Genomic DNA, 144,179 nt, shown 5'->3' with positions numbered 1-144,179 from the left:
TCTTTATTTTGTACATATGCGTGCTGTGACGTCATTTCAACACTAAATCAGCCAAACTAGGCATGTAATACTTCATTCTTGTGCATGTGGTTGGTCCGGTCAAAGGTCATCCAGGATAAAGACGACCAAACTGCAGAAAGCACCATAAGAAACCGATACAGCTTTCTTGTCATGTCTCGAAGATCACTTCTGTATGTTATCCCGAATGACCCATGATCCGTTATAATTAACGCATGCACACTTGGAATACCGAATTGACCATTTTATCAAGAAAATGATAAGCATTCACATGTTAATCAGTATAAATCCCTTTTTCCTAAGTGGTGTGCGAGATGTATAACTAGCTTTTTGACTTTTTACAATAGTCTCCCTACTTGGTCTCGATCACTCTCTCCATCATCCAAATCACGTGCTCTCGCGTCCTCAATTTACGAGGCGTCTTGTACATCATGACAGAAGCTGTAGTTTTGTTCACCCTGAAGTCCCTTAGCTCCAGAAAGGTACCTGGCCTCACAAATTTCACCCGGGATGGAGAGATGGTATTAGACTCCCGCAAGCCGCTGTAGTAAACGTGGTCTTGCTGAAGATGTTCATCAAACTGAAATGAACGATGAAAATAGTCTCGTTACCGAAGGATACCTCTAAAACTGTTGATATGTTAAACATGTATTTCCGACAGCCTTTCCGACACATTACTGGCTTTTATTTTAAAGAACCTGTGCATAGTAGGCCTATGTCATAATCTCATACGAAAGAAAACAAACTCCTTTTATAAATCCAGAATATTCAAAGCTCGTAACAATTTGTGAAACTTCTCTAACTTAGGAGTTGACTGAATTTTATAAATCCAGAATATTCAAAGCTCGTAACTATTTGTGAAACTTCTCTAACTTTGGAGTTGACTTATTTACCTTTGACCTTTGCTCTGCCGTGACGTCATTCAGCTCCCTCTTGCCAGGATCGACCTCAAGAAATGCAATGTAGTATAGTTCTGTGCCGAAACAAAAGGCCAGAAAAGAAAAGGGAAGTTATCACGTCATTATATCGCTCCTCAGTGTTTGTTGCAGCATTTTCAAAATCTGGTGATTCAAAGTAGTTTTTAAATAAAGCTTACCTGAACTTTCAGGATCGTAAACTGGGCTCTCTGCGCATGTCCAATCCACTAGTTGAATTCCTGGCCAGCCTTGAATGGTGTTCTTTATGGCAGCGTCAACAACTTGGGTGTTTACTTTCTCGTAGACTAAATTAAGATATTCTCCTGACCTGAAAAAGAGCGTCATTAAACATTGCGATCAAACTTTTAGCTGGTTCTAGAGGGCCTAGCCTAGTGTCCCTATCTATAGTCAGTGGGCTTGTGGTGGCCCATATGTAATTTCGGGTACATTCTTTGAAACTCTCAGGATCACTAGAGGATACCTCAAGAAGTTCCAAACCACTTGATGCCATTTTCTTCTGACCCTTTTGTGGGCGTGGCCATGATTTTAAAAAGTGGGGGCATCGCGCGCAAAATTTTTTTACAAAATGTTCCTTTTCTTTTTCGCATTTGGACAGTTCACCAAAGTGCTACATCACAAGAAAACAAATCCACAATTTTGCCTCTTTTGGGGGTGGGGCAACATTTTAAAAAGTGGGGGTCACATGTCGCTAACAGAAAATCGACCTGTAAAATGCAATCTTGAGGTGTTTTGTTTTTGTTTTTGTTTTTGTTTCAATCCATTATAATTTGGCAAGGAAAAAAACGTTTACATGTCAACTCATAAATTCTTTGGCTCCCATTTGGGGGGCGTGTCACACTTTTTTCATAAAAAGGGGGCATACGTGTATTCCAAAAGAAGGCTTGTGCGAGCCCATATGGATTATTGCACATTCTTTCAAACTCTCACAAACACCTCTGGACACCTCAACAAGTGACAATCTGCTCCACCCCACTCCCCCCCCCCCATTGGCCATTAAAATGGCAGCCGTTTTTAACATATCTGGCATATTGTACACATACATGTACAAATGGACAAATAATCAATTTTATGAGACATTTATGTTTTGATATACAGTGAAATCTCGATAAGTCAAACTTTGAGAGAATGGGCTCAAAATGTGAGCTAAGCTGAGTTTTGAGTCAAGCAGGGTTGTATATCACTGTTATACAACTAAAGGGAATAATTAGTCTTTGTTTGACTTAACAGGAGGTTTAATTTATCAACAGTTTGACATTTTGAGATTTCACTGTAGTTTATTTTGTCCTGACAACAATGCTGACCTTGTTTTATAACATACAAACTGCAATAGCCTTTTTAACTTCAAATTTATTCATCTTCACTTCATTTATAAAAATGATATTATGAAATGTGGTACTCGATCATTGGAAATAAAATTCGAAAATTACAAATTGCAATATTAAGAGTAAAATTTGCCAAACTTGGGTGATTTAGTGAATCCTACATAAGTCACTTGTAATTGGACAACATATTTGGTATTTAATATCCATGACGTTATTTAGTAATAGAAAAGTGTGAGACTACATTGTCAATAGTTGCAGAATCCAGATCTGGATGGATTACACAACATTTTGTGTGTGTGTCACAGTTTTAAATATGGCATATCACTGAATATATGTATCATTAATATAATTGGTGCCATACTTTAAGATCAGATATATCAGAAGGAAAACTTGATATCCCAAGCCTCTGTCAATAGGTTTGCCTAACTTTTGAGTTTTTCGCTTTAGAAAACCATGCTGGAATGTTAAGGTAAAGGATTTGTAGTTATTAAAATACGTTTATAATTTGAACTGGTCACATGCTTTTCTTGAATCTGTGGGGAGCCAGGTTGGCGCTTGGGGAGTCAGGTTGGCTCATTGGTTACTTTCCTCGCCTTTCATCGCAGGGTTTGATTTCTGCCTGGGCCTTCATGTGGATTGGGTTTTCAGAAACTATTGGCAATATAGTCATCAAAGTTTCAGCCTAAGATGTGTTTCTCTACTCGGTGGCTACAAATCCTTTTGATATATCCAATCTTGAAGTACATCACCAATCATATCATTTATGGTGATATGCCAAATTTAAAACTGTTAAGTGAAACAAATCTTGTGTAATCCATCATGTGTAATCTGGATTCTGAAACTATTGACAATATAGTCTCACACTTTTCTATTACAAAATAAGGTCATGGATATTAAATGCCAAATATGTTGTCCAATTACAAGTGACTTATAAAGGATTCACTAAATCACCCAAGTTTGATAAGTTTTACTCTTAATATTGAACTTTGTCATTTTCAAACAATATTTCCAATGACCGAGTACCACATTTAATAATATCATATTTATAAATGAAGTGAAGATAAATAAATTTGAAGTTAAAAAGGCTATTGCAGTTTGTGTGTAATAAAACGAGGTCAACATTGTTGTCAGGACAAAATAAACTACAGTGAAATCTCAAAATGTCAAACTGTTGATAACTCAAACCTCCTGTTAAGTCAATCAAGGACTTTATTCCCTTCTATAACAGTGATATACAACCCTGCTTAGGCCAAAGAAAAAGTCTCCGGTTTCTGGTATGGAGCTTGCCCAAAAAGTGGTGCGGCGACGCGGCTTTTTTTTTTTTTTTTTACCTGATTTTTTTGCTTCAAATGTCGGCTGATGACTGCAAATGGTGCCCGACTAAACTTAGTGCAAATATATGGGAGTCCAGAGAGGCCACATAAAGCTTATTCTCGACCATAACCCAATCTAAAAACACGTTAAAATTGTGCAGCAGCATGATTCCAGTCAAACCAGTGAGTTTGGCGGTTTTGAGACATCATCTTTTATTGAAAAAAAACCAACTTTTTCATTTTGCCGACGCACATGGCAACGGCGACGCGCGCGCATACCAGAATTATTTTCTGTCATGTTTTATTTTTAATGAAATAGTTTTTAAAAAATGAATAACATAATATAATACATTTGCGGGGTGAATATACAAGAGAGGTCACCCACTGAAAAAAGGCGCTCTCTTTTGCCCACAATATGTCAAAAAAGGCGTATATGGACCTTATAGGTAGCAGTCATCAAGGCAATACATTTGTCTTGCTGTGACATACCAGAAATAAACCTTTTAAGCACTCTTTGTTACTGAATTAAAATAACAAATGATGCCCTATAAGACGGCCGCTATACTCATAAAATCTACCCATGAGGTCTAAGAAATACGAAGGGTGCTCAAGTTTAAGGAATAAGTCAATCTGGCATGAAATGTTATCATGGCCTACGTCAAAGTGAAAATGCACAAAACGCTGCTCCGTCCCATAAATTCAAAACTTTTATTTTTCGATTCATTGACATTCAACGGTTGTATTCAAAAATGCTATCAAAAGCTTGGAAAACACAACGACTATCCTCTATCAATAGAATTTCTGTAGAAATAAAACTATGCAGTTTTTCTAGTATATATTTCCCTGCTCAGTCTTGCAATTGACTGTGTATTTCGTTAATCTTTCAGAAATTTGAGATAATTAACACACTGTTATAATGCAACTCAAAATAATTATAATATACACGACTACATGTAATTGTTGCACAGATTTTTCATATTATTCAGGGAATTATTGTAATAGAGGGAATTATTGTTGTTAATGTATTTTTACTCTGTTGGACGGTTTTTAATCAAATTTGGTATACTACTTTTAATTGGATAGCCTAGTTGTATTTTTGGAAGACAGGTGTTTTTACCAATTAATCTGAATAAATAAAGTATTATTCCATCCTGTATGCTCATTGTATGCTTGCCCAAAAAGTGGTGCAGCGACGCGGCTTTTTTTTTTTTTTACCTGATTTTTTTGCTTCAAATGTCGGCTGATGACTGCAAATGGTGCCCGACTAAACTTAGTGCAAATATATGGGAGTCCAGAGAGGCCACATAAAGCTTATTCTCGACCATAACCCAATCTAAAAACACGTTAAAATTGTGCAGCAGCATGATTCCAGTCAAACCAGTGAGTTTGGTGGTTTTGAGACATCATCTTTCATTGAAAAAAAAACTTTTTTCATTTTGCCGACGCGCATGGCTACGGCGACGCGCGCGCATACCAGAAACCGGAGACTTTTTTTTTTTGGCCTTAACTAAAAACTCTGTTTTCCACACCAAATTATAAGGGATTGTAACAAATACAAAAACAAAACAAAAAAGCTCAAGATTGCCTGTTACAGGTCGATTTTCTGTTAGCAACGTGTGCCCCCACTTATTTAAAAAGTTGCCCCACCCCCAAAAGAGGCACAATTGTGGAATATTTTTTTCTTGTGATGTAGCACTTGAGTTAACTGTCCAAATGTGAAAAAGAAAATTAATTTTTTTTAAATATTTTTTTAGGCGAGCCATCAGATAACAGACCGTTCGGGTACCGGGTCCGGTATGCTAATTTCTTTCACCCCAATCGGTACGAAGCCAGAAGCCACCCGGTCAGAAATTTGAGATAATTAACACACTGTTATAATGCAACTCAAAATAATTATAATATACACGACTACATGTAATTGTTGCACAGATTTTTCATATTATTCAGGGAATTATTGTAGAGGGAATAGAGGGAATTATTGTTGTTAATGTATTTTTACTCTGTTGGACGGTTTTTAATCAAATTTGGTATACTACTTTTAATTGGATAGCCTAGTTGTATTTTTGGAAGACAGGTGTTTTTACCAATTAATCTGAATAAATAAAGTATTATTCCATCCTGTATGCTCATTGCCTCTGTCCCTTTGCCAGATTCATGCTATTGTGTCTCATTCAGTGCAAATCACTGGAGTTCGTTTCATTCCCTTTAACGCGTTTCTATCATTCCGTTCCCCCTGTGAGCGTCCTTCGTTTGTCTTCTAAGGCCAAAAAAAAGTCTCCGGTTTCTGGTATGGAGCTTGCCCAAAAAGTGGTGCAGCGACGCGGCTTTTTTTTTTTTTTACCTGATTTTTTTGCTTCAAATGTCGGCTGATGACTGCAAATGGTGCCCGACTAAACTTAGTGCAAATATATGGGAGTCCAGAGAGGCCACATAAAGCTTATTCTCGACCATAACCCAATCTAAAAACACGTTAAAATTTTGCAGCAGCATGATTCCAGTCAAACCAGTGAGTTTGGTGGTTTTGAGACATCATCTTTCATTGAAAAAAAAACTTTTTTCATTTTGCCGACGCGCATGGCTACGGCGACGCGCGCGCATACCAGAAACCGGAGACTTTTTTTTTTGGCCTTAACTAAAAACTCTGTTTTCCACACCAAATTATAAGGGATTGTAACAAATACAAAAACAAAACAAAAAAGCTCAAGATTGCCTGTTACAGGTCGATTTTCTGTTAGCAACGTGTGCCCCCACTTATTTAAAAAGTTGCCCCACCCCCAAAAGAGGCACAATTGTGGAATATTTTTTTCTTGTGATGTAGCACTTGAGTTAACTGTCCAAATGTGAAAAAGAAAATTAATTTTTTTTAAATATTTTTTTAGGCGAGCCATCAGATAACAGACCGTTCGGGTACCGGGTCCGGTATGCTAATTTCTTTCACCCCAATCGGTACGAAGCCAGAAGCCACCCGGTCAGAAATTTGAGATAATTAACACACTGTTATAATGCAACTCAAAATAATTATAATATACACGACTACATGTAATTGTTGCACAGATTTTTCATATTATTCAGGGAATTATTGTAATAGAGGGAATTATTGTTGTTAATGTATTTTTACTCTGTTGGACGGTTTTTAATCAAATTTGGTATACTACTTTTAATTGGATAGCCTAGTTGTATTTTTGGAAGACAGGTGTTTTTACCAATTAATCTGAATAAATAAAGTATTATTCCATCCTGTATGCTCATTGCCTCTGTCCCTTTGCCAGATTCATGCTATTGTGTCTCATTCAGTGCAAATCACTGGAGTTCGTTTCATTCCCTTTAACGCGTTTCTATCATTCCGTTCCCCCTGTGAGCGTCCTTCGTTTGTCTTCTAAGGCCAAAAAAAAGTCTCCGGTTTCTGGTATGGAGCTTGCCCAAAAAGTGGTGCAGCGACGCGGCTTTTTTTTTTTTTTACCTGATTTTTTTGCTTCAAATGTCGGCTGATGACTGCAAATGGTGCCCGACTAAACTTAGTGCAAATATATGGGAGTCCAGAGAGGCCACATAAAGCTTATTCTCGACCATAACCCAATCTAAAAACACGTTAAAATTTTGCAGCAGCATGATTCCAGTCAAACCAGTGAGTTTGGTGGTTTTGAGACATCATCTTTCATTGAAAAAAAAACTTTTTTCATTTTGCCGACGCGCATGGCTACGGCGACGCGCGCGCATACCAGAAACCGGAGACTTTTTTTTTTGGCCTTAACTCAAAACTCTGTTTTCCACACCAAATTATAAGGGATTGTAACAAATACAAAAACAAAACAAAAAAGCTCAAGATTGCCTGTTACAGGTCGATTTTCTGTTAGCAACGTGTGCCCCCACTTATTTAAAAAGTTGCCCCACCCCCAAAAGAGGCACAATTGTGGAATATTTTTTTCTTGTGATGTAGCACTTGAGTTAACTGTCCAAATGTGAAAAAGAAAATTAATTTTTTTTAAATATTTTTTTAGGCGAGCCATCAGATAACAGACCGTTCGGGTACCGGGTCCGGTATGCTAATTTCTTTCACCCCAATCGGTACGAAGCCAGAAGCCACCCGGTCACTGAAGCGTGACGCCCCAATCGGTCCAAACTGGTGACTCAGGGTTTCACAATAGGCAACATAAATTGAAGTCTGGCCATTGTTGGAGGATTATTCAGCCCACTGGGGATTACCAGCGGCAACTTCTATGAAGCTCATTACAGTCATTGTTGCCTACGGAGGATTAGCGCGTCGCAAATTGGTTCCTTTGTGATGAGCCAGAGCCATGGTGCAGAAGCCTGGTGGAGTTAATCCAGGCCGATCGGTTCCATGCAAGGTCCCAATCCCTTCATCATACTGGGCGGGCTCAACCCCGAACGGTCCGGGGAGGGATTCTAATTTGAGGGCTCGCCTTACGCGCGAAGCCCCCCACTTTTTAAAATCATGGCCACGCCCACAAAAGGGTCAGAAAAAATGGCATCAAGTGGTTTTGAACTTCTTGAGGTATCCTCTAGTGATCCTGAGAGTTTCAAAGAATGTACCCAAAATTGCATATGGGGGGTCATTTTCGACCGTAAGCCCACTGACTACTAGCTCGCGGACTTTAATACTGACTGTCACTTGTCAGATGGACTTCAATATCTATTATATAATGTAATCCTATGGTATAGGTTTACAAATTGCATATCCATCATACACGGTGAGTAAAAAAAAAACGAAACCCAAATGTCGGGACCATTGCTTTAGTGAAGTTCTAAATGTAGCACTTTTAGAACCTAGGATATAAAAGCCCGAGTCATAAGCTTTCTTTTAGTACAAGAATCATTCAAATCACTCGTGTACTGTTCAAGTTATGGGCTTTTAAACACAACCACCGCTTTAAAGTTCTGTCCACGGATCACAAAAAGGTAGGTGTTCTTTCAGCAAAATGAAAACAAATCGCATAGGGATGTGAATTGTTTTCGTTTTGCTGAAAGAACGCACACTTTCTGTGTGATTTGTGGACAGAACTTTAAAACGGTGGTTGTGTTTAAAATTCTGTAACTTGAAAAGTACATACGTGATTTGAATAATTTTTAAACTAAAAGAAAGCTTATGAATTGGGCTTTAACATCCTAAATTTTTTCTAAGTGCTACATGCAGAACCTCACTAAAACAATAGTCCCGACATTTGGGTTTCATGTTTTTGACTCACCCTGTATAGACCAGATGCATGAAAAGACTCCCATTGAAAAGCCATACTGAATCAATTAAATTTTGCCCGCTCTGGCATCAACTTTCTAGGATTACTTGGTTTTGTTGTTTACCTGTAGAGCATGCGCATGGCAGGGCAGTTCTCGTGGAATCCCACAATCTGGATGACATCTCCATTCCGATAACGGTATAGCCCGGAGCGCGTGGTCAACACCAGTTCATATCTGCCACCGACCTCAACCTCGTCAATGAGCAGAGTCTTTGGGTCTTCATCCGAACTGTTCAAAATTAAAAGGTCTCAAGTTGAACAAAGATATCGACAAGAGTGGTGATTGGACATGGCATGCAGCCTCCGTATTACCGTATCGGCGTTCTACATGTACCTACAAAGCTATCCATTTTCCCCCAAGAGTATCTCCCACTGTTCAGAGGCACTAGTCAGAAGCCATAAATCCGAATGCCATGTTGTCAGGGATTGCGGCCCGGATGTCACGATGCAAGCAAAATAAGCAACGTCGCAAACCTAGGAAATATGGGAATCACTTTTCACATTAAACCACAATGGGAAAGTGACCTTGTGTATTATCACTACATAATGATTGTGAAGTCGACCCATAACAACAATTATTTGGAATTAAACAGAAGGAATTAAATATTTTTGGGGGTTTGCTTTCATGGCAAAGGAATCTGTATGTATTTCAAGAAACTAAGGATTCGAAAAGGGGAACAAAAATAAAGTGGACCATTTTTTTCTTCTGTGATTATCACACACCTGTTTTGCTCCGGGATGAACTCTACGACGGCCATATGAGGACAGAGGGCGTATCGAGCCTCTTTGTCATGAAGCCACATGTTGATCGCCAGCTGGCCTACCTCTGTGCTGCCATATGCCCAATTGAAGTATGGAACTCCTAGCCAAGACATGACCAGTGGTAAGTTATTACGAATCATGTTTTAGACAAGTGCATAGATCAAGATGGCTTACGACACTTGACAGAGTATTCCTTTTTTTCTTCATTTTTTTTAGTAGGACAAGGATAATGATTTGATTCTGTTTGGCTCAGGTTCTTTCACAGTGCTTACGCAGATCGTATTTAAGGCGCACAATGAGATTTAAGTTCAATTTAACCCTTACCATCAGTATATGTTTCTTCAATTTTCTTCTTGAAACCCGCGATGTCGATTGCTTCAATGGCGATCAGATGAGGCCAGATTCTCTTCAAAATGCCATGAAACCCTTTCTCGAATTCGCTTCTCAACTGGGATACGCGGGCCTTGTCCGGTCTCAGATAGCCTTGGAGAGACCGGCGTGTATCAGGGTCTAGAGGGATCTTAGCATTGATCTGCCCGGTAGATAGATCCTCCAGCATTACTTGCCATTTGGCCTCTAGACACTTCAGAGCTCGGTACATTTGGGGAGTAAACATGGTAGACAAGAGAGCGAGATTGGTGTCGGCAATCGCGAACAGCATGTGAATGTAGACGGCAGAAGGCTCATTGGTGATAGTGAAGGCCGGTGGAGGAGAGCTGAGCTCCGATAAACGCTTAGTGTTCTCCTGTTTGATGAACGTGTACGGAGAAATGACACGGCCAGTTTTGGTGAGAGAGATTTTGGGATGGATGTAGAAGAAACAGCGTTTCTGTACAGGGCTTGGCCGTTGAGCACCCTGGTACAAAGCCAAGCGCTTGATCTGGCTGCAGAGTGCATCTCCCTCCACCCCAAAAGAAACCAGTGGTATTTTCTTCCCGGCTCCGGTGGTTCCCGATGTGACGCCGAATCGCATGGGCTCCTCGTCAAGGAAAACGCCTTCTTCTCCGTCTGCCAGCCGCTGGATGTAGTCACAATAGTGATCGTACGTGGTGAGAGGATGCTTCTTGCGGAGGTCTTCCACCGATCGGATCTCCCCAAGACGGTTCTTGCGCCCGTACTCCGTCTTGGCATGTCGCCTGGTCAGCTCCCTTATCAGATCTTCCTGGGCTTCACGCGGACGTTTCCACATGTAAGTGGCCCTTGCCAAGGTGGAGGGCGTGGCTAGACGTTCACCCTGGTGCCACTTGTAGGACATGAGTAGGGTTATGAGTGTGTGGCTCTCAGAGCATCGTAGAGTCGAGATGTGGAAGGCAATCAGAGATGAGATGCCAATCAGCACTGCTGCAGCGCCTGATGCAATGAAATGGATTCATAGGAGTCAGGCAAGCTTGGTAAAACTGGTAATAGGACGGATTTAGTTGATTCAGATTGGCCATTCACTGCATGGAAGTCTTTCATGCATGTGGCGTACATACACAATTGGTCGGATTGAGCAATGACCGGCTCTCTTTACCGGCGAACAACCAGGCTAAGCCATACGTGAGAGTGGGTCAGTCAGTGATGAGATTGGTACAAAGAGGACATAAGTATGGCCCTCAGGCAACTATGTTAATAAGACCATTGGCTGTATAGTCGTTATTTCAGCTATCCGTAAATTTCTGTTCTCTTCATAATTATTTTATAATAATATTATAGCAAATGAGCCCATAGAGTGGGTCTCGTTTGAAATAAGATGGAGACACACTTATCCCACGTAATACGTCTTGGTATAGGTTCCATATACAATTTAGAAAGTTGCAACTTTACCCCTAAAAAGGATTTTTGTTTGTCAATAAAAGCAACAACTCACCTGCTATGACTCGGAAGGCGAGATGAGACTGAGGAGAAAAGCAATAGGTGAGAAGGACCGAAGCTAGGAGCGACGAGATGAACCCCCAGCATGCACAGCGAAAATTCCACTTAACCGCCATTTTGATTATAAGACTTCAGAGTGGGCGTGTCGGGTCTTTTGAATCGTCCACTTTGGAATCCGTTATGCCTGCTGTGATCCAACATACTTAGTAAGTGGCGTCGATGTATACTTATCAAAACACATGGCACAGTTAAAACGTATGAGATTGTTCCCAATTTGCTGTTCTATTCATAAGAACGTCTCTATTCATTATAGTCAGGTGGCATTACTGTAAAATTTGTAACCAATTTGGCCCTATGAAACGGCTCTATTTTGCAATGGAGCGTAGGCGTTTATTTTCAAAATGGCGATAGACTTGAGGAATGCTTTTATAGAGGTGATCAACTAGATAGAATTTTCTCCCGAAAGTCATCGGTTACCCCCCCCCCCAAAAAAAAAAAAACCGGAAAATGAAAGATGATGAAATAAGCCTTTATACACCTTGGAAGGTTGTGGTTAGTTTTAATATATTGTTTTTGGAAGTACGCGTTATTATCATAGTTCTATGTTCACGAGTCCATGTCTGAACCCCCAAACTCGTCTGCTGCTAGTACTAGCCAGTGGCCCACCCATTGGGTTTTTTTTAATGGGGGCAGACTATATTGACGTTGGTGGCACCACTTACACCCCTATTATACTACTCGAAAATAGGCCTCATACATATCACCAAGGTCAAATCGTGGGACTAAAAAAAAAAAAAAAAAAAAAGACAACCCCTTGGTTTGGGGGGGGGGGGGCTCGAGCCCCCCGACGGCCCCTCCCCCCCCCCCCCCTTGGGTGCGGCACTGAGCTAGGCTAGTCTGTTGTGGCTGCTCAACCTACCTCCCGTTTTGATAATGTGAAATATTTATTGAAGGTTTTTGGGGGTAATTGGCTTGGAAAGACTACATACTTCTTTAGAGTATTTGGAACGTTGGGCGTAACAGCCTAAATCGGAAAAATAACCACTTCGCCCCGTTACCACCTCTTCGCATGTGACATTGGTTGCCTTTCATCTCAATCGAATGGTGGTCACTTTGCCAGTCGCATTCCGTTGGCCGCGAGCTTTATCAAATTAACTTCAAATTCAAAAGTTTTTCCCAGCAACGTGGGAAATAGGCCGAAAGCTCGAGCCTTAAAATTACATTTCCTTATAACACAATACTTTAGCTATTTTTGTATCAATTTCCAAACGTGAGAGTACGACCACCTAAAGGTCGAAGTTTCCGCATTGAACATTTGAATAATTAGTTTTGTTGATAATAATGTTCTAATAATAAAAGTTATATTCAGTTATCACTGCACTGAAAAATAAAGATTTTTTTTCAAAGGCAATATCTACCACCTCACAAAAAAGAACAGGCTACTCAGATCAGTTCAAAATGTATAAATGAAAGTATTTTGTCAATTTTGAACCTTAAATCGCTTGTAATTTGTTGCATCGGATCACAAAATGTTAAAATGACTCTTGGCTCGGTACATGAGTTATTATAACAATCTGTATTTATTAAATATAATTTTATGTAAGATGACGTCGTAATGAAGTCACACTATATCTTGCGATCAAGCTTAATGTAAACACCAAGTTTCTATTGTATGCGTTGTCCGTTTGAAAGAAAAGCTGCGGAGAAGTATTGGCCAGAAGAAAAAAAAACAGTAAGAAGAAACCAACACAAAACGGAAATGTGATCCTCATTGTACTGCTGGTAACGCCGATAGTAAATGTCAAATTGCTTTGCGGCTGGAAATAAGAATACATTGCTCGAGGCAATGTCCAGCCTGCAACACTACACAAAGTGGGAACGTTACTCTAGCCTGTTTCCTTGTAAACGTATAATTCAAAATGGACCAGGGTTTAAATTCATACATTTTCAAATCAGCAAAATTCCTGTGATAGGTTTTAATCATCGGCTGAATAAATCAATTTTAAATACCAAGTTTTATCGTCATCGCGTTAACAATTGAAAGGACTTCTTTTTTATTTTAAGGATTCTGTTTGCATTTTGAGTTCACCTACCTTTGATCTTCCGGTAGCTACCCCCAGAAAGAAAGATCAAGCGATTCCAGTACACGACCAAAACAAATCATCAAGGTATGCTCTATCAGACTGCATGGTACGAAGATGATTGATCATTTTGTTCTCGAGTTATAAGCGGAAGAAAATGTGTCGCTTTTTCACTAAATGACGTCATCATGACGTCAGAATAATACACAAACCTGTGGCTCAGGGTTGATGTTGGTTCAAATTTTCAAGTAATACCGGTCAGAAGCAAACCCGCGGAAAATTATTGTCCGGGGGAAAAAAGAAAGGAAGAAAGAAGATAAATCCCGACCATTGTCCGATCACCAAATTACTGCACAATACATTGTTGGCACATGATGCGCGCGTACTGTGCACCTGCAATGCTTGAGACTATTATTTACTTACAGTCAAATTAGGTGTTTCAAAATAATTTGGTAGTTTTGTTAAGTATTGTTTGCAAATGTTGTAGATTACCTTTAAACACACTGCCGTGAAAGACCGATTGTGTTGTTTTTATGTTCAATATTTGTAAGGTTAGAACTACAGTTTGGCCTTTGGAAACGCAAAACGTATACGAAGTAGAGTGTAATAAGGTTTGGCTGGTTGCAATCGTGTCTCCTAGACAACCATTTTCAGGATTTTTAAAACCCTGAAGCGTCTGCAATTCGCAAAACGCTCCCAAAGATAATGTTTACTTGAGAAAAATATCTGGCCGTGACCAGAATCCTAAAACCACCGATAATTATAACAAGCAATTTTCTGCTTTAAACAGTATTGTTGGCGCTAAGCAAATCGCAGGCCTTTAAAAGGTTTCAGATGTGATTCGTAGTGTTTAAACGTACCGCAAAAAAACTCACTTTTTAATCTTGCTCTTCTTGACAGTTTTCTCCGTTTGTCGTCTGAAGTTGAAGATGAGCTTTGGTCGTTGTGAGAATATAGAGGCCGTTCCTGCTTTAAAAACTCACCATCGATTTCCGGAGCAGTGACGAAAAAACTCGGCCCCAGTTTGTGATTGGCCCCTGCCCGCTGCCAGTCAGACATCACCAACTCCCTCATTGGTCAGCAGGATGTATATGCTAATTGTTACTGATTAAAATTTTCAGTGAGACTATATTTAATTTGAACTTAAAATTACCTATGCTCTGTGCATGGTCGTATTTATATTTGCACAAATCTCGTAAAGCTCCGTTGGCATACGTACGTACACACAGTGGCGTCACCAGACTTTTCAGTCTGGGGGGGAACAGGGGGGCACCAGCATTTGATGGGGGGGGGGCACTTAGGTGGATACGGATCGCCGTCCTGGGGGAGGGGTCTAAGGGGAGGGGGTGCCCCCCTCCCCTTTGGAAAATTTTCGCATACGGAGGATGGGCTAGATGCAAAATGGTGCCACATTTGATGCTAAATTCGATCTAAAGATATCTCCAGAAATTGCTATTTTTGAGGTAATGATTTTAACAACGCGCAGAATTTTGCAGAGGATAGGGGGGGGGCACCAGCATTTGATGGCGGGGCACTCGGGGGCACTAGGTTTTCCAGGGGGGGCACGTGCCCCCCTGCCCCCCCCCCCCCCCCCCCCTGGCGACGCCACTGCGTACACAGTGTACATGTACGTTGATATCGCACGCGATGCAATTAGAATCCTATAACATATTTCTAAATAGGTCAGGGGTTGTGAAAAAGACTGTACAGTCTATCTGGAACCACTTCCCTGATAGAAAAGCTTAAAATAACTATATTAAACTGTAAATGAGAAAGAACACTATTTAAAATGTAAAATTTAAAAGAAAAATTAAACATTTAAACAATTTTGAAATTCGAAAATAAACTGAAGTAGGAGTACAATAAGGAACTGAAAAGCCTAATATACGAGTGTAAAAATATTTAACTAAAGAAATAAAACGAAATGAAATAAAAATAAAATTGTAAAATTAACACGATAAAACTCACTGCCCAACAAAAACAAGGGAGATTAGATAAAAGTATGATCGAAAAAATTACACGCAAAAATGAAGCATTAAAATGTGTAAATATACAACTGATTATTAAATAAGTGCCATTAAACAACGAAATGTCGCAATCAATATGCAGAGTAGTAGATATGTTGTTAATATTATTACAATTATAATCTCGACATATCTTTGCTACTTGCTACTATTGTCCTTATGATTTGTTGATTGGGAGGACTCAATTTTTTTCTGCGATCATCGTCAGTTAAAAACATGAATAAACCAAGAAATTGATAAAACCATAATTAACCTTTGTTGCATGAAAAAAATGACTAGCATAGATCCCCCCTTGTTAAAGGAAATGTACAACATATGCTTTTGCTGCAATTTTCAGAAATAAATGGATTTGGAGGATTAGTATGTTATAGCAAATACTGTTAATCTGACTTGTTTCACGTTTTGGGCTTGTTTATGCTGGAAAAACCAAGAAAACCAATCATTTTCTTGTAGTCTGGTTCCCCGACCCACTTAAGATGAAACGGAGAAACGTAAAGACTTTGGGGAATTGTAAGGTCAAAGAATCACTCTAGCCTAGCAGGTTTGTACCCCTTCACAGGTGTGTAATCTACTGCAAAGAAAACGCGGCATAACTAAATATGAAAAAATAGGAGCAGTTTTTGAAAAAGCCAGTTTTTCCAACGCTGGTCGGCCGACCAGCCTTGGAAAAATACAGTTTTTCTTGAAAATGTCAGCACACCAGGAGCCATGATTTTACAGGATGCTTTAGACTGTCGATCTCTAACAATTCAGTAAGGTATTTCGTGATAATTTGGTCATTTTGTTTTTTGATGTTTGCCAATGTTGTATCTTCCCTTTAAGTCAGATTATAGCAAAGGCTCTAAGGCTTGGAAAAGTCCATTTTGCTGATCAGAATTAAAAGAAAAAGACACTAAAATAAGTGTCTGTGTTCAGACATGAGGGAAAGCGGACCCTCCTCGTTCTCTGGTGCAGTGACCAAAGGGTTCACGGGAATGATCCCTCCTTTGAGAGGGATCGGACCGACCAGTCAGTGAGCACTGACGATATCACTCGCAGTTAGTCGTATTCAGAGGAAATGAATCAATTTTAATCATTTTCTTTTCCAAACAAATCTTAATTTATACTTTATATCCGCTCATTTCCAATGCAAAATAAATTACAGTATAGTAGAAATGCACAACTGTTGACACAGTTGGAAGCCCATGCATGTTCATTTCAAAGTCTCGCCTCTTAACACCTCCTGTATTAACCAGGAATCTACTTGAACGTACCCATTGCTCACTTAACCAGGGAAGCCTTCCAATTTTCAATGATCTTTTTCAATGCTGCCATCTAATTTGATTTCATGTGTCTTTGTTATACTCTCTTATTAAGATGCAGTTGCAGAAGTCGGTGTCGAATAACGGGATAAGGATCTACACAGAAAATAAATGCTGAGTCACAAGACTCATTTAGGTGAGTCATGATTTTGTCCGTGTAGTGAGACACTTTTGGACTTAAGTGAGTCATTTGACTCACATGAAATGAGTCAAGTTACTCGGGCTGGAATAATATTTTGTGTCTTTTGACTCATTTTGTGGCATTTAAATGAGTCACCATTTTGTCCGTGTAGTGACACACTGCCATGTGATAAACGAGTCCAATGACTCAGAATGGGATACATGTGAGTCATGTGACTTGAATGGTTTAGTTTAGCTGAGTCCTGTGCTGAAACACTGCGATGTGCATAAACCATCAAATTCGAAGACAGTTTACGCACAAGAGCATCGATAACACAAGTAAAAAAAAGACTTAGAGGGCATATATACCTTGTTGATCACAAAATGCCTTTGCTCACTGCGCCTAGCACTAGGCCTAACACAATGTAGGCCTAGTACTAACGTTAAATCTAGGCGTACGACGGCAAAGCCACTTTCGTAATTTAGGCTTGGCTACACACAGCAAACAGTGCTTGATAACAAGGAATTAAAAAAACTACCGTGAATCGGGTAGATTGCATTCAGTTATTAACAACACGATAGCAGCGTTTTGAACATGAAATTACCTTAAAACAGAAAGAAAAAGAAAGAGCTCTGGCTCCCACTACTACGCGACAAAAACAATGGCGGATTAATGCAAACAACGGGTTTCCTGTGCTTGCCCGCACGGGCTCGGGGATGACTCGGTGCCAGCTTGGTACTGAGTCATATGTCAAACCAGACTCATTTTCAAGGGACAAGTGAGTCAACAATAAACATTTTAAGTGAGTCAATGCCCTTTTGACTCGCTACGTAAATTTCAGTGAGTCTGATGCGATGCATATGGTGTTAAATACGAGTCAAATTTACTATGACTCACTAAAATCGTCCAAAAGTGAGTCAAGTGACACAGCAATTTCTTTGTGTGTACTTGGGGGAGGGGGATTCGGTGAGGGTAAAAGCCGCGGAATACGTTCTGTCAACAAATATCTCAAGTTGGACTTTGAACATTATTGTTTGCTCAGTAAAGGAAATATATATATTGGCACGTATGGCTACTCAAAAATAGAACTTTCTTTTTTTTACATTGCCGACCCTATCTGTCATTATTATATACTGCAGCCAGCAAACAGTAAAACGCCAGATATCATAGGGCCTGGACAAGAAAAGCGCTAGCAAAGAACACTCGTTAATAAAAAAAAAAAAAAAAAAACACTCTGACCACGGTCCCATGGTTCAACAAATTTATTGAAATCGCGTACTGATGTGATTGCATTTCAAACAAGCGCTTTTCTTCAAAATGGTACAATGGATATACATGACACTTTCACCAAATATGTCCAAAATACCAGCCTACAATATATCTCATTTGTACTTGTTTTGATAATAAGTGCTGCATATTTCTAATTGAGTGGTCGAGCACAACCCGACCACTGATTGGAGTTGTTGCGCTTAATCTTCTTTGAGTGGTCGGGCACAACCCGACCACTGTCTAGAATTGTTCCGATTAATTGGCTTTTCCGCATTGTTGCGGAAAAGCCTTTCTTTTTGTACTGATTTTTGGCTTTTCCGCAAAATGCGGAAAAGCCTTTCTTTTTGTTCTCATTTTTTTTTTTTTTTTTTAGCTGTTCCCAATTTCAATTGGGAACAGCTCTTGTTTTCGTTAAAGTTTTTTTTTCCCTTTTTTTTCTTTTTTTTTCTTTTTCCACTTTTCCCATAGGTTTTGTACACGTTTTTATTCTACAAGCCACTTTGGCAATTATTTTAAGTCCGATCAACTTTAAACTCAGCATAGTTATAAACCATCATCTGAAGATGTATGCCGAAACTTTTCGTCATGCTGACGTCATCACCTGATTTATTATGGAATTTTGAATATTTAATTTTTCCCATAGACTTTGTACACAGAATTTTTTTTTTTAAATGTCAATTTTCAGAGGGCATTTTCAACTCTTTGCCAGTAATTCATTTACACCAATCTTTGTCCAAGCAAAGACCCTAACTCAAACAACATTGTGTAATGATGACGTCATGATGACGTCATCCAGTGTTTATCTATAGGCAATTAAATTTTAATATTTAAAAATGTATAAGAAATCAACCGTACGCGTCCGCAGCATTCTGTTGCCGGCAAGTGGTAGAGTAGGTTGAGGTCTTTATTTCATTCAGTGTGCGTGAAATCACGCGACCCTTGCTTCCGGTCGAAAAAGGCCAAAACCGGAAGTGGCCTATTATTTGAAAGTGGTAATAGATATGAACTTGCTTTTAACGGTGTTAGTCTCTTGGCCGATAGTATTCTTCAAATCATCTATCTTCTGTTGCAAACAGACATAGATCTCTACTTATATGTCTATGGGTCCAACAGATAATCCATTTTGGGAACAGCTCTGTGGTTGTTCACAACCACAATTTCTAGTTTTTTTTTGGCTTCTTCTTTTTGTCGCCTAAACCCCATAGACTTTGTGCACGTTTTTTCTCAACGCCACTTTTGGCATTAATCTTTGTCGTACATCATTCAAAGTTAGCATAAGCATAGTCCCTATAGCAAAGATGTGTCCCGAAGATTGACGTCATGGTGACGTCATCGACTAATTTATTATAGATTTTTGAATATTTAATTTTTCCCATAGACTTTGTACACAGAAATTTAAAAAAAAATGTCGATTTGCAAAGGGCATTTTTGACTCTTTGCCGGTAATTCATTTACACCAATCTTTGTCCAAGCAAAGACCCTAATTTAAACAACATTGTGTAATGATGACGTCATGATGACGTCATCAGGTGTGTATTTATAGGCAATTAAATTGTGACACTTTTAATATTCAAAAATGCATAAGAAATCAACCGTACGCGTCCGCAGCATTTTGTTGCCGGCAAGTGGTAGAATAGGTTGATGTCTTTATTTCATTCAGTGTGCGTGAAATCACGTGACCCTTGCTTTCGGTCGAAAAAGGCCAAAACCGGAAGTGGCTTATCATTTGAAAGTGGTAATAGATATAAACTTGCTTTTAACGGTGTTAGTCTCTTGGCCAATAGTATTCTTCAAATCATCTACCGATGACGTCATGCAATCTTCGAGCGCCCTCTAGCGACAGGTTGAAAATTAGCAAAAATGTATTTTGAATAGATGTCTGTGGCGAAGTTTGTCGTAATCGCCTAAATATTGGTGTATATGATGACCTTGACCCACTTCAGACGTGTGCGAAGTTTTGACAAATGACGTCATCAGACCGGAAGTTACAATAAAAAGACCCTTTTTTATTTGAAAATTCCTGAAAAATCAACCATGGCAGTTTTTGTATTTGTTTTTACTTTAATTGTCGATTGAAGGGTAGGTCTAAAACATTTCAAAGTTTCGAGGCGATAAGCAAACTCGAACATACCCTACGCACGCTTAAAACTTCACGTTGACAATGCCTCTGCTTCAAAACATGCACAGGACAGGACGTCCACAATGTACATGTACATCGTATGTCAGCCTGCAGCGCACGTGTTGCTGAGGTCAAATCCTGTCCACAGTGACCGTTTTAGCCGATTTTCGGCTAACTTTGACAGATTTTATGTTCATGCATGCGCATAGACAGGGACGTATTATAGCACTCTTGGCATTAATCTTTTTCAAATATCATTGAAAGTTGGCATAAGCATAGTCCCTATAGCCAAGACGTGTCCCGAAGAGTGACGTCATGGTGACGTCATCAAGTGATTTATTATGGATTTATGAATAATTAATTTTTCTCATAGACTTTGTACACAGCTTTCTCCACAAGTCTTTCCCTATACAACACTGATATATCTTACTGAGTAGTTCTGAACTTCGGCTGAGAATTACTATGAGAAGGAAAAAGAAATCGTATTTTTTTACGCCTTTCATTTGATTGAAAATATTCCAAAGAGTTAGAATACCAAGTAATATTTTATAGAAATGTTTCAGTTTAAAGGAAAATCACGCATTTAAAGGTGCAGTTTTTCTGCTGTGGGATTTTTAACCTATTGACTTTGTACACGTTTTCAAGCCACCATTTTCATATTTTGGCGATCTGGAATCGTCATCAAAGTAACAGCCAAGGAAGACCCTCATACAAAAATTATGCCAAGACTATGACATCATGATAACGTCATCATCAAGTGATTTATTATGGATTCATGAATAATTAATTTTTCTCATAGACTTTGTACACAGCTTTCTCCACAAGTCTTTTCCTATACAACACTGATATATGTTACTGAGTAGTTCTGAACTTCGGCCGAGAATTACTATCAGAAGGAAAAAGAAATCGTATTTTTTTACGTTTGCCATTTGATTGAAAATATTCCCAAGAGTCAGAATATCAGGTAATATTTAATAAAAATGTTTCAGTTTAAAGGCAAATCACGTATTTAAAGGTGCAGTTTCTCTGCTGTTGGATTTTTAACCCATTGACTTTGTACACGTTTTCAAGCCACCATTTTTATAACTTGGCGATCTGGAATCGTCATCAAAGTTACAGCCAAGGAAGACCCTCATACAAAAATTATGCCAAGACTATGACGTCACGATGACGTCATCACCTAATTTTTTTATTGATTTTTGAAAATTTACCTACATATTGTGAAGTCTTATATCTACAGAAATGTAAGTCCGATTGGGTTGAAACTTGGTATGTGGCTATACCAGGATGTGTTATAGATTAAAAATGAGGTGACGTCATGATGACGTCATCCTGAGATTTTATATGAATATTTATTTGTTGGGACCTTTTAGCCATATCTCCCGAACGCAACTTGCAAAATGCAAAATTCGTTTTTGCATTTGGTCTGTTATGTAATAGCTATTCGCACAAAACTTGAAAAATGTGTGACGTCATCATGACGTCATCAAAATGCGATTTTGCAAAACTCATATCAGGAAAGGTCCAATTGTCATGAAACTTGGTGGGTAGGTAGTTAATCATACTAGTATGCAAAGTTCGAAGTGACGTCACGATGACGTCATCAACAAATTTAAAAATATTTGTCGATTTTCAAAGTGCGTTTTCGACTCTTTGCCAGTAATTTATTTTGATCACTCTTTGTCCAAGCAAAGACCTTGTGCACACACACATACATCGTAATGCCGAGGTCAAATCCTGTCCACAGTGACCGTTTTAGCCGATAGTCAGGGACGGGTATTATTGATAAAAAAAAAAAATCATAATGCGGAAAAGCCCTATGTTCAATTGCAAACAGACATAGATCTCTAGTTTTTCTTTCTTCTTCTTCTTCTTCTTTTTTTCCCAAAACCCCATAGACTTTGTACACGTTTATTCTACACGCCACTTTTGCCCTTAAACTTTGTTGCATATCGTTCAAAGTTGCATAGACATAGTCCATACAGCATAGATGTGTGCGGACGAGCGACGTCATGATGACGTCATCATGGGTCACGTGACGTCGTCATTCATGTGCATATTACAAAGTCCTATATCTACAGAACTGTCAGTCCGATTGGGTTGAAACTCGGTATGTAGGTAGATCGGGATGTGTTATAGACGAAAATTGAAATGATGCCATCATGACGTCATCGTGTGATTTTATATAGATTTTTGAAGTTTTGGACCTTTAAGCCATATCTCACTAACGCAATACGATAAATTCAAAATTCTTTTTGTATTAGGTTCACTGGGCAATAGATAAATGCACAAAATTTGGAAAAATGTGTGACGTCATAATGACGTCAGCAAAAATGCGATTTTTTTTTTTTTTTTTTTTTTTTAAACACATATAAGGGAATGTTCGATCGTCTTGAAACTTGGTGGGTGGGTAGATAATAACACTAGTAAACAAAATCTTGAATGACGTCACGATGACGTCATCGGTCGATTTTTAAAGATTTTTTTAATATTGCCAATTTTATTCTGCTAACAAAATTTAACACTTTTATTAATCCGATTCTTTTCAAACTTGGTACAGACTAAAACCACAATAAAATAATGAGCACTGCCAAGTATTGTTACGATGACGTCATCATTAGACATGTGACGTCATTGTTAACTTGTATATTTTAAGCCCCTATATCTCATGAACAGTACGTCAGATTGGGTTGAAACTTGGTATGGGGGTAGGCCGGGATGTGTTACAAATAAATATTGAGGTGACGTCATCATGACATCATCGTGTGATTTTATATAGATTTTTGAAATTTTGGACCTTTATAGCTATATATCACGAACCCAATATGTTAAATTTAAAATTCTTTTTGTATTAGGTTAGTTAGGCAATAGGTGTATGTACAAAATTTGGAAAAATGTGTGACGTCATGATGACGTCATCAAACATGCGCTTTTTTGAAACACATATAAGATAATGTCCGATCGTCAAGAAACTTGGTGGTGGGTAGATAATAACACTAGTACACAAAATCTTAAATGACGTCACGATGACGTCATCAGTATATTTTGTTACAATTTTTTTAATATTGCTAATTTTATTCTGCTTACAAAATTTAACTCCTTCATTAATCAGATTGTTTTCAAACTTGGTACAGACTAAAACCGCAATAAAATAATGAGCACTGCCAAGTATTGTTACACTGACGTCATAATTAGACATGTGGCGTCATCGTTTGTATATTTTAAGCCCCTATATCTCATCAGCAGTAATTTAGATTGGGTTGAAACTTGGTATGGGGGCAGGCCGGGATGTGTTACAAATAAATATTGAGCTGACGTCATAATGACGTCATCTTGTGATTATATATATATTTTATATATGACAAATGCAATATGCCAAAATCAAATTTCCATTTGAATGAGGTTTGTTAGACAAAACGTAAATGCACACAGTTTTGCACAAAACAGAAAAACATGACCTCAATTTAAAAAAAAAACATAATGCGGAAAAGCCCTATGTTCTGTTGCAAACAGACATAGACCTCTAGTCTTTCTTTCTTTGAGTGGTCGGGCACAACCCGACCACTCTCTGTTATTGTTCTGGTAAATCTTTTTTTTTTTCCGGACAATACTTCTCCGCGGCTTTTCTCATAAACGGTATATGGTATGAACTTGTAACTCTCAATATATATCGACCCTCAACCGAAGTGGTGCATATTACTCTGACGTCATGATTACGTCATCAGGTGTCAAATTACAAGTGATTTTATCTGAAAAAGTGACCAATTACTTTCACCTATAACTTTTGAACTAAACTTTCAATGATGTTTGTATTCTGTCATCAGATAGACCATTAATCGCTTAACAGTTTTTGTCGCGTACGTGAACTCGCTTGACCTTTACTTCCAGGTCTACCGGAAGGTCAAAGTTAGGTGAATTCAAAATGAAGACGTTAGTCTGAAATCAAAACAAAGCAACATTTCTTCCGAACGGTTCACGGTATGATCACAAAACCTTGTGTGAACTTGTACCGTGTTACGAAGATGTTATAAATTTTGTTACGTCATCATGACGTCATCAGGTATCAAATTACAAGCGATTTAAGGACAAATTTTGACAAAATAGTTTGCTTTATATCTTTTGAACTAAAAAGAGTATCGTGTTCGTTTTTTCGTGAGGTTGTAGACTATGCCGTGAGAAACATTTCGTGTTCCCGGACGCAAACCGCTTGACCTTTTCTTCCGGTGTTACCGGAAGTGCAATAAAAACTGAATATAACTCAAAAGCGGAAGCATTTTACAACAGACATATATATTATGAAAGTGTTTAGTGAGGAATGCAAGATGCAAAAAACAGTGTGATGACGTCATCATCCGAAAGGGTGCCCCCTATTGGCACATAAAATAGAGTTTTTCTTCTTTAATTGTAAAACCATCCGTCCAAATTTTACCAAATCGCCCCTTGACATTCTCTGATTAACCACAGATAACTTGGCAAGGTTTCAAATTCATGACGTCATCGAACCGGAAGTTGCCTTAAGGAGAATTTGAAAAAGATCATGGTTTTAATTTAATTCTATCATTTGATCCCTGTCATATCTTCGAAGTCCAAATAATGATATCCATTACAATGTTCACCTTTGGATCTCTAATGCTGTGACGTCATCAAACCGGAAGTTAGGTGTTATCAATACGCCATCAAACCGGAAGTTAGGTGTTATTAATACAAACAATTATATTTCCCATATTTTCATACGTTATTTTAACTTTACAATGAGAAATTATCCTCTCCGAACTTCATCAGTATTCACTCACCATTTTTGACTGATGACGTCATCAAACCAGAAATTACTTTTTGTGCACATAGAATGGTTACTGAAATTTATTACACCGTTAAAGATACCTTTTTGAAACATTGATTGTGCTTGAAGGGATTTAATGTCCTGATCCTTTTTTCTACATAAATATATATTCTTAAGTTAACTGGGCAGTGTATAATGAAAAGGCTGTCTGCCCGACCACTCTGCGTTTGTAACTAAACAAACGCGAAACTCTAGTTCTTTCTTTCTTTTTTTTTTCCGGACAATACTTCTCCGCGGGTTTACTCCTAAACTGTTCAAGATATAAACTTGTAACTTCGAACACATATCGACCCTGATCCCGAGTAGTGCATATTGTGCTGACGTCATGATGACGTCATCAGGTATCAAATTACAAGCAATTTAGTGTTTCTATTTTTTAATCATTACAAATCGATATAAAATCAACCGTGAGAGACCGGAGCTTGTTTTTAACGGCAGTCAATAGAATATTACTGGGTCTTCAATTTACTTCGTGGGTGTCAAATCATACGACCCTTACTTCCGGTCGAAACCGGTCGAACCCGGAAGTGCCTTGTAATTTAAAAATAGTATAAGATATGAACGTGCTTTCAACGATGTTAGTCTTTGGCAAGAAAGTACTTTTCGAAACTGTAACCGATGACGTCATGAAATATTAGAGCGCCCTCTAGCGGCAGGTTGAAAAATGTCCAAAATGCATTTTGAATAGATGTCTGTGGCGAAGTTTGCTGTAATCTTTTGAAAATTGGTATATATGATGACCTTAATGCAAACAACACACGTGTGAAGTTTGAAGCCGATGACGTCATCAAACCGGAAGTTACAACGAAAAGACTTTTTATTCTTCAAAAATCGCTAAAAAATCAATCGTGAGAGATATAATCTGAAATTGTCCATTAAATGATAGATTAAACATTGGCGTCATTTGTGCCAGGCGCGTGGCTTGTCAAATTGTTCACACACGTGACCCGCCGCCGACAAAAATACCCTAACGGTAGTCCGTCGCTCAAAAATCCAATGAAAGCGTAGAGCTGGGTGTGCGTGAGTACACTGCATGTACAGGACATTGTACATGTACATGCATTCAGTGCAGATCTATTATTTCATCATCGTCATGCTTGTTGGAACGGGGCCAAACACGTGGCGCGTAGTCTTGTGCTCAAGACACTTGGTCTTCTATAACAAATCCCATAGACTTTGTGCACGATATTTCTCGTCAGCATTTTAGTCATAAAGCACACTCATTATGACATTGAAACTTCGTTGGCGAAGATGGACGCAATGATGACGTCATCATGTGATTTATTATGAAATTTTGAATATTTATTTCAGCCCATTGACTTTGTACACAGTTTTTCCACTTTGTGCCCTTCTTTTTCAAGGGACCTTTTTGGCCACTTTTCAATGGGGCATCTTCATCAAAGTAACACCAAGCAAAGACGGAATGCTAAGATTGTGCCAGAACAATGACCCGGGCATGATGACGTCATCAGGTGTCACGTGACAAGCAATTAAACTTTGATATTTTTTTATCTTTAAAAATCTATATAAAAGCAATAATGAGATCTGTCGTCTTGCTGTTTGTGGCATGTGATAGAGTAAATTAGGTCTTTATTTTTTAACGTGTACGTAAAATCACATGACCTTTGCTTCCGGTCGAAACCGGAAGTGGCTTATTATTGGCTTATTATTTAAAATTGGAAATAGATATGAACTTGCTTTCAACGGTGTTAGTCTCTGGGCAGACAATATTCTTCAAAACTTGTACCGGTGACGTCATGAAATTCTCGACCGCCCTCTAGCGGCAAGTTTAAGAATGTCCGAAATGCATTTTGAATAGATGTCTGTGGCGAAGTGTTTTGTAATCGCCTGAAAACTGGTATATATAATGACCTTCATGCAAACAACACATGTGTGAAGTTTGAAGTTGATGACGTCATCAGACCGGAAGTTACAACGAAAAGACCTTCTATTCTTCAAAAATAAATCAATCCTGAGAGATATAATCGTGAATTGTCCATTGAATGATAGCTTAAACATTGGCGTCAATTGTGCCAGGTTCGTGGCTTGTCTAATTGTTCACACACGTGACCCGCCGCCGACAAAAAAAACCTTAAGTAGTCCGTCGCTCAAAAATTCAATGAAAGCATAGCGCGTCGCCGTTCGGCCACGGCATAGGGCGCGCACGCCCGCTGAACGTAGCCTGGCTTTTCGTTTGCTTTTCGCGGGCGTACATGTACATGTACATGTCCAGTTATTAGTACGTAGACTCTGAGAAAGTCTGAGGAGAAGTACTGTCGTCACGCGTGTACGACTAAAATAGATCGCTGCTCGCGTCTTCGTCTTGACATAAAAGCAAGACAGAAAAGCGCGCATGCGCAGTTAATGTGTCGAAACCGGGGTTAAGCTTGTACACTGCATGCACACTGTGATTCGGAAAGTAGAATCAGTGCACTTGCTACGCTGTTCGTTTTGTTAGTCTTTACATAAAAAATATTTACCATAACTTAACTGGACAGTGTTTCATAAAATAGTTGTCTACCCGACCACTCTGCGTTTGTAACAACAAACGCCAAGCTCTAGTAAATCTTCTTTCTTTCCTTTTTTTCCGGACAATACTTCTCCGCGGGTTTTCTCCTAAACGGTATATGGTATGAACTTGTAACTTTCAACATAAATTGACCCTCATCCCTAGTGGTGCATATTACTCTGACGTCATGATGACGTCATCGGGTGTCAAATTACAAGCGATTTTCGTTGAAAAAATGACGAACTCCTTTCACCTATAACTCTTGAACAACACAATCAATCATGTTCCAACCTTGTATTCAGATAGACCTTTATTTCCGGGTCAACCGGAAGGTCAAAGTTAGGCGAATTCAAAGACATTAGCCTGAAATCAAAACAAAGCAAAATTTCTTCCTAACGGTTCACGGTCTGATCATAAGACATATTGTGAACTTGTACCTTGTTACAAAGATGTTATAAATTGTGTTATGTCATCATGACGTCATCAGATATCAAATTACAAGCGATTCCAGGGCAAATTTTGACAAAATCGTTTGCACTATATCTTTTGAACTGAATAGAGTATCGTGTTAATTTTTTCGTGAGGTTGTAGACTATGCCGTTAGAAACATTTCTTGTCCCCAGACACAAAACCGCTTGACATTTACTTCCGGTGTTAGCGGAAGTGCAATAAAAACCGAATATAACTCAACAGCGGAAGCATTTTACTACACGCATATAAATTATGAAAGTGTTTAGTGAGAAATGCCAGTCACAAAAAGTGTGATGACGTCATCATTCAAAAGGACGCCCCCTAGCGGCACATTTAATATTGTTTGCTTTCTTTAATTTGAAAACCATCCGTTCAAATTTTACCAAATCGCCCCTTGATATTCTCTGATTAACCACAGATAACTTGGCAAGGTTTCAAATTCATGACGTAATCAGACCGGAAGTTACTTCTATGAGAATTTGAAAATGATCATATTTTAAATTAAATTCTATCATTTGATCCATGTTGTATATCTTCGTAGTCCAAATAACGATATCCATTACAAATTTACAATTTTCACCTTTTGCTTCCAAATACTGTGACGTCATCAAACCGGAAGTAAGGTGTTATGAATACTACACTTATATTTTCCAGATTTTCATGCGTTAATTAACTTCACAATGGATATTTATCCACAAATCAGTATCACTTCCCGTTTGTGAATAATGACGTCATCAAGCAAGAAACTAGAGGTTCGCGTTTGTTGAGTTACAAACGCAGAGTGGTCGGGCTGGCATATTCTCTTGTGTTTACAGTGACTAAATCATAATTGAACTGCACAATACCCCTCCCTTTACCCTACACCCATTACCCTGTGTTTTTTACATAGAAAATCACACAACCTGCAGTTGAACTTGTTGCTACCTCGACAAGACTTGTATGCCTATCAGGAAGCGCACATCTGGTGCTGCATGGATGGCTACAACCAGTTGGGACTATTGGTAGAGTTAACGAAGTCTCTAACGTCGTTAGAATTTATGCAACAGAATTATGCTAATCTTAAAATAAAATGGCTTTTTTGTTAGCTGTTTCGGTGTACAATTGACAGAGCGTCTCATGTCGTTAAAGTTTATGAAACATAATTGTGCTAATTTTAAGATAAAATGGCTTTTATATTGTTTTTGTTGTTGTTGGTCTTTTGCATGGGTATAATAAAATTCTGCACTGAATTTATGACAACGGTAGACTTGACGGAGCCTCTAACGTCGTTGGAGTTTATGCAACATATGCTAATGTTATCATAAAATGGCTTTTATGTTATTTTTTTCTTTTGCATGGGCATAATAAAATTCTGCACTGAGTTTACGACAGAAAAGTTTGTGGCTACACGCTGTAGAAATATTAATTTTCAGCATTCAGATATGAGAGGAAAACTGGCGAGGCGCGATTTCAATCGGTTATGGGGAAAAATGTCAGAAAATTCAATTAGAATTGAATTCATGGTCAGAATCGGAATCGGTAGACTTGAGGGAGCCTCTATGACGTGTTTGGAGCTTAATATATGCAACATTTGATTATCTCAATATCAAAAATAAAATGGCTTATGTCTTTTGCATGCATGGGCTTCCTAAAAATCTGCACTGAGATAACGAAAAAAAAGTTTGTGGCTACACTGTCGAAATATTAAAATTTCTGCATAAAGGTACGAATTAAAGAATCAGTCATCAAAATGTCAGGCTAACCCCTTGCAATGTTTGCCAATTTTGGTCAAAAAATTAAAATGCTCCAAACTTCCTGGAAAGACTCCTAAGGGACCCTGGAACACATTCCAACTCGATTTAAGGACAGATATATCATTAATAAGAAATTCATATTTTAGCCAAATTTTATGAAAAATGTAAGGCTAACCCCTTGCAATTTTTGTCAATTTTCGTCAAAAATGAAATTGCTCCAAACTTCCTGGAAAGACTCCTAAGGGACCCTGGAACACATTCCAACTCGATTTAGGGACGGATATATCATTAAAAAGAAATTCATATTTTAGCCAAATTTTATGAACAATGTAAGGCTAACCCCTCGCAATGTTTGCCAATTTTGGTCAAAAAATGAAAATGCTCCAAACTTCCTGGAAAGACTCCTAAAGGACCCTGGAACACATTCCCACTCGATTTAGAGACAGGTATATCATTAAAAAGAAATTCATATTTTAGCCAAATTTTATGAAAAGAAATTCATATTTGAGTCATATTTTATGAAAAATCTCAGGCTAACCCCTTGCAATGTTTGCCAATTTTGGTCAAAAAATTAAAATGCTCCAAACTTCTTGGAAAGACTCCTAAGGGACCCTTTGAACACATTCCAACTCGATTTAGGGACAGATATATCATTAATAAGAAATTCATATTTTAGCCAAATTTTATAAAAAATGTAAGGCTAACCCCTCGCAATGTTTGCCAATTTTGGTCAAAAAATTAAAATGCTCCAAACTTCCTGGAAAGACTCCTAAGGGACCCTGGAACACATTCCCACTCGATTTAGAGACAGGTATATCATTAAAAACAAATTCATATTTTAGCCAAATTTTATGAAAAGAAATTCATATTTGAGTCATATTTTATGAAAAATCTCAGGCTAACCCCTTGCAATGTTTGCCAATTTTGGTCCAAAAATTAAAATGCTCCAAACTTCTTGGAAAGACTCCTAAGAGACCTTTGGAACACATTCCAACTCGATTTAGGGACAGATATATCATTAATAAGAAATTCATATTTTAGCCAAATTTTATGAAAAATGTAAGGCTTACCCCTTGTAATGTTTGCCAATTTTGGTCAAAAAATGAAAATGCTCCAAACTTCATGGAAAGACTCCTAAGGGACCCTGGAACACATTCCAACTCGCTTTAGGGACAGATATATCATTAAAAAGAAATTCATATTTGAGCCAAATTTTATGAAAAATGTCAGGCTAACCCCATGCAATTATACTTGGACGCAAAAGAGATAAAGGGGAAACAAATATTCTTGGTTCTTTGCTGCAGCCAAAAGCAGCTATTTATTAGACCAAAACTTCTTGAGATAACCAAACGATGGACCATCACTATGGTCCCTTAAACTTATTAGTGGGCACACCTGACCCAAACCAATTGGACCTTTACCTTGGTCATCTTTTTGTGGGCACACCTGACCCGACCCAGTTGGACCTTTACCTTGGTCATTTTTTTGTGGGCACACCTGACCCGAACCAGTTGGACCTTTACCTTGGTCATCTTTTAGTGGGCACACCTGACCCAAACCAGTTGGACCTTAACCTTGGTCATCTTTTGCGGGCACACCTGACCCAAACCAATTGGACCTTAACCTTGGTCATCTTTTAGCGGGCACACCTGACCCAAACATGGACCTTACTTTTGGTCCTAATTTTATTGTGTTGTTTTTAATTCCATGTGATATTAACACAGATGTGCTGTTCAATCGTCGTACGGCTGGATCGAACAATAATCTCTCGTGGAACAGCAGGAGAGTTTGCAAGTCTGGGTAATTCATAAATCTCTAATTAACATAAAACGTTATTAAACACTACATTCTACAAAAACAGTTTTTCAAAACAAAATACCATGGCTGTCTGACTCCCGCAAATAAGGCCAAACGCACAGCGTCCCAAGGGAAAGACAGACCAACAAGCATGACCAAATTACACTATGAAACAACAGTCATGCGAAAAAAAGCTATAATGTAGGCCACATTACAAAAAGGCAGAAATGGCTTGGCACAGATTATCACGAAAAACGCGATTGCCTAGAGGAGACAGATGTACTGCATCAAATGTATAGAGGGCAGACTCAGTCCACTTGAATTGTGGATGATGTAAAATACTAACCCCCATCCAACTACCCTGAGACCGCGCCCAGCGGTTCAATGTACGCCGTTTTTTCTCCATCCCTTTCTGCGACCGAGCCCCGAAATAGTACAGACGCGGTAATAAATCGGACCAAATCACTGTGGCATGCGGGAATTGCTCGGCACAAGTACGCATTGATAAAACTAATCTTTGTCTGAAGGAAAATTCATCGACCGCAATCAAATCGTTAGTTCCCAGATGAATAAGCAGAATTGACGGGGGAGGGCCAGGTATATCTGTCAACAGCTGATGTACATTACCTAGTTGTGCACCACTTTGTCCTTGCCACATCACTGTGAGTGGGAGACTTAAAGGGGCTTCCGCCCAACGCACTATCGAATCTCCCACTATCCATACCGGACCTAGGAACAATGCAAAGGACATTATGGCCGTGAATAATCACCGATTTGCTTGTCTGAAAGTATACTGGTCTACACCCCTGGCCAGGGAGAACTTGGCACAGGACGTATGCATGTGGCAACCGCGTTTGAGCGCCATCGACCCATGGATTGTATGCTTTCTCGAGGGACCCCCATTTGAAATGCCACAGAGGCTGCTCCTATCCGCAAGGAATGACCTCTAATGCGGTCGGCAGGTATGTTGTTAAATGCAAGTGCTTTCTTAAGTACTGCGTTGAACTGATAACGAGTAAGGGGGCTACAATCAAAATGGCAGAAGTATGGACCTGCGTGGTGTGGACGTACCTGAGCATATGTGCGCAGCGCTGAAACTGGACAAATAGAAACATTATCAGATGGCTGTAAACATACAAGTTGTGGAGGACCACGGTGATTATTTTTACTCTGTTTGAATGATATGTTAACAGAACATCCGGAATTGTTGTGCCAAAAATTCAACGTCAGAATCAGTAATCAAAGATGGTTGGGTTTGACTAGATCGTGAGTTAGCCGTGAATTCTCCAATACGCATGAAACCAAAAAACGCACTTAAAATTGCTGCTGAAAACATTTGGGACTCATACAGAGATGAACAAACATGGGGAAGAGACTGCACGATCTGAGTTAGCATTGGTATAGAAATGGGCAGGCGAGAATCTCGTGAGGGGCGTGCGCGGCGGCAACCCTCAAGTAGTTTGGAAACCAAATAATCTTTAGTCGGGTCAGGCCAACCTTGTAACCTGTGTTTGTATCCAACTGCCGACACGTAGGTAGCAATGGTAGATGGGGAAATAGATTGCAATGATAGCCAGGCTATAAACTGCCGGATCTCATACGTATTCGCCGGGTTCACCCCTGATAGTCGCTGTTGACGAAACCGACAAAATGAAACCCAACCCGTTTCATATGTTTTATGAGTACCTGGAGCTAATGAAGCGTCTAACAGCCGGCGCATTTCATTCTCTACCAGACCGCAGAAAGATGAGGTAACGGAGTTGGGATCGGGTCTGCTTGTGGGGCCAGTTCGCGGAAACGGGACATCTGGAAACGGGATAGAGAGTCAGCAATTTCATTGTGTACCCCGGGCACATGCACGGCTTTGAAAACAATATTATACTTCAGGCATTCTAGAACAAGTAGACGCACCAGATGCATAATCCGTGGGCAGGGAGATGATTGCTTGTTAATAATATGGACAACGGCCATATTGTCAGTGTTAAACCGCAGTTTGCGGTTCCGAAAACTAGACGCCCAACCAAGGATAGCGACCACTATGGGAAAGAGTTCGAGGAATGCAATGGATGGCGGGTGGGTTAATATATCAGAGGACCACTGACCTTGCATCCATTTCCCATCAAAATATGCACCAAAACCTATGCCAGCGGCCGCGTCAGTGTACAAAGCAAGTGTTTCGTTATCCTCCCATTGCCGTCCAGAAAACGCTGATACGCCATTAAAACGCCCTAAGAATTCTAACCACATGAGTAAATCAAGTCGCGCTCCCTGAGAAATACGAACTTTGTAGTGGGGCCGGTTCAAGCCTTTAGTGAGGTTGGTTAATCGTCGCAAAAAAGCCCGACCTGGGGCGATCGCCCTGCACAAGAAATTGAGTGAGCCTAATAGCGACTGCAGTGACACAAGCGTGGCCTTTGTCTTACTCAAAAATGCATGAATTTGATTACAAGTTGCACGAACTTTCTCCTGAGGTACTTTAACTAGGGCATGAACAGTATCTATTTCTAAAGCCAGATACTTAATAGTTTGTACCGGTCCTTCGGTTTTCTCATGGGCTAAGGGGACAATTAGCTGGGCACACATAGATTGGAAAACATCTAGTAATCGTGAACATGAGGCAGATGAGTTGCCCACAAACAAAAAGTCATCAAGATAGTGCGTGACTAAAGATGTGTGACCCATGTGCTTAACTTGAAATTCCAGAAATGAACTAAACTTCTCAAAAAGCGAGCAGGAAATGGCACATCCCATTGGCATACATTTATCGAAGTAAAATTGACTTTCAAAGGAAAACCCAAGCAATTCATAATCAGTAGGTGAAACTGGCAACAAACGAAATGCAGACTTAATATCGGCTTTAGCTAACCAAGCCGATTCCCCCACGTTCATGATCAAATCAACGGCCTCATCGAATGAGGCATAGTGAACTGCACATCGTTCCCTGTCGATAAACTCATTGATGGAGTCACCGGCGGGGTACGAAAGGTGATGAATTAGTCGAAAAGTGTTAGGCGTACTCTTGGGAACCAATCCTATGGGGGAACACTGTAGATTAGAAAATGGCCGGTTGTTATAGGGGCCCGCTATCCTGCCTAAACTGATCTCTTTCTGAAGTTTTCCTTTAACGACCAAGGGGCGTTCCGATGCTGAAGCTAAACATTTGGAATCACGCGGCCTACGTGGACCGTCATACCCTAATGAAAACCCATGTTTAAAGCCATTACTCAAAATATGACCGTCATCTGTGAGCGGGTAATGTGTGAGCCATTGATCTAAAACGGTCTGATTAATTGGCGTTGGGACCACGAAAAGAATTCCCTTTGGAAGGAAGTTGAGTTATGGAAGGGGGTGGTGCAGTATGGCCTGAGGAAGTGGCAGTAGAAAATGGTTTATTGTAATGTCCGCCCTTGATGGAATTGGTGAATGGAACTCTGGGCTGACGGGGACCGGGTTGTGACTGCGTACGCTGCGTGAACACATTGCGGGGCGAACCCACTGAGCAACGTGATGCTCCGTGGCTAGGGCGCAGGCACTTGCTACAGGTATGAGCATATTTACAACCAGGAAATGCACAACCGTGATAACTATTGAAAGCAAAGCAGTGCCCAGGCCTTATGTTCTTAGAGGTCGTTGCCCCCATTTGGCTGTTAACAGCACGACTGACAGATACGTTAGTCACCGGAACCGCGGCAACCGTCACCCAGAGTTCCATGTCTATTTCTCCCCATGAACGAGACGGTTCAATTTCCATCTTTAAACGAAACTGCTCGTCATATGTACGCCACCCGAACCCTGTGAACTGGGTGGACGCCATGCGAACGATTTCACAGTATTTTAGCAGTTGTGCAAATCTATGGGTGTGTTTCTCTAAATAAATTGTCATAAACGTATGAAAGGCGGATTGCCATACCAGGAAAGACTCGATCGGCTTTCGAGATGGGCCAGGTTTTTTGAGTACCAGGTTGTCTCCTTCCATTGCAAAGGTTCAATTGGAAGGCTCAGATCGTGAAAATACCGCATGTGCGGTATCGTTAAACAGAGGCGCCAAATCTACATATTGCCCGGACCAAATCTTGTCCTTTGTACTCTGGGCCACATGAAAACCCAACGATGCACACTTACTGATTTGAAACAATGGGACAGGGCGGTCATCCTCTACATGAACTCCACTAAATGAAATTGTCTGCTTAGTGTAAGAAGTACATTGAATACCATACTCACCACCCCCAAGACTACTAGAAGTGATCAAACTAGGCCTTGGCACAGAGTCATTGTTCATATTGGCATGAGGCAGTTCATCTTGTAGTTGAACTCGGGGAGGATGCACATCCAGGATTGCCGGCTCATCCGCATGAATCTCCTCTGGGGCCGGGTTGGGGTGCGTTCGGGGTCGCCATCGTCCACGGCCTCGTCCACGGCGAGCTGGTGGCTCCGGTGCACGACGAGCTGGTGGCTCCGATTGGTAAGCAACAGGTTGGCGCGATCTCTTCGGCTGAGGCGCTCCGTCAGCATCTTCTCCGGCTGGTCGAACTGCTGTCTTCTTTTTGTAAGGCATGTCTACAGCGTCAACGATGAAATACGTCGGTGTTCTGTCGTCCTTTCGTCCGTCCAACAGGAGCTGACAAGTGAGCGATTTCTCAATATCTTGAAAAATCGAGATGAAACGTGAAGACGAGGGAACAGAATGACGAAAAATAGAAGTTTTGGTCAAGTTTCTTGCTGAAAAGCTGCAACGCAATGATGGCCGCCAAGCCTCGTGGTCTTGGCTAAATACCTAGGCCATTGGACAGACCTTTCATCTGATTGGTCAGGGTAAGATATCATGAATCTTCATTGGTCAATCTAAACCTCACAATCTGCATATCAGCAAAACAAGACCATATTTGGTAAGGAATTTGTTTCCTTCGGTTTCTTGCGCAATTGGTCAACGGAACATCTTCAGATTTCGCAACCAACTCGAGACAATGGCTGAACGTAGTTTGTTGCGCAACTCAAAAACGACATAAAAATTAAAGTGCACCAAGTATAAAGCATTTTATCTTTCAGAGATAAAATCAATTTTTGTCAAGTTTTGTCAAAAAATAAAATTGCTCCAAACTTCCTGGAAAGACTCCTAAGGGACCCATGGAACACATTCCTACTCGATTTAGGGACAGATATATCATTAAAAAGAAATTCATATTTGAGGCAAATTATATGAAAAATGTCAGGCTAACCCCTTATAATGTTTGCCAATTTTGGTCAAAAAATGAAAATGCTCCAAACTTCCTGGAAAGACTCCTAAGGACCCTCGAACACATTCCAACTCGATTTAGGGGCAGATATATCATTAAAAAGAAATTAATATTTTAGCCAAATGTTATGAAAAATGTAAGGCTAACCCCTTGCAATTTTTGTCAATTTTCGTCAAAAAATTAAATTGCTCCAAACTTCCTCGAAAAAATTCCTAAGGGACCCTGGAACACATTCCAACTCGATTTAGGGACAGATATATCATTAAAAAGAAATTCATAATTTAGCCAAATTTTATGAAAAATGTAAGGCTAACCCCTCGCAATGTTTGCCAATTTTGGTCAAAAAATGAAAATGCTCCAAACTTCCTGGAAAGACTCCTAAGGGACCCTGGAACACATTTCTACTCGATTTAGGGACAAACATATCATTAAAAAGACATTCATATTTGAGCCAAATTTTATGAAAAATGTAAGGCTAACCCCTTACAATGTTTGCCAATTTTGGTCAAAAAATGAAAATGCTCCAAACTTCATGGAAAGACTCCTCAGGGACCCTGGAACACATTCCCACTCGATTGAGGGACAGATATATCATTAAAAAGAAATTCATATTTTAGCCAAATTTTATGAAAAGAAATTCATGTTTGAGTCATATTTTATGAAAAATGTCAGGCTAACCCTTTGCAATGTTTGCCAATTTTGGTCAAAAAATGAAAATGCTCCAAACTTCCTGGAAAGACTCCTAAGGGACCCTCGAACACATTCCAACTCGATTTAGGGACAGATATATCATTAATAAGAAATTCATATTTTAGCCAAATTTTATGAAAAATGTAAGGCTAACCCCTCGCAATGTTTGCCAATTTTGGTCAAAAAATGAAAATGGTCCAAACTTCCTGGTAAGACTCCTAAGGGACCCTGGAACACATTCCCACTCGATTTAGAGACAGGTATATCATTAAAAAGAAATTCATATTTTAGCCAAATTTTATGAAAAGAAATTCATATTTGAGTCATATTTTATGAAAAACGTCAGGCTAACCCCTTGCAATGTTTGCAAATTTTGGTCAAAAAATTAAAATGCTCCAAACTTCTTGGAAAGACTCCTTAGGGACCCTGGAACACATTCCAACTCGATTGAGGGACAGATATATCATAAATAAGAAATTCATATTTTAGCCAAATTTTTTGAAAAAAGTCAGTTAACCCCTTGCAATTTTTGTCAATTTTCGTAAAAAAATGAAATTGCTCCAAACTTCCTGTAAAGACTCCTAAGGGACCCTGGAACACATTCCAACTCGATTTAGGGACAGGTATATCATTAAAAAGAAATTCATATTTTAGCCAAATTTTATGAAAAATGTAAGGCTAACCCCTTGCAATGTTTGCCAATTTTGGTCAAAAAATAAAATGCTCCAAACTTCATGGAAAGACTCCTAAGGGACCCTGGAACACATTCCAACTCGCTTTAGGGACAGATATATCATTAAAAAGAAATTCATATTTGAGCCAAATTTTATGAAAAATGTCAGGCTAACCCCATGCAATTTTTGTCAAGTTTTGTCAAAAAATAAAATTGCTCCAAACTTCCTGGAAAGACTCCTAAGGGACCCATGGAACACATTCCTACTCGATTTAGGGACAGATATATCATTAAAAAGAAATTCATATTTGAGCCAAATTATATGAAAAATGTCAGGCTAACCCCTTACAATGTTTGCCAATTTTGGTCAAAAAATGAAAATGCTCCAAACTTCCTGGAAAAATTCCTGAGGGACCCTGGAACACATTCCAACTCGCTTTAGGGACAGATATATCATTAAAAAGAAATTCATATTTGAGCAAAATTTTATGAAAAATGTCAGGCTAACCCCATGCAATTTTTGTCAAGTTTTGTCAAAAAATAAAATTGCTCCAAACTTCCTGGAAAGACTCCTAAGGGACCCATGGAACACATTCCTACTCGATTTAGGGACAGATATATCATTAAAAAGAAATTCATATTTGAGCCAAATTATATGAAAAATGTAAGGCTAACCCCTTGCAATGTTTGCCAATTTTTGTCAAAAAATGAAATTGCTCCAAACTAACTTGAACGACTTCTAAGGGACCCTCGAACACATTCCAACTCGATTTAGGGACAGATATATCATTAAAAAGAAATTCAAATTTGAGCCAAATTTTAGCCAAATGTTACGAAAAATGTAAGGCTAACCCCATGCAATTTTTGTCAATTTTTGTCAAAAAATGAAATTGCTCCAAACTTCCTGGAAAGACTCCTAAGGGACCCTGGAACACATTCCAACTCGATTTAGGGACAGATATATCATTAAAAAGAAATTCAAATTTGAGCCAAATTTTATGAAAAATGTAAGGCTAACCCCTTACAACGTTTGCCAATTTTGGTCAAAAAATTAAAATGCTCCAAACTTCCTGGAAAGACTCCTAAGGGACCCTCGAACACATTCCAACTCGATGTAGAGACAGATATATCATTAAAAAGAAATTCATATTTAAGCCAAATTTTATGAAAAATTTAAGGCTAACCCCTCGCAATGTTTGCCAATTTTGGTCAAAAAATGAAAATGCTCCAAACTTCCTGGAAAGACTCCTAAGGGACCCTGGAACACATTCCCACTCGATTTAGGGACAGATATATCATTAAAAAGAAATTCATATTTTAGCCAAATTTTATGAAAAATGTAAGGCTAACCCCTCGCAATGTTTGCCAATTTTGGTCAAAAAATGAAAATGCTCCAAACTTCCTGGATATGGACCTTGGAACACATTCCAACTCGATTTAGGGACAGATATATCATTAAAAAGAAATTTATATATTAGCTAAGTTTGATGAAAAATGTTAGACTAACCCCTTGCAATTTTTCTCAATTTTCTTCAAAATATGAAAATTCTCCAAACTTCCTGGAAAGACTCGTAAAAGACCCTGGAACACATTCCAACTCGATTGAGCGACAGATATATCATTAAAAAGAAATTCATATTTTAGCCAATCTTTATGAAAAAAATCCCTGCCCCCCCCCCCCCCCTTTAACTGATAAATCGAGAATTTGTTCAGAAATACAAGAATTTTTAGGGATTTTTTTTGCCCCTTCCAGAAAAGGTCCAAGCGATGCCCATGGGTTGTGCACATCACTCTTTGTTGGAAACGCGTCACACTCTCTGGTGCATGGCGGCGAGTTCGATCCAGACGTAGACATGTCTTCTCTTTGTCAGAAATTATATCTTGGGGGTTCAGAGATCACAAGGAATATTTCGCTAACGGACAGAAGCAGCACAGTGCAGTATGCAAGTCATGTGGGCTGCGGATTTCGGAGAAGTCTGAAACAACTTTACCAAGCAAAAACAACACTTTTTAATATGTGTACGTGTTAAATTTCTGGGAATACTGGGTAATTACTTGACATATCAAATATAAATAACGGTGTTAATTCCCATAATGCTTTAGATTAAAAATAAATGTACTCGGGATGTACTCGATATCTTTGTACTCGTACTCGGCCCGTACTCGGACTCTGAAAAACTCGAACTCGGATTTTTGGCCGAGAACTCGACTAAAAAGTACTCGGACTCGGCCCGTACTCGGCACTGTGTGTACTCGGAAAACTTTATACTCGAGTTTTGGTACTCGACTACAACACCGCCTCAAACTTTTGTACCAAGGAGCACCAAGGAATGGGAAATTGCACATAGGCAAATGATGAAGGGTACCAAGGCAAACGATGGAGGACACCAATGTATATGAGGACACAACAAAGCAAAATAGTACCCACCTTGTCTGTACAATCCACGCTTGAAAAAAAAGCCCCCAAAAGCCGCATCGCCGCATCAATTCCGGAACTTTGGTCTGACCACAGAATGACTAGTTTTTGTTGGCCTTATCACGAAATAGATAAGATTTTACTTAAAAAATAGGAATTTCCAAAGCGTGTTGTTTCGTTGCGAATTGAAGTATTTTATGTAAGGCACATTTAGTCTGAATTTCAGCCCAGGAAATTAATTCTGGTTAAAATAGGAGCATTTTGAAAGTACACTTTCAAACTCAAAAACTTCAGTTCACGAGAACAAAAAAATGACTCCACAAGGATACACATTTCAGTATGGGTGATTTCAAAACATTACACTTTGGAATCCTGGATATATGCGTGCTGTGTTGATCTAACTTGTACAAAAGTATGAAGGTGGCCTTGATATACAATAATATCAAAGCCCACAGTAAAAACGATAAAGGCTACTTCATCATGCCTTTTCGTGTACAAGGTTATCATTCTCTGATCCTATTCTATAGAGCAGTTCTGTAGACATGTTCAACATGAGTAATGACAATTGAACCATGCACTTTGTTGAAGGGTAGTTTAATTTTCAACAATGGGAGGGAGCAATAATAGGGTTGGAAACACGAAAACACGAATTGTTCACCACTAATGTTGGTTTGTTTTTCATCTTAATCAGAATCAATATTTCCAAGTAACATTGTGTTCAATGTGAAATGAACATTTCTCATAATAACTTCTATTGATGCATACAAAATTTTGATTGTCGACTCAATATTCTGGATCTTGCATCAAGGGTTGACGATCTTTTTTGCCCAAAAAACAAGCGACTTTATAACACAGTGGTCATTTCTCTTGAAAGAGATGCGCCATGCTGAATCTTAAATACTCTGCAGCTTTAATAATCCGTGAAATATTGTTGCACACATTTCTAGCCATGCGCTGTTTCTATCTACACTTTTCTTGTAAATACTTTGTACTCATTTAAAAGGATAGATATATATTTCCTTGCTCTCCTTAAAGGTATGGTTTTAAGCGAAATGAGCTACAATTGTCCCTTCATCACCTACGTTTTCCAAGAAATATTACAGCAAAGCTTTCGTTTTTTTTCTTAAATATTTCTGTACATAAGACTTCATGAACCATTCTCTAATTTTTGGAACAGGTTAAACCAGTCAAAAACATTACAAAAATGTTCTCAAAACATTTTATGAAATTTCAATTCTAGCTACTTAACAATACTTTAAAAAATAATATTTCTTTCTCTACATCATTTGGTTTGATCTTTAATATCACAATCAACCCGTAGATATGATTTGAAGACAAAAGTATGTCTTGCTTCATGTAAATACATAATTGTGGTGTCAGCTTAACAGTAATAATGGTCTCCTCTGAACTTTTGATTCAGATGTAATCACATCGCATCAGGTATCTGCTATCGGTGACAAAAAAAATTTAAAAATGAAGACTTACAATTAGTGCATTGGTCATAAGTGTTAGCTATGAACATTTTATGGTAAAGTTGGTCTTTAAATATCTCTGCGAGATCCAAAAAAAAAAAAAAAAACATTTTTATGTAAAGTTAAATGTTAACACTAAAATGACGTTTCGGTTATGAGAATAAATGGTTCGCTCTATAGGCTAATTGATAGACTTAAGTGTCCTTAAAACTGTAAACAATTGACAAAAATATTCAGGTCTGAACAGGTCTCCAAAAAGGTCTCGGCTGCTGTACCAAGTGCTTGTTTCCAAGGACCATGCATGTGTGTCTGTTGTTAAAGAGGTTGTGGAATGCTCGAAGACATTTCCGTCATTTTTCGGGTATATGTAGCCTAAGGTGTGATGAAATAAAAATGACTATTGTGTCTGTCATGAAATGAGTACAAAAGGTACTTTCGAGAGCTGTTCTTCGGGTCCTGTTTCGACCCGAAGGTGCAATTTGTGTAAAAGTCGTCGTTGGGGGCAGCAAACAAAACATAGTAAATCCTGACGTAATAAACAGGACTCGTTTATACTACGCTGCATCGGGAGTCCTGTTTATTACGTCACGATTTACTATATGTTTTGTTTGCTGCCCCCAACGACGACTTTTACACAAATTGCACGTTCGGGTCGAAACAGGACCTAAAAAACAGCTCTCAAAAGTACCTTATGTACTCATTTCATGACAGACACAATAGTCGGTTTTATTTCATCACACCATAGGCTACATATACCCGAAAAATGACGGAAGTGTCTTCGAGCATTCCACAACCTCTTTAACCTCTGTGGCAGTTGCTTCCCACAAGCGTTCAGAAAGTACCAATTATAAAGTGTGGTTTCGAAATTAGATTAGTTCTGTTACTCGAGTATCGGTTTGGGTCGACGGTTCTTGCCTATAAAAGTGGGGGGGTTTTGTTCTGATTTATTGTAGTCCATGTAGGAGGCATTTGGGCAGATTTTGTGTGACCAGACAATACATACACATCAGCTGGCTAATTAATCAGAATATCTTTTTCCCGAGTGTTCGAGATATACATGCATGCCTAACTAGCTTTTTAAGCTTTCACAATTATACCTCTTTATTTAATCTCAATCACTCGCTCCATCATCCAAATCACGTGCTCCTGCGTCCTCAGCTTACGGGGCGTCTTGTACTGCATGACAGAAGCCGTTGTCATGGCCACCCTAAAGTCCCTTAGCTCCAGAAACGTACCTGTCCTCACGGATTTCAGCTGGGCCGGGGAGATGGTGTTGGATACCCGCAGGCCGCTGTAGTAGACGTGTTCTTGCTGAAGATGTTCATCAAACTGAAATGAAAGTGGACACTTGTCTCGTTACCAAATGGGTAGCTCTACAAAAATATTGATATAGTTGTACGTGTATTTGCGACATCTTGCGCGCGGTGCCTTCAAAGAACCTATGCATTGTCATATTTCTGTTATATAGCAACACAAACTAGTAACTAGTACATCTAAAAGTAAGGTTGGTTATCTTTGAAAATTCGCTTCAGAGTTGACTGAATTACCTTTGACCTTTGCTCTTCTGTGACTTCATTCAGCTCCCTCTTGTCAGGATCGACCTCAAGAAATACGATGTAGTATAGCTCTGTGACGAAACAAAAGGTCAGACAGAAAAAAAACCGCTCAGTGGTTGTTGCAGCATTTTTAGTATTTTAGGAGTCGGAGTAGATTTTTAAATAAAGCTTACCTGAACTTTCAGGATCGTAAACTGGGCTCTCTGCGCATGTCCAATCCACTAGTTGAATTCCTGGCCAGCCTTGAATGGTGTTCTTTATGGCAGCGTCAACAACTTGGGTGTTCACTTTCTCGTAGACTAAATTAAGATATTCTCCTGACCTGAAAAAGAGCGTCATTAAACAATGCGATGCACTGTTAGCTGGTGCCAGAGGGCCAGCTATAGTGATATCGTATAGGACTACAGAATGCATGTCCATTGTGTATACCAGATGCATGAACAGACTTCCAGTGAAAAGCCATTCTGAATTTTTTTTTTGTCATCAGCTTTATTATGATTACGTATAGTCTTGGTTTTGTTTACCTGTAGAGCATGCGCATGACAGGACAGTTCTCGTGGAATCCCACAATCTGGATGACATCTCCATTCCGATAACGATATAGCCCGGAGCGCGTGGTCAACAGCAGTTCATATCTGCCACCGACCTCAACCTCGTCAATGAGAAGAGTCTTTGGGTCTTCATCCGAACTGTTCAAAAGAAACTAAAAAGTTGAACAAAGAAATCGACTAGACAGAGGTAATGGGACATGTAGCCTCCGGATTACCAAATCGGCGCCTTACCAAGAGAGCTATCCATTTGGCCGGTTTCCTAATATGTCAATGTATCTGTTCAGAGGCGCTAGTCAGAAGCCATCAATCCGAATGGGTTGAACAAAGAAATCGAATAGATAGCGGCATTTGGACACGCGGCCTCCGGATTACCGTATCGGCGCCCTACCAACAGAGCTGTCCATTTTGCTGGTTTCCCAATTAAATTGTGTCAATTTGTTTTGTTAAGGGGCGCTTTTCAAAAGCCATAAACCCATATGCCATGTGCCTAGGGATCACGCCCTAAGTCAAGATGCTTACAATAACGCAAATTTACAGGAAATACGGGAATCACTCAGAGATACCATACGGATTTTTATTACAACTTTCCATGATGAAGTAATCTTTTGGTATTAAAAAAAAAAAATAGGAATAAGAAAAGGGAGGACAAGTAAAGTGGACCACTTTGTCTTCTATAATAATCACACACCTGTTTTGCTCCGGGATAAACTCCAAGACAGCCATGTGGGGGCAGGGAGCGTATCGAAGCTCTTTCTCATGCAGCCACATGTTGATCGCGAGGTGGCCTACCTCTGTGCCGCCGTATCCCCAACTGAAGCAAGGAACACCTAGCCAAGACAAGATCAATGGTTATTTAATACCAATACATTTTTTAAGACAATTGTATTAATGAAGATGGCAAATATTAACTTGGCACTTAGTATTCCCCTTTTTTGGTGGGACCAATACATGAATCGATTCTGTTGGGCTCCGGTTCTTATGTGTAGTTTCATAGTGCTTGCGTAGATTGAATTTAAGGCACACACTCTTCAGATTTCTATTCAATTTAACTCTTACCATAACTAAATTTTTCTTCTAGTTTCTTCTTGAAACCCATGATGTCGATTCCCTCAATGGCGACCAGATGAGGCCAGATTCTCTTCAAATGCCATGGAAGCCTTTCTCGAATTCCCTTCTCAACTTGAATACTTGGGCCTTGTCCAGTCTGAGATAGCGTTGGATTGACCGGCGTATATCAGGGTCTAGAGGGATCTTAGCATTGATCTGCCCGGTAGATGATCATCTAACATTGCTTGCCAGTTGGTCTCCAGACACTTTAGAGCTCGGTACAATTGGGGAGTAAACATGGTAGACAAGAGAGCGAGATTGGTGTCGGCAATCGCGAACAGCATGTGAATGTAGACGGCAGAAGGCTCATTGGTGATAGTGAAGGCCGGTGGAGGAGAGCTGAGCTCCGATAAACGCATAGTGTCCTCCTGTTTGATGAACATGTACGGAGAAATGACACGGCCAGTTTTGGTGAGAGAGATTTTGGGATGGATGTCGAAGAAACGGCGTTTCTGTACAGGGCTTGGCCGGTGAGCACCCTGGTACAAAGCCAAGCGCCTGATCTGCATGCAGAGTGCATCTCCCTCTAGCCAAAAAGAAACCAGTGGTATTTTCTTCCCGGCTCTGGTGGTTCCCGATGTGACGCCGAATCGCACGGGCTCCTCGTCAAGAAAGACGCCTTCTTCTCCGTCTGCCAGCCGCTGGATGTAATCCCTGTAGTGATCGTACGTGGTGAGCGGATGCTTCTTGCGGAGGTCTTCCACTGATTGGATCTCCCCAAGACGGTTCTTGCGCCCGTACTCCGTCTTGGCATGTCGACTGGTCAGCTCCCGGATCAGATCTTCCTGGGCTTCTCGCGGATGTTTCCACATGTGATTGATCTTTGCCAAGATGGAGGGCGTGGCTAGTCGTTCACCCTGGCGCCACCTGTAGGACATGAGTAGGGTTGTGAGGGTGTGAATCTCAGAGCATCGTAGAGTCGAGATGTGGAAGGCAATCAGGGATGAGATGCCCAGCAGCACTGCCGCAGCACCTAATCGATCAAGGTCATTCATGTGAGTACAATTTGTTTGTATAATAGGGACGTTTGTATATTAAATTCTCTCCGTAATTTCAGAGTGGCAGCATTTGGTAGTATTTTGGCATAAGCGATTCGACGTGCAGCAACGACCCGCGCATGATTTCGCCCCGATCACCACATTTTCTTTATGGTATATGTTTTCCGTTGGGTAGATGTCCATGAATAAATACCTCATTTTTTACAAGCGTACTCAGTTTCGCCAGAGGGGTTTGCGAGACCAAAATAGCGCTGCTTAATATGGATCTCCCAATGCGTCACTAACAGTCGAGCCTGATGTAAAAACTGGCCACAATTCTATTCAACTGATTTCAGAATGGCTGAGTCTGTTTCTGCACTCAATAGGGGACGTTGAACCATTGATGTCAGAACTCTCTAACCATTTTTTTAAATTATTGCTGAAACAAAACAATTGTCAAAAAAATCCGCCGGGGGGGCAAAGTTCCTCCCCCCCCCCCCCCCCCCCCCCAGGATACGCCACTGCTAGGTTGACCCTCTGTGTCCAGGAAAACTATTCAAGCTAGACCATTGGATGTTGTAATTATTTTCAGCCAACGGTAAATTTCTATTGTTGACCCGATAAAGTGGGTTTGTTTGAGATTAAGGTGGAGCCATAATTATCCCAGATAATCAGTTGGGATTGTGCCTGGCGTACATGGACTAGTATAGATTTCATTAATTCTTTGGAAAATGAAACCTAATCCCCTCCCCCTCCAAAAAAGAAAAGTCATTGGAAACGACAACTCACCTACTGTTACTCGGAGGGCCAGATGGGATTGAGAAGTCATGCAATAGCTGAGAAAGACCGCAGCTAGGAGCGAGGAGATGAAACCCCAGCATGCACAGCGAAGATTCCAAGTAACCGCCATTTTGACTGGAGGACCTAGGTGGCGTCGGTGTGTACATTTATCAAAACAAATACCCGTACACACGATAAGGCTACTTCACCGTGCCCTTTGATATCATTCCCTTATCCTAAACAACTTCAACAATTAGAAAAGTAGATGAGAATGCAGAAGACACGATAATACGAGTTGTTTGCAACAATAAAGTTGTTTTTGTTTTCTAAAAAATAAAAGAAAGGAACTGCGATGTGCGAACCCTTGGGTTTGTGATTATGGTAGCTTGTCACCATGTGTGAAGAATTTCTTCTTCCTGGGACTGACCAGTAAATGACACTCTCTCCACTTAGATTTTCTTCTACTTCAGTATTTGATTTAATGAATGGGAGTCTCCATACTCTCTACGATATGAAGGAAATAACAAACCCCAACCACCAGGTATTAAAGACATTCCACTGCCTCGAGTTTAAATGCAAGAGAATACTACAGTGCAGTGGTCACTGTTTTTGAATCCGAGCACAATCCTGCTTCCAGCTCGTCAAGGTTTTCATTGTGCGGTCCATGCAAGGAATAACAGTGGTCGTTAGGAAGGGCGTCCTTTGGGACGCAGCGGTTTTAAATAATCGATTCCCCACACAAATATATACACATACAATCAAAAATGAAATAGCACTTACTTCGATGTTAGATGGTAATTTTTCAAATTATTTATCCATTATAACTTTCACTTTGCAACTGAAAACTCTGGATCCATCATCAACGGCTGACAGGCTTTTGCAAAATATCAACATTCTGACACTGCGGTTAATTCTCTTGGTAGAGATGTGACATTCTAACTCTTAATAACGAAATGTTAGTACATGAGCTATTCAATTTTGCGTGGCACATTTAACAATTTATGAAAATGGTTAGACATTAGATTGGTTTCCTTTCAACCAGATGTTTGAAATAGGATAAGTAAACAATCCAAAGCATGAGATTTTCGGGGATTTCAGGACGCAGTGCCCTTTTAAGCTCTACTCCATATCAAAACGGGTAATGGCCCGCGAAACCCTGGCAGAGAATACACATCGACTGCGCTGGCCTATTCTAAGGACAGACGATCCTGGTAACTGTTGATGCACATTCAAAACGGCCTCAATTCTTCCAGACAACCACTTCACTATCAAGCTGGACGACTGATCTCCCAAGGGGCATTCACGCCCAACACATTGTCCCTGAGCAACTTGTTAGTATCAATGGTCCGCAGTTCAAATCAGAGGAATTAAGGATCCTGAAACACCATGGAGTGTGGCACATAGCTTCAGCTCCTTATCACCCAACGACAAATGACTTGCAGGGCGCTTCGTCCAAACCTTCAAGAATGAACCGAAGTCGATGGAGGGGGAGACAAGATCAGTAATAAGGTGCCTAAGGTTTGGGTGCCCACTTAACCCTTTTTACCTACTGTGGCAAAATGAGGAATGTCCCCCAAAACCATGTTCTGAGTTATCAACGCCTGAAGTTGGATGCACTAGAAAAATCATGCAAAATCAATATGTTTTTTTTTTCTTATTTTTAAGTAGCCAAGGTATCCAAGATTCACACTATGCATTTTTGTTCAATACCCCCAAAAGTTGGAAACTAAATAACGTTTTCCACTGCCGTTGGCGGCGCAATGCGTATTTCTTTTCTTTTTTTCAAAGCCGGTTTTTTTCACGAAATGAGGTTGGCGAAGTTCGGCGAGACACTGTTGAATTTCCTGGCATATCTTTGGAATAAATTTAGCTATATAAATAGATTTGGTATCATTGAAAAGCCAATGATTTGTGCTTTAACATGATGTACGTAGCTTGAAGAGTCACAGGTGGGGGATATTCCTCATTATGATATGGCAGGTCATCAGCTTCGTTGTCTCTTCAAAACTTTTGAATCAGATATAACCACAAGTTAACAATTTCAAGTATCGGTATTGATATAAAAAAACCGTATCGAAAGAGGAGACTTAAAATGATAAAGTAGTAAGAAGTGTAAGATTGTCATTATTTAGACTGATTTTCTTTCACGGAATGTAGGCGTGCCGTGTAAAGGACGCATCTTTATTTTGTACATATGCGTGCTGTGACGTCATTCAACACTAAATCAGCCAAACTAGGCATATAATACTTCATTCTTGTGCATGTGGTTGGTCCGGTCAAAGGTCATCCAGGATAAAGACGACCGAACTGCAGAAAGCACCATAAGAAACCGATACAGCTTTCTTGTCATGTCTCGAAGATCACTTCTGTATGTTATCCCGAATGACCCATGATCCGTTATAATTAACGCATGCACACTTGAAATACCAAATTGACCATTTTATCAAAAAAATGATAAGCATTGACATGTTAATCAGTAAAAATCCCTTTTTCCTAAGTGGTGTGCGAGATGATAACTAGCTTTTTGACTTTTTGCAATAGTCTCCCTACTTGGTCTCGATCACTCTCTCCATCAGCCAAATCACGTGCTCTCGCGTCCTCAATTTACGAGGCGTCTTGTACTGCATGACAGAAGCTGTAGTTTTGTTCACCCTGAAGTCCCTTAGCTCCAGAAAGGTACCTGGCCTCACAAATTTCACCCGGGATGGAGAGATGGTATTAGACTCCCGCAAGCCGCTGTAGTAGACGTGGTCTTGCTGAAGATGTTCATCAAACTGAAATGAACGATGAAAATAGTCTCGTTACCGAAGGATACCTCTAAAACTGTTGATATGTTAAACATGTATTTCCGACAGCCTTTCCGACACATTACTGGCTTTTACTTTAAAGAACCTGTGCATAGTAGGCCTATGTCATAATCTCATACGAAGGAAAACAAACTCCCTTTATAAATCCAGAATATTCAAAGCTCGTAACTATTTGTGAAACTTCTCTAACTTTGGAGTTGACTTAATTACCTTTGACATTTGCTCTGCCGTGACGTCATTCAGCTCCCTCTTGCCAGGATCGACCTCAAGAAATACAATGTAGTATAGTTCTGTGCCGAAACAAAAGGCCAGAAAAGAAAAGGAAAGTTATCGCGTCATTAAATCGCTCCTCAGTGTTTGTTGCAGCATTTTCAAAATCTGGTGATTCAAAGTAGTTTTTAAATATAGCTTACCTGAACTTTCAGGATCGTAAACTGGGCTCTCTGCGCATGTCCAATCCACTAGTTGAATTCCTGGCCAGCCTTGAATGGTGTTCTTTATGGCAGCGTCAACAACTTGGGTGTTCACTTTCTCGTAGACTAAATTAAGATATTCTCCTGACCTGAAAAAGAGCGTCATTAAACAATGCGATCAAACTTTTAGCTGGTTCTAGAGGGCCTAGCCTAGTGTCCCTATCTAGCTCGCGGACTTTAATACTGACTGTCACTTGTCAGATGGACTTCAATTATAATATAATCCTATGGTATAGGTTTACAAAATGCATATCCATCATACAGGGTGAGTAAAAAAAAAAAAACGAAACCCAAATGTCGGGACCATTGCTTTAGTGAAGTTCTAAATGTAGCACTTTTAGAATAGGATATAAAAGCCCGAGTCATAAGCTTTCTTTTAGTACAAGAATCATTCAAATCACTTGTGTACTGTTCAAGTTATGGGCTTTTAAACACAACCACCGTTTTAAAGTTCTGTCCACGGATCACAAAAAGGTAGGTGTTCTTTCAGCAAAATGAAAACAAATCGCATAGGGATGTGAATTGTTTTCGTTTTGCTGAAAGAAAGCACACTTTCTGCGTGATTTGTGGACAGAACTTTAAAACGGTGGTTGTGTTTAAAATTCTGTAACTTGAAAAGTACATACGTGATTTGAATAATTTTTAAACTAAAAGAAAGCTGATGAATTGGGCTTTAACATCCTAGATTTTAAAAGTGCTACATGCAGAACCTCACTAAAACAATAGTCCCGACATTTGGGTTTCATGTTTTTGACTCACCCTGTATAGACCAGATGCATGAAAAGACTCCCATTGAAAAGCCATACTGAATCAATTAAATTTTGCCCGCTCTGGCATCAACTTTCTAGGATTACTTGGTTTTGTTGTTTACCTGTAGAGCATGCGCATGGCAGGGCAGTTCTCGTGGAATCCCACAATCTGGATGACATCTCCATTCCGATAACGGTATAGCCCGGAGCGCGTGGTCAACACCAGTTCATATCTGCCACCGACCTCAACCTCGTCAATGAGCAGAGTCTTTGGGTCTTCATCCGAACTGTTCAAAATTAAAAGGTCTCAAGTTGAACAAAGATATCGACAAGAGTGGTAATTGGACATGGCATGCAGCCTCCGTATTACCGTATCGGCGTTCTACATGTACCTACAAAGCTATCCATTTTCCCCCAAGAGTATCTCCCACTGTTCAGAGGCACTAGTCAGAAGCCATAAATCCGAATGCCATGTTGCCAGGGATTGCGGCCCGGATGTCACGATGCAAGCAAAATAAGCAACGTCGCAAACCTAGGAAATATGGGAATCACTTTTCACATTAAACCACAATGGGAAAGTGACCTTGTGTATTATCACTACATAATGATTGTGAAGTCGACCCATAACAACAATTATTTGAACTGGAAAAATAACAGAAGGAATTAAATAGATTGACCATTTTGGGGGTTTGCTTTCATGGCAAAGGAATCTGTAAGTATTTCAAGAAACTAAGGATTCGAAAAGGGGAACAAAAATAAAGTGGACCATTTTTTTTTCTTCTGTGATTATCACACACCTGTTTTGCTCCGGGATGAACTCTACGACGGCCATATGAGGACAGATGGCGTATCGAACCTCTTTGTCATGAAGCCACATGTTGATCGCCAGCTGGCCTACCTCTGTGCCGCCATATGCCCAATTGAAGTATGGAACTCCTAGCCAAGACATGACCAGTGGTAAGTCATTACGAATCATGTTTTAGACAAGTGGATAGATCAAGATGGCTAACGACACTTGACAGAGTTTCCTTTTTTTTCTTTTTTTTAGTAGGACGAGGATAATGATTTGATTCTGTTTTGCTCAGGTTCTTTCACAGTGCTTACGCAGATCGTATTTAAGGCGCACGATGAGATTTAGGTTCAAATTAACCCTTACCATCAGTATATGTTTCTTCAATTTTCTTCTTGAAACCCGCGATGTCGATTGCTTCAATGGCGATCAGATGAGGCCAGATTCTCTTCAAAATGCCATGAAACCCTTTCTCAAATTCGCTTCTCAACTGGGATACGCGGGCCTTGTTCGGTCTCAGATAGCCTTGGAGAGACCGGCGTGTATCAGGGTCTAGAGGGATCTTAGCATTGATCTGCCCGGTCGATAGATCCTCCAGCATTACTTGCCATTTGGCCTCTAGACACTTCAGAGCTCGGTACATTTGGGGAGTAAGCACGGTAGACAGGAGGGCGAGATTGGTGTCAGCAATTGCGAACAGCATGTGAACGTAGGCGGCAGAAGGCTCATTTGTGATAGTGAAGGCCGGTGGAGGAGAGCTGAGCTCTGATAAACGCTTAGTGTCCTCCTGTTTGATGAACGTGTACGGAGAAATGACACGGCCAGTTTTGGTGAGAGAGATTTTGGGATGGATGTAGACGAAACAGCGTTTCTGTACAGGGCTTGGCCGGTGAGCACCCTGGTACAAAGCCAAGCGCCTGATCTGGCTGCAGAGTGCATCTCCCTCCAGCCTAAAAGAAACCAGTGGTATTTTCTTCCCGGCTCCGGTGGTTCCCGATGTGACGCCGAATCGCAAGGGCTCCTCGTCAAGGAAAACGCCTTCTTCTCCGTCTGCCAGCCGCTGGATGTAGTCACTATAGTGGTCGTACGTGGTGAGAGGATGCTTCTCGCGGAGGTCTTCCACCGATCGGATCTCCCCAAGACGGTTCTTGCGCCCGTACTCCGTCTTGGCATGTCGCCTGGTCAGCTCCCTTATCAGATCTTCCTGTGCTTCACGCGGACGTTTCCACATGTAAGTGGCCCTTGCTGAGATGGAGGGCGTGGCTAGACGTTCACCCTGGTGCCACTTGTAGGACATGAGTAGGGTTATGAGTGTGTGGCTCTCAGAGCATCGTAGAGTCGAGATGTGGAAGGCAATCAGAGATGAGATGCCAATCAGCACTGCTGCAGCGCCTGATGCAATGAAATGGATTCATAGGAGTCAGTCAGGCAAGCCTGGTAAAACTGGTAACAGGACGGATTTAGTTGATTCAGATTGGCCATTCACTGCGATGGAAGTCTTTCATGCATGTGGCGTACATACACAATAGGTCGGATTGAGCAATGACGGGCTCTCTTTACCGGCGAACAACCAGGCTAAGCCATACGTGAGAGTGTGTAAGTCAGTGGGTCAGTCAGTGATGAGATTGGTACAAAGATGACATAAGTATGGCCCTCAGGCAACAATGTTAATATGACCATTGGCTGTATAGTCGTTATTCCAGCTATCCGTAAATTTCTGTTCTCTTCATAATTATTTTATAATATAGCAGATGAGCCCATAGAGTGGGTCTCATTTGAAATAAGATGGAGACACACTTATCCCACGTAATACGTCTTGGTATAGGTTCCATATACAATTTAGAAAGTTGCAACTTTACCCCTAAAAAGGATTTTTGTTTGTCAATAAAAGCAACAACTCACCTGCTATGACTCGGAAGGCGAGATGAGACTGAGAAGAAAAGCAATAGGTGAGAAGGACCGAAGCTAGAAGCGACGAGATGAACCCCCAGCATGCACAGCGAAAATTCCACTTAACCGCCATTTTGATTATAAGACTTCAGAGTGGGCGTGTCGGGTCTTTTGAATCTTCCACTTTGGAATCCGTTATGCCTGCTGTGATCCAACATACTTAGTAAGTGGCGTCGATGTATACTTATCAAAACACACGGCACAGTTAACACGTATGAGATTGTTCCCAATTTGCTGTTCTATTCATAAGAACGTCTCTATTCATTATAGTCGGGTAGCATTACTGTAAAATTTGTAAGCAATTTGGCCTGGAACGGCTCTATTTTGCAATGGAGCGTAGGCGTTTATTTCAAAAATGGCGATAGACTTGAGGAATGCTTTTATAGGGGTGATCAACTAGATAGAATTTTCTCCCGAAAGTCATCGGTCCCCCCCCCCAAAAAAAAAAAAAACAACCGGAAAATGAAAGATGATGAAATAAGCTTTATACACCTTGGAAGGTTCACGAGTCCATGTCTGAACTCCCAAACTCGTCTGCTGCTAGTACTAGCCAGTGGCCCACCCATTGGGTTTTTTTTTAATGGGGGCAGACTATATTGACGTTGGTGGCACCACTTATTTGTCACTATTATACTACTCGAAAATTGACCTAATACATATCACCAAGGTCAAATCGTGGGATTAAATAAAAAAAAAAAAAAAGAGACAACCCCTTGGTGGGGGGCTCGAGCCCCCCGAGGGCCCCCCCCCCCCCCCCCCTGGGTGCGGCACTGAGCTAGGCTAGTCTGTTTTGGCTGCTCAACTACCCCCGTTTTGATAATGTGAAATATTTATTGAAGGTTTTTTGGGGTAATTGGCTTGGAAAGACTACATACTTCCTTAGAATATTTGGAACGTTGGGCGTAACAGCCTAGATCGGAAAAATAACCACTTCGCCCCATTACCACCTCTTCGCATGTGACATTGGTTGCCTTTCATCTCAATCCAATGGTAGTCACTTTGCCAGTCGCATTCCGTTGGCCGCGAGCTTTATCAAATTAACTTCAAATTCGAAAGTTTTTTCCAGCAACGTGGGAAATAGGCCGAAAGCTCGCGCCTTAAAATTACATTTCCTTATAACACAATACTTTAGCTATTTTTGTATCAATTTCCAAGGCTGGTCGGCCGAACAGCGTTGGAAAAAAAAACTGGCTTTTTTGCAAATACTGTCCCCAATTGACAATATCTAGTTAGTCCGCATTTGTTTGCAATCGATTAAACATCTATGAACGGGTACAAGCCAGCTAGACTGGTTCCCAGACCTTACAACTCCCAAATGTCTATAAATTGCTCCGTTTCATCTTAAATGGAGTCAGGGAACCAGACTACAGGAAACTGATTGTTTTTATTGGTTTTTATAGCATCTACGAACCTAAAACGTCAAAAGAGACAGTGTAACCATATTTGCTATGTATTTCTGTCTATCTATCCATTTCCGAAAATTACAGCAACAGCAAATGATGTTAATTCCCTCTGTTCTCGACATGTAATTATGCAAGATAATCTGATTTTTTGAATCGCACTTCTGGTCCTGCACATAAGGCCTGTGGCTACTCAAAAAAAAACAGCATCAGTAGACCTCAATATGGAGTTTGACGGAACCTGTAACGTCCTTGGAGTTTATGCGGCAAAATGCTCATCGTCTAAAAATAAATATTTATGACTTTTTTGTTTTTGCATGGGCATACTGAAGTTCTGTTCTGAGCTAACGAACAAATAATGGTTTGTGGCTTCACTGTACGAAATTATAATTATTTAGCTCAGAGCAGAGCTTTATTATGCCCATGCAAAAACAAAAAAAGGATAAAAATTCCTTTAAATGACAAGCATATAATGCATTTGCAGAAATTTAAAAAAAAAAGATATTTTCTACAAAATAATGCAACATATGCTTCTCCAAATAAGGCCCAGTAAAAAAAACTACATTTTTGGGGGAAAAATGGAGGTTGCATGGCTTTATATTTTTACTTTTTATTTTCAAGATGGCAGCCATTCTTTTTCAAATTTCCGACAACCGTTGGTTTTTATACTGTTCAAAGACACAAAAATGGTACAGACATGCTCGACAAGAGAAAAACATATTTACAGTGGTTTTCAATTATGTTTTGTTAAGTATTAGTTTTACAAGAATTACAAGAATTAAAAAACACTGCAATAGATTTCTCTATTTTGAGTAAATGGTAAAGGTGTTGAAGGAACACACATTCAACACATTTTTGGTGGCCCAGATTGATACCATGCCATGAATGCCGACTAAAGATTATCCGGGGCTGGCATTAAGACTTGTCTTTGCGCACATTGACCTCTTCACCTCGACCGGGGATAGAGAGAGAAGACAGAGAACGAGAGAAAGGAAAAATTAAAAACGTGACGCTTGGTGTGACATTTTGATCAACAATAAATATATGAACTGACTTCACGTCTGTGTCCAAAAATCCATGCAACACGAACATTCATGACCGCCATGCATCCACGTTTTTCATTCAACTACAACCCAACAAAAACATTAGATTTATAGATACAAGAGATACTACTTTACTAGTAGAGATCGAGGATTAAGATCGAGGTACTTAGATTTGCTTACGATCTGGATGAAAAGTAAAATTTCTATCTGATATTGAACCCTCACTTGGTTTAGGTTCGGTTTCGGTTTCGGTTCGGCAATGTTTATCCGAACATATTGGCTGGGTTCGGGTTCGGCAGCAAATTAGAACGTCAACACATTTGCTGCGGGAGTATACCTGTTAAGTTGTGGGGTGCTGTGGTCCATTGGTTACGGTGTTCGTTCGACTCGTGTCCCGTGGTATGTGGGTTCGAATCCTGACTGGGAACAAGGTGCTTGTGCTCTTGAGCAAGGCACTTTACCATTTTTGCTTCGTCCTTTGGATGGGACGTAAAGCCGTGGGTCCCGTGTGTTGTGTAATGCACTTATCGCTTAGAGAAGGGGTTAGCCCGCCGGTGTTTCTGGCAGTGACTGCAATATGCACCGCAGCACCTTGTAAACCCTTATAAAGGTGCTACATAATGGGTATCACATAATTGCCTGCATTAAGATATGATAGGCAAACGTGAGGGTACGACCACCTAAAGGTCGAAGTTTCCGCATTGAACATTTGAATAATTAGTTTTGTTGATAATAATGTTTTAATAATAAAAGTTATATTCAGTTATCACTACACTGAAAAATAAAGATTTTTTTTTCAAAGGCAATATCTACCACCTCACTAAAAAGAACAGGCTACTCAGATCAGTTCAAAATGTATAAATGAAAGTATTTTGTCAATTTTGAACCTTATATCGCTTGTACTTTGTTGCATCGGATCACAAAATGTTAAAATGACTCTTGGTTCGGTACATGAGTTATTATAACAATCTGTATTTTTTAAATATAATTGTATGTAAGATGACGTCATAATGACGCCACACTATATCTTGCGATCAAGCTTAATGTAAACACCGAGTTTCTGTTGTATGCGTTGTCCGTTTGAAAGAAAAGCTGCGGAGAAGTATTGGCCAGAAAAAAAGACAGAAAGAAGAAACCAACACGAAACGAAAATGTGATCCTCATTGTACTGCTGGTAACGCCGATAGTAAATGTCAAATGGCTTTGCGGCTGGAAATAAGAATACATTGCTCGAGGCAATGTCCAGCCTGCAACACTACACAAAATGGGAACGTTACTCTAGCCTGTTTCCTTGTAAACGTATAATTCAAAATGGACCAGGGTTTAAATTCATACATTTTCAAATCAGCAAAATTCCTGTGATAGTTTTTAATCATCGGCTGAATAAATCAATTTTAAATACCAAGTTTTATCGTCATCGCGTTAACAATTGGAAGAACTTCTTTTTTATTTTAAGGATTCTGTTTGCATTTTGAATTCACCTACCTTTGATCTTCCGGTAGCTACCCCCAGAAAGAAAGATCAAGCGATTCCAGTACACGACCAAAACAAATCATCAAGGTATGCTCTATCAGACTGCATGGTACGAAGATGATTGATCATTTTGTTCTCGAGTTATAAGCGGAAGAATATGTGTCGCTCTTTCACTAAATGACGTCATCATGACGTCAGAGTAATACGCAAACCTGTGGCTCAGGGTTGATGTTGGTTCAAATTTTCAAGTAATACCGGTCAGAAGAAAACCCGCGGAAAATTATTGTCCGGGGGAAAAAAGAAAGGAAGAAAGAAGATAACTCCCGACCATTGTCCGATCACCAAATTACTGCACAACACTTTGTTGGCACATGATGCGCGCGTACTGTACACCTGCAATGCGTAAGACTGTACTATTATTTACTTACAGTCAAATTAGGTGTTTCAAAATAATTTGGTAGTTTTGTTTCGTATTGTTTGCAAATGTTGTAGATTACCTTTAAACACACTGCCGTGAAAGACCGTTTGTGTTGTTTTTATGTTCAATATTCAAAAGGTTAGAACTACAGTTTGGCCTTTGGAAACGCAAAACGTATACGAAGTAGAGTGTAACAAGGTTTGGCTGACTGCAATCGTGTCTCCTAGACAACCATTTTCAGGATTTTTAAAACCATGAAGCGTCTGCAATTCGCAAAACGCTCCCAAAGATAATGTTTACTTAAGAAAGATATCTGGCCGTGACCAGAATCCTAAAACCACCGATAATTATAACTAGCAATTTTCTGCTTCAAACAGTATTGTTGGCGTTAAGCAAATCGCACGCCTTTAAAAGGTTTCAGATGTGATTCGTAGTGTTTAAACGTACCGCAAAAAAACTCACTTTTCAATCTTGCTCTTCTTGACAGTTTTCTCCGTTTGTCGTCTGAAGTTGAATATGAGCTTTGGTCGTTGTGAGAATATAGAGGCCGTTCCTGCTTTAAAAACTCACCATCGATTTCCCAAGCAGTGACTAAAAAACTCGGCCCCTGTTTGTGATTGGCCCCTGCCCGCTGCCAGTCAGACATCACCAACTCCCTCATTGGTCAGCAGGATGTATATATGCTAATTGTTACTGATTAAAATTTTCAGTGAGACTATATTTAATTTGAACTTAAAATTACCTATGCTCTGTGCATGGTCGTATTTATATTTGCACAAATCTCGTAAAGCTCCGTTGGCATACGTACGTACACAGTGTACATGTACGTTGATATCGCACGCGATGCAATTAGTATCCTATAACATATTTCTAAATAGGTCAGGGGTTGTGAAAAAGACTGTACAGTCTATCTGGAACCACTTCCCTGATAGAAAATATATATACATAAAAGCTTAAAATAACTATATTAAACTGTAAATGAGAAAGAACACTATTTAAAATGTAAAATTTAAAAGAAAAATTAAACATTTAAACAATTTTGAAATTCGAAAATAAACTGAAGTAGGAGTACAATAAGGAACTGAAAAGCCTAATATACGAGTGTAAAAATATTTAACTAAAGAAATAAAATGAAATGAAATAAAAATAAACTTGTAAAATTAACACGATAAAACTCACTGCCCAACAAAAACAAGGGAGATTAGATAAAAGTATGATCGAAAAAATTACACGCAAAAATGAAGCATTAAAATGTGTAAATATACAACTGATTATTAAATAAGTGACATTAAACAACGAAATGTCGCAATCAATATGCAGAGTAGTAGATATGTTGTTAATATTATTACAATTATAATCTCGACATATCTTTGCTACTTGCTACTATTGTCCTTATGATTTGTTGATTGGGAGGACTCAATTTTTTTCTGCGATCATCGTCAGTTAAAAACATGAATAAACCAAGAAATTGATAAAACCATCATTAACCTTTGTTAATGGCCGACCAGCCGACCAGCCTTGGAAAAATACAGTTTTTCATGAAAATGTCATGAAAATGTCAGCACACAGAAAATGTCATGAAAATGTCAGCACACCAGGAGCCATGATTTTACAGGATGCTTTAGACTGTCAATCTCTAACAATTCAGTAAGGTATTTCGTGATAATTTGGTCATTTTGTTTTTTGATGTTTGCCAATGTTGTATCTTCCCTTTAAGTCAGATTATAGCAAAGGCTCTAAGGCTTGGAAAAGTCCATTTTGCTGATCAGAATTAAAAGAAAAAGACACTAAAATAAGTGTCTGTGTTCAGACATGAGGGAAAGCGGACCCTCCTCGTTCTCTGGTGCAGTGACCAAAGGGTTCACGGGAATGATCCCTCCTTTGAGAGGGATCGGACCGACCAGTCAGTGAGAACTGACGATATCACTCGCAGTTAGTCGTATTCAGAGGAAATGAATCAATTTTAATCATTTTCTTTTCCAAACAAATCTTAATTTATACTTTATATCCGCTCATTTCCAATGCAAAATAAATTACAGTATAGTAGAAATGCACAACTGTTGACACAGTTGGAGGCCCATGCATGTTCATTTTAAAGTCTCGCCTCTTAACACCTGCTGACTTTGGCAGAAATAATGCCAGGCGAATACACCGGCGCGTTCGATTAGCCTCATTTCGCGGCTTCTAAGAGTGTAAACCTCGTGTATTAACCAGGAATCTACTTGAACGTACCCATTGCTCACTTAACCAGGGAAGCCTTCCAATTTTCAATGATCTTTTTCAATGCTGCCACCTAATTTGATGGCATGTGTCTTTGTTATACTCTCTTATTAAGATGCAGTTGCAGAAGTCGGTGTCGAATAACGGGATAAGGATCTACTTGGGGGAAGAAGCCGCGGAATACGTTCTGTCAACAAATATCTCAAGTTGGACTTTGAACATTATTGTTTGCTCAGTAAAGGAAATATATATATTGGCACGTATGGCTACTCAAAAATAGAATTTTCTTTTTTTTACATTGCCGACCCTATCTGTCATTATTATATACTGCAGCCAGCAAACAGTACAACGCCAGATATCATAGGGCCTGGACAAGAAAAGCGCTAGCAAAGAACACTCGTTAATAAAAATTTAAAAAAACCACTCTGACCACGGTCCCATGGTTCAACAAATTTATTGAAATCGCGTACTGATGTGATTGCATTTCAAACAAGCGCTTTTCTTCAAAATGGTACAATGGATATACATGACACTTTCACCAAATATGTCCAAAATACCAGCCTACAATATATCTCATTTGCACTTGTTTTGATAATAAGTGCTGCATATTTCTAATTGAGTGGTCGGGCACAACCCGACCACTGATTGGAGTTGTTGCGCTTAATCTTCTTTGAGTGGTCGCACAACCCGACCACTGTCTAGAATTGTTCCGATTCATCTTTCTGTCTTTCTTTCTGTCTTTCTTTCTTTCTCTTTTTTTCGGACAATACTTCTCCGCGGGTTTACTCCTAAACTTGTAACTTCGAACACATATCGACCCGATCCCGAGTAGTGCATATTGTGCTGACGTCATGATGACGTCATCAGGTATCAAATTACAAGCAATTTAGTGTTTCTATTTTTTAATCATTACAAATCGATATAAAATCAACCGTGAGAGACCGGAACTTGTTTTTAACGGCAGTCAATAGAATATTACTGGGTCTTCAATTTACTTCGTGGGTGTCAAATCATACGACCCTTACTTCCGGTCGAAACCGGTCGAACCCGGAAGTGCCTTGTAATTTAAAAATGGTATAAGATATGAACGTGCTTTCAACGATGTTAGTCTTCGGCAAGAAAGTACTTTTCGAAACTGTAACCGATGACGTCATGAAATATTAGAGCGCCCTCTAGCGGCAGGTTGAAAAATGTCCAAAATGAATTTTGAATAAATGTCTGTGGCGAAGTTTGCTGTAATCTTTTGAAAATATATGATGACCTTAATGCAAACAACACACGTGTGAAGTTTGAAGCCGATGACGTCATCAAACCGGAAGTTACAACGAAAAGACTTTTTATTCTTCAAAAATCGCAAAAAAATCAATCGTGAGAGATATAATCTTAAATTGTCCATTGAATGATAGATTAAACATTGGCGTCAATTGTGCCAGGCGCGTGGCTTGTCAAATTGTTCACACACGTGACCCGCCGCCGACAAAAATACCCTAACGGTAGTCCGTCGCTCAAAAATCCAATGAAAGCGTAGAGCTGGGTGTGCGTGAGTACACTGCATGTACAGGACATTGTACATGTACATGCATTCAGTGCAGATCTATTATTTCATCATCGTCATGCTTGTTGGAACGGGGCCAAACACGTGGCGCGTAGTCTTGTGCTCAAGACACTTGGTCTTCTATAACAAATCCCATAGACTTTGTGCACGATTTTTCTCGTCAGCATTTTAGTCATAAAGCACACTCATTATGACATTGAACTTCGTTGGCGAAGATGGACGCAATGATGACGTCATCATGTGATTTATTATGAAATTTTGAATATTTATTTCAGCCCATTGACTTTGTACACAGTTTTTCCACTTTGTGCCCTTCATTTTCAAGGGACCTTTTCGGCCACTTTTCAATGGGGCATCTTCATCAAAGTAACACCAAGCAAAGACGGAATGCTAAGATTGTGCCAGAACAATGACCCGGGCATGATGACGTCATCAGGTGTCACGTGACAAGCAATTAAACTTTGATATTTTTTTATCTTTAAAAATCTATATAAAAGCAATAATGAGATCTGTCGTCTTGCTGTTTGCGGCATGTGATAGAGTAAATTAAGGTCTTTATTTTTTAACGTGTACGTAAAATCACATGACCTTTGCTTCCGGTCGAAACCGGAAGTGGCTTATTATTGGCTTATTATTTAAAATTGGAAATAGATATGAACTTGCTTTCAACGGTGTTAGTCTCTGGCCAGACAATATTTTTCAAAACTTGTACCGGTGACGTCATGAAATTCTCGACCGCCCTCTAGCGGCGAGTTTAAGAATGTCCAAAATGCATTTTGAATAGATGTCTGTAGCGAAGTGTTTTGTAATCGCCTGAAAACTGGTATATATAATGACCTTCATGCAAACAACACATGTGTGAAGTTTGAAGTTGATGACGTCATCAGACCGGAAGTTACAACGAAAAGACCTTCTATTCTTCAAAAATAAATCAATCCTGAGAGATATAATCGTGAATTGTCCATTGAATGATAGCTTAAACATTGGCGTCAATTGTGCCAGGTTCGTGGCTTGTCTAATTGTTCACACACGTGACCCGCCGCCGACAAAAATACCCTTAAGTAGTCCGTCGCTCAAAAATTCAATGAAAGCATAGTGCGTCGCCGTTCGGCCACGGCATAGGGCGCGCACGCCCGCTGAACGTAGCCTGGCTTTTCGTTTGCTTTTCGCGGGCGTACATGTACATGTACATGTCCAGTTATTAGTACGTAGACTCTGAGAAACTCTGAGGAGAAGTACTGTCGTCACGCGTGTACGACTAAAATAGATCGCTGCACGCGTCTCCGTCTTGACAAAAAAGCAAGACAGAAAAGCGCGCATGCGCAGTTAATGTGTCATAACCGGGGTTAAGCTTGTTCACTGCATGCACACTGTGATTCGGAAAGTAGAATCAGTGCACTTGCTACGCTGTTCGTTTTGTTAGTCTTTACATAAAAAAATATTTACCATAACTTAACAGGACAGTGTTTCATAAAATAGTTGTCAACCCGACCACTCTCCGTTTGTAACAACAAACGCCAAGCTCTAGTAAATCTTCTTACTTTCCTTTTTTTTTCTGGAAAATACTTCTCCGCGGGTTATCTCCTAAACGGTATACGGTATGAACTTGTAACTTTCAACATATATCGACCCTCGTCCCAAGTGGTGCATATTACTCTGACGTCAAGATAACGTCATTGGGTGTCAAATTACAAGCGATTTGGCAAATTCTCATAAAAGTAACTTCCAGTCTGATGACGTCATGAATTTGAAACCTTGCCAAGTTATCTGTGGTTAATCAAAGAATATCAAGGGTCGATTTGGTAAAATTTGAACCCATGGTTTTAAAAGTAAAGAAAAGAAACAATATTTCATGTGCCGCTAGGGGGCGCCCTTTCGGATGATGACGTCATCACACTGTTTTTTTTGTGTCTGGCATTCCTCACTAAACACTTTCATAATATATGTGTCAAATTACAAGCGATTTGAGAGGAAAAAGTGGCCAAATACTTTCACCTATAACTCTTAAACAAAGTGATCAATTACGTTTCAAAATTAAAACAAAGCAAAATTTCTTCCGAACGGTTTACGGGATGATCATAAAACCTAGTGTGAATTTGTACCATGTTGCGAAGATGTTATAAATTTGGTTACGTCATCATGACGTAATGTAAGGGTTAAGTGATGGAAGGGCAAATTTTTACAAAATAGTTTGAGCTATATCTTTTGAACTCAATAGAGTATCGTGTTCGTTTTTTTCTTGAGGTTGTAGACTATGCCTTGAGTAACATTTCTTGTTCCCGGACACGAAACCGCTTGACCTTTACTTCCGGTGTTACCGGAAGTGCAATAAAAACTGAAGATAACTAGGAAGCGGAAGCATTTTACTACATTTTACTACGTTTTAATATATTTGTTGGAACAAATAAGAAAGCGACTGCTTACAATAATAGTACTGCTACCACATAATTTCATCATATTTGTTCACCAGGGACTGCAAAATCACAGCTCTTATAAGAATACACCCAGGGGAGGATCCAGGAATTTGTACAAAATCACACAAAGCATTCAATACTAATATTCTAGTCTTTTTTTCTGATTTCTTTCGGCGTAACTCGCATATCAACACTGATTCTTTAATTCGTACCTTTATGCAGAATTTAATATTTCGACAGTGTAGCCACAAACTTTTTTTTTCGTTATCTCAGTGCAGAATTTTAGGAAGCCCATGCATGCAAAAGACATAAGCCATTTTATTTTTGATATTGAGATAATCAAATGTTGCATATATTAAGCTCCAAACACGTCATAGAGGCTCCCTCAAGTCTACCGATTCCGATTCTGACCATGAATTCAATTGTTATATTCTCGTCCATTTTCTGATATTTTTCGCCATAACCGATTGAAATCGCGCCTCGCCAGTTTTCCTCTCATATCTGAATGCTGAAAATTAATATTTCTACAGCGTGTAGCCACAAACTTTTCTGTCGTAAACTCGGTGCAGAATTTTATTATGCCCATGCAAAAGAAAAAAATTAACATAAAAGCCATTTTATGATAAAATCAGCATATGTTGCATAAACTCCAACGACGTTAGAGGCTCCGTCAAGTCTACCGTTGTCATAAATTCAGTGCAGAATTTTATTATACCCATGCAAAAGACAAAAACAACAAAAAAAAACAATATAAAAGCCATTTTATCTTAAAATTAGCATAATTCTACCAATGTCGTAACCTTAGTGCATAATTATATTATGCCCATGCAGAAGACAAAAACAAAACAAAACAAAAAAGCCATTTTATTTTAAGATTAGCATAATTCTGTTGCATAAACTACAACGACGTTAGAGGCTTTGTTAACTCCACCAATAGTCCCAACTGGTTGTATGCTTGAGTAGCCATCCATGCAGCACCAGATGTGCGCTTCCTGATAGGCCTACAAGTCTTGTCGAGGTAGCAACAAGTTCAACTGCAGGTTGTGTGATTTTCTTTGTGAAAAACACTGGGTAATGGGTGCAGGGTAAAGGGAGGGGTAATGTGCAGTTCAATTATGATTAGGCCTAAGTCACTGTAAACACAAGAAAATATGCCAGCCCGACCACTCTGCGTTTGTAACTCAACAAACGCGAACCTCTAGTATTTTCTTTAATTTGGGTCCAGATCATTCTGACTCGCCCCATAGTAATGCGTTATTCGGCAAACTTGGAAACATGAGCCAGATAAATCCAGTTGGTTTGTTTGGCAGTACTACGATTAATTGGAAATTAATTAAAACTTTAATACATCACAACTCATTACTGGTATTTGGTGGGGGTTTTTGTGCATCGATATATACCTGCATAATGAATCCAGCTCAAAATTGATCCGCTATTTAATGCGTTACAATGTATTAAAACTGTCATATCAAAAACAAACATCTACTAGAGATTCGCGATATGCGTTTGTTGTTACAAACGCAGAGTGGTCGGGTAGACAACTATTTTATGAAACACTGTCCAGTTAAGTTATGAATATTTTTTATTTAAGAACAAAGTATCAGGAAATTAAATCCTTTCCAGGACAATCAATTAAGTTTCAGTAAACATTCCATGTACACATACAAGTTATTTCTGGCTTGATAACGTCATTAGTCAAAACTACGGGAAGTGAATACTGATTTAGTTCGGAGTGGATGTTCATTGTGAAGTTAAATAACGTATGAAAATTTTGAAAATATAAGTGTATGTATTCTTCTGGTTTGAAGACGTCACGGTGTTCGGAAGCAAAAGGTGAACATTGTAATGGTATCGTTATTTGGGTTAAGATATACGACATGGATCAAATGATAGAATTAAATTTAGAATACGATCGTTGGCAAATTCTCATAAAAGTAACTTCCAGTCTGATGACGTCATGAATTTGAAACCTTGCCAAGTTATCTGTGGTTAATCAAAGAATATCAAGGGTCGATTTGGTAAAATTTGAACCCATGGTTTTAAAAGTAAAGGAAAGAAACAATATTTCATGTGCCGCTAGGGGGCGCCCTTTTGGATGATGACGTCATCACACTGTTTTTTTGTGTCTGGCATTCCTCACTAAACACTTTCATAATATATGTGTCTGTTGTAAAATGCTTGAACTGCTTTTGAGTTGGTACAAGTGCACACAAGGTTTTGTGCTCAGACCGTGAACCGTTTGGAAGAAATGTTGCTTTGTTTTGATGTCAGGCTAACGTCTTCAATTTGAATTCACCTAACTTTGACCTTCCGGTAGACCCGGAAGTAAAGGTCAAGCGAGTTCACGTACCCGACAAAAAATGTTTAGCGATTAATGGTCTATCTGATTACAGAATACAAACATCATTGATTGTTTAGTTCAAGAGTTTTAGGTGAAAGTAATTGGTCACTTTTTCAGATAAAATCACTTGTAATTTGACACCTGTTGACGTAATCATGACGTCAGAGTAATATGCACCACTTCGGATGAGGGTCGATATATATTGAAAGTTCATACCATATACCGTTTAAGAGAAAATCCGCGGAGAAGTATTGTCCGGGGGGGATTAATCGCAACAAATCCAAAGAGTGGTCAATAATATGTTCACTAAGTTTTAACAGTGTGGGAATGGATCTTTACTTACAATATGTGTGATTTCCTTTTAATAATAATAATCAGGGCACTTATATAGCGTTCTTACACAAACTGGTATCACAACGCTTTACACAAGAAAACAATTAAAGTGTATAATACAAAATGATGAAAGGAAATAATAACAACCTATGGGGCAATTAAGTCTGGAAGAGATGTGTTTTCAGCAATGTTTTGAAATCAGTGAGGGAAGTGGCATGACGGATTTCATAAGGAAGATTATTCCAGAGGTTTGGAGCAGCTGCATAAAAAACTTTTTCTGAGATTGAAGAACGAGTTTTGGGCTTAATGAGGATTCTGGTATCGGAACTGGAACGCAGGGTACGATTCGGCTGGTACGGGGTGATGAGTTCAGTGAGATAAGACGGAGCACTGTCACTCAAACAATTATAAGTGATTGTTAATAACTTGAAAATGATTCGTTCATTGATAGGAAGCCAGTGAAGTCGTTGAAGAAGAGGCGAAACATGGTCTGACTTTTTTGCCATAAAAATGAGTTTGGCTAGCTGCTCTGTTTTGGAGTCGTTGTATGCGTTTGATGTCTTTGCTGGGTAATCCTTGAAGAAGAGAGTTGCTATAGTCAAATCGAGATGTGACAAGAGCTCGCACAACATGATGGCATGTGGTTTCATCAATTAGGCTACGAATGCGAGACAAGCTCCTAAGATGAAAATTGACCGTTTTACAAAGTGTGGAAATATGTTGAGACATACTCATGGCAGAATCGAACACAACACCCAAATTCCTTATAGTAGGGGATGGTTTGATTATGGTATCTTCAAGCGTGAGAGAGACTGCGGGTAACAGTTGACTTATTCTTGGTTGTGCAGCGACAAACAATTCCGTTTTTGCATGGTTGAGGAGAAGCATGTTTTGGCACATCCACTTGTTGATGTCCGAGATACAGGTTGTTAAAACGGTGAGAGATTGCTCTATATCACCAGGCTTTCGGGGATCAGTGCAAACATACAGTTGAATGTCGTCAGCATAAAAATGAAAACTGACACTCGGGTGTTGTCCGATTATGTCTGACAATGGGTAAATATACAAGGAAAATAGCTGCGGTCCAACACAGGAACCTTGAGGTAAACCATAGGTAAGCAATCTGGAACCAGAGTAACCATTAGCTATCTTAACCATACACGTTCTGTTTGTAACGTAAGTCTTAAACCAGTTAATGACATTCTTACTAAATCCAAAGACATCTGACAATCTGCCCAACAAAATACTGTGATCGATAGTGTCAAACGCAGCTGACAGGTCTAGCAACACCACCAGGACAGCCTGTTGATTGTCAATAGCATGCATAATATCACTTTTGACCCTCAACAAAGCTGTCTCGGTGCTATGGCCAGACCTGTAGGCTGATTGAAATTTACAATACAAGTTATTATTCTCAATATGTTCAGTGACACGTTTTAAAACAGCTTTCTCAATTACTTTAGAAAGAACAGCAATATTAGATACTGGTCTGTAGTTTTTCAAAACGTCCTTGTCCAAGGAAGTACTTTTCAGTAGTGGTGAGACTACCGCATGTTTGAGAGTTTCTGGGAAGATTCCTGTAGACAGTGATGTGTTGACAATGGATTGGATGGCTGGAGCAATCGTGCACAGGTTTTGCTTAAGAAGCCATGTGGGAAGTGGATCTATCATACAAGATTTATTGTTTGAGTTCATGATGATTTTACGCAATTCGTTGTGGTCAGCCACGACGTATCATGATACGATTCGATAACTCCTCCTTTAAAATTAATTATAATTTTCTGCCTTCCTTAATTTGACAGAAAGTAGTGTTTTAATCGTATAGAAATACTGTCTTGTAAACACACGAGACTGTTATGTCTTCAAAAGGGTGGTCTAACAATAACTCTACTGGAAAAAATAGTATTAAATGTACATTATAGGTTCATTGTTTGTTTGTTTTTTGTGCATTTTTTTCATATGAATCTACAAATTTTCTCACCTCAGCGGATAGTATACATTTTTAGAAAACAGTGGAAACGTGCATGTCAAGGCCGGAACCAGACAGGTTACTGCCGGGGCTGAGGCTGTACAAGCATTACATTCACTGTGTGGACTTCCGAACAAAAGAGGTCCACATAAGCCAGGTAGCAGCGACTTTGTGTGGACTTGCCCGCGTCCACACAGGTTTCCCCCTCTCTGGGAAAACAGGGTTAGAGGCATTTTTTCTGTATCAAAATAAAGAGCAACACTAAAGGGAATCGTAGGGGGAAAAATGTGTTGAAAGAGTTTTCCAAGTGTGAGTAAACTGATTTTTTTCACAGGTTTTGCTTAACTACACGAAAACAAAGGAATGTCAACACTATAGGTATGAAAAAAAAATCACATTTGATATTTTGCTTTATTTGAGAAAAGTTCGGTCACTACCGGGGTTTGGGGGGTTTGGCGGCCCCTCCGCAACCCTGGATCCGCCACTGCATGTGCACCATTTAGGAGGGGGGGGGGGGGGGGGCTCGTAACTGGATTCCGTTATTGATGCATGTAAAATATGTGCCCTTGGGCACACTTTTTAAAGCTGCCTTCTAATGATTGTTTCCTTTTTGAACGATACCATGTTTGACAGAATATGGCACCATACCCATCTTTACCTTTAGCAAGGTTTTTTCTAATTAAATTGGTAAGTCCATTTTTAGGTAATTACCAAGTTCCTTGGTGAGTCCGATTTCAGGTAATTACCAAGTTCCTTTACGTGCCTTTAAGATTTATGTAATGTTAACATTTTTAGTGACAGGTACTTTAAATTTAACCGGAAGACAAAGATTTTCTCAAAATTGAGGGCAGCACACGGCACCCTTCCCAAAGTCACTCGGCATTTGTCTGCTGCATCTAGGGACGCACGAAGAATGGCTTGAAAGTCCTGGACTCTGGCAATGGAGGAACCTGAGTGAGAAAAAAAAAGGTTTTCTTTTTTAAAACAGTAGCAGGTGTAGCGCCAGATGAAGATTCCACTTCAGTGAATCGGCTTTTTTATTACCACCAGGAAAAAAGGTTAATGTTAATCACAGTGGAAGAGCCCCTATACCTTGCATTAAAATATCCGGTTAAACTACTGACTCTTGTTTGTCAATCGAAACAAATATTCTACCTGTTTAGTGAACTGGTCTTGGCATGCCATGCGGATTCTCTCTGCCGTGGCTGGGCTGTCTAGACGGAATGCTCGAGGGATGCCAGCATCCTCCCTGGCTGATTGAACGGCATCCTTGATGGCGAAGAAGATGGAAGCTGCGAGAAACAAGGGAGGTTCTCCCACAGCCTGCGAGAAAAAAAAAGCAGATGCCCCTCCATTTCAATGAAGTTTCTTTCACGGTTCCATAATATTTAAAATAGACTGGTACCCATCGTGGACCCTTTCTGTCTGTAAATCAAACAGTGCAAACTGACCAATTGGACAACGACTTTTGGTCAGGTGACCTAGTTCAGTCAAACTCGGTCACGTGCACTTTAAGAGAAGTACGGAAACCCGAGGTGGGTTGAGTTTATGACCGAATCCGGCGGAATGGTCAATCGGAACATACACAGGGTCTTGCTTCTTAGTTCACTCTTTATCAATTTTTACGAGGTCTCGTTAGATCTCTGAAATTGCTTGGTGAGAAAAATCACAAACTCTGAAACATGCCTTACACTGTTAATGTTACGGACACTTTGGATAGCATCGTCTTTCCTTTTTTTTCATTGGCAGCGTTGGTATAAAAGGTATTGCTATTGACCAATATGGGCACGCTGTGACTTCTATAATAGATGCCCCTTCAATGGTTGCCGGATTCCATCCACTATAGATTGACATGCATGTGCATGATGCGCTGACCTAGTTTTCACAATGGCCAGCAGCGCGCATCCAGAAAAAGGTTATTTGAGTAGGCTGCTTCCGTTTGTTTCTTTGTTCAATTCAGGGGGATTGGGCCGAAGCCAAGATAGGGTTTGGGAGAGTTATAGGCCTACAATGTCAATAGTTTGTTAACTCTTTGTATTCTGTTTCGGATTTTGTTGAAGACAGCTGCATTGACTGAGTTGTGCTGACTCGGGATTAACACAACATTTTTGAGTGTGGAAAACTGTGCCGAGTTTCCCTTGTCGGCGTCTGGCTATAGGGTGACCATATAGTCCTAAGTTGGTTCACGCTACATTTAAGTATTAAGCTTACCTTTGATGAGCAGATGGCGAATGGGTTAGGAGCCCTAGTCAACAGACTGACATTGAACTCGGCCGGTATGTCACCAAAGCTGGGAATCTTGTAGAATCCAGGACCAGTGGTCAGCAGCTGACCAGACGGACTGACCCGATAGTCCTCTAGGACAAACAGGCCATAGCCCTGGACGAAACCACCTTCGATCTAAAAAAGCAATTCGGAGAACAATTTCTAGTTCAATACCAATCAGGAAAAAGATGATTCGTCGTCATTGTTACCATCATTTCAAATGTCGTTGGTATTAATTGACGTCATTTTATATTTCAAGTGGCAACCACTATCATCCTTGTCTTCATATTTTGATTGTCTCTAATGTCTCAACTGTCATTTGTGTCACCCTCAATGCGATTGTCTTTCATAGTCAGTATATTCGCAACCCTGAAGGCAATCTCACTTTGACTTTAAAGAATTACCTGTCCCACATCGATTGCCGGGTTGAGACTGTCACCCACATCCATGACGATGTCGGTCCGTAGCACCTGGTGATCCCCAGTCAAGCAGTCAATCTCTACTTCAGAGACCGCCACACCGTACACGAAGTAGGCGTAAGGTTCTCCTTCGCATGTCTCCCAGTTGAAGTGTACATCACGCGCCTTGCCCAATCCAGTAGATGACAGACTGATGCGGTCTTTGTACGCGGCGTCGACCCAGCTCTCCCAGGTACCTTTGGGATTGTCCTGGATGAAGGGTTCCAGTCGGTGCAAGAGAGTTTCACAGGCCTCCTTGACGGCCATCCCGTTGAGATCGGAGCTGAAGCTTGCTGCCGTGTTGGAGGTGTTCGGCACGCTGCTCGTGCTGGTCTCGCTGACGTGAATCTTCTCCTGAGGAATCCTCAGCGTCCTGCTGGCTACTTGGATCATCTTGGTGTGCAACCCTTGACCCATCTCGGTACCTCCATGGGAAACCAGTACTGAACCATCGTTGTAGATGTGCACCAACGCACCAGCCTATTGGATGATACGGAAGTGGTCCGGTATTGAAAAGAGTCACATAAGTACAGTGACGTGCAAAACTATGCACACTGATAGCACTGTCTTGTGTGGGCCTTATTCACGAGTCGGCCACGAATTGACAGTGAGGTAAAATCTTGATTTTTGGAATTTGTGTAGAGAAATTAAAGCAAGTTAACTACTAATTAATTCCAGTCTGCTTCAATGAATAATTCCAAATCTGTAATTAAACGTTCCCTTATGTTTAAAGCCAGATTAAAAAAAAAAATGACAGTAAAATAAGGCTGCATTATGCCTGCATAAATAGTCTGGCGCCATCCCATTCAACAGTTAACAATTTATGACATACTTTCAGGGAACTCGACCAAAATGGCCAACTCGTGAATTAGGCCCATATGTGTACTTATGAAGTCTTCAACAAATTTTATATTGGTAAGATGCGGACTAGGATATGAAACGTAAACTGAATTTGTATTCATACCTGATTACGGTAGTTCTGGTTGAAGGAAATACCAAACTTGGTGGGTGTGACAGCAAGACCACGCTTCCTCCATCGATTCTTACTGTGAACAAAGCATTAAGTTATCATGAAGGCAGTGGTACTACCATTTCTTCGCGGTACGTTCCATGCAAATTTCGTTTGGACAATGTATGCACACAGTGCCCCACAAAATAATCATAATCGGCAACAATGGTAATCAGCAAAATTGAAAAAGCTGTAAAACACATTGAATCTTCATCAGCAGACTTGGTACTTGGTTTGTGGTCCTCCGAAATATTCCATCTATAGGGAATTTAAACTGGAGGTGTGGTGTAGTGAGAGTGGGCTAGATTAGGTTTTGTCACTAAGAGCTTTCTTAAAGGAGTCTGGGTTGGTAAGCGCCACCGTTGAGCCCGGGAGGTCATTCCAATTTTTCAAGTGTTCTTAGGAAAAATGAAGAGGCAATTGTGTCGGTCCTAGCCTAGTGGATTTGGAACTGTCTATTGTGTCCTCGTTGTGATCTTCAAGTTTTGGGGGTAATGTATTTGGTGTAGTCAATGTCCATTAGTCCATTCAGGAGTTTATAAAAGCAAAAGATGCGATGCTGTTTTCTTCTTTCTTCCAAAGGTGTCCAATCAAGATCTTTCTTGAACTTCGTTTTTAAAAGAAGTTGTGTGGTTAATTTCAATCGGTATATCATTGGTATAGGCCTACATGTCCAGTTTTGGTATTATGGAGGTTTTCTCGCGTGCTGTTCTTCCAGGCGTGCTATTGAAGTTCTTTTCCCGAACATTTTTATCCCAACTAGATTCGTAACTGGACATAATTATGATGTGTTTTAGTCTATAGCCGTCTTCTTCACCTGTTTGTCCTTGACTCATTTGCTTCTTTACCTGTTATACTGATCCACTTCGCGTCTCCGATTGTCGTAGTCACCTTTCGTGAGGCACTCATCCCAACATCGCTCTAGATTCCAATATTTCAACTCCTGGCCATAATGCGTCAGGTCCCCCTCCTGGTAAAAGTTGATGTCTCGCACCTACAAGTATACAGGGTGAGTAAAAAAAAAGCGAAACCCAAACCTCAAAAATTACATTTCATATTTAAAAAAAAAACATACGTAGCACCAAAATTAATAATGACTGGATAGCCAAATTCATAAGCTACTTTCAGAAAAAAAAAATGAAATTGCTCAATCCGTTCAAAGAATATCACCATTTAAACACAATGACCCTAAAACCCGTCTCGTCCAAAAATGCGATTTCAAGAATCGTCGTCACAATTGTCTTCAAACATCACTACCGATAAACCCTCAGTTTAAAAGCTAAAAATATTCAACAAAGTCCTTTTGAAGGCCCATCTTCAACAAAAGTGGATTTTATAAATCCTATTTTTTGCCTAACCAGTGTTGTTAATAAAGATATTGTGTACTACAGTTGTTGAAACAGTATTCTGTGTCATTTTCTTTGTTGTTCCAAATAGTCAAAACACAAAATAGTTTGGGTTTTTTGTTTGGACGAGACAGGTTTTAGGGTCAGTGCGTTTAAATGGTGATTCTTTGAACGGATTGAATATGATATTTAAATAGGGTATCTGATAGGAATAGAGTATGCAAATTACGTGAAATTTTAGTTACATTAGTGAATACGATATGTACTTTATGCCTGTGTTTTCTTGTGTGAAATGAAGCGAGCCACATATTCTTTGAACATTTTTTCTCTAATTCGGGCACTTTCTTTAGACTCACGTATATACACTCGGGTTGTCCACACGCCTGAGATTTTCTTTTGGATGTAAATGGCAGATACGCTGCTACAGCTCCTTTTTTTTATGCTTATCATTACATCACAAAATGTGTTGTCATTCTTTTGTCTATAAGTTGAGTCAGAGCCAAGTATCACGATACATTATTTTCGTATCGCGATACCGCATCGCGATGTATCGCTACATCCTATACTCTATGGTTTGATGCGCACATGTTTTATTTCTTATACCTTGATCTGCGTCAGTCCACATTTCAAGGCGATATCTGACATGATCGTCTCCGCCACCAGCATGGCCTGGGGGCTTCCGAACCCCCGGAATCCCGTGTTGGATGCCAGATTGGTACGGCAGAGGATTCCATTCACGCTGACATTGGGGCATTTATAGCAGTTGTCCATGTGGAACATTGTCCTTTCCAAAACCTGAAAGTAATCAATAATTTCAGACTTTATTTGTGTGCTGAATAAACATCGTTTAGGACAAAGATGTGACCGTCGTAGGCTAATTAAGTTTACAAAAAAAAAATCATGCCATCCAAAAACTGTAAAGGATGTTCACGAATCGATAAAAAAACGTATTTGGACGTATTTAAAGTATCCATTAAAATAAGACCAATGAATATTGAATGATAAACTAAATATTCACGAGAAATTAAATATCCAGCTTGGCCGGCTCATGCGTTGTCGATGTGTAACGTGCCACTAGTCTTCCGGACACGTCAATCACTATGGCCGGGTGCCTCCAACTTAGTTCTGCACGACGTGTGCATCCAAATTGTGCTAAAAAAACCCCATATGTTTCCTAAATATTAAGTTCACATTGCCGGAGCTTCCTGGATTTGTCTTGGGTAAAATCACAAGGTGAGGTGAAAATTGATGTGTTCGGCGGCAGGTAAGTGGTGGCCTAACTAGTATGGAATTCTTCCCGCATATTCTTCCCGCATAAAGAATGTGTTGTATTTTATAACACGCCATCGTTAAAACAAAAATCTTTAACGACATGTGTACAACCGTCACAAAACTATGATCTAGTCTTACATTGACTGAAAAGTCGTAGGTACTCCCAGCGTTGGAGTACATATCGATCTCCAGCGCCCTCAGTTGGCCGTAGCTTGTTACTCCTACTTTGTAACGAGCTAGGTACGGGTGTCGTGTACCTGATGTCATCATGTCTTCATTTCGATCAAGCATGAGACGAATTGGGCGCTTGACTCTGAAAAGTAGACAGAGCGATCGATTCCATGAACATGGGAATTTTTTGAAATCTGTGCAATGGACAATGTCTTGTATTTAAAGGAAAAATACAACATTTGCAAACATCAAAAAATTAAACTACCAAATCATTTTGAAATACCTTGCTTGACTGTTAGTGAATGACAGGGTAAAGCATCCTGTAAAATCATGGCACCTGGTATAGGCCTACTGTCATTTTCAAGAAAAGTGGTATTTTTGTATCAATTTCCAACGCTGATCGGCCGACCAGCGTTAGAAAAAACTGGCTTTTTTTCAAATACTGGCCCCAGTTGACCATCGCACTTGTTTGCAATCGATTACACACCTATGAACGGGTACACGCCAGCTAGACTGGTTCCCTGACCTTACAATTCCCCAATGTATGTAAACTGCTCTGTTTCTTCTTAAATGGAGTCAGGGAACCAGACTACAAATGATTGTTTTTCTTGGTTTTTATAGCATTTTCGAACCCAAAACCTCAAAAAAGTCAGTGTAACTATATTTGCTATATATTTCCAACCCCCCAATTCCATCCATTTCTGAAAATTACAGCAAAAGCAAATGCCTAATTTGCATGAGCAACTCGTGAACACACTGTAACACATGTGGGCCCACCTGACATACCTAGTGTCGACATTCCTTTGTCTTGGTGTAGTTAAGTAAAACCGGAGCAAAAAAAACACCTTATTTTACTCCCACCCAACCCAATTATTTTTTGAACCCATCTTTTTAGTCATGATTTCTTTGAGAGTTCGCTTCATTTTGCGACTGATAACCCTAACCCAAAAATGCCTCTAAACCTGTTTTCTCGAAAGGGGGAAACCTTGTGTGGACCCGGCTTAGTCCACAGAAGGCTCACACATCCTGCATCGTGTGTACCTTACCAGCCAGTCTGAAGAAATCCTATTGTGCTGTGATTTCAAAAAAGTCACTGAGGTGTACTCATGGGTGTATCAACAACAAGTGTGTATGGTTCTGCATACCGGGTAATATTCGTGTGTTGTTTGATGCCTGTACATATTTTTGTGCATGGTCACGGAGTGTTTGAAAACTTTCAGTAATACATATATATTTTAACAGTTACTATTTCTACTTACGTGAAAAATGATAAATAAGGGCATTGGACCCATCGCCAAAGCATAATATTGAAATTTTGCTTTTTTGACCTAAAATGAGAACCGATGCGTCAAATGTCACGAAACTTGACGCTAGATGTCGCAACCACCTCCCAAACAACATATATTGAGAAAAAGGTCCTTGTTTGAAAAAATAATATTTTATGTGCAAAAGTGATAAATGAGGGCATTGGACCCATCGCCAAAGCATAATATTGAAATTTTGCTTTTTTGACCTAAAATAAGAACCGATGCGTCAAATGTCACGAAACTTGACGCTAGATGTCGCAACCACCTACCAAACAACATATATAGAGAAAAAGGTCCTTGTTTGAAAAAATAATATTTTATGTGCAAAAGTGATAAATGAGGGCATTGGACCCATCGCCAAAGCATAATATTGAAATTTTGCTTTTTTAACCTAAAATGAGAACCGATGCGTCAAATGTCACGAAACTTGACGCTAGATGTCGCAACCACCTACCAAACAACATATATTGAGAAAAAGGTCCTTGTTTGAAAAAATAATATTTTATGTGCAAAAGTGATAAATGAGGGCATTGGACCCATCGCCAAAGCATAATATTGAAATTGTGCTTTTTTGACCTAAAATAAGAACCGATGCGTCAAATGTCACGAAACTTGACGCTAGATGTCGCAACCACCTACCAAACAACATATATAGAGAAAAAGGTCCTTGTTTGAAAAAATAATATTTTATGTGCAAAAGTGATAAATGAGGGCATTGGACCCATCGCCAAAGCATAATATTGAAATTTTGCTTTTTTAACCTAAAATGAGAACCGATGCGTCAAATGTCACGAAACTTGACGCTAGATGTCGCAACCACCTACCAAACAACATATATTGAGAAAAAGGTCCTTGTTTGAAAAAATAATATTTTATGTGCAAAAGTGATAAATGAGGGCATTGGACCCATCGCCAAAGCATAATATTGAAATTGTGCTTTTTTGACCTAAAATGAGAACCGATGCGTCAAATGTCACGAAACTTGACGCTAGATGTCGCAACCACCTACCAAACAACATATATTGAGAAAAAGGTCCTTGTTTGAAAAAATAATATTTTATGTGCAAAAATGATAAATGAGGGCATTGGACCCATCGCCAAAGCATAATATTGAAATTTTGCTTTTTTGACCTAAAATGAGAAATAAACAACACAAAATATCCATATATTTTTAAGACATCGTGTTATTTTTGAACTACGAAAGCTATCCAAAAAATGGCCACAAAAAGTGATAAAAGCTTACCTTAAAGTATTTACGTTCGATAATTCTTCAAAAAATAATGGAAAAATCAGGTCGTGCACACCATGATACACCCCGCAAGTCAAGTACGGGAAACTTGCCAACACTGTCATGACAAATATACGACCAGTACGACCTCGAAATAAATTCACTAACACGGAGAATACATACAAAGATTGATCAAGTTCCGTGAATTAACTTGCAAACAATTCCGTGTTTTTTTGGCATTTTTACGAGTCCAACCGCACCTGCAATACACCGCGCGGCTGGCATTGCATAGACTGGTTACCGCATTTTTATCGTGCCTTCCTTGGCCCGGCGGTGCGGCGGGAACACGGTCATCGCACGTGTTCTAATTATCGTCACCGCGACATCGAATTGCGAATTCGTTAGGCCTAATGCAAAGCGAACCGAAAATAACGGAGGTAAGGCCCAAACAAAAAAAGTCTCCGGTTTCTGGTATGCAGCTTGCCCCAAAAGTGGTGCGGCGACGCGGCTTTTTTTTTTTTTTTTACCTGTTTTTTTTTTTTTTGGCTTCAAATGTCGGCCGATGACTGCAAATGGTGCCCGACTAAACTTAGTGCACATATATGGGAGTCCGGAGAAGCCACATAAATCTTATTCTCGATCATAACCCAATCTAAAAACACGTTAAAATTGTGCAGCAGCAGAATTCCAGTCAAACCAGTGAGTTTGGCGGTTTTGAAACATCATCTTGTATTGAACAAAAACTTTTTCATTTTGCCGACGCGCATGGCTACGGCGACGCGCGCGCATACCAGAAACCGGAGACTTTTTTTTTGGCCTTAGGCTGAAAACAAGTTAGTAAGTAGGCGAACAAATTAATACCACCATTTTTTGACACGTTTTGTGAAGACAGAAAAAGACAACAGGATTTTTAAAATTTATTCGTTCATTTATTAGTATTCTTTTTTTTTTAACTTGCCGAAACAATGTTTAGGGTAGCGGCTTAAATAAATAGGGTGGGCCTAATAAAACTGTTCCGTCGTACGGCCGACTACAGCAGCGCTCCTACGGCTGCCGCCAATCTATACTCTGCGTCCGACCCCGATTGGAGGGGGATGAGCCGTTTTTATCGGAAAGAATGCGGGAATCAATGTGCCTGTTGCTTGCGCCACATCACTTGCAGCCGACTAAGGCAACAAACTTGTCAATCACAAACCGTTATTGCGCCATTACTTGATGAGCCATTAGCCACCTATTTATTACAGGATTATCACCTTACACAAAGCACTAGCCTGACCGTGCGGGATTAAAAACCGCAAAGGCAAAGCGCCCGAAAACAACCCTATTTTAACCGAGAAGCAAGACTGGATGTGAGGGATTAAATCCGCGAAACTGACCGCAGAGTTAATGAGCAACTCTGGAAGCCAAGTCCCGAAAAGACACCTGTTTTAACCGTGTACTTTTTGGTCCCATTATTTAACCGTGTTTCAATCGTGTGCCGGCACGGTTAAAATGTGTGGTTTCCAGATTTAACCGTCAAACTGCATTTTTAACCGTGTACATTTTCATAGTGTGTGGCCCGTGTAAACCGCGCTTGGCCTTGATGTACACGGTACGTGAACAAGGGCGGATCCAGAACACAATCTTTTGGGGGCCAAAAAAAATTTTGGTCCCCCCAAAAAGTGGGGAAAAAATTTACGGCGTTGGGTTCGGGACCCACTTAAGGGCCCCCAAAAAATTTTGGATTCTAGATGCTCTGTACGTGGTGCGATCTGAGGCAATTTCTGACCCCAATTTTATTTTGGAAAAGATGGTGGTGTACTCATTGCCTGCCTTTATTGCGATGTCACATCAAAAAAAAAAAATGGTTTCGTTTCTTTTGGGGGGGGGGGGGCATGGCCCCCTTTGGCCCCCCCCCCCCCGATCCGCCCTTAGGTGAAGTTTTTTTTATCAGCCGAATTGGATTGGATTGGATTGGATTGGATTGGATTGGATTGGTTTGGTTTGGTTTGGTTTTGGTTTGGTTTGGATTGGATTGGATTGGATTGGATTGGATTGGTTTGGATTGGTTTGGGTTGGTTTGGGTTGGGTTGGGTTGGTTTGGTTTGGTTTGGTTTGGTTTGGTTTGGTTTGGTTTGGATTGGATTGGATTGGGTTGGGTTGGATTGGATTGGATTGGATGGGTTTGGATTGGTTTGGATTGGTTGGATTGGGTTGGGTTGGATTGGTTTGGTTTGGTTTGGTTTGGTTTGGTTTGGATTGGATTGGTTTGGATTGGTTTGGATTGGTTTGGTTTGGTTTGGTTTGGGTTGGGTTGGGTTGGGTTGGGTTGGGTTGGTTTGGATAGGATTGGATTGGTTTGGTTTGGATTGGATTGGTTTGGATTGGTTTGGATTGGTTTGGTTTGGTTTGGTTTGGGTTGGGTTGGGTTGGGTTGGGTTGGGTTGGTTTGGATAGGATCGGATTGGATTGGATTGGATTGGATTGGGTTGGGTTGGATTGGATTGGATTGGATGGGGTTGGGTTGGTTGGTTTGGATTGGTTTGGATTGGTTTGGATTGGGTTGGGTTGGATTGGTTTGGTTTGGTTTGGTTTGGATTGGGTTGGGTTGGGTTGGGTTGGGTTGGTTTGGATTGGATTGGATTGGGTTGGGTTGGATTGGATTGGATTGGATGGGGTTGGGTTGGTTTGGATTGGTTTGGATTGGTTTGGATTGGGTTGGGTTGGATTGGTTTGATTTGGTTTGGTTTGGTTTGGTTTGGTTTGGTTTGGTTTGGTTTGGTTTGGATCCCAGTGGGCAAAATACGTTGAAATAACGTTGAAACAACGTCAGTTTCCGACGTTGAACTAACGTTGAATAATGATTGAATTTGAAAGTTTTTCTGACGTTGAAATGCCGACGTTGAATCAACGTCAACATTTCAACGTTGATTTTATGTTGAAAATTCTACGTTGATTCAACGTTGATTAATGATTGAATTTGCAAGTTGATCTGACGTTGTTTTGCTGATGTTAAACCAACGTGGAAAGCACGACGTTGAATCAACGTAAATATTTCAACGTTGATTTAATGTCGGACATTCTACGTTGATTCAACGTTGATTAATGATTGAATTTGCAAGTTGATCTGACGTTATTATGCTGACGTTAAACCAACGTGGAAAGCATGACGTTGAATCAACGTAGATATGTCAACGTTGATTTAATGTCGGAGATTCTACGTTGATTCAGCGTTGATTAATGATTGAATTTGCAAATTGAAGCGACGTGGAAATGTCGACATTGAAACAACGTTAAGATCACAACGTTGAGTTAACGTAGACATTTCAACATTGATTTAACGTCGACATCTCTACATTAAAATAGCACTGACATGATGTTCAATCAACGTATAAATAATCAACATTAAATGACATCCTATTCTTAGAAATATCACAGTTAAATAAATGCAATTCTTGAATCAAAATATTTTAAGGTTTGTGTTAAGATTTAAAGCCAGAATGTACTGATAATGGTGGATGTTGGCATTTTTCCAATCGTTCTATGTTAAATAAATTTGCAAGCTGAGGAGTGTTGTTAAATCCATGTCGAAATTGAATAACTTTAAATTTAATCAATCACTTTAATTTTTTCCATAAAAAAATGTGTGTATTTATTAATTAACTTTCAACCTTATCAGCTTATACAACACCTTTTAGGTTTCAACAAAGTAGTAATTAATCCATACATAGTAAAATTCAGAATTAGATTGACTTGTTCCAACAGCATTATAGCCTAAACGAGGGTACTAGTCTCTAAAAAGATACATGATAATGAATTTGATTCTTTTTTCAAAGAAATGCAGCACTGCCCAGTGCATTTACATCGGAAATATAACACGAATTAACAAGCATACAGGTACAATTTTTAAACGTCTAAATTCACTTTTTTTTTTCATTTGCATACAATTCATATTAGTTTTCCAAATTTACCTGCAGCACTATTCTATCATATCCATGAATTTTCTTGTGAAATATTGCAAGAGGTTATGCGGCAGACTTGGGCAAGAGCATTAGAAACTATCAAATAGAAAATAATAAAACAAACAGCATCATTCATACAAAATGAATCTAAATAATTCAATTGAACATTTGAACAGGTCAACCAAGAATCAACAGTAATAACTAAATAATGCACAATACATGTACTGTATATAATTATTATAACAGTCCCCCACTTCTCGAACGTGGAAGTTTCAAGATGAAAAGTACAAGATGCGGCAGAGGTTGAATTTCCATCACTTAAAGAGCCTTTACCTGTTACACTTACGGAAAGATACCAGCCACTCCAGAGCAACTTACTGTATTTGAACAATTACTATTAATCAACTGTTCCAATATTGAAATATTTAACACAGTCCAAAGGTACGACTGAATGTGAAGGTGCATGGGCCCTCAGTGTGTCCCTCCATCACCTCTTCTTTCAGGCGCAAACTTGACAGGAGATGAAAAACTCAACAAGCAGCAACATCCATCACCTTGCCCGATGACGAAGTTACTAGACCTCGCTAGAAAAGACAAATAAAAGATAGTGTAATATTTTAGAATTGCAAGCTTCCTCCCCAACCATCTCTTTATTCATTGACACAACCAAATCACCCTCAAAAACGAAAATGTTACAAACACAAACAAAGAGAAATACATACATAAACCATATTAGTTTCAACAAAGCGACAACACGTTTGGTCATCATTTTATGTGCTGACATTGTGTACAAAAAATCAACAGAATGATTCCTTTTATTAAACTTGCACTTATAAAAACTACCACTTGTATTTCCTGACACTTCAGCAATTATCAACCATACAACCAAGTACCACACAATGAGATTTTAACCAAGATCAATAATTGGTCAAAATAAATTAAATCTGGCGAAGAAAATTAAATTACCTGCGAAACTGAAAAGGTCCGTCTCCTCATCTGCTTTTTTTTCAGTTCCACCCTGCCCATCATTGTTGAACTGTCTTCAATCACTTGGTCATGCACCTGTTGGATGAGAAAAAAAACAACGCTCAGAGACAAAAGCAAAGACCCATCAGGAAAAAAGATAACGGAAGAGTGTAAACAAACACAAGTTATTATACAATGCACTGTGACGAAACTTCTGCCAACACTCAATTAAGATATAGCCACAAATCTGTTTTCATTTTTGCGTTTTGTTAACGTTTTGAATGAACTGGCCATTGTGTCTGTTGTGGATTTGAATACCACTTTTTTTATGTGCGATGACTGCAATCAGAGCTACATCTCTGCAAGTGTTATTGACTTAAGAATAAAATAATCGGTTTTTGCCATAAAACTTAGCCCTGAATTTTTTTTTTGTCGGCATATACATACCAGCTACGGCACTGCGAGTACTGTCCGAAAGATTTCAAACTGAAGCATCTTCGAAAGTCATACATAACTCCTCCATACTGGTTCGACAATCCATGCTGACTTTGGCTCCTCCTCAATTCCTGTATGAATCATTGCTGAGTGGGGTTTCGTCATCTGTGGGGTCTTGTAAACTCTTCTGGAATTTTGAAAAGGATTTTTTTCTTCAGAAGCTGAAAAAGTGAGATTAACTACCCTACCTGTCCTACCTGCCAAACTTAGACTCTGCATACTCCCCAAAAAATATGCAAACCATGTCTAGTATGTACACAAAACAAAAACAAGTTTATGTAGAAATACCACCTGCCTATGCAATGATTGATTACTTAGGCCAATACATTTACGTAATTACTCACTCCCTGCACCGTGAGTCCATTTTGTTATTGCACCATTCACAGCACAGGCTACAAACAGCGGTATAATTATCCATGCTTGCATTTACCTAAAGTTTTGATACAGAAATTTGTGTTATGCATTCTCACTATTGTCACAGCAACTTTTAGTTTTACACAAAGGATCAAGGAACTACCCAGCAACTTCCTCCGTTTTGTGACTTGTACATGTACAAGAGCACCGGGGTGGTGATAGCAACATGTGAAATCGAAATCGGGAGTGTTTATCCCCCACTTGATAGGCCTATTCCCTATGGAAGATAACCCACCTGGTTTAATAATCAGGGGAAGTAAAACGGTATAATGTACATGACCCACGACCTATCACCGCTGTGTAGCTGTACGAAGAAATCCAGTATGGCAGTAATTGACCTCGAGAAAATATACTGCATTCCATTCTACAATCACTTTTGGACGATCCATTTTTACTTTTTAGCCTGAAAATTACATGAAAACTGAAACTCTACTGTGCAGAAAATCGAATTATATTTTTCCTGGTTATTATTTTTTTTAACCAGGTAGGCTTAAGTACATTTCATCATCATGCATTTCATGTCCATAAGGTCTACCAAGTGAAAAAAAAATGCAATTTCTATTTCCTCAGAAACAACTTTTCAATACAAAGGAAATCCAGTAATTGAGCCACATTTATTCATGGTAACAATATCGTCTCGGAAAGTTTAAGTCACACGTCCATTATACTGTACAGTTCAAAACGCCAATGGAGGATTATTTCTCAGGATTTCTCTCACTACTTTCCCATTGAACCCGTTTTAGTACAGCTCAGCAATACACTGTTCCGAGTGCCGGGATGCATGCGGTCGACCTGGTTCCCATACGTACCGGACGCCGGTATCATCAGTGACCATGCATGCCAGTGTCCCCGACCCCAGTGATGTGTCAATATTTGTTTATCGTTTTGGGGAGAAATTGGTTGCAATTAATAAGTAAGTGCTTCGAATAAACGTCAGGTATGTCTAAGCAACATCATAACAATAACTACGAATTTTGATGGCAAAATTCTTACCTGTTATTTGAGTAAAATGATGTCGGCTGCACGCTACACGTCCACACAACTGCAGTATGATGTCGAAATATGTAACGGTCATATGCTTGCGCGCCATATCGTGATTCAAAGAGAGTACATGAAAACTGATTGGCCAGCGTCACAACCTTGGAATGTAGAACAAATTACGCGCCGTGTGATTGGCTAGCGTCACAGCTTTGGCGTGCTGACAAATAATATGTTTTCATAAAAAAGGCCACAAAGTTCAATTAAGTCGGCTATTTTGTTTATATTTCTTGACATAATATTTTGCACTTTGATAGTTAAAATTATACGTTAATTGATACAGCAGGACTGACGTTGAAGTAACCGCGAGGATACTCAATTTCAAAGCAATGCAATATGTTTGATTGCGACGCACTTAATTTCGACATTTTTTCAACTTTGGACTAATTAAAATCCGTATGTTAAACAAAGTTTACCAAACCGACGTTGGTACATTTAGGTCGTTATCACGACGCAATTTTAAGCATTTATCCAACATCAGAATAATGTCAAAATACGTTGGAACAATTACAAAACTGACGATTGATAGACATTGAATTTAACATTGTTAATATCGTGACGCAATTTAAACGCATATTCAACGTCAGATTAATGTTGAAATCTGTACGTTGGAACAACGTTACCAAACTGACGTTGAATAGACATGGAATTTCGGTTGTCAATATCGTGACGCAATTTAAACTTTTATTCGACGTCAGATTAATGTCGAAATCTGTACGTTGGAACAACGTTACCAAACCGACGTCAGAGAGACGTTAATTTTAGGTTGTTAATATCGCGACGCAATTTTAACATTTATCCAACGTTAGATTAATGTCGAAATATGTACGTTGGAACAACGTTACCAAACCGACGTTGAATAGACATTGAGTTTTGGTTAATAATATCGCGACGCAATTTCAACCAACATTTAACGTTGGATTAATGTCGAAATATGGACGTTGAAACAACGTTACAAAACCGACGTTGGCTAGACATTGAATTTAGGTTGATAATATCGCGACGCAATTTCAACCAACATTCAATGTTGGATTAATGTCGAAATATGGACGTTGGAACAACGTTACAAAACCGACGTTGGATAGACATTGAATTTAGGTTGATAATATCGCGACGCAATTTCAACATTTATTCGACGTTGAAACAACGTCAAACTGTAACATAAAATCAACGTCGCAAAAGTGACGTTGAAATAACGTTGTTTTACGGTATTTCGACGTCGTGACGTCATTTCAACCAACATTCAACGTTGAAACAACGTCATGTGCCCACTGGGATTGGTTTGGATTGGTTTGGATTGGTTTGGATTGGTTTGGATTGGGTTGGGTTGGGTTGGGTTGGGTTGGGTTGGGTTGGTTTGGATTGGATTGGATTGGATTGGATGGGGTTGGGTTGGTTTGGATTGGTTTGGATTGGTTTGGATTGGGTTGGGTTGGATTGGTTTGGTTTGGTTTGGTTTGGTTTGGTTTGGATTGGGTTGGGTTGGATTGGTTTGGTTTGGTTTGGTTTGGTTTGGATGGGGTTGGGTTGGATTAGATTGGTTTGGATTGGGTTGGGTTGGGTTGGGTTGGGTTGGGTTGGTTTGGATTGGATTGGATTGGATTGGATGGGGTTGGGTTGGTTTGGATTGGTTTGGATTGGTTGGGTTGGGTTGGATTGGATTGGTTTGGTTTGGTTTGGTTTGGTTTGGTTTGGTTTGGTTTGGTTTGGTTTGGTTTGGTTTGGTTTGGTTTGGTTTGGATTGGTTTGGATTGGTTTGGATTGGGTTGGGTTGGATTGGGATGGGTTGGGTTGGGTTGGGTTGGGTTGGGTTGGGTTGGGTTGGGTTGGGTTGGGTTGGGTTGGGTGTGGTTTGGGTTGGGTTGGGTTGGTTTGGATTGGATTGGGTTGGGTTGGATTGGTTTGGTTTGGATTGGGTTGGGTTGGGTTGGGTTGGGTTGGGTTGGTTTGGATTGGATTGCATTGGGTTGGGTTGGATTGGATTGGATTGGATGGGGTTGGGTTGGTTTGGATTGGTTTGGATTGGTTTGGATTGGTTTGGTTTGGTTTGGTTTGGTTTGGTTTGGTTTGGTTTGGTTTGGTTTGGTTTGGTTTGGTTTGGATTGGTTTGGATTGGTTTGGATTGGGTTGGATTGGGTTGGGTTGGGTTGGGTTGGGTTGGTTTGGATTGGATTGGATTGGATTGGATGGGGTTGGGTTGGTTTGGATTGGTTTGGATTGGTTTGGATTGGGTTGGGTTGGATTGGTTTGGTTTGGTTTGGTTTGGTTTGGTTTGGATTGGGTTGGGTTGGATTGGTTTGGTTTGGTTTGGTTTGGTTTGGTTTGGATGGGGTTTGGTTGGATTAGATTGGTTTGGATTAGGTTGGGTTGGGTTGGGTTGGGTTGGGTTGGGTTGGTTTGGATTGGATTGGATTGGATTGGATGGGGTTGGGTTGGTTTGGATTTGTTTGGATTGGTTGAGTTGGGTTGGGTTGGATTGGTTTGGTTTGGTTTGGTTTGGATTGGTTTGGATTGGTTTGGATTGGGTTGGGTTGGATTGGGATGGGTTGGGTTGGGTTGGGTTGGGTTGGGTTGGGTTGGGTTGGATTGGTTTGGATTGGTTTGGTTTGGTTTGGTTTGGTTTGGTTTGGTTTGGTTTGGTTTGGTTTGGTTTGGTTTGGATTGGTTTGGATTGGTTTGGATTGGGTTGGATTGGGTTGGGTTGGGTTGGGTTGGGTTGGTTTGGATTGGATTGGATTGGATTGGATGGGGTTGGGTTGGTTTGGATTGGTTTGGATTGGTTTGGATTGGGTTGGGTTGGATTGGTTTGGTTTGGTTTGGTTTGGTTTGGATTGGGTTGGGTTGGATTGGTTTGGTTTGGTTTGGTTTGGTTTGGTTTGGATGGGGTTGGGTTGGATTAGATTGGTTTGGATTAGGTTGGGTTGGGTTGGGTTGGGTTGGGTTGGGTTGGTTTGGATTGGATTGGATTGGATTGGATGGGGTTGGGTTGGTTTGGATTTGTTTGGATTGGTTGAGTTGGGTTGGGTTGGATTGGTTTGGTTTGGTTTGGTTTGGTTTGGTTTGGTTTGGTTTGGTTTGGTTTGGTTTGGTTTGGGTTGGATTGGTTTGGATTGGTTTGGATTGGGTTGGGTTGGATTGGGATGGGTTGGGTTGGGTTGGGTTGGGTTGGGTTGGGTGTGGTTTGGGTTGGGTTGGGTTGGTTTGGTTCCGGTTTGGTTTGGGTAAGTTCGGCGGAACCCGACCACTCTTTGGATCTGTTACGATTAATCTTCTTTCTTTCCGAGTTTCTTTCTTTCTTTCTTTTTTTCCGGACATTACGTTTCCGCGGTTTTTTTCCTAAACGGTATATGGTATGAACTTTTAACTTTCAATATATATCGACCCTCATCTGAAGTGGTGCATATTACTCTGACGTCATGATTACGTCATCAGGTGTCAAATTACAAGTGATTTTATCTGAAAGAGTGACCAATTACTTTCACTTATAACTCTTGAACTAAACATTTAATGATGTTTGTATTCTGTATTCAGATTTGGATGGGGTTGGGTTGGTTTGGATTGGTTTGGATTGGTTTGGATTGGGTTGGGTTGGATTGGTTTGGTTTGGTTTGGATTGGTTTGGATTAGATTGGATTGGATTGGATTGGTTTGGATTGGTTTGGATTGGTTTGGATTGGTTTGGATTGGTTTGGATTGGGTTGGGTTGGATTGGTTTGGTTTGGTTTGGATTGGTTTGGATTAGATTGGATTGGATTGGATTGGTTTGGATTGGGATGGGTTGGGTTGGATTGGATTGGATTGGATTGGTTTGGATTGGGATGGGTTGGATGGGGTTGGATTGGATTGGATTGGATGGGGTTGGGTTGGTTTAGATTGGTTTGGATTGGTTGGGTTGGGTTGGATTGGTTTGGTTTGGTTTGGTTTGGTTTGGTTTGGTTTGGTTTGGTTTGGTTTGGTTTGGATTGGTTTGGATTGGTTTGGATTGGGTTGGGTTGGATTGGGATGGGTTGGGTTGGGTTGGGTTGGGTTGGGTTGGGTGTGGTTTGGGTTGGGTTGGGTTGGTTTGGTTCCGGTTTGGTTTGGATAAGTTCGGCGGAACCCGACCACTCTTTGGATCTGTTACGATTAATCTTCTTTCTTTCCGAGTTTCTTTCTTTCTTTCTTTTTTTCCGGACATTACGTTTCCGCGGTTTTTTCCTAAACGGTATATGGTATGAACTTTTAACTTTCAATATATATCGACCCTCATCTGAAGTGGTGCATATTACTCTGACGTCATGATTACGTCATCAGGTGTCAAATTACAAGTGATTTTATCTGAAAGAGTGACCAATTACTTTCACTTATAACTCTTGAACTAAACATTTAATGATGTTTGTATTCTGTATTCAGATAGACCATTAATCGCTAAACATGTTTTGTTGTGTACGAAAACTTGCTTGACCTTTACGTCCGGGTCTACCGGAAGGTCAAAGTTAGGTGAATTCAAAATGAAGACGTTAGCCTGAATTCAAAACAAAGCAACATTTCTTCCGAACGGTTCACGGTATGATCACAAAACCTTGTGTGAACTTGTACCATATGACGAAGATGTTGTAAATTTTGTTACGTCATCACAACGTCATCAGGTATCAAATTACAAGCGTTTTAAGGGCAAATTTTGACAAAATAGTTTGCGTTATATCCTTTGAACTAAATAGAGTATCGTGTTCGTTTTTTCGTGAGGTTGTAGACTATGCCGTGAGAAACATTTCGTTTTCCATGACGCCAAACCGTTTGACCTTTACTTCCGGTGGGAGTGAAACTAGAAGTTATGCAAGATTTTTTTTTTTTCACGTGTGATATCTTTGAGAAAGTAGTATCCACTTCCTTTCATCCTTTGATCTGTCCAAAATCAACAGCAATTTAATATTTATGGGTCGGAAAATCTCGTCTTTTCTTTTGTTTCTGTCCCCTTCACGTTTATTTGTGGCTCTTCACTCTTTCTTCCTTGTAATGAGAAACTCCCGTTAAAATAACTTACTTATTAGCTGCGACGGCACAGATCGCCGCGTAGACGGACGATTTGGTTATCTTCCCACCAAAACCTCCACCGAGGCGCTTCACTCGAGATACCACTCGGTGCTTTGCTACACCCAAAGCCCTGGCAACCATGGTCTGGTACGAATAACAGATAAAAAAAAATAAGTAGCCTTGAATAAAATTTAAAAAAAAATTCTCTAGAAATTGTGTCCCTTTTTTCAAGTAAAATGCATTAACTTTTTGGAGTTGATTAAAAAAAAAACCAAATGCTGTCTTAGGAACATCTGCAGAAGAATGATATTATTGTTTACAACATCAGAATGTACGTTTTCAGTTCATTTTTTTGTCTGCCCAGAAGTATCCACAAAACATCACGGAACAGTTGTTAGGCCTACTGTACATATTTCAACTGATTTTGTCGGATTCTCCAGATACATCAGAAATAATTACTGTTTCGTAACCGCCATGGAACCATCGTTAAGAAACAGAAATTGGAGATGTGCACATGGCTGGAGCAGTTACAAATAACAAGCCTGCGGCGTGCGATAGTACTGACATTGTCAGTACATTTTTAAATCAATTTTACCAATTACTCCGTCCTATTTGTCATCAAAAATGTCACGCTGTACAAGTTCCCGATTGAGACATAGCCAAAAAGCATTGTGAGTGCCCCTTTAACCACGGTTGAACTTTTGACCCAGACCTTCTGAGGCAAAGCTCGGACCCAGGCCAACTCCAATATGATTTGTATTGTCCAGCTCCAACCACAAGGCTTGGGAAGTATATACTGCGGTTATTACTCGAAGCCTGGAAACAGGTGGTCCTCATCCTTTTGAGTTGAAGTCTAAAAGGACATGTAGTCTTAGGCTGTTATGGTTGGGGAGGCAAAAACCAGGCAGATAAAAATTGAACTTTTTTTCGCAGGGGTACTGACCAAATACAGAGTAATCTGGGCATGTATACCCTTTTTTGGCTTGAAACCGTTTTCTTGAGCGAAGAGGGCCTTTCTTCATCTATTTAGACACTATGAGAAGGGATTATGTTCTCCAAAACGCCTAATGACGGGATTGTGCTAGACCGTAACAGCCAAGTGCCATCACATACTGAAAAAAAAATCAGTGCTGTGGTGGAGTACAGGTAAAATAAAACGATAGCGGCTCGCAGGGTTAACAGTTGCTCCCAAAAATCTAGACCTCCATTGTACTATTAGTACAAACCACGTACATACAAATTAGTTTCACCTCAGTATATGTATTAATTGGTTTTCCAACCTGTATCCTAGATGGTGCCTGGGAGGCTGAGATGACCTCGACCTCCCCTCCTTCTCCCGGGATGACCAAGGTGGTAATTGTCTCCAGGTAGAAGTGCTCCTGGGCACCAATCTTTAGCTCTCCCTCGATGATGTGATCCGAGCTGTCAAAGGCTTCTTTCACGTTTCCCTTCCGGAGGCGGTAGCCGTCAGGGAAGAAGGAGTTCTCCTCAATGGCGTCCTAATAATGGAGTAAAAATAGTTATCTTATAATCTGTCCCTCTTTGAAAAACAATCAGCGACGTACCTCTAATCCTGTTGGTCGGGAGCTGGTTCTTCCACGGAACCTCTCCATGTCCGACGGTTTGGGTTTTTTTTTTTTTTTTCAAGTGAATAGATTTTACCAAAGGGCATTTTTTTCACTGACCCTTCTTCGCTAGTTTCTTACGCCAATTTCTGCCTCGTCACGTCCATTCATTGTTATAGTTCCTAACGTAAGCACTGCGAGATATTTGTCAAATTTCATGTTTTCCTCGTACTGCCTTTCTTTGGAATTCCCTACCTCAACTTGCTTGCCTTTCTACCCACCAATCGTCACAATTCAAACGAAATGTGAACAGATACCTTCTGCAACAATGACTTCTTTGTCTGATCTTTCTGGTTTGTTATCCTCACCCTTCAGTGGTCACGGCCTTGCGTTTGGACGGTTATCCAAATAAAAAAGAACATTATTCTTCAGCACCTAGCCCTCCTTTCTTTAGGTCAAGTGATTCGGCTAATAAATACCTGTATAGTGATAACAGTCGGCAGCTCTTCGTACTCCACTCGCACCAACTTGGCAGCTCTCTGCGCGATAGCCTGGTTGTCAGCTACTACCACCCCGATCACCTGGCCTATACTATTCACCTGTTGTTGAGGGGAGATATTTCACGGATTTCATTTGAAGGTCCGCATTTTCCATAAGATACCTGAGACAAAAACTTAAGCTATCTCAACCTTGGTGATATTAATTGCGAAGATAATAGGAAGAACGACACAAGGTTTTTTTTTTAACATCTGTTCGTATCAATCCACCCTTGACCACGTGAATTTTCATTGAACACAATCTGTTATGCATGTGTCCCTTGTGGATTATTATTTTAGATTGGGAAATGTCTATCAAGTAGCAATACCTCAAGTGTTATGTATGTGTACAGCTTTAGGTATTAAAGAGGTTGTGGAATGCTTGAAAACATTTCCGTCATTTTTTGGGTATTATGTAGCCTAAGGTGTGATGAAACAAAAACGACTTTTGTTTCTGTCATGAAATGAGTACAAAGGGTACTTTTGAGAGCTATTTTTCAGGTCCTGTTTCAACCCAAACGTGCAATTTGTGTAAAAGTCGTCGTTGCGGGCAGCAAACAAAACACAGTAAATCGTGACGTAATAAACAGGACTCCCGATGCAGAGTAGCATAAACGAGTCCTGTTTATTACGTCACGATTTACTGTGTTTTGTTTGCTGCCTGCAACGATGACTTTTACACAAATTGCACGTTCGGGTCGATACAGGCATGACAGGACTTGAAAAACAGCTCTCAAAAGTACTTTTTGTACTCATTTTATGACAGAAACAATGGTCGTTTTTATTTCATCACACCTTAGGCTACATATACCCGAACAATGACGGAAATGTCTTCGAGCATTCCACAACCTCTTTAAAGGCCGCCCTTGTATTTACGTACACTCTAAAAACGCTTGGGTCAGATCATAGCGAAAGGACACACCTGGAGTCTGAAACCAAATTTTCTCGGTTCTTTTTCCTGGTCAAAAAGTTACATTTCTGGGTCATTATGACCAAGAAGAGTGTCATGTTTAACCCTGAAAAGGACTGACCAAATTAGGATTCAGATTCCAGTTCAATCTGACCCAGGAGTTTTTAGAGTCCGGTGTAGCGTGAATATCCGACTCCATGAAATGTGGACTCATTGGTAGTACTGCGCACGCGTGAGTACGATACTATGCTAGTTTTAGGATCGTTTCGGGAGAGTGACCTGTCACGTGCGAGGGATCAACCAATAATAGGGAAATAGGGGTCCGATTTTCATAGGAGTCGGATTTTCATGTGACACCGGCATTCTACCTCTGGTGGCTTTCAGCTGGGTAAGGAGATACTTCCATTAATTGGGGCAAATGGGAAGAAGAAATTAAAGGTGGCCTGGAATTTACCTCTTTCTCGGCAAACAAAAGATCGTCATACTCTTGTGACGTTCCTGACATGTTGCTTCCTGGCACATCGTCAGCACTCACGTACGAATGCACTCCGTCAATTGCGAGTGCTTCAGTGGTATCAACGGATCTGACCAGGAATAATTATCAAAATGATATCAGATGATCTGAGGAACGATGATTACGTCAATCGGTTTGGCAACTAATGCAATCTGGACTTGTCGCACAGTTTTCAACTATGGCTTCCTCCCAGTAACACTGAATAGAAACTCAATACTGATTAATGTCTAGTTTGGGTTGACTTCGCTCTTTTGGGGTGCATACCCATGTTTCCTAATACCGATGTTCCACAACGTGTTCCCCGAAATCCCTACCCTATACCCCTAGCCCTAACCCTAACCCTAACCCTAACACTTACCCTAATCCTAAGGATCTCGGGGAACATTGGTAGTGGGGAACATTGGTATTGAGAACATCGGGTAGACCCCCTCTTTTGTATCATATTGAGCAGTTTAGTCGTCCTCGCAGGGGCGGATCTAGCTTTTATGAAACGGGTGGGGGCGGGGTTGATATAAAAGGGGGATTGAGTCTAAGGCATGCCGAAGACACGCCCTGCTGGGGGGGGGGGTCCGGGCATGTACCCGGAAAATTTCGAAATCTTCAATGCCTTCTCCGGCATTCTAAGGCAATTCGAGAATAAATTTAGGGACTTTTCATTTACTATTTTTAGCATGTCATTTATTGTTGCTGGCCCCATTGTACTAGTAAGCCCTCTAGGCCCTATCATAACTAACCCCCTTCTGGATCCGCTACAGCCTCGTCTGCAGTTTGAGAGAGGGGACCATTAATGTAGTGTTATTCTGAAAACCTTTTGCAACGTTATGAAAGAAAAATCAATTAAACCTAAGATAAGTCCAGTGTTGCACTCAAGCTACTTGTTATGGATCAGGTACATCACAAGTCCTGTCACGAGTAGATTCACAAGTCCAGTTATGGAATGGATAGTATTAAATGAATGCCTTTGTGTCAGTGTATTTGAAGGCTAGCTGGACATTCTTTCTCTGTGCTAGCTCCTCTGATACTGATGATTGGATTTGAAAGTTAAACTATATTCGGTTGTGGGAGTTTGGTGAAGACACCACAACAATACCAAAATACTTAATACATAAATTAGCATGAATCCCGCAATAGGGCGACAAGTTGTGCGGGACTTCCCCTACATTAGGGCGACACACCGCAATAGGGCGACAATTGTGGTGTCGCCCTATTGAGGTACTACCCTTTAGCGAAGGAATTTTACCATCGCAAATGAGCTAGATTGATTACTCGTGGTCCAAAACGTACACATACCAAACTTGGTTGGGATCGGATAAGGTAAAATTGGGTTAGGTCACATTAAAGTTTGAAAAATTGTGTGCACGTTTCTATGGAAGTGTCGCCCTATCCTGCAATCCAGAGATATAATAAAGACAATTGTTATGTCTTATTTTTCGTTTCCTTTGTAAATGTTCATCAGGTGATTTGGAACTTACAAAATGTTGGCGTGTGCCTTCTTGCTGAGGACCATTCCCAGATACAGCTCAACTTTTAGAAACAAAATATCAAATAACTCGTCAGTTAACATAAGATTACTTAAGGGTAATTATACATTATTTTGAAAACAGATGAACACACAAAAAAGAATGTTGAAAAAGATAATTGGCAAGTTATATGATTATAATTCGTCACCGACACCACGAACTGACACCCTCTGCATCACATGTGTACAAAAAAAATTAAAAATTCAAATTTTCTTTTTTTGCACATATTAGCAGTTTGTGTCAAGAAGTTTAACATGATAAAGTTAAAATTGCTGAAATCATCTAAAATAAGCAAATTTTACTAATGAATTTTCAAGAAATTGGTCAATTCTGGTATTTTTTGTTACCACGAAGTGACCCTGCACAGGGTGTCAGTTCGTGAAAACAAACATTTGCGTATTTTCGGAGAGTGCGCGCATGCAATAGCGTTAGGGAGTGTCAGTTCGTGGAAACGAAAATTGACGTGTGTTTGGAGAGTGCGCGCACGCATGCGCAGTGTGTGCGCGCACTCTCCCAAAACGCGTCAATTTTGGTTTTCACGAACTGACACTCACTAACGCTATTGCATGCGTGCACTCTCCAAAAACACATAAATTTTCGTTTTCACGAACTGACACCCATCTTAATCATTTAATTGCTAATTAACTAAGCAGTTTTTCACAGTATAACGTTTATAATTGAGTAGTTTAAGTATTTTCACGTTAAGTGATACTAAAACCTCTAAGATAGATGGAAATTTTACTGAGTAAATTCGTGTCAAACCTTTAAAAGCGTTTTTCTTCGATTTGTATTTCTGCAACGCTGACCACCGGGTATCAGTTCGTGGTGTCGGTGACGAATTAGGCACAACTTAAATAACTGGTAGAGCATTCCTGTACCGATTTAGTTTAATGTAGGCTATAGGGTATTTAGTATCCTTTTTACTACAATACCAACTTGACTTTACAAATAACATTATTATTGGTACATGTATTACCATGCAGAAGAGGATGCTAGCACCTAAATATCGATACAACGTCCAGTAATAAATCATTTCCAATTCAAGAAAATGTATTTGTCAATAGTTGTTGTCAACACACTACTTTAAATGCATTTTTACCAACAAAGAAGCATACTACAAAATATGACTTACTCTCGTTATGAGGCATATCATCCACGTAGACAGCTTCTCCTGTGACCTGTTTGAAGGCAGATTGATGGGTCACAGGTCGGCCAACGGCGTCTGAATCAGGTTGGCCTGATGGTACCTCCTGAAATCACCAGAGAAAAGTGATTCTTTAAGTCAATTTAATTCATCTTCATGATTTAAAGAAATAAAAGTGATATTTAACATAGATTGAACCACGTTCGGCCTCGAATTTGTCCCCTTTGCACGATATGTATTATACGTAGAGGCAATATAGAAGGGGAAATTATTCCCGATTATGTAAAGTTTATCTTTAGGAGTACATGTACCATCTTCTGGTACCAATCAGCTCATGAGTATCAATAAAGAAACACCATATCTGAACTGGAAATAAATTTTCTTCAGTAAGTGAAAACGATTAAAAACACAGACATATATAACACTCCAATTTAGCTTCGATATTTAGTGGTTCGGTGGGGATCAACCAATTAGAAATCATTAAAAGGCTTCGGTAGAAAAACGACTCTTTCCTCCATAAAAGACATCCAGCCAATCAAATTACCTGATACATCTGAACACCTCGCGCGGAGTTCTTATGGTAAGGCTGGTTGGCTGAGCTGAAGGATGGTGGCATCGTCGAACCTCTCAAACCAGGCTGAAAGGATGTTGAGGATAAATGATGTCACCAAGCGAAGGTTGTATATGCAAATATTGAAGTTTAACTTATTATTTTCCCAAAATTCATTAAAGAAAAACAATGTAATGCTTGACAAAACACAGCGGCACATCACAGTGTATTTCGCTTAATTTTATTGTAAGCAATGCGCAGACATTGACCAGAAAAGAAATAGGTAGTTAAAACTGTTGTAAGCAGGTGCTGCTCTTCATAAAAATCTCGACTTCTGTTTGATTCACCTGTTTCAGATGTATTTGTTCCAAGACGGCGAGGTAGAACTTGAAGAAGAAGCTGAGGGTGAGTGATTGCCGATAGGGCTCCATACCGCCTGGGGCACCGGGGGATAGAGGTAGATCCTCGAGCAGTAGAGGGGTCATGACCTCCACTAAACCATCACTCCACGGTCTGATAAGAAGATCAAATCAATTTACGGCTGGCAGCAAGCTAGATCGAGGAGTGGTCGATTAGTGGTTGATTTGTGACTTAACTGACGTGTGCGCACTAATAACAACGCACGACCGTCTTGAGTCAAACGATGGTCAAAACGTCATCAAGAAACTTCTTGGTGCTAATTGCTCCTTCCTCCGTATTTGTAAATTGTGCCTGAACTATAGTCCAACTATCGTCGTTGAGCTAGAGTTTGAGCGAAGATAGTCGAACCGTGGTTAACTACATGTCTGGCTTGAAATTGCTCAAGGCTATATCACCATACGAGCAAATTATACAGGCACCGCCAAGCGTTGGGCTCGATATGATGCCACCGTGTCAAATTTCAATGTCGCAATATTTTACTCAGGCCTATGATCTTCCTTTATAGAAATAAGAATAAAATAAATGCAATGCTTATAATTATAGCGCTTCATATCGTATCAACAATCTCAGAGCGCTTTTACAATTATTCCCCTCTTCATCAGGCCTCGAGACCACGCGGCAGCCGATATCAGCGCACATTCGGTCCTCTACCGCCACAGGTACCCATTTATACTCCTGGCTAGAGAGAGTCAATAGCAGTTAAGTGACTTGCAAAAGGGCTCAAACACCATGTTCCTTTTTTACTTATCACAAAGTTCACCTTGTTTCCGATTCACTGACTCACTTATGAAATAGACCTGCTTAAACCTCATCTTGGCCCACAAGTTTGACTTGGCGGATGACTACCTAGACCCCCAGATCACATTTGTTTGGGAACAACTTTACTAGGCAAGTTTCGTCTCGTTACGACAATGCCTGTCGCTTGCCGACATCGACAGACGGTACAGACGCCTTGGCATCTTTTTTCAACGCATATACTTAACGTCAACACATCTTTTAAACCACCCACAATATTTCAAGTGGTATAAATGGAGTGAAGGAAAAGCTATAATAGGCCTATGCTGGTACGACATCGTACCTTCCCATGATGTTTTTCATTGTCTTCGTAGCTAGCACTGTTGTTGGAGCCATACCACCGTACGCTATGGTGCAATCCTGTACTTCATTAGTACCCGGCTTCAAGACCACTCTCATACCAGCATTGACTATGGCGATATCATCCTCGCGACGTGGAGATTGCTTGTACCCATAGTAATACTCATTCTGGAGTGAAAAAAAGTTCACAGATGTTGTATTATTGCGTTTATCCTTGAGCAGACGTTGGAGCATAAAGTCATAGAAGTTATCGCTCATAAGGAACACATAGGTTGCTGAATACGAATGACCTCAAATATCTTTACTTTGGTTGGGAAGGACTGAGAATGTTTCCGGTAACATATCCTTATTGCTTTTAAAATATTAATGCTACTACTTTTTAGTCTTTCTATTTTCGTAGTGAATTTAAAGAACAATTTTACCTCTGACGTGAAGGGGACATTGATAGCCAAGATAATCTCGTCTGTCTTGATAACATTCTTCCTATATCCGGTGAAGAAGTTGCCGTCCATGTTCACGGTACGTTTACCTTATCAGCGAATTGAAACGGTGTGTGATAATTATTCAGTGATGCTGGATTATTTAGATGAAAATGCTAAAAACAATGTATCAAGGTCCATTGGGTGCATTCATCACATCATTATCTTACCTGAGCTTGAGACAAGTTCAACGGTACACACGGCCGCCATGAGCAGCGGGTTCAGGTCGGAAATGGGACTGCCTGTTGCTATATTACCTCCGATACACTGAAACAAACAAACCCAAAGATAATGATAATGACAGTGTGGTGCTTAAATGGCGCTTGATATGAAACTTCACAATTATTACGGTATCCCAGTGATGTTTAGCTGGCCATGAGACAAACTTTGCAAGTGCAGCTCGGGATCAGCGCAGAAGACTAGTAAAGCATGTTCATTAAAAACTGGTGAATTTCTATACAATAAAGTTGACTAAAAAGCTTGAAAATACCATATGCATGCAGAATGTTCTTTCAAGCAAGGCTATGACCTCAGGGTATACGCTGATTATTTCGTATTGGCTGTTTTTGTCGATTGATCGTTCATTGGGTGATAGTTACATGACGAGTTTATAGTACATGACTATATATAACGCTTTGTGGAGCGCCATGGCCTCGTGCTCTTGGGCAATGAATTCTTGGTCTGCGGGCAATTCTGCAGGCTGTGGGTTTGATTCCAGCCTGGGGTTATGGTGCCTGTGCCCTTTGGGCAAGGCACTTTGTCATTCATTGCTTCTCTCCACCCAGGAGTAAATGCGTACCTGATGGGAGGGCATATATGGTTATTGTGGTTGATTTTAGCTGCTTTGCGCCGAAATGGCAGCATCCCACTGTATATACTCCCCAGGGAGCTGAGATTGTCTTTGGAATGTTTCATTGGCCCAATGAGCAGGGTAATAATGATGTAACGCCTTGAACACCAATACTGGTGAATACGTGCGCTTTTTAAGTACACATTTTATTATTACTTTGTGTACTACGGTTTGTTTCACAGTAATACTCAATAATGGACATAGCAAAGGAAAAAAAACAGAAACGAAGCAAATCTGAACTTACAGCTACGTTTCTGATCTGGTGCCCGGCAAACCAGCGCAACATCTCCACAATGGCTGCAAAGACACGCGTCTTGTGTTCTGGTAAAAGGACAATAATTATGGAGTAAATGTTCAGTTCAATGTAGAATATGGATATTTTGAAATGTTGGCTTAAACATATGGGTCATTCTATAAATTTGGGGTCCAAAGTGTGACATTTTTCCCGTCCCTGTTACCTTGGTACTTTGTAATTTGCCATTCGAGCATCATTAAAAGTGACTTCAAATGATTGTTTATTTGTTGGGTAGGTAGTTTGCTATTCATAATCACTCTTGGAGGATGACTGTATTAAGGAGTGCATCAGAATTATACAATCATAGATGTCAGATGTAACATGGATGGGAAAAAAAGTGGACCCCAAATTTTTGAATGCCATATATACGTTTGCAACCTCTTGCTGTATATAAATAACTTACCTGGTTCCTCCTGTATGATTTCCTTCATATAGTCACCGACTGACGTCAGTGACACAGAAGCGCCAATTCTAACTCCAGAAGGCGTCTTCTCGACGCTAGTCAGCTCAGGGATGTAAGTGATATCGACGAGAACGGGATAGCATTGGTTCTTAAACTTGACTTCAACACCTGGTTAGAAAAAGAGAAAATAACACTTTTAAATCTTGTCAATTCTTATATGAAATAAAGACGTTCAAGAAATGGTCCTGTGATTACTTCGATCGCCTTTGTTACACACTTGAGAGCCCTTGAGTACAACACCGTTGTCCTTAAAATGTGTTGTTCACGTGTTAACAATAATTATTATACAGTTTTTGCCCATAATTTTCACTTTTTAACTGTAATCTGTAAAATAATAATAATAATAATAATCACTGCAAAAAATAAGGCGTGCTATATTTTAGCAGAATTGCTTTCCACCTACCAACTTCTGAGTTGCCTGCCACCACCTTAGCTTGAGGGTTGTTAGCCTTCAATTCCAACAGTTGTCGAAGTGTTACGGGACGGAACCAAGTCACGCGATCGCTTGCAAATTTCTGCATTCTCGGTGTCGTTTCTTTCAAAGTTATCTATGCAAATTGTTTCAGAAATGTTAACATTTGAAACGTGAAAGTTGAAAAATAATAAATGCCTCCAGACATCTTGGATCTGTTCTGACAATGTTTGTCACAGGCATTCTTCAAGTGTACGAATCTGATAGACACCACTATTAAAGTAAGCTGCAATACAGCAATACATATAGTAAAGTCCATACATTTAAAATGCACATTGCTATTTATAGTCAATTTAAGGAGTTGAGAAAGTTTAATCTAGCTACGAGTTGTAATTGGCGTAACTATGAAATAATAATACCAGAGTCTTATATAGCGCACGTATCTACCATCAATTAGGTACTCGAGGCGCTTTTAACTATATTTATTTTTAAAGACAGATAAATGAAGTTTATGAGAAATGTGAGACCCATTATGTAGCACCTTTATAAATGGTATACTAGGTGCTGCGGCGCATATTGCAGCCACTGCCAGGAACACCGGGGCAAACCCCTTCTGGGATACGATTTACTGGGTACTTTAACGTGCATCAAGTGCATCACCTGCTTGACGTCCCATCTGAAGGATGGGAGCAATAATGGTAAAGTGCCTTGCTCAAGAGCACACGCACCATGTTCCCCGTCAGGATTCGAACCCATGTACCACGGCACACGAGTCGAACACTGTAACCATTGGACCACACCGGCCCAAATACATGTAGGCCTACCTACTCAAACTCACCATCAGCTCTGGAGGGAAAATCGATTCTTGGGAGGGGTCGTAGGGCGCGAACTCGCTTGGGTCAAACATTTTCGTCGAAACCTATATGCAACATTTGAAGCAAAATAAACAGAAATAATCAGCGAAATTCTCGGTCAAGGATAAGCAAGAACGTCTGCCCTTATTAATGCACTAGGCAAGAAACAACAATTTTCATTTTTTAGAAATTGAAAGTCACCAGAATCGCCATAACTATGCGCCCACCGAACCACTGAGCTACCGTACGTGACCAATGACTCATGACGTGCCGTCACATTTCTGTTCTGACCAATCACAGCCCCTGTGCGCAGTGGGCGGGGCTTACTGGATCGGTCCGGTCCATTAGTCGATGCGCGCCGTTTTGATTGACAGGCAGGACAAATCCATTGTGTATTGGCTGCAACGTTTCACGAAAGTGTAGTACGGCAGATATATATAGGTGATGGATTGTGCCTTTGATGATACAAGCATGGACATTGGCACACAGTTGCGTCATGAGACAGATCTTTGGCTAAAGGGCCATCGCAGATTTGTCCTTTGAACAAATATAGGTACAATAACAAGCAATGACAGCCATTTAAAAATTTTGACAATTGCTTGTTATTCTACCTATTTTTTTTTCAAAGGTCAAATCTGCGATAGTGTTATAGCCAAATATATTTTTAAGACATACTCTGACTGTGTGCCAAATTTCATGTTTGTGTCATCAAAGGCACAATTCCCCTATCTGCCCCTATATAAAGGAGCCACATCTTCCACCCCCTATCCCTTACAATCACACCTACCCCTTCCTCTTGTCCATCCACGTTACTTGGTACATTCCTACAGCATGCAGCGTTATTCCCTCCACAACATCCTTCCTGCACGGACCAAAACAAATCATCAACAAAACAATAGACTCATGTTACAAAATATTGGGTAAAGGTATTGTAGGTTTTGAGCAACACACAAAGCGAGTTCGTCTATTCAATTTAATGTAACTTTAAGAACTGATGTTAAAGGTTATCCAAATGTCATGCTCTTGGAGTACACATTCCTATAATTAAAACAAAAATGCTTTCCAGCTCTTAAATATTTAGACTGAAGTACAATCACTAAATTGATTCAATAAACGTGATATCTCCAATGTTTCTACCCAGACAATGACGTCATTTAATACAGCGCCTCATTTGCTCAAAACTGGTCTAAAGGTTTCTCAAAAGGTACATACAAAATAATGAAAAGTCAATCGGTGGGTCTATAGATGTCCGTTTTGAAGGTGGGTCTACACTTATTGTAAAAAAAAAAGGTACAGTAATTTGCAGGCAGTCGTACTCAAGTCCCCGGTTTCTGTACTTCCAATTTTTTGTTTACTCCCTAACCTGCAATGCAAACTATCGTCTCATGTTATGTAATTTTAGGTCATATTGTATGTGGAGTGCCGTGGCCTCGTGCATTGAATTCGTGGTCTGCGGGTAATTCTGCAGGTTGGGGGTTCGAGTCGAGTCGAGTCCAGCCTGGGTTGTGGTGCGTTTGTACTTGTGCATGAAACTTTGTCACTATTTCGTTTATCCACATCCAGGAGTAAACTGGGTACCTGTGAGAGCAAAGATGGTTATGGTGATTGATTTTAGCTTCTTTGTGCCGAAAACGCAGCATCGAGCTGTATACTTTCTAGGAGCTGAGATTGTCCTTGGAGTGTTTCATTGGCCCAGTTAGCAGGTTAATAATGATGTTGCGGTTTGAGCACCAATACTGGTTGACAAGTAGGCTTTGTGAATACACATTATACATTATATCAAAGTTTGCCCGTCAAAGAATCAGGAAGTAATTGGACCTTAGTGAACGTTTTGTAGCCTTGTAAGATGGGTCTGTAGCCCGTGCAACGACACAGATTGCCCTCAAAGGCGCTCTCGATCTCCTCCATGGTAGGTTGTGGTCTGTTCCTCAGCAGAGTGTACATAGACATGACAATACCAGGAGTACAGAAACCACACTGGGATCCGTGGGCCTTGGCAAGACGCTCCTGGAGAAAAATAGAAAGAAATATTTCTAATTTGTTTTTATTCTCTGCTTAGTTTTCATGCTTTTTCTTCGATATTTTTGAGGTGCACATACCTGTACTGGATGGAGTCTGGTCGTGGTGCTGCCGATCCCTTCTACAGTTGTGACGGCCATACCATGCACAGAACAGATGGGGGTCAGGCAGGCATTCACTGCAAGGTGACTGCAAAGACAACCGGCCGCATCCCATTAATAAATAGTTAAAACGTGTTACCTGATACTTAAGGTACACATTGCTAAACGCCAGTGTACGTTTTATGGCATGAGGCAAAACATAAAATATAACCAGTACAATTCAAACTAGTAGAGGTTCGCATTTGTTGACTTACAAACGCATATATAGTGGTCGGGCTCGCATCTATTTCATGTCATAAACTTTTGCCTAGATACTATTATCGTTGAAAGCAAGTTCACATATTTTTTTCCACTTTCAATTAATCAGGCACATCCGGTTTGAACAGGAAGGAAAGGTCACGTGATTTTGTACATAATATCAAAAATGAAGACCATGGATTATTCTATACGTTTCTGTAAACAGCAAAATCAGATCTGTCACAGTTGATTTTATATTGATTTTCAAATACTACATCTAGAAATCTTTGGTTGCTTGTAATCTGATACTCGAGGACGTCACAGTGACGTAATCACCAGAAAGCGCGGGAGCTATACTGTGCTTTTTGAATAAAAATCTGGATTATATCTCTCGAGGTTGATATTTCAGCAATTCTTTTAAGGTTTAAAGGTATTTTCATTGTATCTTCCGGTCTGGTGACGTCATCAATCTTTCTCCCCATCAACTTGTTCTTGGCATGAAGCTGATTATATACATCAATTATAAAGTGATTACAGCAAACTTTAAAGTGATTACAGCAAACTTCGCCACTCGCATCAACTGATTATACACTTTAAACATTTTTCAAGGTGCCGCTATCGGGTGCTCTGACATGTTATGTAATTTGTTTCTAAAGTAAACAACCTAGCCAGAGTCTAACATCGTTGAAACAATGAAAGCAAGTTCACATCTTTTTCACTTTCAAATTATAAGGCACTTCCAGTTTGGACCGGGAGAAATGGTCACGTGATTAGCAGAGACAAGATACAATGAAGATCCTGGATTATTCTATCAATTCCCGCAAAAGTCAAATTCAGGTCTCTCACGGTTGATTTATATTGATTTTCAAAGATTAAATCTAGAAATCTTTTCCCCTCCATTAGGGGAAGTTCTCAGTTGTTTGCAAGTCCGATGAGCCATATGGACAGACTTTACTTGGTGATAATACTCTTACCTGATAGTTTTGTCCTTGGGTGAGTATTTGGACACCATGATGGTACATGCCCCACAACCTCCTTCCCCGCATCCTAGCTTACTACCAGTCAGACGTACTTCTCAAAGTCAAGGAATTAACCTACAACAGGTGTTTCTGCCGGTATGCTTTCATTTACTGACTTAATTAGGTCGTATCCGAATCACTTCAAGTGGCTAAGGCTAGTTGTCTAGGTCCTCGTATTGGAACTACGTCGGGGAAATTTCTGACAATAAACGTAGCCGAATCTCTGGAAGCTCGTTTTGGACACAACCTCCCTATGGTTTCCATATCGACGCAGACTGCGCAGACTGCGCAGACAGTGCGCAGAATCGTCGGCATGCGAGATACATAGTTTGCGCCTGTCTGGGTTGTCGGCGACTTTTCCGGATGAACTGTCTCCATTCTGTCTGCGTTGCAGTTTGGGTCTTGTTTGCGTCGCTCTCTGCGTTTCTTATGTCGATATGGAACATAGGCTTAAAGCCTGGTTTCCATATCGACGTTAAGCTTACGCAGACTCGGTGCAGACAGTACGCGGAACCACCGTCGGCAAAGTTTAACCGATCGTCTGCGTGGTAATTTGCGTCTGTCTAGGTTGTCGGCGACACTTCCGGTTGAAATGTTTTCATTATGTCTGCGTTGCAGTTTGGGTCCTGTTTGCGTTTCACTTTGCGTTTTTTACGAATCGATATATGAAAACTCACTCACAAGATATCATTCGTGCGAAGCGATTTCTATTCACTCGCTCGTAATAGAGAATATCAGGCCATTAATTGGCATCTAACATTATATGTGCCCCAAAAATACTCGGTTTTTCTCCGTCTAATAAATAACTGGCTATCCTAGAGTGCACACTGACTAACATGCTTGGAAAGATTCCCATGATCTGGCCATCACTTAGTTTCCCCTTAAATGACCTATCAGCCATCAGAAAGTGATAATATGCCATAAAAAGTCAAAATTAGCAGTTACAAATTTTTAATTTTTACTGAGAAAGACCAGTCCCATAGGGTTTATGCACAAGGTAAAAAGTGATAGCCAAGAATCTTTCCACATGTTTACATAAACAGTATACAAACTATACATTCCATTATTTGCGTAGTGCATCATCACTATACATGTATAATCAATTTGGCCATTGATTATAACCTTGGTTCAAAAGTGGCGTCGTTTAAGTTAACATTACGTCACACTTACTAAACGGATGGGTTTCAGCCATTTTAAATATCAAGAAATATACGTGCGTCGGAGAGCATCATCTGAATAAAAAAAATCTAAAGATATTATGCGCCCCCCCCCCCAAAAAAAAATTATAAAAAAAACAATGTCAACCAAAATTGTGAAAAAAAAATTATGGAAATCGACCGAAGAGTTTATAGGATTAATCAGAGGAAAAACCTAGCTCCCACGTCCTGAGAAGATTTGCAAACCCAGATCGGACAGGTTCAAAGGGCATGTTGATCTAACCACTATGGATCACGTTTTATACGTCAGATCATTGTCGTTGCCACCCGATATATGCAGCGAACAAATATTAGGTAACAATCCTGGATTTCTGTGCAAACGAATCAGATAACAATTATCACGGACTGGATTTCTATGTAAACTACGGTCTCGTTGTTGATCGTCGCACTGCTCTATGCACTCACACATACTTGATTAATTGACTTTCTTATATTATCAGCTGTGGGCCACACACCTTTAAATTAGATAGGAATATTGGTTGTTAGGATGTGGAATTTGCTTTTTAGGTCACACAAAGATGGACTTTGCTTCCTGCCTGATTAACGTATTTTTGATGCAAACATAAAAAAATAACTGCGAAATCATTATGACACTTTAATACCGTATTTGACTGTAAATAATGGCACTTGGTGTGCTGTCATTTTTAAGAAAAGTTAAATTGTGCATCAATTGCTAACGATGGTCGCCCGACCATCATTGGAGAAAACAAAACCTGATTTGTTTTCGTCTACTGCCCCCAATTTACAAAATCTAATTCTGATGACAAGTCAGCATTTTGTTTGCAATCGCTCAACAACTGTCAACATCTGTAGACTGTACTACAGTACACAATATCTTTATTAACAACCCTGGTTTAGCCTAACAATGTGATTTATAAAATCCACTTTTCTTTTAAAAGACGGGCCTTCTAAAGGACTCTGTTGAATATTTTTTTACTTTTAAACTGAGGTTTAATCGCTTGTGAAGTTTGAAGACAATTGCGACGACGATTCTTGAAATCGCATTTTTGGACGAAAGAGGTTCTAGGGTCATAAGTTTAAAAGGTGATGTCCTTTGTAAGCCAATTGCGGTAATTTATTTTCATCTAAAAGTAGCTTATGAGTTTGGCTTTCCAGTCATAGTGTTTGGTGCTACACTCCTTTTTCTAAATATGAAATAAAAATTTGGGGGTGTGGGTTCCGCTTTTTTGACTCGACCTGTCCAACTCAAATAAGGTTTAGGCCAACATTCTGCAAAATAAAACTAAAACCCATAATGTGTTCCCGCCAAAGCTGCAGAACTATACAAGCAGCGCGCGAAATGGAACAACGTTTATTTCGAAAGGATACACTTGTTGCGAAGATACGTCAATAAAGTCATTGCTGGATCCACATGATGATCAACGACCTGTATTATCAAAGACGAAAATGTCTTGGACTTCAAGTGGTCTGATATTTGCATTGCAAGGTTACATCTTTTGTACTTTTCAATATTTTGTACTCTTTGCATACAACCAAAATCACAACTGTGTGCCATGTCTATTTTTCGGCTTCACACGGTTACACCTCTATGTTCCGACTCCATTCCTATTCCTAACCCTAACCCTAACCGGGAGTAACACAATGTTATGTGCGGGTACGTTGTCGAAACATAAAGGTGTCGGAACATAATAGTGCAGTCATCGGCTTCCGCAACTCCCTTCAAAAAAGACTTCAATTTTGGAGGCACATGGAGGCAATTGCAGAATACCCCGCCACTCGATTTCGTAGCCGGGAGGTCACGGTTGGTTGACCTCAATAAACTTCTCAGCGCTACTTGTATGTACATGTACTATGCGTCCGCATGCTCCATTGCACTCCCACCTCGTAGCCGCGTAGCCGCCAACAGGGTAGTTGGTTTGGACTTAAGAATTTTTTCAGCAACTCCCATTCCTTTGGCCTAAAATGTTGCCAATATTGCATCAATACATCAATCCTTTGCCAAGTTGGTAAATGCCAAAAGGTGAAACACTTTCCATTGGTATAAAGTGCAACTCGAAATCGGGGAAAGCAAGTGTTTAGTAAATTTACTCGGCATAAAAAGAGATAAGGTATCAGAACTAAAGAAGCAGTGGGCCTACCTTTTTCCCATTGCAGAAAAATAACAGTGTGTCCACCGCATCTCCCATTTTGGCCACTGTTCTTTGGATACTGAGTTGAAGCATAGAGCAGCAAAACCCCTGGACACTGGTTTTAGATGTTCATCCGGCACTCGTCAGTATAAAAATGCGATATTGCGGGCAATGTATAATTATGTATACACATGTATGTACCAGAGCGAACCGGCTTGGACCCGTTTATCCTAGATGATAGTCAAAGCGTGATATTGATTTTCGTATCAAAAGCCAACAACCTTTTATCAAATCCTTTGAGGTCAAAAAAAAGACCCCATGTAAACCGGCCAAAAGTGCACAGCCAGATGACCTTGGACAAATAGAGATAATCTCCCGTGCATACACACTAGCACTGCCTAGCACGTGTACAATAATCAGACCCTACGCGCTGAGCCATGAGCAACGTCAAATTTTATTGGAGTTTAGATGAACAATTATTTTGTAAATGGATACACGCGAGCCTAAACCTCAACCAATCACAATAAGAGTTACATTATTGGAAAGCTGACGAGACGAAGAAAAATGATTCGAGAGATCTAAGCTCCCAGGTGGCGCTATTTAATGTTGTGATGATGTTAATGTACCAGTTCTTGGCTAAACGCGTGGTTTTACACACAAAACAGGGAGATTTTTGACCAAAAAATGCAGTGTTTAACATCATTTCGCGAGTGAAAATCAGTGTTTTATTCAGTTTTTCTTTCATTTTCTGAAAGAGTATATTGTTAGGGTCATACTGTAGTGAGATCTAAAGGTATACTCTGTCGAATAATGAAGTGGTGGCGACAGATGTGAAAAAAGGCCAGTTTTTAATGATATTTTCGCCGTGTTCTCTCATAGAGGTACGTTGCACATAAAAACCGGCCCCGGTGGGTTAGTTCCCGAAGGAATCCATATTGTTCAACCTTATCTAGTTTATTCATAGAGCAAGGAACAGATTTTACTACAATGTACCATGGCCGTTAATTAAGCAATTGTGCTATCAAGGTAGCCTTCAGTTGACCAATGCACAAAGCCCCGTTTGACCTCAGTTTCGTGTCCCGAGGTCACGCACGCATGGCCCAAAAGCCTACGCGAGATTTTACGAGACTGTTTTCGAGACTACAGAAAAACACGCAAAGTACCTGGATACATGCACTGTTTGGCCGAGATGGCTAGGTTAGTGAAAAGTTGAAATTGTGTGCTTTATTTTGATACCAAATATAACTGCTTTTGACAAAAAGAAAGTGTTGTTACGACGTGTCAAACAAAAATCATAGTTTATAGCAACAAATGAGAGGGCCGATAGCTATTAGGTGTACATTCGATTTTTTAAAAAGGCCGAAAGAAATGGCAAGGTTCATTTGATACTGGATAATAGTCTACGCTTCATCTTCATGTACGCGTGTAAACGTATAGGCCTGAAAATTGTAAATAGCACGCGCGAACGTGCAATGAATGACTCATGAATATTAAGCAGGCCGGCTATCTCGAGCTCGACCAATCAGTGGGAATTGTGGAGTCACAAGGTCACCATGTCTGGGTTCCTTAATTGCTCTGGTTCTGGTCGTTACGCACAGGTCGGTACGGAAGCAACCTCGTCCCCAGGGTGTCGAGCAGTACGCGCCCACCACTACCTGCTCTCTCACCCTGGTATTGGATCATTTGCATGTGCAAGATTTTTGAACACGTATGCAAATTAGGAGAAGTCTGGTGCCAGCCTGTGCGTTACATTTGCGTTTGTTTTTGTATGCGGTGTCTGGGGTAAAAACAGAATCAATTCGTCGCAGCGCGAGGCATGGCGTGAGTTACGAAAACATGATTTTATTTTAATTAAACTGTAACGATCTTAACGAGACAACATACAGTATCACATTTCATATTAATATTAACAAACTGGAAAGGAAATGAATATTTTCGAGAAGGCGTGGACGAATGATCGCGAAAACACGTACTGCACGTTGTGAATAACAAGTACACGATATAAATCCATTTCTAGCCAATGGCGGTATCGACTTCGGAATCAGGATGCAGGAAGTTTCCTATCCAGGGTTTACTATTGGAAACAACGTTGGAAATAAAGCACTGGGGACGAGGTTGGTACGGAAGCGTATAATATATGTATAGGTCGGAGTGGTTGGCGCAGTGAACTAAATTTTAAAGTGGGCCTTCTACTTCTAGGTGCTCAATTCCCTTTTTAAAAGCTTTGACATTGGGAGCAGAGCGAATGTTGGGTGGTAGTAGGTTCCATTCCCTTGTAGTTCTTGGGTAGAGTGGATATTGATAGCACAGTTTGTTGAAATTTGGCGAGACAATGATGTAAGGATCGAAGTTCTGTCTTGTTGCATGATTGTTGTTACTCAGTATTGTGGACTTCCTTGCAGATTGTTGTGGGTGCAACCCTGCAATTAAATTCCCATAGACACTAGTGCTAAATGCCCATACTTCAAAATTCTTTTAAAAATACTCAAAACTCGCACAGGTATTCAAGCTGCACAGAAAAATGATGATCAACATGTCATCTTTCGTTTTCTTTTCATTTTTTGTGGGTTGACCATTGACTTTTTGAGATATTCTCACCCAAAGAAGACGACCCTATTTTCCCCAAGGCGGAAAAGTAGCCATCTTGAAAAACGATCCCTCCACAACATGGCAAAATAGCGCCACTTTCGAGCCCAATAGCATCCAAAATGTTCAGAATTGGAAGCCCCAAGTCTCTTCAATTCCCCAATTTTAAGGCGCTCAGAACTCTCTAATAATAATAAAGAATATTTTGAGGGTATATACTTTTATTCATGAGCTCGGCGGATGGATTTAGGCCTATTTACCGGTGTGCACCCTTGTCAGTCGTAGTCGGATCTGCGTAGTTCGAGGGTGTCCCACTGAGAAGACAGCATGCTGTTAACCCTGGATCTCCGCTTAATTGTAATCATTACATACGAAGCGCTAGCGCGGGGCTGCTCGCCGTTGTACCTTCTCCAAGTTCATCTTGTTGTTGTTGTTGAAGGGATCTCATGCGGTTCCACAATACATGTACATTTGTACTCCAGTTTGGGTCTTACTAATGACTTTGACGGATTTACTGCATTCGTGAAGATTTCTTTTAAGAAGGCCGAGCGTTCTGTTAGCTTTCCCAGTCACTTGATTTATGTGTGTGCGCTTTTACAATGTGCTTAAAAAGTTTTAATAATATGGCGACGATCTTTTCGCGTTATGAAAAATCGAAGTTGTTGAAAACATTAGGTGCACATCGAATTCTTAAAATATTTACATTACGTTCACGTAATAGATGATGGTTCATTCTTTCCTGTGATTACTCGTCGTTGTCGAATAAAAACGGAAATTTCATCACGTAATTTTTAGTCGATTTGTCTGTGAAATAATATTGTCAAAATCCATCTAATTCCTTTTTTTTTTTAGAAAAAATACTTTGACAGATCATGGAGCAAGGAAAACTTGCTCCATGGACAGATGTATATGATAGGTCTTTAACTACCTAAAACAGCTTTGTTTGTGTGGATCGGTTGTGGTCTGCCATGAAAATCGCGAATTTTCTGAAGCCCTTTTTACGGCCATCGTTCGCTGGCCTCGCGTTGCTGTCAGTTGTGTGGACGAGAAAATATCTAGAGCAGTTTCACGCGTGACACAGCAACTGACTGTGTGCGTGACACGGCCACTGACGGTCCGTGTGACTTCCACGGCAATACTGTTCGTCCGTGTACAGTGTGTCCGGGCCGGCGCGGGGCGTATCGCACAGCTTCCCCCGCCCCCCCCCCCCCCCCCCACCCCCCCCCAGACACGTTCCCCTGTGATTTTTTGTCAATTGTTCTACTATTGTAGTAATGATCATTAGTGCTACTTCAGACAGTCATTAACAAAGTAAGACACACTGAGCAATTTCATTTCGAGAAAAAATCCACACATTTTATTTTTATCGATAAAGTACATATGCAAACAATGCTCATAACATGAATAACATGAATGACTACATGTACAAGTACCTTCAATTGCTTGATTGTACATGCACTCTTAAATAACAGTGGATAAGCCATAAACAATGTGTGAACAGTGGAGAATGTTTTTTTTGGGGGGGGGGGGGACTTTTCATATTAACACCCCTATCTCTGAATATCCTATTTACAATTACAGTCAGCTCATTCATACAAAAAATACTGTACAGTCAATTTCAAATGAGGCCCTAAAACATGTAAAACAGGGAATAATAAACTGCTTTAAAATATTACATACATGTACATGACTGTATATCTACAAGATCTACAAAAGAAACAAATGGCCAATGGTTTGCAATACCGGTACATATAAGTGAACTCTTTGTGTGATTGAAGCAGATTTGCTGTTAAGGCTGTGCATCGGAACCGGGTACCCAAGTACCAAACTGCCCAAGTTGGGGACCGGTTCCAGATTATGGAATTCAGAACCGTAACAAGATTTACCAATGGAGTACCGAAGTGTGACGTCATTTAGAACCAGAAAGTGTAGTGCAAATGAATGGAGTACGCACACGTGTTGGTTCACAGGCTGAATCACGCGCTTAATGTCTTTTACACACATTTTGTGCGCGTGACGTTTTCACTTCGGTACTCCATTACAGTAATTAGTAACTTGTCAGATGATGTAAAAGAAAGGTTTGGATGTCATTTATGGGTTATTTTCAGAATGGAAACCAGGCCACATGGAAATGGAAAAACAAAGCAGATTCACGTTTTAAGACGTTTACGAAATTGCAATTTACATTGTAAAGTTCAAGAGCTCACTGTACACACTTGTAATTTCTGTATTGACGTGATACCTGTAGTATTTCATTAGGACTTCTATAAATAATCTGTACAGCAACTTCCGAGATATAAATTTTGGGGTTGGGTTTCCCAACAGGTACCCGGGTACCCGTTTTTTTTTCAATCGGGTACCGGGTTCCCGATTCCCATACCACCACTATGCAAACCCCTATTTTGCTGTTGATTCAGTTGATGAGCACAAAGGAAAATGGGGAAGAATTCCATACAAGGACATCACTAATTTTCCCCTGCAGTGTCTATCAGCCATCAGAAAGCGATAACATGCCCTAACAATTTAAATTTAGCAGCTAAAATATTGAAGCATTACCGAAAAAACTCTTGGAATTTTGCAGAACAGTCTCATAGGATTTGTGCACAGGGTGTCAAGTGATGTCCAGGTATGGAACCCTCTCTGAAAAGTGTTCACCATGCTTTAAAAATATCAAAATACATCATGAAGTTTGTTGAAGACTCGTGTCATTTCGCACGACATTTTGGGTATCACTTTACCCCAACCTTCCCAAATCCTCCCAAATCCTCTTTGCAAAATGGAGGGTTTTGCAGGATTGAGACTCCATGGCAAAAGTGTGCTGCTGATTTCGGAGGACGCACTGTGTCAAGGACTTGGGCCGGACCTTGTGTTGTTTATGCTTATCCTTGCATAAATTTAGGCCTACAATTATACTTGAAATCCTCCGCACTGCTCCAGGATGTCACTGGCTTTGCCTCAACATACATTGTAATGACAGTGATTGCCGGAGGATTTTGCAGCATTGAGGCAGTAGTCACTCCTCCAACGACCATATTCAAGAAAACAACGGAGCATTTTGTAGGATTGAGGCTGTATTCATTTTTACATGGAGGCAATTGGAGGATTTTGCAGGATTAAGGTTACATCCTAGCAAAACTGCCTAGGGAGATAGGGTTAAATTGACACCTCTTGAGCAAATGCTAGCAAACTATACACAGACTCAACAGCTTCAACAGCCTCAAGGGATGTTTCACATACCGGAGCCGGTAATTGTTTGTCCTTCCTCTTTGCCTTCTTGTCTGTCTTTTTCTTCTTGTGAATCTTTCCTTTAGTCAGGTCCTGGTTGTAGAGTTTCACTGCGGAGTACAACCTCTCGGACATGGTCCTGGCCGTCTGCTTCAGGCCCTCAAAGCTGGCGTCGTTCAAACCCTGCTGAGCCGGCGCGCTCTTCAACCACCTCCGTAAGCAGCGGTCGCTCGGCAAGGCGAACAGCTTGAGCTTGCGATAGAACCTGTAGGCCGCGGGGCTCTGGCAGAGCAGAGCGTAAGCCTTGCGTTTGTCACTATTCGTGTAGCGTCTACCCTTGGTTCGTTTTGTCCCGATTTGCAGCTGACTTTCAAAGAAATGCAGGGTGGTTTCGTCGAGGTATTTGGCCGATTCTTCGACGATGTCTTTAACCGTAACAGTGGGGTCTTTCGTTGTTTCAGCGCTGGCCTTTAAAACTTTGACCTTCTTTTTGAGTCGAAATATTTTGACCCGGTCTGTGGACTTTGCGAGATTGCACATTGTCGCAACCTCTGCAGTGTCTGGAGGGGCTTCTGTGAGTGTGAGCACTGAAAAGAGACAAGTCAAAACAAAATACAGAAGCGTTATAACGCCTCAATTGAGAAATAGCGATCATTTACGGAAAAAAAGGTAAAAAAAAAAAAAAAAAGGTGAAAACTTTCTAGTTGAAATTGCTCAGACATTTAGCCCAACCACCCTGAATCCTTCAAAATCCTCTTTGCCAAAGTGGAGTGATTTGGAGGATTGAGTTCACATGGCAAAAGTGCGTTACTGATTTTGTAGGATGCACTTTGTCAAGGTCTTGGGCTGGACCTTGTCTTGTTTTTGCTCAGCCATGCATATATTTTAGCCTGGATTATGCTTGAAATCCTCCGTACTGCTCCAGGATGTCACTGGCCAAGCCTCAACATATTGACAGTCACTGCCGCAGGATTTTGCAGGATTCAGGCAGTGGTCACCCCTCCACGGACCATATTCAAGAAATAATGGAGGAATTTGCTGGATTGAGGCTATATGCTATTTTTCGATGAGGCCAATTGGAGGATTGTGAAGGAATGGGCTACATCCTAGCAAAAAGGCCTGGAGAGTTAGGGTTAAGAATGAATGAGACTGGAAAATAGGGCAGTGCTTCGTAGCTGACTGAATTTATCACATGGGCAATTCCACGGTTACTCACGTTACATTTTTGACGTACTTTTGAGTTTCCTTGAGCTGTAATTACCTTACTGAAAAGGTTTAATAACTGTTATCCCCATGGTAGATGGAGTAGACATAGACCTACCTAAGCACCAAAGATGACATCCAGAAAAATGTGTTATGTATGATAAACAAGACGCACAAAATCGGTTACTCACATTACATTTTCGTAACGTGAGTAACCGAGTTTGTGCGTCTTGGTTATCATACACATTTTTCTGGATGTCATCTTTGGTGCTTAGGTAGGTCTAGGTCTACTCTATCTACCATGGGGATAACAGCTATTAAACCTTTTCAGTAAGGTAATTACAGCCCAAGGAAACTCAAAAGTACATCAAAAATGTAACGTGAGTAACCGTGGAATTGCCCACATGACAAATTCTGTTGTTTCTCTTTTCGAATGGAAAAAACATGATGAAAAGTAGGCACCGGTACTGTAAGTTCAGGTTTGTGAGGAAACATCACTTCGGGCAATGCTTAACCTCAGGGGCGTATGACATACATTGTAACCACTTCTATGACGTATTTCCAACAACAACAAAAACAGCTTTAAATCCCATGCATAATTTACTACATGTACATGTAGGAACCATACCCATCGTGGCAAACTCCAACACAATATGTGACCTACTGTGGCAAAATGAGGAATGTCTCCTAAAACCATGTTATGAGTAATCAACGCCTGAAGTTGCATGCACTAGAAATATCATGTCAAAATCGATATGTTTTTTTTTTCTTATTTTTGAGTAGCCAAGGAATCCAAGACTCACACTATGTATTTTTGTTCGGAAAAAAATACTCCCAAAAGCTGGAAACTGAAGAAAGTTTTCAACTGCCGTTGGAGGCGAAAATGCATATCGTCATCGACACCACGAAGTAACACTCTACCGTGTTAAACCATACTTTTTTCGATTTTCAGTTTTGGATTTTTAAACATTATTCATCAAGGCCTACCATTGCACAAAGTTTCAAAGCTTCAAGAGCTTTACTTTAATAATTACGCTAAGTATCCATGGCAACTTTTGCGCAAAAGTGACAATTTTTGTTTTCATGAAGTAACACTCAAGTTCCATTTACCATTGCAATGCATGGCGCGCACTCTGCTCATAAGTGAGCAAAAAGGTTTTCACGAAGTAACACTCTTCTTGTAATAAGTTGTATGAGCGCGCGCGCTGACCTGAAATTGCACTTTCCTCGTGTTGAATACATTGAAGAGTGTTACTTCGTGAAAACGAAAATTTACAGTTTCGCAGCCTTTTCAGTTTCACGAACTAACAATCATCTTTTTCCTCTTATTTCTTGTTTATTTAATAAACAAACGGGTGTAAAACAGCAGATTTAATAAATTCAATTCATCAAGTGTCCACAACAAGAAACCCAACTGAAAATACTCTGTCGTTTTGACGCAAAGTGTTGTTTTAGAAGGCGTTCCAACTTTAGTTGCCGTTTTCTCCGATTGCTAGTTTTTACTGGTATGTAGATGGGTGTTACTTCGTGGTGACGATATGTCTTTTTTCAAAGCTGTTTTTCTTGAAATGAGGTTGGTGAAGCTCGGCGGGACACTGTTGAAGTTCTTGTGGCATATCTTTGGCATAAATTAAGCTACATAAAACAATTTGGTATCAATAGAAAGCCAATGATTTGCGCTTTAACATGGTGTACGTAACTTGAAAAGTCAACAGGTGGGGGTTATTCCTCATTATGACATGGCAGGTCAGATATGGGAAACTACACAAACCCTTTTTCTGACTTTGATCCTGGAGGTGTGCCAACCCAATGTGAAAGACTGTCAGTTTAGGGGTACCGTACCCATCCTGACAGATTCCAACAAAACATGCCATTGGGGTTTGATGGGCTGGGGTAGGTTACTGGGTTAAGGCGGAGCAATTTGGTTTTTTTTTGTTAGGAAGATTTCCCATACCTGGATCAGTCTGTGAAGGCGTGGATTGTAATTGTACATCACACCTGCTGGCCTCACTGGTAGTGCTTGCCTCACTGGTAGTGCTTGCCTCACTGGTAGTGCTTGCTTCACTGGTAGTGCTTGCCTCAATGGTAGTGCTTGCCTCAATGGTCGTGCTTGCCTCACTGGTAGTGCCTGCCTCACTGGTAGTGCTTGCCTCACTGGTAGTGCTTGCCTCGGTAGTTTCTGTGGCCCTCGCATAGCTGTGGTCTGCTGGATCTTGTTCCGTATCCGGGCTCACGTCTAAATATTAAAGCGATGATAGTAAAGCGAGTTAGTAAAACATGCTCAACAAATGCTACACTATAGATCCTCAGCTAAGGCCATTCATAAATATATACAGTCGAGTCTCATTAATACAAACTCGTTCGGACCTAGCCAAATTGTTTGTTACATGTATATCGGAATTTTGTATTAAGAGGAACATCAGTCCCATTCATTGTGCACATAAATGCACAGTCGGGACCAAGGCCTTATGTTTGTTATAACCAGAATTTTGTATTAACTGAGTTTGTACTAACGAGAGTCGACTGTATGTGCTTGGTCAGTATTAATCTCTCTGTTTAAGACCGCTTGGAGTCTGGGTGCTGATAATTACCCGAGCCTTCGGCTCGGGTTATTATCAGCACCCAGACTCCAAGCGATCTGAAACAGAGTGATTAAAACCTCCCAAACACACATTTATTCCCTTATTTAAAAATTCTGACATCGACGGTGCTGATGTACGTGTACTGTAATAGACACACATTTCTCATCATACCTGAATCTTGCTCACATGTCTTTTCGGGGCTTCTTGTAGTAGTAGTAGTAGTAGTAGTAGTAGTAGGCCCAGTGCTTCCGGTACCAGCACCTCTTCTCGCTCGCTTTCGCTTCGGAGGCAAGTCCGAGACACTGAACACAGTGGGAACTGCATTCCACACCAGTCTTCCGGTGCACAGGATTTGACGTTTTTCAAAATGCTCGGAGCATATCCTGCAGTTTCTGTAGCGGTAGTCCGCTGGCCTGTCACGTAGGTCATCTCGCCCTGTTGATACCACCCACTTAGCAGATCTGCGACCACAAAAAAATGGGGTACAGGACACATTAATGTCACTGATATTGTATACAGTGGAACGTCGCTATACCTGATATCGCTGTACCGAACATTCGGCTATACTGAACTTCGTACTTGGCTTCCGATTCTTGTGAACAAAACATACATGTACCAAACATTGTTGTTAAAAAATGCTAACAGAAGAGCAACTAAGAGGTTATTATTTCCAGACATCTGTCTGTTTGTCTTTCCACGACATCGCACCAGATGAAAATTAAAACCACTAGCGCACCTGAAAGCAGTATGATACCCACATACACCGTGCACTCTGCACAAAGGCATGTATGCAGACGACCAGTGGGTAGAGCAATTTCGAAAATCTATTGTGATGACGGGACGCGCTTCATGGGTATTAATAATACGTACAGAAGACATGCATGACAGCTGTGGCAATGGACGTTTTCTGGAGAATCGCCACCAAAATCATCAACAAATTCCATATTGTAGTCTTTCTTGTTCTGTTTGAAGTCGTTTATTAGCTTCATGAATGACTGCTGCATGGTATGAGATATGGATTTTCCTAAATCCCAATCTGGGTTGGGATAATACTAGAAGAAAAATTGACCATTTTTGTAATACACTAGACGATATACGGTCCTGGCTTTCGGGCCTCTTAAGTTACGATCTACTTGCCGCTAACGTACAGATAGTAGTGCCTCCAGCTCTAAATGCGATAAGCACTGGAGCTGGAGTTACTCAAGCTATCTCAACATGACTCATGAGCTGTCGCGCAACTACAGTGGAACGCCGCTATAACGCACATTGTGGGATCCACCGAAAGTGTTTGTAATAACGATCGTTCGGTACAGCGAGTTTGAACCGCCGGTACCCTCTTTTGACCAATAGTGAACTGCCATTTCTGCACATTTCGCGGCCGCACGAGGAGTCGTCATGAAACTCAGAAAGGGGTGGTTTTCCCGTTTATTCCTTGAGGAAATAATAGCCATCTATCGCTCTTAACATTTAAACATGATATAGGCCTAACCATGGGTCGTTTGATGTTCGGGAATTAAAAGTGGCCCAAACAGTGTTTAATACATGAACAACCGGTAGAGTTTTTGTTAATCTGTTGACTTTTTCCAACAACAATGTTCGGTACGTTTTGTACATTAAAACCGGGAGCCAAAGATGATGTTCGGTATAGCCGAATGTTCGGTATAGCGGTGTTCGATATAGCGGCGTTCCACTGTATATTAAATAGCATTCCTCAAGTTTTAGGTTTTTAAATCGAATCATTCTTTTTATTAAAAACTTTGGCAACAGCTCAATTCCAACCTAAGTTATGGCTTCGATACGTAGATGATACATTCATCATATGGCCACATGGCCCGGACAAGCTTGATGGTTTCCTCCGCCATCTCAACCAACAACACCCGAGTATACAATTCACCATGGAAACTGAGACATCCGATTCATTGCCTTTCCTTGATGTACTCATTTCCAAACGGGCCGATGGTTTACTTGGACACTCTGTGTACAGGAAACCTACACATACAGACCGATACCTCAATGCTCATTCATTCCACCCACCATCAGTGAAAACCTCGGTGAACCGCACCCTACTTCGAAGGGCACATATCATCAGTGATGATGAACACCTACAATCCGAACTGAAGCACCTCAATAAAGTGCTAAGAGACAATGGGTACAGACCTAAGAATCACAGCCTCGCACCGGATTCGAGCATGTCTCAGACCCTGAACACACCCGATATGCCGGTTGCAGTCCTTCCGTATATTGGCCATGCATCACACAAGATCCAGCGAATCCTCCGTGAAGCCAATATTAAGGTCTACTACCGAACTCGCAATAAACTCGAAACGAAATTGTACACCCACAAAGACAAGCACAACCCGAGAAGTCAAGCAGGAGTTTACCGAATTCCTTGCTCATGTGGCAAAGTGTACACTGGCGAGACTGGCAGAGACCTCACTACCAGGCTTAAAGAACACATAGCTCACGGCCGCAGAGGGGAACTTGACAAATCGGCAATTGTCAAACACTCTGCTGATCTGGATCATGTTGTTGATTGGGAACAAGCGGAAATCATAGCCCCAGAGAAACACTGGTACACCCGTCGTATCGGAGAAGCTATTGAGATCCACAAACATGACACTGTCCCACAAGATATCGGCTACTTCATAAGCCACATATGGCATTCAGTTATTCCAAGTTGCAACACCCGTGGCTCACAGCCAACTGACACACCTGAGCGAGCAGGACACTCAGCGGGCATCCCTCAACACAATGCCCAAGGCTCACAGCCAACTGACACAGTTGAGCGAGCAGGACGCTCAGCGGGCATCCCTCAACACAATGCCCATGGCTCACAACCAACTGACACACCCGAGCGAGCAGGGCATGCCCAGCAAGCACTCCTAATCCTAACAAACCCTACTTAAGGAGTAGCATCTCCAACTATCTTCAGTCTCCTGACAATGACTAGAGCAGGCTAGTCGAAACGTTGAGACCAAAGACAAGTTCTTTTAGAACTTACAGCAGGACTGTTCTAAACGGAACAAAAAAAACTACTTAGCAAGTTGATAATAAGCAGGACAAGTTCTTCTCAGAACTAATATCTTCTAAGCAGTAGTTATTACCACATGGTGTTACCGGGCAAAACCGAAACGATACGTATAGGCCTAATACCCAAACGCGAGTTTAGACATTTCCTATACTGCCCCACACAAAATTGTCATTCAAACGATTGTTGCTCTGTTCCAAACAAGCCTTGTCAGCTTTAAATCACTCCTAGATACATAAGTATGGATACATTTTCATTTCATTTCATTAAAAAATGTAAACATATCTACTAAAACGCACCTCACTTCTTGCAAAAGCAGAAAAAAAATCAGGCGATCGTGTAGTGCACGGTGTAGTGTAGGGCCCCTGTTTTGTTTTGATCAAATTAGAGTCAAAAATGTTTTATATTGCTCAAAAATAACCTTTACAATCAAAAGCAACTTTTCTTCATTCTAATCTAATGACACCCATTTTCCAATTTTGAACAGTTTCTTTGGGTAGAAATCACGATTTTCCTGCGCGGTTTGTGCCTTGCGATTCAGCGCGCTGTGCATGCTCACTTTATTTTCAGGTTGCGTGTTGTCACTGTCATCGTCATTTTACCCCCAAATTTCCCTCAAAAAATCAATACCCTGCCCTATATCTATGAGTATGAGTCATACCTGTTTATTGAGAATGTCGCCAACTAGTTTGGTCGGTCTTATAATTTTAAAGTGGATTTTGTTACCTTATTATAGGAACCGGGGCCTACACTACACGATCGCCGTAAGTTGTTACAGAACATGCAGGAACGATGCATCAGCATACCATTTTCTCTGGTTTTGTACTATTACAAGCGTTAATTTGATGTTAATTTGATGCATCTTTTGAAAATTATAATTTTTGGGTAGGCCTATAAGGACCTGGCTTTCGTTTTTAATCCCTGGAAATAGTTTTAGAGGATTTTTTTTTAAAGGGAAATAGTCCGGGGACCATTGATGTGATAGTCTGTTTGACGTTGAATAATAATATTACGTCAGGGAACCAGACAATTCCGTAACGTATTTTGATCGCGCGATATTTTTATGGCAGTGGATATTTTGCCGGAGACGGCAAACCTTTAGTAAACGTTAGTTTGCCGGATATGCACTGAACATGCGCAGTTACTGTTTTTTTGTACTTAAACATTTTCCGGTGACAAATTTCAGTCTGGCTCCATGCCAATATTATCGTAGTAACCTCGTATTCACAAGATGGGATTCAGACCATTTTATAATTTCGGACTTTATTTCCCTTTTAAAAAAAATCCTCCGGACCCACAAATCTGAAAAAGAAAATGTAAGACTCTGCAATAAAATGTTTGAGACATGTTAAAATAATAAAAGAAGAATATTCTTATTTATTTGGGGATGGGAAAAAAATCTTAAAAATGTGGCGGGGATCGGTTTCGAACTCGAGTCTTCCGCAGTAGAGCTTTTGCTTAAGCCTTAACCACTACACCAAACGTGCTACACAACTTTTAGTGGGAATTTAATACATCTTATAATTCAGCCCTATCTTAAAGAGTACAGCGCCCTCTGTTGATATGGATTGTCGCCGGCAAATCTTTAGTGAACGTTAGTTTGCCGTCATTACCTCCGGCAAAATATCCACTATCTATTGGCATTTTATTTTTATTGTTTAGCTTCGCCTTACCTCTCACTGTCTTTTGGAAAACGGTAGAAAGAGTTATGTGGTGTTTTCTTCGGATTATTGGTGCAATTAGGTGCGGAGCACCAAACCTTCGCTCTTTTCTCCGGCATAGTCATGATTGTGCACTTACGACAACAAATCTTCAAACTTCGGTACTCCAGACATGTAGTATAGCGCCACCAAGCGGCCTTGGAAATAAGACAGGCCCCAATCTGATCCAAATTTCCTACCATCATCATTCGCTTTACGGGAGTCTGGGTAGCAAACTATTAATAATTGACCTTGGGAAGTTGGAAAGTCCCACGTGTGTACATATACGTGTTGTTTGACCAGGCTGATCTTGGCACGAAAATCGGGCCGGATTTTCGGCTGGCCGGATTTTTGGCTAGGCACTATTTTTACGGCGGCGCACCGCCGTGAGGATTAATTGCCACTACGGTGGCCCTAAACAGTCATTGCAAATGCACATTAGGAGAAAACGAATTATAAAGGAAGTTCAACTTCTTATCACGGTGGATTACCTTAAATAACTGAAAATGTTGTTTATTCGACTCTAAAGTAAATCGTAATGAAGACTGTGGCAATTGTTTTTCACAATCGGGAATGTTAATGTTATAAATGTTAACGTTACTGAACTAAGGTTCTGCCTTATAGCCGATGAGAGGGCGCTATATCCGCCAGACTACTCCTTGAGTAGTGTTGCGTTGCGGGAAGGACCGGGTCCCATGCATGAGTCCCGGGGGGGGGGGGGTTGCCTGATTTCATATCTTTCTTTCCTGTTTTTGCAAAACTTTCCATTTTTTTCATAGAAATTAATACTCATAAGGCCTGGCCGTGATCATCTTTTCCCAAAATACATGGTTGTTTAGTGCCCTCTACGATACTTTTATGACACGTACGTACACAGGTATTATAATAATTGTAAAATGATTTTGTACCCTCCTAAATGCCGGAAATTTCCCGTTCCAATTGCTTACACGGGTTCAGGGACATCCAAAGTGTATTCTATTCGCGCCCGGAATAAATCGGTATTGAAACAGAGTCAGCCCGATTGAATTAATCCAACGATTGATAATTAACGTACAAAACAGCCGTTTTCCAAAGAAAATACGGATATCCCATTTTGAAATGATTTTGTACCATCCTAAATGTCCGAAATGTCCCGTTCCAATTGCATACACGGGTTAAGGGACATCCAAAATGTATTCTATTCGCGCCCCGAATAAACCAGTATTGAAACAGAGTCAGCCCAATGAAATTAATCCGACAATTAATAATTACGATACAAAAGACCGGTTTTCCAAAGAAAATACGGATGTCCCATTTTGAAATGATTTTGTACCATCCTAAATGTCCGAAATGGCCCGTTCCAATTGCATACACGGGTTAAGGGACATCCCAAGTGTATTCTATTTTGCGCCCCGAATAAATCAGTATTGAAACAGAGTCATCCCAATTAAATTAATCCAACGATTGATAATTACGAAACAAAACAGCCGTTTTCCAAAGAAAATACGGATATCCCATTTTGAAATGATTTTGTACCATCCTAAATGTCCGAAATGTCCCGTTCCAATTGCATACACGGGTTAAGGGACATCCAAAGTGTTTTCTATTTGCGCCCGGAATAAATCAGTATTGAAACAGAGTCATCCCAATTAAATTAATCAGACGATTGATAATTAACGTACAAAACATTCGTTTTCCAAAGAAAATACGGATATCCCATTTTGAAATGATTTTGTACCATCCTAAATGTCGGAAATGTCCCGTTCCAATTGCATACACGGGTTAAGGGACTCTCAAAGTGTATTCTATTCGCGCTTGGAATAAATCGGTATTGAAACAGAGTCAGCCCAATTAAATTAATCCGACGATTGATAATTAACGAACAAAACATTCGTTTTCCAAAGAAAATACGGGTATCCCATTTTGAAATGATTTTGTACCATCCTAAATGTCGGAAATGTCCCGTTCCAATTGCATACACGGGTTAAGGGACTCTCAAAGTGTATTCTATTCGCGCTTGGAATAAATCGGTATTGAAACAGAGTCAGCCCAATAAAATTAATCCGACGATTGATAATTAACGAACAAAACATTCGTTTTCCAAAGAAAATACGGATATCCCATTTTGAAATGATTTTGTACCATCCTAAATGTCCGAAATGTCCCGTTCCAATTACATACACGGGTTAAGGGACATCCAAAGTGTTTTCTATTTGCGCCCAAAATAAATCAGTATTGAAACAGAGTCAGCCCAATTAAATTAATCCGACGATTGATAATTAACGTACAAAACATTCGTCTTCGAAAGAAAATACGGATATCCCATTTTGAAATGATTTTGTACCATCCTAAATGTCCGAATTGTGCCGTTCCAATGGCATACAGGGGTTAAGGGACATCCAAAGTGTATTCTATTTGCGCCCCGAATAAATCGGTATTGAAACAGAGTCAGCCCAATTAAATTAATCCGACAATTGATAATTAACTTGCAAAACAGTCGTTTTCAAACGAAAATACGGGTATCCCATTTTGAAATGATTTTGTATTATCGTAAATGTCCGAAATGTCCCGTTCCAATTGCATACATGGGTTAAGGGACTCTCAAAGTGTATTCTATTTGCGCCCAAAATAAATCAGTATTGAAACAGAGTCAGCCCAATTAAATTAATCCGACGATTGATAATTAACGTACAAAACATTCGTCTTCGAAAGAAAATACGGATATCCCATTTTGAAATGATTTTGTACCATCCTAAATGTCCGAATTGTGCCGTTCCAATGGCATACACGGGTTAAGGGACATCCAAAGTGTATTCTATTTGCGCCCCGAATAAATCGGTATTGAAACAGAGTCAGCCCAATTAAATTAATCCGACGATTGATAATTAACTTGCAAAACAGTCGTTTTCAAACGAAAATACGGGTATCCCATTTTGAAATGATTTTGTATTATCGTAAATGTCCGAAATGTCCCGTTCCAATTGCATACATGGGTTAAGGGACTCTCAAAGTGTATTCTATTTGCGCCCCAATAAATCAGTATTTAAACAGAGTCAGCCCAATTAAATTAATCCGACGATTGATAATTAACTTACAAAACAGTCGTTTTCCAACGAAAATACGGGTATCCCATTTTGAAATGATTTTGTACCATCGTAAATGTCCGAAATGTCCCGTTCCAATTGCATACATGGGTTAAGGGACTCTCAAAGCGTATTCTATTTGCGCCCAGAATAAATCAGTATTGAAACAGAGTCAGCCCAATCAAATTAATCCGACGATTGATAATTACGATACAAAACAGCCGTTTTCCAACGAAAATACGGATATCCCATTTTGAAATGATTTTGTACCATCCTAAATGTCCGCAATGTCCCGTTCCAATTACACACACGGGTTAAGGGACATCCAAAATATATTCTATTTGCGCCCCGAATAAATCCGAACTGAAACAGTGTCAGCTCAATTAAATTAATCCGACGGTTGATAATTACGAAACAAATCAGCCGTTTTCCAAGGAAAATGCAGATATCCCATTTTGAAATGATTTCTGTACCATCCTAAATGTCCGAAATGTCCCGTTCCAATTACATACACGGGTTGAGGGACATCCAAAATGGATTCTATTCGCGCCCCGAATAAATTGGTATTGAAACTGAGTCAGCCCAGTTAAATTAATCCGACGATTGACAAATAATGTACAAAACAGCAGTTTTCCAAAGAAAATACGGATATCCCATTTTGAAATGATTTTGTACCATCCTAAATGTCTGTAATGTCCCGTTCCAATGGCGTACACGGGTTAAAGGACATCCAAAGTGTATTCTATTTGCGCCCCGAATAAATTGGTATTGAAACAGTGTCAACCCAGTTAAATTAATCCGACGATTGAATAACCTGGGCAGTTCTGCACAAACTATACCTTGTTCGGAAGCTTGTGATGAGGCCCACAAGCTGGCAAAAGGACAAGTCCTGAAACCCAGCAGTTGCGGAGAAAATTCAAGATTTAGCGCATCAATTCCAGTAGTACCCCTATGTGCAGTCAGTCTATACAGCAATGCCTGCAAGCGCCCGCGACACGAACTTCGTATATCGCGGTCTAAAGGTACCTTAACCTGGGCAGTTCTGTACAAACTATACCTTGTTCGGGAGGTTGTGATGACTCCAACAAGCTGGCAAAAGGACAGGTCCTGAAACACAGCAGTTGCGGAGAAAATTTAAGATTTAGCGCATCAATGCCAGTAGTACCCCTATGTGCAGTCAGTCTATACAGCAATACCTGCAAGCGCCCGCGACACGAACTTCGTATATCGCGGTTTAAAGGTACCTTTACCTATGCAGTTCTGCACAAACTATACCTTGTTCGGAAGCTTGTAATGAGGCCCACAAGCAAGCAAAAGAACAAGTCCTGAAACCCAGCAGTTGCGGAGAAAATTTAAGATTTAGCGCATCAATGCCAGTAGTACCCCTATGTGCAGTTAGTCTATACAGCAATGCCTGCAAGCGCCCGCGACACGAACTTCGTATATTGCGGCCTAACGGTACCTTAACCTGGGAAGTTCTGCACAAACTATACCTTGTTCGGAAGCTTGTGATAAGGCCAACAGGCTGGCAAAAGGACACGTCTTGAAACCAAGTGGTTGCGGAGACAATTCAAGATATAGCGCATCAATGCCAGTAGTACCCTATGTGCAGTTAGTCTAACAGCAATGCCTGCAAGCGCCCGCGACACGAACTTCGTATATCGCCGTCTAAAGGTACCTTAACCTGAGAAGTTCTGCACAAACTATACCTTGTTCGGAAGCTTATGATAAGGCCAACAAGCTGGCAAATAGGCACGTCTTGAAACCAAGTGGTTGAGGAGAAAATTTAAGATATAGCGCATCAATGCCAGTAGTACCCCTATGTGCAGTCAGTCTAACAGCAATGCCTGCAAGCGCCCGCGACACGAACTTCGTATATCGCGGTCTAAAGGTACCTTAACCTGGGAAGTTCTGCACCAACTATACCTTGTTCGGAAGCTTGTGATGAGGCCCACAAGCTGGCAAAAGGACAGGTCCTGAATCTGAGCAGTTGCGGAGAAAATTCAAGATTTAGCGCATCAATGCCAGTAGTACCCCTATGTGCAGTCAGTCAATACAGCAATACCCGCAAGCGCCCGCGACACGAACTTCGTATATAGCGGTCTAAAGGTACCTTTACCTGGGTATTTCTGCACAAACTATACCTTGTTCGGAGGCTTGTGATGAGGCCCACAAGCTGCAAAATGACAGGTCCTGAAACCCAGCAGTTGCGGAGAAAATTTAAGATTTAGCGCATCAATGCCAGTAGTACCCCTATGTGCAGTCAGTATATACAGCAATACCTGCAAGCGCCCGCGACACGAACTTCGTATATCGCGGTTTAAAGGTACCTTTACCTGTGCAGTTCTGCACAAACTATACCTTGTTCGGAAGCTTGTGATGAGGCCCACAAGCTGGCAAAAGGACAGGTCCTGAAACGCAGCAGTTGCGGAGAAAATTCAAGATTTAGCGCATCAATGCCAGTAGTACCCCTATGTGCAGTCAGTCTATACAGCAATACCTGCAAGCGCCCGCGACACGAACTTCGTAAATCGCGGTCTAAAGGTACCTTAACCTGGGCAGTTCTGCACAAACTCTACCTTGTTCGGAAGCTTGTGATGAGGCCCACAAGCTGGCAAAAGGACAGGTCCTGAAACGCAGCAGTTGCGGAGAAAATTCAAGATTTAGCGCATCAATGCCAGTAGTACCCCTAAGTGGAGTCAGTCCATACAGCAATGCCTGCAAGCGCCCGCGATACGAACTTCGTAATTATACCTTGTTCGGAAGCTTTTGATGAGGCCCACATGCTGGCCAAAGGACAGGTCCTGAAACCCAGCAGTTGCGGAGAAAATTCAAGATTTAGCGCATGAATGCCAGTAGTACCCATATATGCAGTCAGTCTATGCAGCAAAGCCTGCAAGCGCCCGCGACACGAACTTCGTGTATTGCGGTCTAAAGGTACCTTAACCTGGGCAGTTCTGCACAAACTATACCTTGTTCGGAAGCTTGTGATGAGGCCCACAAGCTGGGAAAAGGACAGGTCCTGAAACCCAGCAGTTGCAGAGAAAATTTAAGATTTAGCGCATCAGTGCCAGTAGTACCCCTATGTGCAGTCAGTCTATACAGCAATACCTGCAAGCTCCAGCGACACGAACTTCGTATATCGCGGTTTAAAGGTACCTTTACCTGGGCAGTTCTGCACAAACTATACCTTGTTCGGAAGCTTGTGATGAGGCCCACAAGCTGGCAAAAGGACAGGTCCTGAAACTCAGCAATTGCGGAGAAAATACAAGATTTAACGCATCAATGCCAGTAGTACCCCTATGTGCAGTCAGTCTATACAGCAATACCTGCAAGCGCCCGCGACACGAACTTCGTATATCGCGGTTTAAAGGTACCTTTCCTATGCAGTTCTGCACAAACTATACCTTGTTCGGAAGCTTGTGATGAGGCCCACAAGCTGGCAAAAGGACAGGTCCTGAAACGCAGCAGTTGCGGAGAAAATTCAAGATTTAGTGCATCAATGCCAGTAGTACCCCTATGTGCAGTCAGTCTATACAGTAATACCTGCAAGCGCCCGCGACACGAACTTCGTATATCGCTGTCTAAAGGTACCTTAACCTGGGCAGTTCTGCACAAACTATACCTTGTTCGGAAGCTTGTGATGAGGCCCACAAGCTGGCAAAAGGACAGGTCCTGAAACGCAGCAGTTGCGGAGAAAATTTAAGATTTAGCGCATCAATGACAGTAGTACACCTATGTGCAGACAGTCTATACAGCAATACCTGCAAGCGCCCGCGACACGAAATTCGTATATCGCGGTCTAAAGGTACCTTTACCTGGGCAGTTCTGCACAAACTATACCTTGTTCGGAAGCTTGTGATGAGGTTCACAAGCTGGCAAAAGGACAGGTCCTGAATCCCAGCAGTTGCGGAGAAAATTCAAGATTTAGCGCATCAATGCCAGTAGTACCCCTATGTGCAGTCAGTCTATACAGCAATACCTGCAAGCGCCCGCGACACGAACTTCGTATATCGCGGTCTAAAGGTACCTTAACATGGGTATTTCTGCACAAACTATACCTTGTTCGGAAGCTTGTGATGAGGCCCACAAGCTGACAAAAGGACAGGTCCTGAAACCCAGCAGTTGCGAAGAAAATTAAGATTTAGCGCATCAATGCCAGTAGTACCCCTATGTGCAGTCAGTCTATACAGCAATGCCTGCAAGCGCCCGCGACACGAACTTCGTATATGGCGGTTTAAAGGTACCTTTACCTATGCAGTTCTGCACAAACTATACCTTGTTCGGAAGCTTGTGATGAGGCCCACAAGCTGGCAAAAGGACAGGTCCTGAAACGCAGCAGTTGCGGAGAAAATTCAAGATTTAGCGCATCAATGCCAGTAGTACCCCTATGTGCAGTCAGTCTATACAGTAATACCTGCAAGCGCCCGCGACACGAACTTCGTATATCGCGGTCTAAAGGTACCTTAACCTGGGCAGTTCTGCACAAACTATACCTTGTTCGGAAGCTTGTGATGAGGCCCACAAGCTGGCAAAAGGACAGGTCCTGAAACGCAGCAGTTGCGGAGAAAATTTAAGATTTAGCGCATCAATGCCAGTAGTACACCTATGTGCAGACAGTCTATACAGCAATACCTGCAAGCGCCCGCGACACGAAATTCGTATATCGCGGTCTAAAGGTACCTTTACCTGGGCAGTTCTGCACAAACTATACCTTGTTCGGAAGCTTGTGATGAGGCCCACAAGCTGGCAAAAGGACAGGTCCTGAATCCCAGCAGTTGCGGAGAAAATTCAAGATTTAGCGCATCAATGCCAGTAGTACCCCTATGTGCAGTCAGTCTATACAGCAATACCTGCAAGCGCCCGCGACACGAACTTCGTATATCGCGGTCTAAAGGTACCTTAACATGGGTATTTCTGCACAAACTATACCTTGTTCGGAAGCTTGTGATGAGGCCCACAAGCTGGCAAAAGGACAGGTCCTGAAACCCAGCAGTTGCGGAGAAAATTTAAGATTTAGCGCATCAATGCCAGTAGTACCCCTATGTGCAGTCAGTCTATACAGCAAAACCTGCAAGCGCCCGCGACACGAACTTCGTATATCGCGGTTTAAAGGTACCTTTACCTGGGCAGTTCTGCACAAACTATACCTTGTTCGGAAGCTTGTGATGAGGCCCACAAGCTGGCAAAAGGACAGGTCCTGAAACGCAGCAGTTCCGGAGAAAATTAAGATTTAGCGCATCAATGCCAGTAGTACCCCTATGTGCAGTCAGTCTATACAGCAATACCTGCAAGCGCCCGCGACACGAACTTCGTAAATCGCGGTCTAAAGGTACCTTAACCTGGGCAGTTCTGCACAAACTCTACCTTGTTCGGAAGCTTGTGATGAGGCCCACAAGCTGGCAAAAGGACAGGTCCTGAAACGCAGCAGTTGCGGAGAAAATTCAAGATTTAGCGCATCAATGCCAGTAGTACCCCTAAGTGGAGTCAGTCTATACAGCAATGCCTGCAAGCGCCCGCGATACGGACTTCGTAATTATACCTTGTTCGGAAGCTTTTGATGAGGCCCACATGCTGGCCAAAGGACAGGTCCTGAAACCCAGCAGTTGCGGAGAAAATTCAAGATTTAGCGCATGAATGCCAGTAGTACCCCTATATGCAGTCAGTCTATGCAGCAAAGCCTGCAAGCGCCCGCGACACGAACTTCGTGTATTGCGGTCTAAAGGTACCTTAACCTGGGCAGTTCTGCACAAACTATACCTTGTTCGGAAGCTTGTGATGAGGCCCACAAGCTGGAAAAGGACAGGTCCTGAAACCCAGCAGTTGCAGAGAAAATTTAAGATTTAGCGCATCAATGCCAGTAGTACCCCTATGTGCAGTCAGTCTATACAGCAATACCTGCAAGCGCCCGCGACACGAACTTCGTATATCGCGGTTTAAAGGTACCTTTACCTGGGCAGTTCTGCACAAACTATACCTTGTTCGGAAGCTTGTGATGAGGCCCACAAGCTGGCAAAAGGACAGGTCCTGAAACTCAGCAGTTGCGGAGAAAATTCAAGATTTAGCGCATCAATGCCAGTAGTACCCCTATGTGCAGTCAGTCTATACAGCAATACCTGCAAGCGCCCGCGACACGAACTTCGTATATCGCGGTTTAAAGGTACCTTACCTGGGCAGTTCTGCACAAACTATACCTTGTTCGGAAGCTTGTGATGAGGCCCACAAGCTGGCAAAAGGACAGGTCCTGAAACCCAGCAGTTGCGGAGAAAATTTAAGATTTAGCGCATCAATGCCAGTAGTACCCCTATGTGCAGTCAGTCTATACAGCAATACCCGCAAGCGCCCGCGACACGAACTTCGTATATAGCGGTCTAAAGGTACCTTTACATGGGTATTTCTGCACAAACTATACCTTGTTCGGAGGCTTGTGATGAGGCCCACAAACTGGCAAAAGGACAGGTCCTGAACACCAGCAGTTGCGGAGAAAATTTAAGATTTAGCGCATCAATGCCAGTAGTACCCCTATGTGCAGTCAGTCTATACAGCAATACCTGCAAGCGCCCGCGACACGAACTTCGTATATCGCGGTTTAAAGGTACCTTTACCTGGGCAGTTCTGCACAAACTATACCTTGTTCGGAAGCTTGTGATGAGGCCCACAAGCTGGCAAAAGGACAGGTCCTGAAACGCAGCAGTTGCGGAGAAAATTCAAGATTTAGCGCATCAATGCCAGTAGTACCCCTATGTGCAGTCAGTCTATACAGCAATACCTGCAAGCGCCCGCGACACGAACTTCGTATATCGCGGTCTAAAGGTACCTTAACCTGGGCAGTTCTGCACAAACTATACCTTGTTCGGAAGCTTGTGATGAGGCCCACAAGCTGGCAAAAGGACAGGTCCTGAAACGCAGCAGTTGCGGAGAAAATTCAAGATTTAGCGCATCAATGCCAGTAGTACCCCTATGTGCAGTCATTCCATACAGCAATGCCTGCAAGCGCCCGCGATACGAACTTCGTAATTATACCTTGTTCGGAAGCTTTTGATGAGGCCCACAAGCTGGCAAAAGGACAGGTCCTGAAACCCAGCAGTTGCGGAGAAAATTCAAGATTTAGCGCATCAATGCCAGTAGTACCCCTATGTGCAGTCAGTCTATACAGCAATGCCTGCAAGCGCCCGCGACACGAACTTCGTATATCGCGGTCTAAAGGTACCTTAACCTGGGCAGTTCTGCACAAACTATACCTTGTTCGGAAGCTTGTGATGAGGCCCACAAGCTGGCAAAAGGACAGGTCCTGAAACCCAGCAGTTGCGGAGAAAATTTAAGATTTAGCGCATCAATGCCAGTAGTACCCCTATGTGCAGTCAGTCTATACAGCAATACCTGCAAGCGCCCGCGACACGAACTTCGTATATCGCGGTTTAAAGGTACCTTTACCTGGGCAGTTCTGCACAAACTATACCTTGTTCGGAAGCTTGTGATGAGGCCCACAAGCTGGCAAAAGGACAGGTCCTGAAACGCAGCAGTTGCGGAGAAAATTCAAGATTTAGCGCATCAATGACAGTAGTACACCTATGTGCAGACAGTCTATACAGCAATACCTGCAAGCGCCCGCGACACGAACTTCGTATATCGCGGTCTAAAGGTACCTTACCTGGGCAGTTCTGCACAAACTATACCTTGTTCGGAAGCTTGTGATGAGGCCCACAAGCTGGCAAAAGGACAGGTCCTGAATCCCAGCAGTTGCGGAGAAAATTCAAGATTTAGCGCATCAATGCCAGTAGTACCCCTATGTGCAGTCAGTCTATACAGCAATACCTGCAAGCGCCCGCGACACGAACTTCGTATATCGCGGTCTAAAGGTACCTTAACCTGGGCAGTTCTGCACAAACTATACCTTGTTCGGAAGCTTGTGATGAGGCCCACAAGCTGGCAAAAGGACAGGTCCTGAAACCCAGCAGTTGCGGAGAAAATTTAAGATTTAGCGCATCAATGCCAGTAGTACCCCTATGTGCAGTCAGTCTATACAGCAAAACCTGCAAGCGCCCGCGACACGAACTTCGTATATCGCGTTTAAAGGTATCTTTACCTGTGCAGTTCTGCACAAACTATACCTTGTTCGGAAGCTTGTAATGCGGCCCACAAGCTGGCAAAAGGACAGGTCCTGAAACCCAGCAGTTGCGGAGAAAATTTAAGATTTAGCGCATCAATGCCAGTAGTACCCCTATGTGCAGTCAGTCTATACAGCAATACCTGCAAGCGCCCGCGACACGAATTCGTATATCGCGGTTTAAAGGTACCTTTACCTGGGCAGTTCTGCACAAACTATACCTTGTTCGGAAGCTTGTGATGAGGCCAACAAGCTGGCAAAAGGACAGGTCCTGAAACCCAGCAGTTGCAGAGAAAATTTAAGATTTAGCGCATCAATGCCAGTAGTACCCCTATGTGCAGTCAGTCTAACAGCCATGCCTGCAAGCGCCCGCGACACGAACTTCGTATATCGCGGCCTAACGGTACCTTAACCTTGGAAGTTCTGCACAAACTATACCTTGTTCGGAAGCTTGTGATCAGGCCAACAAGCTGGCAAAAGGACAGGTCTTGAAACCCAGTGGTTGCGGAGAAAATTTAAGATATAGCGCATCAATGCCAGTAGTACCCCTATGTGCAGTCAGTCTAACAGCCATGCCTGCAAGCGCCCGCGACACGAACTTCGTATATCGCGGCCTAACGGTACCTTAACCTGGGAAGTTCTGCACAAACTATACCTTTTCGGAAGCTTGAGATCAGGCCAACAAGCTGGCAAAAGGACAGGTCTTGAAACCCAGTACTTGCGGAGAAAATTCAAGATATAGCGCATCAATGCCAGTAGTACCCCTATGTGCAGTCAGTCTAACAGCCATGCCTGCAAGCGCCCGCGACACGAACTTCGTATATCGCGGTCTAACGGTACCTTAACCTGGGAAGTTCTGCACAAACTATACCTTGTTCGGAAGCTTGTGATCAGGCCAACAAGCTGGCAAAAGGACAGGTCTTGAAACCCAATACTGACGGAGAAAATTTAAGATATAGCGCATCAATGCCAGTAGTACCCCTATGTGCAGTCAGTCTAACAGCCATGCCTGCAAGCGCCCGCGACACGAACTTCGTATATCGCGGCCTAACGGTACCTTAACCTGGGAAGTTCTGCACAAACTATACCTTGTTCGGAAGCTTGTGATCAGGCCAACAAGCTGGCAAAAGGACAGGTCTTGAAACCCAGTACTTGCGGAGAAAATTCAAGATATAGCGCATCAATGCCAGTAGTACCCCTATGTGCAGTCAGTCTAACAGCCATGCCTGCAAGCGCCCGCGACACGAACTTCGTATATCGCGGCCTAACGGTACCTTAAACTCGGAAGTTCTGCACAAACTATACCTTGTTCGGAAGCTTGTGATCAGGCCAACAAGCTGGCAAAAGGACAGGTCTTGAAACCAGTACTTGCGGAGAAAATTCAAGATATAGCGCATCAATGCCAGTAGAACCCTATGTGCAGTCAGTCTAACAGCAATGCCTGCAAGCGCCCGCGACACGAACTTCGTATATCGCGGTCTAAAGGTACCTTAACCTGGGAAGTTCTGCACAAACTATACCTTGTTCGGAAGCTTGTGATCAGGCCAACAAGCTGGCAAAAGGACAGGTCTTGAAACCCAGTACTTGCGGAGAAAATTTAAGATATAGCGCATCAATGCCAGTATAGTACCCCTATGTGCAGTCAGTCTAACAGCAATGCCTGCAAGCGCCCGCGACACGAACTTCGTATATCGCGGCCTAACGGTACCTTAACCTGGGAAGTTCTGCACAAACTATACCTTGTTCGGAAGCTTGTGATCAGGCCAACAAGCTGGCAAAAGGACAGGTCTTGAAACCCAGTACTTGCGGAGAAAATTTAAGATTTAGCGCATCAATGCCAGTAGAACCCCTATGTGCAGTCAGTCTAACAGCCATGCCTGCAAGCGCCCGCGACACGAACTTCGTATATCGCGGTCTAACGGTACCTTAACCTGGAAAGTTCTGCACAAACTATACCTTGTTCGGAAGCTTGTGATCAGGCCAACAAGCTGGCAAAAGGACAGGTCTTGAAACCCAGTACTTGCGGAGAAAATTTAAGATATAGCGCATCAATGCCAGTAGACCCCTATGTGCAGTCAGTCTAACAGCCATGCCTGCAAGCGCCCGCGACACGAATTCGTATATCGCGGTCTAACGGTACCTTAACCTGGGAAGTTCTGCACAAACTATACCTTGTTCGGAAGCTTGTGATCAGGCCAACAAGCTGGCAAAAGGACAGGTCTTGAAACCCAGTACTTGCGGAGAAAATTTAAGATATAGCGCATCAATGCCAGTAGTACCCCTATGTGCAGTCAGTCTAACAGCCATGCCTGCAAGCGCCCGCGACACGAACTTCGTATATCGCGGCCTAACGGTACCTTAACCTGGGAAGTTCTGCACAAACTATACCTTGTTCGGAAGCTTGTGATCAGGCCAACAAGCTGGCAAAAGGACAGGTCTTGAAACCCAGTACTTGCGGAGAAAATTCAAGATATAGCGCATCAATGCCAGTAGTACCCCTATGTGCAGTCAGTCTAACAGCCATGCCTGCAAGCGCCCGCGACACGAACTTCGTATATCGCGGCCTAACGGTACCTTAACCTGGGAAGTTCTGCACAAACTATACCTTGTTCGGAAGCTTGTGATCAGGCCAACAAGCTGGCAAAAGGACAGGTCTTGAAACCAGTTCTTGCGGAGAAAATTCAAGATATAGCGCATCAATGCCAGTAGTACCCCTATGTGCAGTCAGTCTAACAGCCATGCCTGCAAGCGCCCGCGACACGAACTTCGTATATCGCGGCCTAACGGTACCTTAACCTGGGAAGTTCTGCACAAACTATACCTTGTTCGGAAGCTTGTGATCAGGCCAACAAGCGGCAAAAGGACAGGTCTTGAAACCCAGTACTTGCGGAGAAAATTTAAGATATAGCGCATCAATGCCAGTAGTACCCCTATGTGCAGTCAGTCTAACAGCCATGCCTGCAAGCGCCCGCGACACGAACTTCGTATATCGCGGCCTAAGGTACCTTAACCTGGGAAGTTCTGCACAAACTATACCTTGTTCGGAAGCTTGTGATCAGGCCAACAAGCTGGCAAAAGGACAGGTCTTGAAACCCAGTACTTGCGGAGAAAATTTAAGATATAGCGCATCAATGCCAGTATAGTACCCCTATGTGCAGTCAGTCTAACAGCCATGCCTGCAAGCGCCCGCGACACGAACTTCGTATATCGCGGCCTAACGGTACCTTAACTGGGAAGTTCTGCACAAACTATACCTTGTTCGGAAGCTTGTGATCAGGCCAACAAGCTGGCAAAAGGACAGGTCTTGAAACCCAGTACTTGCGGAGAAAATTCAAGATATAGCGCATCAATGCCAGTAGTACCCCTATGTGCAGTCAGTCTAACAGCCATGCCTGCAAGCGCCCGCGACACGAACTTCGTATATCGCGGCCTAACGGTACCTTAACCTGGGAAGTTCTGCACAAACTATACCTTGTTCGGAAGCTTGTGATCAGGCCAACAAGCTGGCAAAAGGACAGGTCTTGAAACCCAGTTCTTGCGGAGAAAATTCAAGATATAGCGCATCAATGCCAGTAGTACCCCTATGTGCAGTCAGTCTAACAGCCATGCCTGCAAGCGCCCGCGACACGAACTTCGTATATCGCGGCCTAACGGTACCTTAACCTGGGAAGTTCTGCACAAACTATACCTTGTTCGGAAGCTTGTGATCAGGCCAACAAGCTGGCAAAAGGACAGGTCTTGAAACCCAGTGGTTGCGGAGAAAATTTAAGATATAGCGCATCAATGCCAGTAGTACCCCTATGTGCAGTCAGTCTAACAGCCATGCCTGCAAGCGCCCGCGACACGAACTTCGTATATCGCGGTCTAACGGTACCTTAACCTGGGAAGTTCTGCACAAACTATACCTTGTTCGGAAGCTTGTGATCAGGCCAACAAGCTGGCAAAAGGACAGGTCTTGAAACCCAGTACTTGCGGAGAAAATTAAGATATAGCGCATCAATGCCAGTAGTACCCCTATGTGCAGTCAGTCTAACAGCCATGCCTGCAAGCGCCCGCGACACGAACTTCGTATATCGCGGCCTAACGGTACCTTAACCTGGGAAGTTCTGCACAAACTATACCTTGTTCGGAAGCTTGTGATCAGGCCAACAAGCTGGCAAAAGGACAGGTCTTGAAACCCAGTACTTGCGGAGAAAATTCAAGATATAGCGCATCAATGCCAGTAGTACCCCTATGTGCAGTCAGTCTAACAGCCATGCCTGCAAGCGCCCGCGACACGAACTTCGTATATCGCGGTCTAACGGTACCTTAACCTGGGAAGTTCTGCACAAACTATACCTTGTTCGGAAGCTTGTGATCAGGCCAACAAGCTGGCAAAAGGACAGGTCTTGAAACCCAGTACTTGCGGAGAAAATTCAAGATATAGCGCATCAATGCCAGTAGTACCCCTATGTGCAGTCAGTCTAACAGCCATGCCTGCAAGCGCCCGCGACACGAACTTCGTATATCGCGGTCTAACGGTACCTTAACCTGGGAAGTTCTGCACAAACTATACCTTGTTCGGAAGCTTGTGATCAGGCCAACAAGCTGGCAAAAGGACAGGTCTTGAAACCCAGTACTTGCGGAGAAAATCAAGATATAGCGCATCAATGCCAGTAGTACCCCTATGTGCAGTCAGTCTAACAGCCATGCCTGCAAGCGCCCGCGACACGAACTTCGTATATCGCGGCCTAACGGTACCTTAACCTGGGAAGTTCTGCACAAACTATACCTTGTTCGGAAGCTTGTGATCAGGCCAACAAGCTGGCAAAAGGACAGGTCTTGAAACCCAGTACTTGCGGAGAAAATTTAAGATATAGCGCATCAATGCCAGTAGTACCCCTATGTGCAGTCAGTCTAACAGCCATGCCTGCAAGCGCCCGCGACACGAACTTCGTATATCGCGGTCTAAAGGTACCTTAACCTGGGAAGTTCTGCACAAACTATACCTTGTTCGGAAGCTTGTGATCAGGCCAACAAGCTGGCAAAAGGACAGGTCTTGAAACCCAGTACTTGCGGAGAAAATTAAGATATAGCGCATCAATGCCAGTAGTAGTACCCCTATGTGCAGTCAGTCTAACAGCCATGCCTGCAAGCGCCCGCGACACGAACTTCGTATATCGCGGTCTAACGGTACCTTAACCTGGGAAGTTCTGCACAAACTATACCTTGTTCGGAAGCTTGTGATCAGGCCAACAAGCTGGCAAAAGGACAGGTCTTGAAACCCAGTACTTGCGGAGAAAATTAAAGATATAGCGCATCAATGCCAGTAGTACCCCTATGTGCAGTCAGTCTAACAGCCATGCCTGCAAGCGCCCGCGACACGAACTTCGTATATCGCGGTCTAACGGTACCTTAACCTGGGAAGTTCTGCACAAACTATACCTTGTTCGGAAGCTTGTGATCAGGCCAACAAGCTGGCAAAAGGACAGGTCTTGAAACCCAGTACTTGCGGAGAAAATTCAAGATATAGCGCATCAATGCCAGTAGTACCCCTATGTGCAGTCAGTCTAACAGCCATGCCTGCAAGCGCCCGCGACACGAACTTCGTATATCGCGGTCTAACGGTACCTTAACCTGGGAAGTTCTGCACAAACTATACCTTGTTCGGAAGCTTGTGATCAGGCCAACAAGCTGGCAAAAGGACAGGTCTTGAAACCCAGTACTTGCGGAGAAAATTCAAGATATAGCGCATCAATGCCAGTAGTACCCCTATGTGCAGTCAGTCTAACAGCCATGCCTGCAAGCGCCCGCGACACGAACTTCGTATATCGCGGCCTAACGGTACCTTAACCTGGGAAGTTCTGCACAAACTATACCTTGTTCGGAAGCTTGTGATCAGGCCAACAAGCTGGCAAAAGGACAGGTCTTGAAACCCAGTACTTGCGGAGAAAATTCAAGATATAGCGCATCAATGCCAGTATAGTACCCCTATGTGCAGTCAGTCTAACAGCCATGCCTGCAAGCGCCCGCGACACGAACTTCGTATATCGCGGTCTAACGGTACCTTAACCTGGGAAGTTCTGCACAAACTATACCTTGTTCGGAAGCTTGTGATCAGGCCAACAAGCTGGCAAAAGGACAGGTCTTGAAACCCAGTACTTGCGGAGAAAATTCAAGATATAGCGCATCAATGCCAGTAGACCCCTATGTGCAGTCAGTCTAACAGCCATGCCTGCAAGCGCCCGCGACACGAACTTCGTATATCGCGGTCTAACGGTACCTTAACCTGGGAAGTTCTGCACAAACTATACCTTGTTCGGAAGCTTGTGATCAGGCCAACAAGCTGGCAAAAGGACAGGTCTTGAAACCCAGTACTTGCGGAGAAAATTCAAGATATAGCGCATCAATGCCAGTATAGTACCCCTATGTGCAGTCAGTCTAACAGCCATGCCTGCAAGCGCCCGCGACACGAACTTCGTATATCGCGGCCTAACGGTACCTTAACCTGGGAAGTTCTGCACAAACTATACCTTGTTCGGAAGCTTGTGATCAGGCCAACAAGCTGGCAAAAGAACAGGTCTTGAAACCCAGTACTTGCGGAGAAAATTTAAGATATAGCGCATCAATGCCAGTAGAACCCCTATGTGCAGTCAGTCTAACAGCCATGCCTGCAAGCGCCCGCGACACGAACTTCGTATATCGCGGTCTAACGGTACCTTAACCTGGGAAGTTCTGCACAAACTATACCTTGTTCGGAAGCTTGTGATCAGGCCAACAAGCTGGCAAAAGGACAGGTCTTGAAACCCAGTATTTGCGGAGAAAATTCAAGATATAGCGCATCAATGCCAGTAGAACCCCTATGTGCAGTCAGTCTAACAGCCATGCCTGCAAGCGCCCGCGACACGAACTTCGTATATCGCGGCCTAACGGTACCTTAACCTGGGAAGTTCTGCACAAACTATACCTTGTTCGGAAGCTTGTGATCAGGCCAACAAGCTGGCAAAAGGACAGGTCTTGAAACCCAGTACTTGCGGAGAAAATTCAAGATATAGCGCATCAATGCCAGTAGAACCCCTATGTGCAGTCAGTCTAACAGCCATGCCTGCAAGCGCCCGCGACACGAACTTCGTATATCGCGGCCTAACGGTACCTTAACCTGGGAAGTTCTGCACAAACTATACCTTGTTCGGAAGCTTGTGATCAGGCCAACAAGCTGGCAAAAGGACAGGTCTTGAAACCCAGTACTTGCGGAGAAAATTCAAGATATAGCGCATCAATGCCAGTAGACCCCTATGTGCAGTCAGTCTAACAGCCATGCCTGCAAGCGCCCGCGACACGAACTTCGTATATCGCGGTCTAACGGTACCTTAACCTGGGAAGTTCTGCACAAACTATACCTTGTTCGGAAGCTTGTGATCAGGCCAACAAGCTGGCAAAAGGACAGGTCTTGAAACCCAGTACTTGCGGAGAAAATTCAAGATATAGCGCATCAATGCCAGTATAGTACCCCTATGTGCAGTCAGTCTAACAGCCATGCCTGCAAGCGCCCGCGACACGAACTTCGTATATCGCGGCCTAACGGTACCTTAACCTGGGAAGTTCTGCACAAACTATACCTTGTTCGGAAGCTTGTGATCAGGCCAACAAGCTGGCAAAAGGACAGGTCTTGAAACCCAGTACTTGCGGAGAAAATTCAAGATATAGCGCATCAATGCCAGTAGTACCCCTATGTGCAGTCAGTCTAACAGCCATGCCTGCAAGCGCCCGCGACACGAACTTCGTATATCGCGGCCTAACGGTACCTTAACCTGGGAAGTTCTGCACAAACTATACCTTGTTCGGAAGCTTGTGATCAGGCCAACAAGCTGGCAAAAGGACAGGTCTTGAAACCAGTACTTGCGGAGAAAATTCAAGATATAGCGCATCAATGCCAGTAGTACCCCTATGTGCAGTCAGTCTAACAGCCATGCCTGCAAGCGCCCGCGACACGAACTTCGTATATCGCGGTCTAACGGTACCTTAACCTGGAAGTTCTGCACAAACTATACCTTGTTCGGAAGCTTGTGATCAGGCCAACAAGCTGGCAAAAGGACAGGTCTTGAAACCCAGTACTTGCGGAGAAAATTCAAGATATAGCGCATCAATGCCAGTAGTACCCCTATGTGCAGTCAGTCTAACAGCCATGCCTGCAAGCGCCCGCGACACGAACTTCGTATATCGCGGCTAACGGTACCTTAACCTGGGAAGTTCTGCACAAACTATACCTTGTTCGGAAGCTTGTGATCAGGCCAACAAGCTGGCAAAAGGACAGGTCTTGAAACCCAGTACTTGCGGAGAAAATTTAAGATATAGCGCATCAATGCCAGTAGTACCCCTATGTGCAGTCAGTCTAACAGCCATGCCTGCAAGCGCCCGCGACACGAACTTCGTATATCGCGGCCTAACGGTACCTTAACCTGGGAAGTTCTGCACAAACTATACCTTGTTCGGAAGCTTGTGATCAGGCCAACAAGCTGGCAAAAGGACAGGTCTTGAAACCAGTACTTGCGGAGAAAATTTAAGATATAGCGCATCAATGCCAGTAGTACCCCTATGTGCAGTCAGTCTAACAGCCATGCCTGCAAGCGCCCGCGACACGAACTTCGTATATCGCGGCTAACGGTACCTTAACCTGGGAAGTTCTGCACAAACTATACCTTGTTCGGAAGCTTGTGATCAGGCCAACAAGCTGGCAAAAGGACAGGTCTTGAAACCCAGTACTTGCGGAGAAAATTTAAGATATAGCGCATCAATGCCAGTAGTACCCCTATGTGCAGTCAGTCTAACAGCCATGCCTGCAAGCGCCCGCGACACGAACTTCGTATATCGCGGTCTAACGGTACCTTAACCTGGGAAGTTCTGCACAAACTATACCTTGTTCGGAAGCTTGTGATCAGGCCAACAAGCTGGCAAAAGGACAGGTCTTGAAACCCAGTACTTGCGGAGAAAATTTAAGATATAGCGCATCAATGCCAGTATAGTACCCTATGTGCAGTCAGTCTAACAGCCATGCCTGCAAGCGCCCGCGACACGAACTTCGTATATCGCGGTCTAACGGTACCTTAACCTGGGAAGTTCTGCACAAACTATACCTTGTTCGGAAGCTTGTGATCAGGCCAACAAGCTGGCAAAAGGACAGGTCTTGAAACCCAGTACTTGCGGAGAAAATTTAAGATATAGCGCATCAATGCCAGTAGTACCCCTATGTGCAGTCAGTCTAACAGCCATGCCTGCAAGCGCCCGCGACACGAACTTCGTATATCGCGGTCTAACGGTACCTTAACCTGGGAAGTTCTGCACAAACTATACCTTGTTCGGAAGCTTGTGATCAGGCCAACAAGCTGGCAAAAGGACAGGTCTTGAAACCCAGTACTTGCGGAGAAAATTTAAGATATAGCGCATCAATGCCAGTAGACCCCTATGTGCAGTCAGTCTAACAGCCATGCCTGCAAGCGCCCGCGACACGAACTTCGTATATCGCGGTCTAACGGTACCTTAACCTGGGAAGTTCTGCACAAACTATACCTTGTTCGGAAGCTTGTGATCAGGCCAACAAGCTGGCAAAAGGACAGGTCTTGAAACCAGTACTTGCGGAGAAAATTCAAGATATAGCGCATCAATGCCAGTAGAACCCCTATGTGCAGTCAGTCTAACAGCCATGCCTGCAAGCGCCCGCGACACGAACTTCGTATATCGCGGTCTAACGGTACCTTAACCTGGGAAGTTCTGCACAAACTATACCTTGTTCGGAAGCTTGTGATCAGGCCAACAAGCTGGCAAAAGGACAGGTCTTGAAACCCAGTACTTGCGGAGAAAATTCAAGATATAGCGCATCAATGCCAGTAGTACCCCTATGTGCAGTCAGTCTAACAGCCATGCCTGCAAGCGCCCGCGACACGAACTTCGTATATCGCGGCCTAACGGTACCTTAACCTGGGAAGTTCTGCACAAACTATACCTTGTTCGGAAGCTTGTGATCAGGCCAACAAGCTGGCAAAAGGACAGGTCTTGAAACCCAGTACTTGCGGAGAAAATTAAGATATAGCGCATCAATGCCAGTATAGTACCCCTATGTGCAGTCAGTCTAACAGCCATGCCTGCAAGCGCCCGCGACACGAACTTCGTATATCGCGGCCTAACGGTACCTTAACCTGGAAGTTCTGCACAAACTATACCTTGTTCGGAAGCTTGTGATCAGGCCAACAAGCTGGCAAAAGGACAGGTCTTGAAACCCAGTACTTGCGGAGAAAATTCAAGATATAGCGCATCAATGCCAGTAGAACCCCTATGTGCAGTCAGTCTAACAGCCTGCCTGCAAGCGCCCGCGACACGAACTT

General features: G+C 41.2%; 4 protein-coding genes, 2 long non-coding RNA genes and 1 pseudogene across 7 annotated transcripts; all 7 read right to left on the bottom strand.

Annotated features, from left to right (window-relative positions):
• Positions 1-370: 370 nt before the first annotated feature.
• Positions 371-11,575, bottom strand: LOC119721481 (probable indole-3-acetic acid-amido synthetase GH3.9). Its single transcript, XM_038191561.1, has 7 exons — positions 11,455-11,575; positions 9,930-10,955; positions 9,567-9,705; positions 8,908-9,072; positions 1,115-1,263; positions 912-991; positions 371-598 (listed from the first exon to the last, which is right to left on the bottom strand). Exons 1-7 carry the CDS (start codon positions 11,573-11,575, stop codon positions 371-373), a joined length of 1,908 nt encoding a protein of 635 aa, XP_038047489.1.
• Positions 11,576-43,157: 31,582 nt separating this feature from the next.
• On the bottom strand, positions 43,158-47,310 carry LOC119721480 (annotated as a pseudogene).
• A 2,380-nt stretch (positions 47,311-49,690) lies between these two features.
• On the bottom strand, positions 49,691-54,463 carry LOC119721479 (probable indole-3-acetic acid-amido synthetase GH3.9). The gene is given in 8 exon segments (XM_038191560.1): positions 49,691-49,954; positions 50,198-50,277; positions 50,401-50,549; positions 51,332-51,496; positions 52,007-52,145; positions 52,366-53,433; positions 53,944-54,035; positions 54,456-54,463. Coding segments are annotated over 8 exon segments (1,929 nt in total). The 3' UTR covers positions 49,691-49,726.
• Positions 54,464-69,628: 15,165 nt separating this feature from the next.
• Positions 69,629-108,660, bottom strand: LOC119719629 (xanthine dehydrogenase/oxidase-like). Its single transcript, XM_038189132.1, has 29 exons — positions 108,338-108,660; positions 107,568-107,625; positions 104,977-105,073; positions 103,745-103,853; positions 103,464-103,652; positions 102,433-102,507; positions 101,630-101,710; positions 100,783-100,927; positions 100,320-100,487; positions 99,866-99,942; positions 98,942-99,038; positions 98,715-98,821; positions 98,276-98,460; positions 97,125-97,290; positions 96,772-96,864; positions 96,216-96,333; positions 95,036-95,087; positions 93,504-93,633; positions 92,083-92,202; positions 91,319-91,537; positions 90,049-90,182; positions 75,604-75,778; positions 74,797-74,988; positions 73,696-73,841; positions 72,803-72,884; positions 71,785-72,318; positions 71,327-71,515; positions 70,271-70,438; positions 69,629-70,065 (listed from the first exon to the last, which is right to left on the bottom strand). The coding sequence occupies exons 1-29, from the start codon at positions 108,419-108,421 to the stop codon at positions 70,012-70,014; spliced, it is 4,044 nt and encodes a 1,347-aa protein (XP_038045060.1). The 5' UTR covers positions 108,422-108,660; the 3' UTR covers positions 69,629-70,011.
• LOC119719659 lies at positions 82,499-83,127 on the bottom strand. The gene is made up of 2 exons (XR_005269992.1): positions 83,079-83,127; positions 82,499-82,696 (listed from the first exon to the last, which is right to left on the bottom strand). It is a non-coding gene; the product is annotated as an uncharacterized LOC119719659 (long non-coding RNA).
• Positions 83,131-86,083, bottom strand: LOC119719650. Its single transcript, XR_005269991.1, has 3 exons — positions 84,981-86,083; positions 83,526-83,700; positions 83,131-83,174 (listed from the first exon to the last, which is right to left on the bottom strand). It is a non-coding gene; the product is annotated as an uncharacterized LOC119719650 (long non-coding RNA).
• Positions 108,661-113,846: 5,186 nt separating the features above from the next.
• LOC119719616 (THAP domain-containing protein 11-like) lies at positions 113,847-123,003 on the bottom strand. Of its 2 annotated transcripts, none has more exons than XM_038189114.1 (4): positions 122,626-123,003; positions 118,096-118,385; positions 117,297-117,578; positions 113,847-114,726 (listed from the first exon to the last, which is right to left on the bottom strand). In XM_038189114.1, the coding sequence occupies exons 1-4, from the start codon at positions 122,859-122,861 to the stop codon at positions 114,068-114,070; spliced, it is 1,467 nt and encodes a 488-aa protein (XP_038045042.1). In that variant the 5' UTR covers positions 122,862-123,003; the 3' UTR covers positions 113,847-114,067. The 2 variants fall into 2 exon arrangements, with proteins under 2 accessions (XP_038045042.1, XP_038045050.1); XM_038189122.1 differs by lacking the exon at positions 122,626-123,003 and adding an exon at positions 120,306-120,667.
• Positions 123,004-144,179: the final 21,176 nt, after the last annotated feature.

This window comes from Patiria miniata, unplaced genomic scaffold (assembly GCF_015706575.1).
Source record: "Patiria miniata isolate m_02_andy unplaced genomic scaffold, ASM1570657v1 HiC_scaffold_13, whole genome shotgun sequence".
Classification (NCBI taxonomy): domain Eukaryota; kingdom Metazoa; phylum Echinodermata; class Asteroidea; order Valvatida; family Asterinidae; genus Patiria; species Patiria miniata.
This window is presented reverse-complemented; position numbering and strand designations above follow the sequence as displayed.

Bases quoted from the DNA above. Each gene is read 5' to 3' on its own strand.
- LOC119721481 (XM_038191561.1), bottom strand. From the start codon at position 11,575: ATGGCGGTTAAGTGGAATTTTCGCTGTGCATGCTGGGGGTTCATCTCG. The intron at 9,706-9,929 runs GTAAGGGTTAAA...TGTCTTGGCTAG, and splicing joins TGAAGAAACATATACTGATG to GAGTTCCATACTTCAATTGG. The intron at 9,073-9,566 runs GTGTGTGATAAT...AATTTTGAACAG, and splicing joins TTCATCCCGGAGCAAAACAG to TTCGGATGAAGACCCAAAGA.
- LOC119719629 (XM_038189132.1), bottom strand. From the start codon at position 108,421: ATGCTTCAACTCAGTATCCAAAGAACAGTGGCCAAAATGGGAGATGCG. The intron at 103,854-104,976 runs GTAAGAGTATTA...TTGTCTTTGCAG, and splicing joins CCCAAGGACAAAACTATCAG to TCACCTTGCAGTGAATGCCT. The intron at 92,203-93,503 runs GTAAATTCCAGG...CCTCAACAACAG, and splicing joins TTTTGTTTGCCGAGAAAGAG to GTGAATAGTATAGGCCAGGT.
- LOC119719616 (XM_038189114.1), bottom strand. From the start codon at position 122,861: ATGATGATGGTAGGAAATTTGGATCAGATTGGGGCCTGTCTTATTTCC. The intron at 118,386-122,625 runs GTAAGGCGAAGC...TTGTGGTCGCAG, and splicing joins TTTCCAAAAGACAGTGAGAG to ATCTGCTAAGTGGGTGGTAT. The intron at 117,579-118,095 runs GTATGATGAGAA...TTTAATATTTAG, and splicing joins GACATGTGAGCAAGATTCAG to ACGTGAGCCCGGATACGGAA.